The 144,179-nt window shown below is 40.8% G+C and overlaps 1 long non-coding RNA gene and 2 gene segments (V, D, J or C); 1 reads left to right on the top strand and 2 right to left on the bottom strand.

The window, feature by feature from the left end:
- The window catches only part of LOC106825212 (T cell receptor gamma constant 2-like), a 9,361-nt gene extending 6,514 nt beyond the window's left edge, over nucleotides 1-2,847 (bottom strand). The window contains exon 1 of the C gene segment in view: nucleotides 2,387-2,847.
- A 22,185-nt stretch (nucleotides 2,848-25,032) lies between these two features.
- Nucleotides 25,033-28,622, top strand: LOC139044774 (uncharacterized). Its single transcript, XR_011501905.1, has 3 exons — nucleotides 25,033-25,699; nucleotides 25,935-26,039; nucleotides 26,791-28,622. It is a non-coding gene; the product is annotated as an uncharacterized lncRNA (long non-coding RNA).
- Nucleotides 28,623-44,532: 15,910 nt separating this feature from the next.
- On the bottom strand, nucleotides 44,533-141,651 carry LOC106825207 (T cell receptor gamma constant 2-like). The segment is given in 12 exon segments: nucleotides 44,533-45,132; nucleotides 50,637-50,684; nucleotides 50,956-51,003; nucleotides 51,248-51,307; nucleotides 120,063-120,110; nucleotides 120,375-120,434; nucleotides 123,679-123,726; nucleotides 123,991-124,050; nucleotides 125,969-126,016; nucleotides 126,317-126,376; nucleotides 130,203-130,532; nucleotides 141,551-141,651. Coding segments are annotated over 12 exon segments (999 nt in total).
- Between the last annotated feature and the right edge of the window lie 2,528 nt (nucleotides 141,652-144,179).

Below are 144,179 nucleotides of genomic sequence, written 5' to 3'. Positions count from 1 at the left end.
TTGCATGCTGGAGTGTCAGTTGATTATACATTTACTGATAATCTAATGATAGGAATCATAAATATTAAAACTCTTTTCAATTAGATTTCCAATTGACACACAAATGCTTTACTAATATTGTCTTTGTGCCAGCCTGGAGTTGTGTAATTCAATGGGCAATTTCTTTAAAAAAGAAGAATTAAATTTCTTCTTTGAGAAGAAAAGAAAAAAACATTTTGAGAAATGAAAAATTTTGAAATATTGGAATAATTTCCAAAAGGTGACACAGAAAAACGAAGTGAGCAAGTCTTTGAGAAGAATGGTGCTGATAGACTTGTTTGATGCAAGTTTGCCAGGAAGTTTCAAGCTTTAAAAAATGCAGTATCTGCGAAGTGCAGTAAAGCAGAGTGCCACCAAGTGAGATATGCCTGTACTTGTGTATTTGATTTTAGGTCTTATATAGATTTTGGAAATAGGCAGTTGAAATAAATGACAAATAGTTTGTGCATTATAACACTTCTTTTTGTGACCCAGCAGTTGATAGTTGAGTAAGGTCTAAGTTGAATGTGACATGAGAGGTGAGAGAATATGTTTGCAAACTCTAGTTCTGTGATATAGACACAAAACGTGCAGAATTCAAACAGACTGACAGTGCCAGAACATAAAGTGAGGCTCTCTGTCCCAAAATTTCCCCTCAGAAAACAAGGGTCACCATATGTTGCAGTCCGAGTGCTACTTCCCATATAAAAAGATACTCTTCTGATACTCTGCTGTGATTAAAGACTACTACTTGTGCAAGATCTCTACATGAAATGAACTCAATTACTGCTAGTTTTGGAGCTAGCACTGGTGAAAGAAAATGTAAAAACGTACCATGGATTTGGTAAATATTACTTGAGAATAAAGCTCTACAGTTCATGCTTACGTTGCACATTTATAGAATAACAGACTAGATTAAGAAAAGCTTCCCTGACATTTTACATGACTTATATCTGTGTCACCATTATTTAATTTGATTGCTAGAATTTACAACGAATATGCAGTCAGTTGGGAAAAAAGGACTAAAAATTTGGCTTTCATATTGTGAATTCTTTGTTTATAATCACAATGACTATGGAAATCAAATTATATAAATTCTTTCAATGCCTTAGCACCTCTGGAAAATTATTTGACAACTTTCAATTCAGTGGATCTAGTAGGCTAGGAACACGCTTGTGAGATATTCTCCCGCATTAAGGCAGAATTTCATATTTAAGCCTAATGAGGAATGAACAAATTTATTAGGCTGAATTTAGAAAAAACAAAACCATTTTGTGACATTCTTTAATCTGGCTGCCCAGTTAAATGTTGGTGTTAATCATCCTCGCACCAAATGACAAGTTTACCAATTTCTGTTCATCTCACCCCATTGGTTATTTCTAGAATCAAATAAGTAAAATATATAAACTTCATTATGAAATTTTCAACATAGGAATACCAAATGGACTTAACATCTCAGTGCCTTAGGGGTTCACAATTGTTCTAACTAGTTGACTCCTTGTGAATGTCCTCCTCGATAGGTGAGGCAGAGAAGTGTCTCCAAGGACCTGGTTGGAGTTAGAACACTTATCCACTAGACTAGAAACTTTTGGAATATTGGGACTTGTTCTATCTTGATCTTCTTCCCCCACTTATCTCCAGCATCCAACACAGAAATTGTCTTCAATGAACGTTTGCTGACAGAATGAACACGCAAATGAGGATGTAAAACCAGGCAGACTCTTTTAATGGACTTTGGAGCTGAAATGGCTTATTTGGCTTACAAATTCCCTTAAACTGGCCCATCTCTAGGCAACACTACAAAAGTTGTGATAGCATAACTTTGGACTGATCTCAGCCTACCTCTTAGAAGCTAGAATAATAAGAAATGAGACTTATCTATATTCTATGCTCATTTACTTTAAGAATTGATGTTTTTCACTGCTGTTAGAATGAGATGATCAATACTATAGATTTTGCAGGTTATTGTGCGAAAGGGGCACTATGTTTTATCTCAAAATATAGAGAAGAGGTAATTAATAAAAGTATCTCTCACTTAAATGACAATCTAGGAGAAAAGCATCTTGAACCAATAACTTATGGATAACAGACACACACCTCAAAATATCTTAATTTTTAGCTTGAGTTGATCACTTTTTGTCTATGTATTCTAAAAGAAGAATTTCAATCTGCTTACAAGCAGGGACATGAACAAACCGTTTAAAAACAGTTTTGTTTTTGTGTACATGGACCAGTAGCTGCAAACATGCCGTTCATATGCTGAGACCAACTATGTGGCAGTCAGATAAGAGTAATCTTCAATTGCTTTTTCTAAAAAGCATATATCACTTTTTCATTACTAGAGTAAAAATAGATGAAAGTTACTTACCAGATGGAGTTACTATGATCTTAGTTCCTTTTCCAAATTTCTTGATCCAGTTTGATCTATCACACTGGTTAAAGCTTCTACAAAAACTCAGCCTCCTTCTAAGCTTTATGATGTAACTAGCAGGAAAAGACTGTACTGGCAATTTGATCTTCTGGGTTCCTTGGAAGTCCTTGAATATAAGTTTTGTGACATCAGATATTTTGTATGTTGTCCTCAGATAAATTGACCCAAATATCTTTTTTCCTACAAGGCACTAATCATTGAAAAACATTGATGGAAAACAGAAAAAATAAGAGAGGAAGAAGAAGAGATCAGGCCAACTGACCAACTAACTACTTTTATAAATTACTAAGAAAAGCATTCAGAGATTTAAGAATACTTTTTTATTTCCAGGTGTTCAATTGTGTCGAAAGTGCTCAGAGATACATCAAAGGAAAGGCACTTTTGTTCTCACAAACACTAGAGTTGCTTCGTTAGCAATTTGAGAACGTATTTCTGAAAGGAAGAAACTTTTCAGTAACTGAAATGGAAATATGCCAATACATGTACTTGAGAAATGTGAACAAATTTCTACAGTTTAATAAAGCCATGTTTACCATTTGGCAATGTAATTCTTTACCCAGTAATGCCAAAAGAGGAAATAATCTATGTGATGGTGTTACTTTTCATGGTATAAAAGAAGAAATCTGTAGAATTTTATATTCTATGAAATAACAGATTGTTTCAGCTAAAATTTGAAATCACATCATGCATGCTTTGTGATCACAGAATGTGAAACTAGAATTCAATGATAAGAAGAAAGCTGGAAAAGTCACAAATATGCTGCGAAATCACTACTGGATCAATGAAGAATTCCAAGAATAAATAAAAATGCACCTAAATTCAAATGAAAATGAAACACAACAGACCAAAATCTATGGGATACAGAAAAAGTGGTACTAAGAGGAAAGTTAATACAATACAGGTCTACCTCTAAAAACAAGAAAAACCTCAAATAAACACTTTGACATTACACCTAAAGGAACCAGAAAAAGGAGAATAAATGAAGCCCAAAATCAGTAGAAAGAAGGAAATAATAAAAATGAGAGTGGATATAAATGAAATAGAGACTGAAAAGAAAATGGAAAGGATCAGTGAAACTAAGAGCTGACTCTTTGAAAAGATAAACAAAATTGACTAACCTTTAATAGGTTCACTGAGACAAAAAGGGAGAAGGCTCAAATAAATAAAAGCAGAAATGAAAGGGGAGAAAGTGGGACAGATACCACAGGAGTACAAAGGATTATAAGTGCTATGAGAAACTATATGCAAGGAAATTACCCTGAAGAAAGGGATAAATTCCCAATATAATACCACATTACGAAACTGAATCAAAGAGAAATAAAGAATCTGAATAGACCAGTGACTTTCAAGGAGATTTGAACAGCAATCAAAAACCTCCAAAAATATGAAAGTCCAGCATCAGTCAACGTCTCTGCTCAAGCTTACCAAACATTCAAAGAAGATATAATACCTATCCTTCTCAAACTTTTCCAAAAATTTGAAGAGAAGGGATGCTTCCTAATTCATTTTACAAGTTCAACATTACCCTGATACCAAAAACAGATAAGGATGACACAAAAAGAGAAAATTACTGGCCAAAATCGATCATGAACATAGATGCAAAAATTCTCAACAATATATTAGCCGATTGAATACAACAATACTTTGAAAGGTTCATATACCACAATCAAGTGAAATTTCTTCAAGGGGTGCAAGTGGTTCAACATCCACAGTCCAATCAATGTGATACACCACATTAAGTAAATGAAGAGTAAAAATCACATGATCATCTCAATAGTTGCAGAGGAAGCATTTGATAAAATTAAGCACCCACTTATGACAAAAACTCTCAATAAGATGTGTATAGAAGAAAACTACCTCAACATAATAAAGACCTTACAAGATAAAATCATAGATAACATCATAGTCAGTGGTGAAAACATGAAAGATACCCCCAAGAACAAGAACAACATAAGGAGGCCCGCTTTCGCCACTCTTATTTGACATCATGTTGGAAATCCTAGCCAGAGCAATTAGGCAAGAAAAGGAAATTAAAACTATCCAAATTCTAAAGGAAGAAGTAAAACTGTCACCATTTGTCACTATTTTCTATGTAGAAAACCCACAGGAATCTACCAAAAGACTGTTGGAAATTATAAATGAAATTCAAAGTTCTAGGGTACAAAATCAACACATAAAAATCAGTTGTTTCAGGGCCCCCCTGATGACATAGTGCTTAAGTTCTCATGCTGGTTAAGTTCTCGGATTAGTTAAGTTCTCATGGCCTGGGGTGCATGGATTCAGATCCCATGCACAGACCTACACAGTACTCATCAATCCAGGCTCTGGTGGCATGCCACATACAAAATAGAGGAAAATTGGGACAGATTTTAGCCCAGTGACAATCTTCCCCAAGCTAAAAGAGGAAGATTGGCAATATGTGTTAGCTCAGGATCAATCTGCCTTACCAAAAAAATAAACGCATCAATGAGTTGTTTCTATAAACTAAAAACAACGAAGCAGAAAGAGAAATCAAGAATACAATTCTATTTACAATTGCAACAAGAAGAATAAATCACCGAGGAATAAATTTAACCAAGAAGATGAAGCCCTGGACACTGAATATTATAAGACATTGTTGAAAGAAATTGAAGAAGGCACAAAGAAATGCAAAGATATTCTGTGCTCACATGTTGGAAGAATTAACACATTTTAAATGTCCATATTACCTAAAGTATTCTACAGATTCAATGCAACCTCAATTATAATCCCAATGACGTTTTTCATGGAAATAGACCAAAGAATTCTAAAATTTATACAGAACAACAAAAGATGCCAAATAGCCAATGCAGCCCTGAGAAAAAAAACAAAGCTGCAGGTATCACACCTGTGAATTCAAAATATACTACAAAGCTATAGTAATCAAAACAGAATGGTACTGACAGAAGAACAAGCTCACATATCCGTGGAACAGAATTGAGAGTCCAGAAATAAAATCACACATCTATGAACACTAATCTTTGACAAAGGAGCCAAGAACATACAATGGAGAAAGGAAAGTCTCTTCAATAAATGGTGTTGGGAAACTGGACAGCCACATAAAAGGGAATGAAAGTAAGCCATTATCTTACACCATATGCAAAATTTAACTCAAAATGGATTAAAGACTTAAATGTAAGACCTGAAACCATAAAAGTCCTAGAAGAAAGCATAGGTAGTGCACCCTTGACATCAATCTTTTCAGGATCTTTTTGAATACCATGGATCCTCAGGCAAGGGAAACAAAAGAAAAAATAAAGAAATGGGACTACATTGAACTACAAACCTTCTGTACGGGTAAAGAAACCATCATAAAACAAAAGAACACACTCACTGGGAAAGAACTATCTACAAATCATGTATCAGATATGGGGTTAATTTCCAAAATACATGAAGAATTCATACAACTTAATACCAAAAGAATGAACAACTCAATCAAAAATGGGCAGAGGATATGAACAGACATTTTTGCAAAGATGTACAGATGTTCACCAGTCACATGTAAAGGAGTTCAACATCACTAACTACTGGAGAAATGCAAATCAAAACTAGAATGAGATATCATTTCGCACTTGTCAGATTGGCTACTATTAAAAAGACAAGAAATGACAAGTACTGTAGAGGATGTGGAGCAAAGGGAACCCTCATACACTGCTGGAGGGAATACAAACCAAGGCAGCCAGTATAGATACAGGAAGGAGATTTCCCCAAAAACTAAAATTAGAAATATCTTATGACCTATTTATTCCACTCCTGGCTATCTATCCAAAGAACATGGAAACATTAATTTGAAAACATGTATGCACCCCTATGTTAATTTCAGCACTATTCACAATAGTGAAGGTTTAGAAGTAATCCAAGAGTCCATCAGTGGAGGAATGGATAAAAATGATGTAGTACATATAGACAATGGAATAATATTCAGCCAAAATAAAGGCTGAAATCATGCCATTTGTGACAACATGCATAGACATTAAGGGTATTATACAAAGCGAAAAAAGTCAGACAAAGACAAACACTGTGTGATTTCGCTCACATGTGGAAGATAAATGAAGAAACAAACACATTGATAAAAAGAACAGATTGGTGGTTACCAGAGGGGAAGGAGGTCGGGGCAGGGCAAAAGGGTAAAGGGACACATAAATATGGTGACCGACGAAAACTAGACGTTTGGGGCTGAACATGATGCGGTCTATACAAAAGTAGAAATATATTAGGGCTGGCTCCGTGGCCGAGTGGTTAAGTTCGCGCACTCAGCTGCGGCTCAGGTTTCGGATCCTGGGTGCAGACATGGCACCGCTTGTCCGGCCACGTTGAGGCGGCGTCCGACATGCCACAACTAGAAGGACCTGCAACTAAGATATACAACTGTGTACAGGGCAGGGTTTGGGGAGATAAAACAGAAAAAAGAAAAAAGATTGGCAACAGTTGTTAGCCCAGGTGCAAATCTAAAAAGAAAAAAAAGGAGAAATATAAAAGTAGAAATACAACTGAAATTTACACAATATTATAAACCAAGATGACTTCAATGAAATAATAATAACAAAAATAATTAGAAAATAAATCTCAGTAAAAGGTGAAAAAAGAGAGAGAGAGAAGAAGTGAGTATGTGTACCACTATCTGTAATACTTTCTATCTGTAAAATCTAGGGAGAAAGAGGTTTTCAAGCCCAATAAACCACCATGAGCACCCAATCATGAACTTTGTCTCTAACTTGGAAGACAGGATCAGTAACAATCAGGAGAGAAATCAGATTTTGCTTTGTAAAGAAGGCAAAAGTTAGAGAAAATAGGAGAAAACTTGGTCAAGACAAAGCTCATCACAAGACTTTCTAATCGCCAAATTTCACCTGTGCTCAATAACATACAGACATAGTTTTAATATCATGAAACATGAATGATTTTTACAAATACATTTTAAAATTAAATAAAATTCAAGAGTCATAAGTGTTTTCTAACAGACAATTGGAGGACTATGGAAATGTCACAGAAAAAAATATCCAGGATATCAAGGGATGACCACTCCAAAATTGTGCCCTGTCCTCAGAACCCAGTCTTGGGGCTGAATAAAAAGAGACCCCAAGACAAAGCAGTCAACATGGATTGCAGGGGGTCCTGGCAATTGTTTGAATTGAGAGTTTTACAAGATGACTCCTGGGTTACAGGCATCACTTTCCCACAGTACTAGGGTGTGTGGGGAGCTGGGTGATAGATATGTTCCATGAAAATTGTGATCCTGAAGAATTTCTGGGATTCTCATCGACATTCATTAGACACTATAATGTTGCTTCTGTTACTCAGAGTCATTGCATCTCACCCACTTCAGGTCTGAAGGAAAATAAATTGAGCGAAAATCATCAGGATCTTTCAGGCATCCAAGTACACACAATCCCCACCCACTGGGTAATGTGAGCACCACAGTAATAATCAACATATTCATCTCAATTCTACAGACATTACCTGACTCCCCACTATATTTGGTGCTGTACGTTCCAGTAGACATCTTCAGGGTTTCTATGAATCAGCAATTTAAACCACCATTCAGTTGGCAAATGTTCACTTAGACTGGGCTGGTTTCCTCTGGCTGGTTTGCCTTTGGTGGGTGTGGTCAAAATATCCTTGGAGAAGCTACCTCAGCCTCAAGGAGAAGGGCAGGAGGACCAAGTGACTCCAAATATGGACTTGTTTTTCCCCCAGTAGAGGTGGTTTGCTCCAAGTCCAAGGCCACTGTCCTCCCCAATGTGTGTGAGTCAAGAGGACTATAGAACCATGATTGAAAACTTAGAATTAAATTGATTTGGGATGACTACTCCCAGGAGTCACTTCATATCCAGCTAATGTCTCTTTACTAAACTGTAACAGTCAGCCGCACTCTGACAGATGTGGTGCTAAGCCTTTGTATGCAAGGGTGTGTGGTATGTGTGTGTGTGTGTTTCTGTATGTGTATGTATGCTAGTTGTTGCTTTCTTTGTTTTTTATCATCTAACATTACTGAGCTCTCACAGTGTGCCATGCACTGGAACAAACGCTTAGTGTGCATCATCTCAGGAACCCTCATAACAACCCATGAGGTAACTACAGGACCTCTGTTGTACAGGTGACGAGAGGGGCTAGAGAAGCTATTGACCTGACACACAGCTAGTAAGTGTCATAGCCCAGGTCAGACCTGGAGCTCTCTAGACAAGAGGCCTGGGTCCTAACCACTTTGCTTTACCATATGTGTAGCCAGATAACGGCAGTGCAGCAGGAGAAAGGGGCTCTGCAGGAGCAACCTGCAGCCTTGACAGAGCAGATGAGATTTGCAATGTCTGCTGAGCACAGTGCTGGCTCTGAGGAGTCAATCAAACAATTACCGTTAGATGAATGGAATCTTAAGCCAGAAAACGAATGACTTCCCAAACTCCAAACCAAGGTAGACTTTGTTTCAGACTCATTAAGCAGCAGTGTTTATAGCTTCTGTGCTAATTCAAATCCAGGGCGTGCATCTGATGTTATTATTGCAGTCAGCCCTGCTTGTGGTTAGATCATTCTGTGTTTGTTACATTTTAGCCTCTAGGAAAATGATTAGTATTTAATCTAATATTCAGTTTTTTAATCAAAGTAGCAAGGTGGGTCACAAAAAAACGAATGTTATACAAATTGACTAGTACAAAAGAAGTCACAGAAATGATGTGGTGTACATATCTTGGTAGAAAATGAAATAGAGCAAGTGGAGGAGGTTGACTCAGATGAGTAACCTTGGGCGCCACGGGAAAGCCTGTTCTGGGGAGAGTAAATTCCTGAAAAGACCAGGCTGATCATTTGCACCTATTCATGCAAAGCTTCCTCTTTGAGGAGATAAAGAATTCGGCAACTCCAACCACAATCACCCACATGAACGTGTATCTAGAAAACTGCATAAAAACATACAAATGGTCACTGTGCTTTTCCAGTTCATAGTATTGAAGGAAGAACGATGGAACATTTATTGACTGATGTAGCTCTAACATCTGTCACTGTGCACCTCCCAGAAGGCACAGTAGTAGGTGGCCGAGTCTTCTGTCCCTACATTGTGAGTGGTGAGTGTGGACATAGAAGGTTCAGGTATCTCATCTACCTTAAATTTGCCCATCGGAACGCCTGACTCCATCCTGACAGTGTTGTCAGATGAAACGTGCAGCAGGGGTTGCAGGACTTGACCAGGGCTTTCCTGATACCAATATACGGACATCGTAGAAATTGTCACAAGATACCACACATTCCAGGTGGCTGTTTTTGACAGCCTTTTAGTACTGGAAAGTTGAGGTTGCTCTAGACAACCTGCACCATACACACATTAAAAATAAAGGGAGCAGGCAGTAACATGCAAAAACTTAGAAGTTTTTCAAAAATTACAAAATTAGAGAAAATCTGTGAAAGGGAATTGGAAGAAGCAAACAACTTATAGGCTTCAAGGACAGCAAGAGGTAATGCTTGGAAGAGTGACAGCATGTCTGAATGAACTGTGCAACCCCTGCTGAGAAGAGGCTCAGACCACGTAGCTTGGCTGAGTCCACCACGTGAAACCTCCCATTGGGGAGGGTGAACATGGCTCCCCTGCCTCATTGTGAAGGAGCGTCCTCACCACTGTTAGCACATCCGCTCTATGTGAAGACAGTAGAGCAAGCTCCTCCACCTTAGATCAAACCACGTAGAATATATGGCCACCAGAGAACACTGAGAAGACTCATTCATCCAAATAGTATTCATGAAGCTCCCATTATTTGGGAACATTGCACTATGTTCTGTGGGTGTAATAAAGATGCAATGATATGGCACTGAGGTGGGTGCAAGAAGGAGAAAGGGTTCTGTTTTATTAGCACAATGGGGAAGCCGAAATGAAGGAACAACCTGAAAAGCAACCTAAAGTAAGATTCAGCCACCTCTACCCCGACCCCTTCTCCCACATACGGGGGGGTCTTGGCCTCGACCTAGGCCTTCAGGAGAGGGTGGGGGTGCTGGGCTCTTTCACAAGAGGCATGTCTGAATTATAGCTTTCTCACTGCAATAACAGAAGCTTAGGCTGATAGTGAGTTAATATTCTGAGGAAGTCATTTCCTTCAGATCATTTAGACTTTCCTTTCATTAATCATTTTACCGTGCTACTGAATTATACATAAACTTGACTTTTCAATTGAAAAGGTATTTTAAGTCAGCCTAGATCCCAAAGAGCTTTTTTCTTTCCCCCACTTATAGCAGCAGAGGAGTTTCCTGGTGGCGCTGGAAGATTAGTAACACAGATTTCTCCTCTTTTCTTTTCCTTTCCTTTCTATTCTCTTCTTTTTTTTCAAGAATTTGACTGCCGTTGTAAGAATGTGGTGAACGTAGATATAACTTTTTTATGATTCCGCTTTAATACAGAAATCAGAACCATATACTGTCAGCTTCAACCACATTATTTTATAGATAATAGAACAGAGGTCCAGAGCAGCTGGAGATCCGCCCTAATTCCCATAGGGGGTGGCTTTAGGGAGGAAGTGGAAGGCGGAGGGCCCGATGTCTCCCCAGGGCTGACTGCATCACCCTGCATGAGGATTGTCACCTACCACCATGATCTGAGTGGCAGGCCTGCTAATGGACGAGGGTGCCAAGAAGGCGGCAATATTGTCTCGTGTGCATCTAACCGCTGACTCCTCTGCTGCAGAGAGTTTTTACCCTTGAAATTGTTTGCAAAATATTTTGTTTATGCATTCTTCACTCGAGATGGTCAGATTCTTGATCATTAATCTGTAACAGTTAAATAGAAATAAAAGCGACTCATTAATTTGAGCCACAAATTAAATTTTTTTTAGTTGCTGCATTAAACAGAGTAAAAGGAAACAGGTAAAACTCATTTTAGGACTATATTTTAGTCTGAGATATCCAAAATATCATTTCAATGTGCAGTCAATATAAAAGATTATTAATGTTTTCCTTATTTTAACTTGAAAATAAGGTTTGTCCTTTACACATGCAGTCCATCTCAGATTGAACTATTGGTCTGGCTACATTTCAAGTGCTCAAGAGCTGCACGAGGCTAGCGGATACTGGATTTTGCAGCACAGAATCTCCTGAAAATGCTTCAGAAACACTGAACTGGATCATCTGTAAACGTAGTTTAGAAGCACTGTGCTTCTCTACTTTCACCTCAGGACCAACAGGGTATGTCTTGAGCCATCCTAGGCCTCCATCACGGTGACTTTTTATCTACTTTTAGGACCGAATCCCACTGCACATCTGCTGTGAACATAGCCAGTCAGAGGAGTCTCTCAGAATCCTTGCCCTCCACTGGTGGTGGTACGGAGTGGATGTAGCTGACCATGATGTGGGCCATGCATGGCAAGATGGCCAAGCTGAGCCAGGGTGACCATTAACCCCACCCCTGTGGCCGGCTCCTGCACACTGACCAGCACCTGCTAGGGCGACAGCAGTAAAACAGAGGCAGCAAGGGGCTCAGAACCTTCCTGTGCACCTGCACCCAGAAAGGAGGCCAGATTTACTGGGAACAGGAGGGCCCACAGCAGGACAAGAAGCCCAGCATGTCCCTGTGTCCTGCCCTGGTGGGGAGAATAGAAGAGTTACCTTGCGAGAGGATCCATGCCTTGGTGGGTGGTGAAGGCCAGGTTAGGGCCCTGTGGTGCTGCTCCCTGGGGGCACAAGGAGGTGACTGGTGAGAAATGAGGGAGGGAGGGGTCCTAGAGAGAAAAGACAGAATTCTGACCACAAGTTGAAAGGAGGGACGATGAATGATGAGAGTTCTGAGAAGCCTAGAGAATGCTGATGGAGGGGGTTGGACCCATGGCATAGCAGCTAAGTTCTGTGGCTTTACTTTGGTGATCTGAGTTCTAGAGTTCAGATTCTGGGTGGGGACCTACACCACTCATCAGCCATTTTGTGGCAACGACCCACATACAAAACAGAGGAAGACTGGCATGGATGTTAGCTTATTGTTAATCTTCCTCATGGAAAAAAAAAAAACACCCGAGGAAGATTGGCAACAGATGATTGCTCAGGGTGAATCTTCCTCAGGAAAAAAAGGTTGACGGAAAAGTAACAGCAATGCTGGTGTTCTTGGATTGAACATCGACTACGCTATAGCAATGCACTAATTGGTTGGCGTTCATTGTTTTACTAAATCCTGAAAATAGCCCTGTGGGATTAATATTATTAGACTCACTTTAGAAATAAAGAAAGTGGGGCTAGGAAAAAAAGAAAATTAAATCATTTTCACAAAGCTGCACACTGTGAGAGACGACATGACAGGAGTCATATTAAAACAGAGGCTGAGCTGCCATGTCAGAAGAATTGTCTTGCTCATCTTGTTTTCTTTGACTTCTAAACTGGACCAACGCGTGAGCATTCCAAGAAGTCAGTAAAGACAAGAATATCCTGTTTATAAGAGCTGATCAAGTTGGACTTTGCCGATGACCAAATTGCCAACCAATCAGTGAAGTAAAAATCTACCTTTTGCCTGATGACTGAATCTCACACCAATCTATGAAGTACAATCTTAGCCTTGCCTCTTCTCGCACCAATGAACCCTTCTTCAATACGACTTACCTCACCTTCCTCCCTTTTTCCCATAAAAACCCTGAAGTCCTCTCCTGCAAATAGGACACTATTTGGGTTTCTACCTGAAGCTGTACTCCGAATTGCAATTCTTGGATCCCAAATAGATGCTTTGCTCTTAAACTGTTTTCTGTTTTTATAGACTGACAAAATCTTCAGAGAATGAGGTAAGGATATGGAGCCAGGTCTGGCTAGAGACAAATCCCATGCTTCATTTCCCACTTGATACGAATAGAGGAATGAGTGTGCTGCTTGCTTGGGAGGGAGGCACAAGCACAGAACAGTAATCCCTGCCAGAAACCCATGCCCACCATCTGAGCTTCATTAGAACATTTCACACAAGGGCCCATCAGAAGGGGACTTTAAATGCTCTAAAATAACATGATAGCTCTGTAGTCTTGGGAACATTATGTCATCTACTCTTTCTCATCCATAAAAATGGAGAGGGGGTCAGCCTGGAGGCAGAGCTGTGAAGTTCACACACTACTCTTTAGCGGCCCAGGCTCTGCCGGCTTGGATCCTGGGAACCGATCTACACACTGCTTATCAAGCCATGCTGTGGCACGCCTCCCACATATATAGTGGAGGAAGATGGGCACAGATGTTAGCTCAGGGTCAATCTTCCTTGAAAGAAAAAGTGAGAACAAACTGTTTACTGAGGAGCAAACAGAATGATGTGAGCAAAGCATGTTGCCCAGTCCCAGATGCACAGAAATGCCCAGGACACAGTGGGATTATTGCTTCACCTTGAAACTGCCAAGTTGCCATAGACGACATCCGGGGTCCACATAAAGTAGAAATTGTAGGGAATAATTCCAATTTGGACAATCAGAGGTGTGTGCTTAAGCAGAGGAGGAAGCCTAGATTGAATCAGGGGCAAGGAGGTTCCGGGGCAGGACCAGTTCTTCCCATTTCATCACCATATCCTCTAAAATGGTAAGATGGTGTACTGTGAAGGGTCAGAGAGGAATACACGTGAAATGAAGCTTTGAGAAATAGAGGTGGCCTAGACTTTCAAATTTAAGGAAGCTTCCTTTCCAGTTGTACTAATTATACACAGGGCCTCCTTGGTATAGTGATGCTAGTTAGTTGTGCAAATTATTCCCTGACGGCTGAGAGGAGGAAGCAGTTGTAAAGGGGATGTGGCCCAGGGAGGGAAGTTGTGGGTCCTTCAGCACCTAGTACCAGACCCATTGCCTGAGCTCCTCTTCTATAGTAGAAGCTGAAAGTCAGACCTGCTCAGCTGTGACCAAGATTCCAGGCTCAAGTGTCCCCAGATGTAGGCTTTTCAGTTATGCTGAGCTGCTGAGGTCTTGGCCAGATATAAAGAAATAGAATACTCTGTTAAAAGAATATTCAGTGCTATCATTTATTCCTTCTGCCTCAGTCCAGCCCATTTGTGGTAAAATGTTAAACGGAAAAGAAAGTGACAATTGTGGTGACATCTGCATAGCAAAAGGACCAGTAGAAAGATCTCAATATAGATGGTGAGCAATTGGGTGGTGTGAACTGTTTTCTTTCTATTTTTCTGTATTTTCTAGATTTAAAGTAATAAGAAAATATTATCTTGAGGGAGAAAGTCTACAATGATCTAAATGATCTATTTTTTTATGAAAATAAAGTGTATTTCACATTGTCACCTTTGAAAACTATTTTTCTCTAGATTAATATAACTATTTTTTCTAGTTACTGCTCAAATTAAGGACTCCACAACTATTGACAATAACTAGTCATAGATTTTTTTTTTAAAGATTTTATTTTTTCCTTTTTCTCCCCAAAGCCCCCCGGTACACAGTTGTATATTCTTCGTTGTGGGTCCTTCTAGTTGTGGCATGTGGGACGTCGCCTCAGTGTGATTCAATGAGCAGTGTCATGTCCGTGCCCAGGATTCGAACCAATGAAACACTGGGCCGCCTGCAGCAGAGCGCGAGAACTTAACCGCTCGGCCACGGGGCCAGCCCCAACCAGTAATAGATTTTAACAAAGGCTTCCCCCCAACCTGCAGCCAAATACTCGTTTCAGTGTGTCCCGTTACAAAAATAATGCAATATGTTATTGAGTTTGATGACCTTATTCAAGTGAACACAATCAACGGATTGAGGAGCACACTGCCTCACAATGTGACCAACACAAACACAGGTTTGTTTAGCTGCCTCATAAGAGGGGCCTAAAACCTGGATGGCAGGCTTGTGGACAAGGGAAGAAGTTTATTTCAGGTGATGTCAGTTGGGAGATAGGAGTCAGCACTCAGATTCATCTTCTGAAAGACAGGAGGCAAGGGATTGTGACGGTTGTGAGGAACATGACTAAGTGCAGGCAGAAGGGTGGGGAGAAAAGGGATTCTGCAGCTGGGTGTCCTTGGCTGTCTGCTTCCGTGACGGATGGTGCATTCTGGTGCTATGAAGCTGAGGAGTTAGGGTCACAGAAGCTTCCCTTTCTTGACATTCTCTGGACATCAGTTTTCCTACAATAAACTTCAAGGACCCGTAAGTAGCCATGACTTCAGCATGAGGCCACCTGGGCTTTAACACTTTGTAACTTCTCTGTGCCTTAAGCAGGGGGAGGTCAATTTTCTAATCTCAACACCAGTTTCATGCATACGTGAAGCTCAGGGAAACAAAGGTTAAAGAAACTGATGTTTACATGTGAATGTAACTAAAGAAGCAGGGAAAGGGGATGCTTGCTTATGGTTTCAACCCCATACATGCTGGGGTTAATGTAGGGGCACAAATATCAGGGCCAATATCCACAGGCTGTGGAGCTCTCTTCCCAGGGATTGTGGGCAACAGGAGCTCTATGGAGCCTCTGGAAGAGCAATGCAAACACGCAGGATTAGCTAGGAAGTCAGTATTTCCGTATAAGGCCAGCGGGCCAATCAGGAAACAGAGAAAGAGTATATCACTTACAATGATTGGCTGGGGTTGCATATTTGATGTTATTTACAACAGGGAAATCATCACAGATCCTTGGTAGGTGGGGCCTGGCTGGCTGGATAGACTGTGTTTCTGGTCCAGCACAGCATTTACAGGGACAGGAAAGTTATTGAAGTTTCAGTTTCCTGACATGCACCCTGAGCAGGAGCAGCTCCATCTTGGGCTTAGACATTTATATTAATGGGTGACATTTGTTCTCCTTTCCTCTACTTCTCTTTGTGCCCTAGTGTGTCTGTGCTCCTCTCTAAGGGGAACTGAAATGTTCTACTTGTCCAAAAGAGACACACGTTTAAAAAAACAATAGAGGAAATCTCTTGTTCAGGACTAAGTCAAAGAGCAGCCAGGGCTTTCCCTCTCAGCCCTCATGAGGAGCCTGCAGGGTTCTAATGAGGACACCCCTGGTCTCCAGGAAAAGAGGAGTAGGTGTTGCTTGAGGGAGCAGGACTTCCTCTCATCCGGGTCTTCCTGCTGCTGCCAGGGCTGACCCTGCTCTGATGGAGCTGAGCTCAGCCAGCCTGGGAGTAGGGGGTAGGGAGAGCAGATCCAGACTCAGGCAGAGGGGCAAGCAGAGATCTAGGTAATGAATCTTTGACTTTTAATTTAACCTCTGAGACACTGGCATCTGTATCTGATCTGGAACAGTGTTCTTCTGGCCATCACAGAATCTGAGAACTAATCTAATCTGACTTCTTCATTTCAGTCACATGGAATCAATTAGATATACACATGAGGACAATTACTAGTGAAATGGACAAGCCCGGAAAACCAAAAAAGAAGGAAGCCATTGACATATTTTGATGAGAGGACTGTGGATATGATTTTCTTTCGTGTATCTCCAATTTACACCTTTTAACACTGTGTGTTGAGTAAATATTTTTTCTTAAAAATTTCATTTGTCTTGTATTAGAATTAGTAACCCCCTTTTTAAAATGAAGTCATAGGTTGGCTAAGGAAACACAGTAGCTTAGCCACTTAAAGATGATAGGGGAACCCTCTCTACCAGAAGCCTCATTGTTTTTCATTTTTAGAGATGACGAAACAGCTCCCAAAACACAGGTGACTCCTTCCATATTACAAGACCATGAGCAGCTGAGGCAGGATCAGAGCACCTGCTCCCTCCTCTCTAGTGCGCGCACCTTTCATGGAGTGAACCTCTCATTTCAAATTCAACAACTTCATCAAGAGCACCCAGAACATGTCAGTTGCAGGGTTAGACTGATTCACAACAGTAACTCATGTCATGTTTGTAACTAGTGAAGACAATGAAACTCTATGAGGCCACACTAGTTTTCTCAGTCAATAGATGATGAAAATTGGTCTTCTTGGACGTTCCTCACAAAGGACTCCTTTAAAGAGCTGATCAAGCCCAAGATTTGTCAGCTATGGGGGTAATCCTTTTTAAAGAACATGAAAAGACACTATCAAGTTTCATTGACCCAGAAGTAATTCAGAGAATGAAACAAAGTTGTACTATGAAGTGATTGTGGGAACTTGGTTTGAAGATAAAAGAAGACATTGAGTATGATTTGTCTTAGGGATGTGGGGTAAGTCAAGAAATAGGAAAAATTTAGAATAAAATGACACAGGAGCCTGGACACAGCACTCCCCATCACATGGGGAGGGCATCTACTTTCCTGTTGGTGGTGCTGTGGTTTACAAAGTGGGATGCATGACAACACATTGGTATGTGGGAATAAAGTGTTAGAGCTACTATTTTTATTTACTTTTATCACATATTTTTAGATTATGTATTCTGTGTAGGTTTTGTAACATACACATTGGATTTATACCATAGTTAAAGTAACATTAATTTATAAATAAATAAATTTACATATCGAGGGTTTATTCATGCATAAGATAAAGCCAAGAAAACTTTGAAAAAATAATGCAAGACAATTTACTTACCAACAAGCAATAATTGTTATATAGCTATACTAATTAGAATACCGTTTTCCTCACACAGGAACAGACAAAATCAGGATTGGGCCCCAATTGTAAAGGTGAAGTTGTGCATACACAGTGACTCCGCTTCTAGCTGTTCCTTAGAGAAACTGTTACGTGTAAGTGCACACATACAGTGAAAAGAGGAGAGAGAGCAGGAAGGGCTGTGTGAGCCTCTATAAACTTAGTTATCACAGGGGTGGCGATGAAGAACAGTGGGAGTAATGATGGAATGGCAATAATATGCGGGAGAAATTGGATCTCCACACTCAGATTCCTACCTGATCTCAAATTCACAAGAATTCAATTCAAAGCAGATCAAAGAAATGAATGTGAAGAACAAAGCCTTAACACTATCAGAAAAATATAAATGAGAATACTTTTATGCTTCAAGGTAAGGAATAAACTTTTATAAACCTGCAAAATAGTTAAAATATGTGATCCCTGGTACAGTACAGCAAGTTAGAGCTGGTTCATTTCATGAACAATTCTTCTTGCCTGAGGTCACAGAATAGAGAAAGAACTGGAGTTTCCACTTGAGGTTCTGGTGGAATTGTCGTGGAGAAATGTGATGACCTGTTACAGCAGTAGCATCCAAGGTACCATAAGAGAGGAAGGGTTTGTGTGTTGGGAGGGAGCCCATGAGCACCTTTCCAGGATGGATTCTTTCTCATGTGGGGAACCAGTCTATTTCAAAGGAACTATGTCACTCTATCAGTTACTGCTAGGAGACCAGTTCTTAAAAATCAGTTTGAATAAGAATTAGCCGTGGAGGTCATTGAAAACTACACACTTTCAGCCTTCATTCTAAGATTCTGATTTATTGTGTTTGAAGTTACCCAGAACCTGCACTTTTATTCAAACCTCCAACTGCTTCTGATGCAGGCGGTCCATGGACCAAAGTCTGAGAAACACCGTTCTAGGAGCTTAAACTTTAAGCCAGAGTCAAGGGTAACAGATCTGGCAGAAAGTTGGAGAATCCCATACACAAGAGGTCATACACATGTGAATCTGGCATTTCTGTGCGTCAGTATTAGTTTTATTCCTTAAAGCTGGCCCAGTATGGCAACCAGAACCCTTTCCTATAGAAGTTTTCAGTTCAAATATATACTATATAGTGATTTTTCACTGAAAGTGTCCTTTAGTTCTAATTATTGAGAAAAAATAATCTGATAGACTCATTCCAGTTTAGCCTTGGCCGTTTCAATGTTGGGAGAGGGGTGGAAAGGAGCTTTGGCTTTACTTGTCTAGGACAGAGCAGTTATGCCTGAGGCTAAACTTCAAAAGAAGGTCTGAGTAGAACACAATGTTTGGCATCTCTACAACAATCACTTTATTCCTACACTTTCACTGTCTCAACAGTGCCATGGTTGGTTATGGTGAGGGAAATATCAGTGTGTCTAAGAGATAAATCGGATACCAACTTGAGGTCTTCGTGAAATCCAGTTTTCATTCCATCATTTCTCATTCTCCTGAGTAATGCAGGAGCCTCTTTCCCAGCCATTTCTCTTTGTCATGATTGGATAAATGATTCAGTGCCACTAGCCTTCCCATATTGCTTTCCGTATGGTCTCACATTCTCAGCAATAAACTGTGAGCCCTTTAAGAACCATGTGTCCTTCTGGGCTCCGCCTGGGCTGGAGGTCAACTCTCTGGGATTTGTTATGATCCAGGGCTTGGCCAAGCTGGATCTTAACTTATCTCACTCCAAGAACATCAGGCTTAAAGGAACACAGAGAGCTTTCACATGAGCTGCTGGTCCTGGGCATACTGGCTATATCGAAGACGGTCCCTCTTGGCAAACCTTTAGCCTTTGGCCCCTGCCTATTTAGTAACCCCCTTTCTGCCCACAGTAGGGAGTGCACAACTCCCACCAGCCAGCCGCCCTTGATCACTGCCTATGCATAAGTCCCAGTAAACCTATATGTCTCGTATGCCATCTCTGGGTCTTTTCTTCATTCTCTCCACACCCTATCCTGCATTGCTTGCTCAACTGGGTGTGTGGCCAAACACATGGTGAGCCAGCCAGGAGATGGAGGAAATCCCTATAAGTGCTGAATTATACGAGAATAGGAAGAAGAAATCTGCAGAGATAATCCTGGGTTGGCTGGTGTTCTCAACATTTGGGCTGAGTGCTACCATCCTAGACGGATGGGGCCCACCGCATGATTACAAGGATGCCCGCAAATTTCAAAGGGCCTAGGGGAAGTCCTGGGCATGATAGAAGCCCAGGCCATTGCTGCAGCTGTGGGATGGCCCCTCCTCACTGTTAGAGAGCTCACAATGAAGCTGAGATGGAAGCAAAAGTAACAGTAAGGCAGTTGCAGGAGGAAGTGCTCACTCCAGGAGTAGCGCCAGCCAAGTGACCTGGTCAGCACGTCACCACCCGCCCCCTTTGGAAGCCCCTGGAGTGTGCCCAGTTGGCGGGGTGTTGAGGCCAGTTGCCAGGTAATAGAATGGAGCTGCCTAGGCACACTGCCTCCTGTCGTCCTTTGGAGCGCAGATGCCACCCACATGGGGGCAAGAGAAAAGGTCAGGCGGGGGGAGTGAGAGCTACCAGGCCCACAGAATGCCTGCTGCCAGCTCCTCAGCCACACCTGCTCCTGGCCTCGCTCATTGCCTGACCACTCGCCTGTGAGCCCTCTCTCCACACCTGCCTCTAGTGCTTTAAGCAGCTACCAGGTCCAGTAAGCATCATAAGGTGGCTTTTTGCATATCTAGGATACTGGAGTGGAAGGCATTTTGCTGTTAGGGGTGGAGATGAGTTCATTCACTTCTCATCCCAGGCCTCTGGGCTAGGAGGGAGGCCAAAGGACCCTGGCCCACTCCTGCAATGCCGTGTAGGTGGCCCAGATATTGGAGGACCAGAGGCCACATTTGGAAATAACCGTTTTAGCGTTAGCAGATACAGGAGCAGAATGCACTCTGATTCATGGAAATGCATCCCATTTTGAGGGTCCTATTTCTGTCACAGATGGTTATGGTGGGGGCACAGTTAGGGTGAAACCAGTGCTGCTGGTGCTGCAGGTAGGGTGTCTCCTGCCAAAATGGTATATGGTATATCTTGCTCCCATATCTGAGTACATCCTAGGTATGGATACCTTCCCTGGACTGACCCATTAAATTGATGATGCCGTGTTAATCTCTGAGTCTTTTGCAGACCTCCAGGAATCCGCCAGCTCCCTCATCACCCACCTGTGCCAACAAAGATGAGTGGTGAATGACAACAAATTACAAGGACTTGCGTTATCTGTCAAATACTTGGGTGTTGTCTGGTCGGGTAAGACAAAAGTGGTTCCCGCTGCTGTTATAGATAAGATACAGGCTTTCCCTACACCCAACACCCCAAAACAACTACAGGCCATTCTGGGCTTATTAGGTTATTGGCACTATTTCATTCCTCATTTAGCCCAACTGCTCCACCCTCTGTCTATGTTCTGTGAAAGGGTGTCATGGGGGACTGGGGGACCACCGAGCAGGAGGCCTTCACCCAGGATAAAATAGCAGTAAAACAAATTCGGTCTTTGGGTGTCTTGACACAGGGAAAACAGTGAGAATTGGACATTTCCAGTTACCCAGAGAGGTTTGGATGAGATCTCTGGCAGATGCAAAGCAATAAGCAAGTTCCCTTTGGCTTCTGGTCCCAACTGTGGAAAGAGGCCCAAAACTGGTATAGCACCCTGGGACAAGTGTATGCTGCTTACTTGGCCCACCAACAGGTGGAGCCCATAACCCGTTTCCTGCCAGTCACTATCGGTACCCATCTGCCCCTTGCAGTGTGGCTGGGGGACACTTTGCAAAAGCCCCACGTGGGAACAGCCCACAGACATTGGCAAAATGGCAAACATACTTAGAACAATGAGGGACCCTGACTGCACAGGGAAGGGGTCCCACAATAGTCCCTTAAGTACAGAATTGCATGCCATTCTAGGACCAATAACATATACCTCAGAAGAAAGAACAATGTTGGATGATGGACCCATGTCTGAAACCTTGTCAAATGCATGGGAAGAAGGACCAGTTCTGGGAGAGGCCCGGTAGATGCATGGCTCTGCAAGGGGCAATCACATCCCCATCCCCCAGTGGACAGCAATGGCCTTCCAGTCTTTGACCAACAGCATGTGGTTAGATTCTGGCTCTGGGTACAGTAGTCAAAGGGCTGAGTTACAGGGCGCCTAGATGGTGTTGACTCAAAAGCCTGATCTAATACATCTGTGTATGGACAGCTGGGCAGCATATAAAGGGCTCTCCCTGTGGACGGCCCAATGGGCAAAACAAAAGTTGACTATCAATGGTCTCCCATTGTGGAGGGCAGAGGTCTGCGATGGTATCTGGCAGCAGGATCCAGGGAATGACAACCATATACCATGTCTCTACACATCAGGTGACAACGCCACCTGGAAACCAACAAGTCAACAAGTTAGCTAGGATTTTTGTCCTGGAAGAAGTACCAGCCAAGAGAGAGATGAAATTACTACACAAGAAGACTGGACATAAAGGAAAAAGGACCCTATGGGCTATTGCCAAGGCCTGGGGCCTCCCCCTATGCTATGCTGATATTCTACAGGTCTGCCAGCCATGGCCTCCTCTTCCTTGTAGAGACCTGGGGACATTCCCAAGGATGTACGCTAAATCACCAGAGGCAACCAGACCACTCAATCCTGGCAGGTGGACTACATGGGGCCCTTGCCTCTCTCTAATGGATGACAGCATGCCATTATTTGTGTGGAACGTATACAGGACTACTACAAGCATAACCCAGCAAGAAGATCGCACGAAAGACCACCATAAGAGACCTAGAACACCTCTGTGCCACTTATTGTGCCCCTGCAGACATCGACAGTGACCAAGGTACATATTTTACTGGCCACCTGGTACAAACATGGGATGATCAAATCAGCATACATTGACATTTCCACCTGCCATACAACGCCGTAGCCACAGGGCTGGTGGAACAAATGAACAGCTTGCTGAAACAATTAAGGACAGAAGAAAGGACCCTAGCCCACAGGACAAGACGCCTGACAATAGCTGTATGTCAACTAAATGAACATGAAAGACATACCAGGCCCAGTGCATATTAGATGTTGACACAAGGACCTGATAGGATATCTACTGACAAGAGCCCATCGAGAAGAAAAGCTACTACCACAGATAGGCACTCAGAAAAACTTGCTTTTGCCTCTGGCACAAGAACTTCCTACCTGGACTCATGTGGTCACTTGGCCTTGGGACTGGCAGCTAGGGGCCCACTGGTGTGGTCCATTAGCCCCATGGAGGAAAGGCTTATAATAGGATATCATGGTAACACCCTTTAGTTTGGGGAGACTACCCAAATGTCCAAATTCACTAATCCAGGGCCTCCAATTCCCCAAGGCACTTTCATCCTTTTCCTCTGATGTGTTATTATTCCTCCTTTGTCCTATAACACTGCCCCTATGGTGCCACAGCAACTGGACAAACAGTGTGGCATTGATATCCTGGTCTAAAACGACAGGCCAGTATCATACTTAAAGAAGACACTGCAATGGCATGTGTCTTGTTGGAGGGTCAGGACCTTCCTGTTTAAGTTCCCTCTAAACATCGTACTTTTCTTCCTTAGGACAATGTCTGCCAGCCTCTTTGTTGACTGGGCACACACCAGTGCTGGCTTATAAAATTGCTAGTATGTATCATGCTGCCTCTGTCTTCAACCATGCGGTAGCATGGTGGAAAGTGTTCTTTGGCATTCTTGCCTTTTTGTTATTGCTGTTAATTTCTTGCTGTGCTCTGTATTGATGTTGTGGTATATGGTTATAACGTTTCTCTAGGTGCCTGGCCCAAGAGGATCTTCAGAAGAATGGCACAGTAAGATCATGAGGAACACTTGAACACATTGGGGGTGGAATGTAAGGTCTCGTATGCTGAGCAATAAACTGAAAGCCCTTTAAGAGTCATGTGTCCTTCTGGCCCCTACTGGGTGGGACACCAAGGCTCTGGGATTTGTAATGATCCAGGGCCTGGCACACCTGGATCTTAACTTACCTCACTCAAAGAAGACCACATCTTAAAGGAACACAGAGCCCCTCCACGTGACCTGCTCTTCCGGGGAATGCTGCTTGTACCAAGGACAGTCCCACTTGGCAAACATGTAGACTTTGTGCATTGCCTATATAAGCAAACCCCACTCTGCCCCTGGTAGTGGGTATACAACTCTGTCCAGCCAGCCAGCCCTGAACAATCCCTATGTGTAAGTCCCAATAATCGCCCATGTCTCGTATGCTGTCACTGGATCTCTTCTTTAGTCCCTCTGCACTCTATCCCACACTGCTTGCTCAACTGAATGTGTGGCCAGACATTTTCATAAAAGTCTCCCTGAACTAGGTGACATTGTCTGTCCCAGGAAGGAGACTGAATGGACTCCACCAGCTCCTAGGAGAGCAGAAAGAATGTGCTGTCTGCCAGACTGCTTGCCTAAGGCCTGGAGATGGGAGATCCATCTTTAGGAACGTGCTATGGCTCATGGGGGAGCAGGGAGGCCAGTGGGATATAAGGGTGCAGGTTGCGCATTGAGCTCAGGGTCTCTCCTTGTTCAAAGCACAGTGAACTCAGGGCAGGAAGGGAGGCAGGGACTGGTCTATCCTGTGTGTCAAGGTTGCTCTTGGCAACCACAAGCACAATTTTCAGTGCAGGATAGGGGAGGTCTGAATCACTGTGCTTCTCCCAGACAGCACAATAATATACACCAGAATCACTTTCTTCCAAATTTTCAGTTAAAAATTTACAGGTTCTCCCTATTGCTTCATAAGCATGGTATTTCCCTGAACTGATCCCTGAGTCCCACACAGCCTTTGAGCTGGAGAAATCGTAGTAGAGAAGACGTTGTGGGGCCATCCCCTCCTGGTATCGGTACCAGTGGACGTAGTTGTCACTACGTTTAAGAATGTCACAAGTGATTGCAACAGACGACCCAGCTTGCCTGGTGACAGAAATTTGTGTCCCTTCCAAGTTGGAAGATTCCTGAGTGGCTGCAATGAGAACAACAAAAAGTAATGAGGAAGAGCAAATAGGAATTCCTTGCTATGGCCTCCCATTGCCAAAAACCAGAAAATCCCAGGAGCACCCAGGCAACCCACTTACCAGGAGCCAGGAAAGCTAGAAGGAGAGCTAGAGCCCACAGCATGCTTTCCTCCTTGGGCCTTAGAAGGAAAGGGACAGATGACAAGAGGGGCAGGCACCCTCTCTCACTCCAGTCCTGCTCAAAAGACGGGGAGCCCAGGACACAAGGAGGGAGTCAGAGCCGGGCTCTGCACAGCTGTCACAGGCAGCAGTGACTGAGGGGCTCTCCTAGAAGACCACCCAGCTGATGACCCAGAATGGGTGGGGCTGTGGGAGGCCTGGGGAGGAGCCCTGCCTCTCTGCTCTGCACATTTCCTGACAGCCTCCTGGGGCAGGCTGAGAGCAGGCCCTCTGCAGGAGAGGAGGAGCCAGGAGCCCTGAGAGCCCAGAGTAGAGGCAGGGACAGCCTGAGCCGATGGAGGGGGCAGGAGAGCCATGGATACAGCTCCATGCCCCCTGGTGCAAGGAGCATTCCTGAGTTCGGGGACTTCCCTGCAACTCAGGGTTCAGTGTTCACGCTGCTGCCATGGGCTTGTCCTGCGTCGCAGCTTCTGTTTTCTGGCCCTGAACCGCCTTCCATTCACATCTGTCAGTAAACTGTGAGGCACCCACAGCAAAGCTGACAAGCACTGAACCTGCTTTAGTAAAAGAAATAGGGTCAGTTATGTTGGTCTACATTTGACTCTCCTGAAAGGTAAATGGATGTGTGTGTATGTGTGTGTCTGTGTGTGTGTGTATTTCAAGTCAATTTTTAAACAATTTCTGTGCTTCCTCAAGTAAAAAGGCCACTTCACATAAGGTTGCCAGATTGCCGATTTAATAAAAAATAGGTGCAGAGTGCTATCCAATATTTGTGACACACTTGAACTAAAATAGTATTTGTGTTTATCTGCAATTCAGATTTATTTGGGCATCCTGTGTTTTATTAGGCAGTTCTCCCCTCAGGAAGTGTACCCACAACTGCGAGTTACTTGGATTCGTAGACAAGTCTAGTTGATCAAATAAGAATGTGAAATCATGGGAAAACTGAAGTGGTGAGTACACACATTTTCACCCCTCGCTTTTACAAGGTGTTTGGATACAGGTTTACAATATTCATAGCAGAATGTAGGAAAATGCCCCCTCCATCATTGGTTTGGCCTCTCTCTTAGGTGATTCATTTTTTGCTGTCCTAACAGACATCTGGAAAAGGAGGAAGGGAGGGAATTTGAGCTGCTCTTCCTTCTGCCTCAGGGACCACACGTGCAGGGATGTGAGATGTCACAGCAGTATCTCTGCAAGAGAACGTTCCAGGTCATCACACAGGAAACAAGCTCAGTGCCGCGGAGTCCTAGCACAACCCTGCTAGACAGAATCGTGGTTTACAGCTAAGAAAGGAGAAAATGCCATCTCAGTACAGTGGAAAGAAAATTCCTAAAAAAGTAGTAAAAGTACTCCACAGAATGTAGAAAGAGCTATAGAACTACAGTAGTGGAAAGAGGGCACTATGGGGTCTAGGATGTATTCATGAACATAAGGTATCCTGAGAGAGAGAGAGATACAGAGAGAAAGGAAGGAAGGAGAGCAAGAAAAAGAAGAAAAATCTTAAATGGCACCTTCTGGGTATAGTATTGTCAATGGTAATTATAGTATTTTTTATATATACACATATTTTTATAAATTTATGCTGCTACATGAGAAATCAAGATTTCAGTATAGGGGAAAAACGCATATACAAAATTTTAGTAAAAACCTTGTGATCTATAATTTGAATCCATTTTTTTTCTAAAAAATACTTGGTTTTAGCTATCCATTGAAGAAACTAGAAAGGAATAACCATCCAGCACTAATGAGCTCTCCCAGCGTCTGTCATGTGGCATCAAATAACATTTCTCACTGAAAGACTGGGGCTCCGTTGAGAAAAGGCTGAATCCAGGACTGGGAAGGCGATGGACAGGTCAATGACGTCTCGTCTGTCTGAAAAAGCAAGCGAGCTACGAAAAATGATGGAGGTCACACCACAGGACACAGAAGCCAACTCACAGAGTCTCTCACTGACCACAGAGAAGACAATGTGAGCACCAAAAGACCAACATCTATGCAAGCACGTTAAAGACATAATATATAAAACACACAGCCTCACTGATGAAACTCAAAATTAATGTCACCCTTGGAGGTTGCTAAGGCACCATCTCATTGTTCTCAAAAGGGAAATAAAAAAGAACCAAATATTTCCCTTGCCATTTCTGTACAAACTGTACTTCAGGATACCGTAGAACTTGAATGAAAGTTCTTCTCTACGGGAGTATTACAACCAATAAATGCAGGAGAAGTATTAAATTAGGAAATTACCATCATGCACCCTAAGGATGTCCTGGACTAGATGACTACCATCAATGGCTGTACAGCTCTGCCTGTTATCTCAACATCAGTGTCATTTCAAGATTGGCATCTGTTAATGGCTTTTCCATTGTGAGATGTTGAGATTTTCCTGGTTCTCCATGTACTGAGTAATTTTGGATTGTATCCTGCACAATTTGAATGTCATGTCAGGGGAACTAGGCAATGTTTACATACTATGGGGGACACTGAGTGTTTTGTTTGCAGACCATTGACCCAGTTAGGTGTTTCAAGTTCCCACCTGCTTTAGGTGGGCAGTTCCAATTTACAGTGCTACTCAGATCTGTCCTGTGTGAGCACCTCCCAGTGGTCAGTCTAGGATCTGGGCAGTGGTTTACCTCTAGATCAGCTTGCAAAGCCAATGGTAGGCTGTTTAGCATCATATCTATGCCCGTGCAGCTAGGGGTAAACCCGGTTGTTCAATCACTACTGTGTGAGATTTCTTTCTCAAACTCTCTCCTCTCTGCGATCTCTACAACACTTTCCAATTCACAGGGATTCCCCTTCCCATCCTCTGACCCTGTAGATAAGTGAGGTATTAGCATACTTGCTCTGCTGTGCATTTCCTGCAACTGTGTCTGCCATCGGGGTCAAGCAAAGCAAGAGGATAAAGAGAAGACAAAAGACAGCAGGATTCTCTCCTGCTCAGAGTCCTCAGAGCAGGGGTCATAGTTGCATTCAATGAGAGACACAGGGTCAGATATGCTCAGTGTAAATTTTCCAGCCTGGGGCTCACTCCTTGCAATGTGAATTCACAGCTCCTCAATCAAGAGGTGCAGTTTATTTCCAAGGTTTTGCATGTGGAAGGAAGTTGTGGGGTTCCAGGTCTGAGTCTAGGCCTCAAGAGGTTTAATGCACTTCTGCTCGCTCTCTCATACCCTCACTACTGTCATGAGAACAAGCCCAGGCTGGCCTGCTCAAGGGTGAAATACCACCTGGAACAGACCTGATCCCTCCATCCCAGTCCACCTTGACCAGCCAGGCCCCTGCCAACCTGTCAGCTCACCAACATGTAACCAAGCTCAATATAGATCAGCTGAGCTTGGCCCAGAGCAGCAGAACAACCCAGCTGATCAATGGGCTTGTAAGAATTAATAAGTGATTGTTGTTTTAAGCCACTATGTTGTGGCAAGGGTGTTATACAGCATTATTGTGCAATAGGATACAAATAGAAGACAGACGATTAGGTCAATAGATACGTAGCGGTAGAATTATATATAAAGGAAAAAAGAAAGAAATATATACATAACCATATAAATAAATGTGAAACAGTATTAAACATAAAATTTGTAACAATATGTATATAAATACTAATATAATTCTAATTTCCTTCTATCTATATCCACCTCTATTTCTGTATATCTAACTTCCGAGCTATGCCACACTGATGTGCCCATATATATCCTTTATCTTTATAGCTCTATCATTCTCTCTCTCCTTCTATCTCCAATTCATCTTTCCCTATTTCTCTATCTCTTTCTCTGTATGTTTACCTCTCTCTCTATCCCTATCACTATTTTTGTAACAAAATCTCTCTCTACTCTCTGTTTTTTTTCTCTATATGCTCCTTCCCTCCCTTATTGCCTCTCTCTACTTCCGTCTCTCTATCCTTCTGTCTCTCTCATTGTCTTTCTGTCCTTTTTTTTGTCTTTCTGTCTTTTTATTTCTCTGTCTCTCTGCAATTTTTTCTCTCTCCTCATTACAGAGATCTGCCCTTCTCTGTGTGTAGTTGTCTCTCTCACTAACTCTTTTAATCTCTGTGCGCTACTGTCTCGGTCATTCTCTCTTATTCTCTCGCTCCCACTCTACTCTGTATCTCTCTCTCTCTCTCTTTGTATTACTAATTTCTATACTATCACTGTTTATAGCTTCCTCTCCCTCTCTCATATTGATCTCCCTCCTCTTTCTCTCACTTTGTTTCCATCTTTCCCTCTTCTCTGGTCTCCTGGGGGCCTGTGGCATGTAGGCGGTGGGTCTAGTCAGCCCGCTATGATGGGAGATTGAGTTCAAACTCACAAATGTAAATTTACCTCTTCTGCTTCTTCTGATAGTTGTACATGTCACATATCGAGAGATAAAAATTGTTACGGTGGTGATGGAAGAGCTGTCAAAAACATTGCTGCCTCAGGGAGAAGGATATAGCACAGAGCCTGTTGCTTATACTCCTATTGCGGTATTAGGAATATAAGGTGTTACCTGGCAGCAATATGGGAAATAGTCTGTTTATCATGAAATATTAGAATTTCCTATGATGTCATGACCCGAGACTGGGTGTCAGTTCTCTCTGTACTGATTTGTGATTCCAGTGAGGCAAGTCAATAGTGTTTGTAATGAACGTCATGAGGGCACATACCTCTGATGACGAGCATTTGTATAAATCCTGGGTAAATAAAATATATTTATGGGATAAAGTACCATGTTTCTGTTTTGGAAAATTCTTGTAAGAGTGTCACTGAAGCTGAATTATATGGTGTGTGTTCTTTCCATAGAGGATTAAAGGGAACTTTCAGTGAACAGCATCTTCATACAGTCAGTCTGGGCTGGGACGTGCATGGGATAAATCATTCCTCATCACAGGAAAGTAAAATAGGAGTTGACAGTGGAGGAGAGAGGAAGCCACATTAGGTGGACAAAGAGGCCAGTTCCTGTTCCTGGGCCCCGTGCTGCTCTGTGCCGCCCTGCAGCTTCCCAGACAGCAGCAGCACCTCCTGCCAGTGCTGGGGCAGGGCTGGGCAGACACAGTTTCCAGGGAAGCTGAATGTAGCCCAGAAACTTCAACCAAAGCTTCGCATCCTGCCTGCTCTTCCCACAGGCGCTGTGGCTGCCAGGTGCGTGCGGTCATCAGGGAACTGCAGGTTCTGATCCACTCCACGTGGTGCCAGCCTTCCAGAGTTCCTTTCCCTGTGAATGGACCAGTCACGTGGCTCAGCCTGGGATCCCAGCTCCCTGGGCAGCCAATGATATAATCTGATACCGTGAGCTGAGGGGAGATGGTCCTTCTCACGACAAAGCTGCCCAAAAGGACACTTTGGAGAGTTGGATGTGATAGCTTTTCACTCTGTGAGGACGTATTGCTTTGAAAAAGACAGCACGGTACCTTGAGTCCAAGCGTTGCCACTCAGAGGACGTGTCCTGGGAAAGTCTCTGTAAGTGGGAATAATGACGCTTCCTCTGGATTCGTCATCCATGAGGTGCCAGAGATCGTGCCAACTTGTTTCTTTTTAAAACAGATACTAAGTCCGTCTTAAGTACCATGTGATTCTTATAATAATACTTCAAAGTAGTTATAATCCACCACACTTGACAGATGAGACCATCAGAATCTTAAAAAGTTTCACCTGCTCAGTGTCATTTAAAAAGTGGGTCATGGAGACTGGATTCAAACCCAAGTTTAACAATTTCCAAAACCCATGTCTCCATCCCTTCAATATATATACAATTAAGTATATAGATAATTTCTTTTTAAACTATAAAGTGTAAGGAACCATGAAGAATATTTCAGAAAGATTGCAGAAACCCAGGAATAATTCTCCCCTGCCAGTACACAAAAAGCAGAAGATATTCTTCAAAAGCAGTCATTAAAATAACATTGGTGGACCTCAAAAGGTAGTAGGAATTTCTTGTACCACTTTTAAGTTGAATTGATCACTTTTTGTAAAAGTTAATTTTTTGGCATAACAGAAATCATTGATCCATGAAATGATAACAAATATCCTTTGCTGAATGTCAAGCATTGTGCATATTTATTCCTTCCTTGCAAGCGTAAAGTAGGTGTTACTGATCCCCATTTTGCAATGAAACAGAGGCTTACACTAGTTAAGTAACTTAACTTGAGGTTGTCTAGCTACTGGAGAGCACACCAAGAATTTGAATCAAGTCTACCCGTCTCCAGGGTCTGTGCCCGAATGACCTGCTTGACTGTTTGTGATTCAAGGATTAATATCTGTCTTCATTGGGCCATTGCATTTGAATTTAAAATATGATGTCATGTTTCCTATTTGTTTTCAATTCCACGCTTCCTGCTTAAAACGTGGAACGTTTTGTTTACATTTAGTTGCTTACACTACCTTCTAGCACCCCCTCCTGGCTATTTTCAATTAATTTTTGTGCATAGAGGAGGTAAGGAATTAAATTCATTGTTTTCCCCATGGATATCCAGTTGTCACAGCACCATTTGTTGAAAAGGCTATCCTTTCCTGTTGACAACTCCGCTCATTTCTCCAAAAACTGTTGACTGTAAATATAGGGGTTTATGGCTGGACTCCCAGTTCTCTCTATTGACCCCTGTGCTCTCCTTTCCCCTGGACCACACTGGCTTGATGATTGTGATTTTATTTTTGTGTAGCTTTGAAATCATCTTCTGTAGGGCCTTGCTTGAAAAGCCTGCCCTGCTGTCCCCTCAAACCTCAGTTTTGTAAGTAATGAAGCTGCTCAGACCCTCTGGTGTATGTTGCATCATCAGTCTCAACATCCAAATCTCATTTTGGTGTTCCCTCCCCCCACTGCTTTTGCAGGGTGGCCATAACAAGCCTTCAACTTTGTTCTTTGTCAAAATTATTTTGGCTATTCTAGGTCATTTGTGTTTTCTTGTAAGTTTTAGGTTGAGCTTGTTAATTTTTGCCCTCAAAGCCTGCTGCCTTGAATTTAAAAATCAGCTTGGGAACACTTGGCATCATGACAATAATGAATGTTCTAATCCTTGAACAAAGACTCTCTCTCTGTTTATTTAGATGTTTTTTAATTTTTCTCTGGTTTGGTTTATAATTTTCAGCATACAAGTGTTTTTCTTCTTTTGTTCAACTAATTCCTATGTATTTTATTCTTTTTGGCCCTATCGTGAATGTAATTATTCTTTTAATTCCATTTTCAAATTGTTTACTTCTCATATATTGAAAAACAACTAACATTTTGTATCTCGAATATTTTTATCTTATGACTTTGCTAAACTTGTTTATTAGTTCGAGTTTTGGTTTTGTGTGTGTGTGGATTCCATGTAATTTTCTAGATACAGGATCATGCCATCTGTGGATAAGGACTTTTATTTTTTCCTTTTCGATCTGTTGGACATATTTAATTTCGTTTTTTTTTTGTTGCACTGTCTAGAACGTCCAATACAATGTTGAACAGAAGTGGCAAGAGCAGATGTCCTTGTCTTGTTCCTGGTCTTTGGGGAAGAGAATTCAGTCTTTCAGCATGAAGTGCGATTATAGCTGTGGGTTTTCACAGATGCCCTCTATCAGCGTGAGGAAGTTCCATTGTATTCCTAGTCTGCGGAGTTTTTATCATGAATGGGCATTGGGTTTTTCAAATTCTCTGTCTGCACCTACTGGAATGAAAGGATCATGTGGTTTTTATCCTATGTTCCCTTAGTATGGTTAGGACATTAATTGGTTTTTGGACGTGAAATCAGCTGTTTACATTTGGGATAAATCCCACTCTGTCATGTTTATAATCCATTATGTACATTTCTGGGTTCAATTTGCTAATATTTTCTTTAAGGTTTTTCTCCCTATGCTCATGATTTTTGCACCTACCGGTCTGTGAATGTTTTATTATGTCTGATTTGATATCATAATAATGTTGTCCTCATAAATCCAATGAGAATTGTTCCCAACTCCTCTGCTTTTTGAAAGAATACTTTTTGTGAAGGATCAATGCTATTCCTCCTTTAAATGTTTCATATATTTTCCTATGAAACCATCAGGACCAGGAATTTTCTTTGTGGGAAGAGGTTAATTACTGATTCAATACCTCTACTTATTATATATAGGTCTCTTCAGATTTTATGGTTATTTTTTGGCCATTTTGGCAATTTGCGCCTTTCTGGGAATTCATCTATTTTTCTAAGTTATCTAGTTTGTTGACATAAATTATTTATTCTATTTCCTTATAATCGTTTTTAATTTCTGTAAGATTAGTATATTCTTCCAGAATAATGTTCTACCTTTTTTTCTTGATTTTGATAATTGGTGTCTTCTCTCATTCTTCGTGGTGTTTATTGCTTGAGGTTTGTCAAACCTGTTGTATTTACAAAGAAGTGACTGCTGTTTTCACCGTTTCTTCTCTCTGGTTTTCCGTTTTCCATTTCAAGTATTTATATTCCAATTTTTATTATTTCCCTTACTCTGCTTAGGCTGGGCTTAGCTTGTTCTTCTTTTTCATGATTGATTTTAGAACTTTTGTCCTTTTTATACAGATGTTTAAAGCTATGAAATTCCCCCTAGGCATTGCTTAGTGACATCTTATAAATTTTGAAGTACTGTGTTTTCATGAATTCCTTGGTTTTCAGCAGATTATTATTATGTTTGCACATCTGGTCCTCTTTTTATATATCCTAATAAGTTTTTGTCTAGCTTATTAAATATGAAGATTAATATTTCTTATCAAATTTGGGGATTTTTGACCATTATTTCTTCTAATATTTTTTCCTGATTCGTTTTTACCCCTTCTGTTATTCTGGGAGTCTTATTACATGTGTGTTGGTATGTTTGAAGTTCTCTCATAGGTCTCTGAGCTCTGTTAAAGTTTTTCTTCATTCTTTATCTCTCTATTATTCAGATTGGAGAACTTCTGTTCTTCTGTGTTCAAGTTTACAGGCTATGTTTTTTGCCAATTTAAATATTCTCTTAATCCCCTCTAGTGAATAACTCACTTTAGTTATTATAATTTTCTACACATTTAATTTTTTTAATTTTTTCATATTGTAATTTGTCTCCCTCTTGAGAATCTCCATGTGTTGATTTATTGTTGCCATACTTTCCTTTAATTCTTTAAACATGGGTTTCCATTTTTAATTGAACATATTTGTAGTACCTGCTTTGAAGTATTTGCTCGATAAAATGACTGGATACACTCAGAGACGATTTGCATCGTTTTGTAGTTTGTTTTTCGTTTTCACTTTTCTGATTCATTACCTGTCTTTTTATTGAAATTATTTTGTTGAAAATGTATTGTAGCAACTCTAGATTCTGATTTTTCTGCCATAAGGTTGCTGTTATTGCTTTTTCTTTGCCTAGAAAATTACCTGAGCTAAATCTCTGAAATTATGTCCCTTGGGGTGTTTGGCTGCTGATGTCTCTTCTCAGTATTGTTGTTTTCTTTTTAGTTCTCTTATTTTTAAGCCTAAATTCCTAGTGGTCACCCTTGTGTCTACGTAGCTTAGTGATGGCCAGTGATTTGACAGAGATTGTGCTCAAGAACCTTGATTAAGTCTCCCAAGATCTGCCAAGATGATCTGTGAATTAATTGTGTAGTACAGTCAAATTTCAGGCCATTTTTAGTCTTCCCCTACTTGTACTTTTTGCTGAGTCCTTCCACATCTCCTCTGCTTATGCTCACAGCCCCAGAGTTGACCAGGAGTGTTTGGCTAGCTTGGGCTCTTTTGGGTCTCTGCTGAGCATGCACGCAGCTTCAGCCAAGCATATGCTTACTGCAGCCACAACCACAACTTCAAACCAGCAGATTGTGTGGTCCTTCCTGCTTGCACACCACTGAGTTTGTCAGTTCACCATCACATGACCCCACCCCAGATTATATGAGCTCCCTTCAACTGTGTAATTTTTCTCCCAGTCCTTGTGTATTGCCCTAACTCAAAGAACGTTCATGCCAATCAAGCTGGGTGTAGGGAGGTGGGGGATGAATGAAGCAGGTCCAGGCAAGAACGCCACAGTTGTTGCCTGAATTCTGCAGTTTTTCAAGCATAAGCACTTCTCAGACTGTTGTATGCATGGGGCCAACTCCTGAGTGCTGAAATGGTTAGTTTTTCATCTAGTCCAATGTTATAATTGCTTGCCAAAAAAGAGAATTTAGTGGCCTCTTCATTTGACCAGAGCCAGACGGCCCTGCTAACATTTGCTTTCATATTATAAAAAGTATACATATGATTAGGTTTTAATTAAAAATTTGGCTTTATTTAGGACTCACAAATAATTCTAAGACATGTCAGCTCAATGTGACTGCAATGCCATAAGCCTGACAGGTGTAAAGTGAACCCAGAAGCAGGAAGACTTGGTCTGACCGTCTTCCTCAGATTCCTTTCAAACGGAGAAGGTGGTTAAACTACCCCAGTGTTTGTCTGATTTGCTGCAGTTTAATGGCTGGGACGTGAATTCTTCCGACCCCTATGTCTTTCTCTATTCATTTCACCACAAACTAACCGGAACTATATGACATTGATGAGGTTAAGATGTGGGACAGGATCTTCTCTTGGCATTCTCAGCCATTCTTTCTCCTGTAGCAGGTTTGTTCCTGGCTATGGTCTAGGTGACGTTCTTATCAGAAAACACGTACCCCTTAAAATGTGTTATTTGACACGAGGAAAGCCCGGGAGGCAGGCAGCTTCTGAGTGTGGGTAGGTCACTTCCCTGACCTGCTCCCTCAGTCTCCCCCCCCCATCCTTTTTATTTCCCTTCCCTAATTATGAGAGTAATGCAAGCTTTCTATAAATATGTGGAAAAACAAAAATAAAAGATCCCCTGTCTTTCACACGACTCAGCATCAGTGCAACAGTTTAGTTTGTTTCCTTCTAGTTTGTGTTCATTATTAACACAATTGTGGACTTACTGCCCATAATATTTACACCCCATTTTAAAAATTAAAAGGTCATTTTCAGTTTATTGTACAAATATTGGAATCTCAAGAAATGTATGTGAGTCACCTGGTTATTTTCTTATAGTCTAGCTGATTTGCACGTTTAAATTTTACTATTTTTATCAACTATGATTTTGCAGTACATACAGTTTAATTTATTACATATTTGCTTTTAGTTTATAGCACTTGCATTTTCCATGCTGTAATAAAGTGTAAATATGATTTTAAATGGATGTAAGATATTCATGGAATATATAGAATTATGCTTTACATTTTTTTCTACTCTCAGACATTTAGATATTTTCCTAATTTTTAGAGGGACAATCTACATAACAGAAAACATGTATTATTTCCTCAGAGATGTTTCCTAAGGAAATAATTTTAGGGTGAAATTCCTGGGTAAAATATATGAATAATATAAGGCAGTGACCCTCAATGTTTGTAACAGTGGTCGCTGGGAACAGCGCAAAAAAAGTGACCACGTGGCATTGCCCTCAGCATTAAGAAACTCTCATTGATCTCTCACTGGGGTCAGAGATTTTGAAAATATGTAGATTAAATCATTTGTATCAAAGCTCAAAGTTATTTGCGCTTGAAAGACATATGCAATCTTTTTAGCAAAGTTGTAGAGGAGGAATAGCAACTCGGGGTCTACACGATGTTTTTACAAGTACATAAGTTAATCCATTTTGACAGATTAGTGAGAGTGATAGATCCTGATTTAAAAGCTTTCATCCTACAAAAATCAAAGTATAACTTTATGTACTACCCAGGCCTGCCCAGTGTGGATCCAGGGTCCGTGCCAGCCCTGCACTGGTACTACCCAGGCCTGCCCAGTGTGGATCCAGGGTCCGTGCCAGCCCTGCACTGGTACTACCCAGGCCTGCCCAGTGTGGATCCAGGGTCCGTGCCAGCCCTGCACTGGGATGTCTCTCAAGTGCTCTGGAGTCTCAGAGATGAAGGACGTGATCGTCAGAGCAGTAGCTCGTGCTGGGCCTCAAGGTGGGCACGTGGTTGAGTCCCTTCAGGTCATCACAGGAAATAGTTCATGCTCAGAGACACAAGCAAATAAACTGAAGTCAACTGTAGCAGCAGCGACTCTGCCTAATTGTTTAGTCACAGAAGGGAGAGGTCGTGGGTGGACTCGGAGTCATGGAGAAGCAGAGGCAGCCAGAGTCGTGGTGGGTGGAGGCCCTGTGCCCGCAGCAGAAGCACCCGACACACTGCGGCCCCTTCTTTCCACAGCAGTGGTTGGACGTGAAGCAACAATGTGGGCATGTGAATAGCAGATCCTCTTCTAAAATGCCTTAAATAAATTCTTGTGTGGCCACACCCAGGTCCTTCAAGTGTCTGTAACACAGCTCTTCTTCAGGACACAGAGTTTGTCATAAAGACATAAGGCAATGTGGCATTTTGCTGTTACACTACATCTCAAAGTTTTTTTGTGTTGTCTCTTTTCTTGTGTGTAAAACCCTCTTGAAAGTCCCCAGAGGAAAAAATGGACTAGATGGGGTCTCCCTATTGAATGATCAAATGGTGACATCAATGGCTGACCTCACTGAAAGGCTAATAAATACCTCACAGACACTGTACCATTTCCACATACATTTAGTAGCCTGCCTGTGTCTAGTAAGATAATGGAACAATGGGTCTTGTATTTAGTGTTACCAACTCTGATCTGTTAATGACTAGTTGCAAGTAAGTCATGTGCTGTATTCCTAATCAAAAGATTTCTTAATATACTGGAATAACACTGTTTTAGTAAGAAAAGTATCCGGGGTTTTTTTTGAGCAACATTAACCTTGAGCTAACATCAGCTACCAATCCTCCTCTTTTTGCTGAGGAAGACTGGCCCTGAGCTAACATCCATGCTCATCTTCCTCTACTTTATATGCCGGATGCCTCCACAGCATGGCCTGATAAGCAGTGCTAGGTCCACACCCAGGATCCGAACCCGCTAACCCCAGGCTGCTGAAGCAGAAGGTGCCAACTTCACTGCTGCACCACCAAGCTGGCACCACAAAATATCTTTTGATTTAAATGCATGGAATGGAACTTTTTTGTTTCATGATTCAACTCGTATTTCTTTTGTATTTCTTTTTTAACACCCTGCATTCCCCTTGTGCTTTTTAATTCATGCACATGCGTTCTTCATACAGTTTTAAAAAATAATAGAAATATATCAAAATGATTAATTTTTTCCTGTTTTGCATTATGTATTTGACCAAAAGTGTTGGAATTACCAAAGGGGGACAAGGAGGGATTGTGAATACATGTAAAATGCGCCCAGACATTTCGTATTACTTTTATCTTGAATTAGCATCTTTCTCCCAGAAGTATGGTTCTGAAATAGTCTGAGTACTCCTGCTTTCAACCAACACTATCAAATCATTGCCATCATTTTCCCTTTGTGCTTAGTTAATTTGAATTGAAACGAACTGAATTATATGGTGAGCTATTTTTTCAAACTTCAATATTCACCTCATTGCTTCACAGGAAGGCAGCTTGTCTACGAGTTTTCTTTCATCATCCATTGAGTCCTTCAAGAAAAACTCAATTGTGTGCAGTGGGAATGGTGCAGCTTTGGGTGGAAACCAGCCGTCTGTGCAGATCACATCAAGTCCATGTTTGCTTGCTCTAGGAAAGGGCCAAATGACAGAAATGCAATGGCGAGTCTCACTCGGAGGCTGAGTCCTAAAGAAGAGCTCCTTAGGGAGGAGAAAAGGGCGAGGAAGAGCTCCAAGGTGTGCCGTGGGAATGAAACTTCAAGAATTCTATGGTGTTATCACAGTGAGAATGTCCTGTCTCAGGAGTGAAGTCGCATATATACCCAGCCCAGAAATGATGACTAAGCCAGACGTCAGTGTATTAATTTAACTTGAGAAAGAGCTCACCTCCAGACATGATGGGCTTAACCAGCAGATGCAGGCAATCCTCATAGGAAGCTGAGGCTCACTCAGGTGTCAGCTCTCAGAGCACAGACCAAGAAGAATGAAGTGAATGATTTGAATGTGCTGTGAGGTCAGACTGAGAAAATCTAAAGCATCGATCTCCACAATAGAGGTCTACTTCCCTCTGGGATGGACAGATTTAGTCCATGGGCTGGGTACCCATACTCTCCCATGCTTGGGTGGTTGGGGCTGGGGACATTTGCTCTTTATACTCATGTTTCTGAACAGCAGTCTTTTAATTGAGCTCAATCACACCTTTCTCTGATGTTACTGCCCAGTTTTAAGCCTTGCTCAGGTTGACTGACTCATTTTAGAGGGACTTATTTGTTTCAGTATATGTCTTTCAATCACACGGTTGAACTCAGGGCCTCTGCATCTCTGTGTTCTTGTGAGGGGAAAAGGCACATCACTGCAGACCACAACTACAGTCCATCCATGCTACCAGGCTTTGGGCACAGATCTCTGTCATCCTGTCTACACTGAGAAAATGACACCAAACTTGCCAGCCTCAGTAAATCAAACCCCATGGAAGAGCTCAGATACTTGGTGGACCGTTAGGATGATCTTAGCGCTCCAAGGGGGTCTTGTCTGCTCTTTCCTTCAGAACAGGGTCATGAGAGTGGACTGAGATGCAGCATCTGAGCAGTCTTGGGCATAAAATCCCAACTCATGTAGTCCCTACTTGAGTGAACTTTGTATGTAAAAGGCAGGGAACCCCCTACCTGCAGCCTAAGGGTATGTTTGATAGCAGTTGCATGTGGGTGTAGATGGTTATTTTCTTTCGATTGGCATGACATTTTGAAAAGTGAGCGAAGCTGGTTGTGGTTTAACTGTTCTTATTTTGTCTTATGACTCCCAACCCACTGGTCCCACAACCCCAAGCAGTAGGGGTCGGTTTGAGTTTGAGCATTTTCCACAAATCAACCACATTGGACAGAGCAGGTACACAAAAGAAGCCTGCGAAAATAACACACCAGCAGCCACACTAGCCCCCTCTCTCCACCCAGGCTGTCCCCCTCCACCACCTGTGCTCTCCCTCTCTGTGCCACCTCGTTCAGGGCAGCCCAGGCCCAGTGCAGAAGGAAGTTGCTCAGAAGTTGGAAGCCATGGGAGACACTGCCTAGTAGTACCTTTCAGTGAAGTCAGCTGCACAAAGCTCTCAGTGATTTGCAGGTTCCCCCTTTTTGCTTCTACTCTTTCCCAACGTAGATACAGTTCCAGGTCTCTAAGTAGAGGGTCAGGGATTGGGCCTAGAGAATCTGCAAAATTCACCTTTCTTGGATCTGATCGGTCTTATTTTGTTTCCAAATGAGAAACTCTACTTGGTTTCCAAAGGAACATGTTTCACAGAAACTAACTCTGATTGTAAAGAAATAAACAAAAAAAAAAATCCCCACTTTTAAATAAGACATTGTTTACTTTGAATATATAAAGGTTTTTACTTTAAAAGGATTAGTCAGAGAAAATTGAAAAATATGCAATCTCATCATTTTTACACTCTCCTACCATACATTGGACATCATATTTTATGTCTATGCCTGTAGAAATAGAGAGAATCATGTAAATGAGTGTCATATCTGTTGTTTTTACATCTCAAAGTAAAAAATGGTGAAAGATTATGAACAAATATTCCACAGAAAAAGAAATATCGATGTTCACTACATGAAACGATGTTTATCCTCACTCCTGGTAAGAGAAAAGCAAATTACAACTGTGATGAGATAGTATTATTCTCTTGTCAGATTTGCAGACTCCTGAGGCACATTCTTGGTGCTCACCGACACTGTGGTAGAAGTACAAAATGGTGCTCTCTCTATCGAGGGCAAGTTGGCAATACCTTTTAAAATGAACAAAGCATGTGTTCAAAATTTCGGAAAACACTATTATAATTTCAGCACTTTTTGGAAGAGCAAAAGATTGGAAATGAACCAACGGCCTGTCACAGGGAACTGATTTTGTAAAGTGTTGTACATTCATTGGTGAAATATTAGGCAGCCTCTAAGAAACCCTCTAAAAAGAGCTCTAGGAAGTTTAAGGGAAAAGAGAAATACAGAATAACACATATCGTTTACTACCTCCGGGTAAAAAGGGAGCAAATGAGAATATATATACAGGCACACCTATTTATATGTGTACATTCATATTTGCTGAAATAAAAACTGTAAGGAAGCACAAGAAACAAAAGTACGATCTGTAAGAAGTGAGAGAGGTAGAGACAGTGGTTGAAGCAAGATCCCTTACTGCAGTTTTTTAGAGGTTTTGAATTTTCCACCACGTGAAGTTATCCAACAATTTTTGTAGGGTCAGGCTATGTACATTATTTGTTTCACCAATGCTTTCTGATTAATTTTCAGCTTCTTTAAACAATCTACACTTTTGAAGATGCATAGTAGACAATGATGACATCCTTTAGTTTCTTTTTTAGTTTCTTTTTGAGCAGTTGGGTTAACTTGGGGCGGCTATAAACAGTGCTATCGTGATTGAACATCCTTGCATATAAATCTTCGTACATACATTTTGTTTCTTTAGGAAATCGATGGGTGGAATGATAAGAACCGTTTCAGGGATGCAGCACGTTCTCACTTGTGTGATGGGCTCTGTGACGGCTCTTCACTGCGTGTGATCTGGGACAGCAGCGCTGGAGCTCAGGGGTTCTTTCAGTCACTTGCTGGCTTCCACCCTGGTGCACATTAGAATATTGAAGGAGGTTTTTTAAAGATGCCCACTTTGCCTGTAATGAAGGCTGGGCCTCAGGGATTTTTTAAAGGTTCCCAAGAGGAGAGCCACTGGGGTAATGGATACATCAGAAGGTCTTAAGTCAGGCAGACCTGGAGTCATGTCCTGGGGATCTACTCCAGCTTTAATCTCAGGCATATATTTTAGCCTCTTTAGGACCAATTTTCTCATCAGTGTGATGAACATGATACCTGTATGTGGCACATTGAGAACATTAGACATACAGCACGCAAACTGCCTAGCAGAATTCCTGATGCTCACTTAGTGGTAGGTACTTAAACAAAGCAAAAGATAGCAAGCAAACAAAAAGTAGAATAACAAAACAGGTCAGGATATATACATTTACCCAGTAAGATTTCATGGCTAAAGAAGACGTTGAGATTCTAGCCTTTTTGGTGAATTGTATCATGTTGGTACAGTATCTCTGGTTAGCTCTTACTACTCAGATTTTCTAATTAGCAGTTACATGGGACTTTGATTAATGTAGAGGAGAAAATGAAATATTACTAAACTGTGACCTGCTTGATTTACAGAAAGCCTTCAAAAATGATGTATCAGGGGAAAAAAATCTCTGAAGCAGTAGAGAGAATTAATCATGGGGGACTTTTGAGAAATTTGCCTTGAGGTTTCCCTTTGTCATCCTTGAGAATTATATGGAGACTTTAGCTTTCCAAACACTACTAAGATGCATGTTTTTATGTGGAATTGTGTAAATCTTTGCCTAGTTTTTCCATAGCACACATGTGGATGCAACCTGTTGTTTTAGTATCTATTTTACCCACCCAGGTTCCATGGGCCTTAATCACAAAGTCCTATTGGTGGGTGGAGGACAGTGTATAAAAGTCATCCCGGCAGAAAAACTGTGTGGCAGCTTGGCCTAGGACCCTCGAAATGTAGGAAGAGCCTAGGAGCAAGGAGAGGAAGTGTGGACAGCTGAAGAGGCAGTTCCCTCCACCAGCTCTCAGCCCAATAAGGAAGAAAATTTTCCCGTTTTAATTGAAACTAAAAGTAACCTGTTTCTACTCTAGTAGCAGATAATGCAGCGTTTAAGAGCAGAACTCCTGCAGCCAGACTCCTTGGGTTCCAATCCCAGCTCTGTGTCTCGATAGTTATCTTACGAATGGGACATTCTTTATATCTCCTCTCTGTCTCAGTTTCCCCATCTAAAAACAGAGATAATTGTACTTATCTCCTAGGCTGCTTATGAGAGTAAAAATTTAACATGTACTTAGACCAGTACCAGTGAGCACCATATCAACATTTGCTACTAACACTTCATTCAGATGTTAATCATTGAATTTGTAAATTGTACAGTAAACCTGCTATTATTTTATTTGAACACTTTCTTCTAAAGCTGGTTAAATTTAGACAATGCGACATGGTCAAGAACAAAATAACTAGTTAGCAGTAGAACAAGAAGCTGAGGCTCTAACTATGGGATTTGAGGTATAACCGCTGGGCCAGTGTTTCTCCCACCACACTATGTGGCAGTCATGCTGTGAAGGAAAAGTACTGGACTAAAAATGATGTGTAGCCTACTTCCTACCTCAGAAATGCACCTGGACCTACCAGAGACTTCCACAGTTGATTCTGAGGACCCCTGGGCCCATTCTGTCTAGGGGAGCAGCTGAGGTATCAGAATAGTCCGCCCAGAGAGCACCATTAATGGGCCGGCTGAGCCTGAGTCTCTCAGTCCGTTTCATTAGCAACCCACAAACAGCAGTTGCAAATCTAGGACCGACCCTCACAGTATAAAGTAGGATTTCCATACTGTTGATTTCAAAGGGGGCAATTATGGGAATAACGGCGTATATACATGAGGAGAAAAGAGAGATGCACCACAAGCCCTTAACAAAATTCTCACTGACTCCTTGGAGGATGCTCTTGGTAAAGAAGCAATGCAGGTTTGGTTTTGTTTCGTTTTTCCCAGTTGACAGTGTTTTAAGGGAAAGCCACCTGATAGTAGGTTAGAAACTACTGGCTCTGAGTTCAAAGAGACCTGGATTTAAGTGACTATTACTTACAAAATAGTGACCTTGAGCAGAAAAATTAATCTCTCCAATATCTACAGTGTGGACTATAATTGTACCTACCTCTGGGGGCTCCTAGGGGATTAGTAGGGTTGCCTGGTCTATAGCAGAAACTTAAACTCGCTATTCCACCCACAACAAAACTTTCTGAGGGGAAATGAGATTACAGATGACTGTCAGTGTTTCTGTGTTGATCTATGACCTCTACATTAGAACTGCCAACAGTAGATGCTAATGTTACTGGGGACTTGCAAGAACCAGGCATTATTAACTCATCTAATCCACACAACTCCAGGAGACAGGGCACTGTAACTCCATTCTACAGATGAGGAAGTGATGGCACAGAGAGTTCAAATAGCTTCCCTGAGGTCACACAGATGCTAATGCTAAACACAGGATTCAAGCCCAGGTACTCTGGGCTCAGAGTCCAGGGGCTTAACCCCTCTACTGCGATGTCTCTTGATATGAGTGCAGGCCTAAGGTGATTATTGTGGGGAGCAGGAATCACTGTGCTTTTAAACACTGTTGCGGAGCTGAGCACACACAGTGCAAGTCATTCAAGACATTATACTTACACCATTGGAATGTCCCAAACCAAATGAGTGTGAATCTGGTGAACTTTGAAAGAGAAGTAACCTGGGTGCCTTCATGTGACTGTGGCTCCTCTTGGAGCCAGTGCCCCAAAGAAATCGTCATGACCCCTACCTCAGGGAAAGAATTACAACTGTGGTGTTGGCATCATCAAACCCAGCACTGGATGTGATGGCTCAGGTGTCATGCTGCTTCTTATCTTGGACTTTCAGTTAGATTTAATCAAATTAAAGTACACAGAGACAGAGGTAGACTTTTGATTTTTTTTATTGATCCTATTATGAAAAACAAAATATAGAATTTAAGTACCAATGATGTTAGATTAGGATGTGTAAAATGGAAGGCTTCAAGGCGGTTCTGGTTAAAAGGTCCTAAGCGACGTGACTAGAGCTGCATGCTGTCTGTACTCAGAAGGCATGGTTATTCGGGTTGTTGGAGGAGCTGATGGAGATCATGGAGAGAGTGGTGCTAAAGGATTACCGCTTGGCCCTGCCCCTGAGTAGTGGCAGTATTCAGCATAGTTACAGAGTAGGATTTTCTGTTTGTCCAGTGATTTGAAAAACCATTACACAATAATGACATAACAGAAAAGTACGCATGTGAGCTGAAATAACCCAAACCCAGAGAGAAAGTCCGACTAGATCCTCAGCAGAAAGTTTTAGGGAATATAAACAATGGAGGAAAGTTGCTTTCTTGGGTCACCATCTGTTACGAACTCTTTCCATTGCCCCAGACTGCTGTTCTCCTTAACAGACACAAGGCGACGGTGGCAAGGTAGACTGCGCTCATGAGAAGGAACACGAGGTAGGTGTGATAGGCAGAGGTGTTGGTGAGCTGCAGCTGCAGGGGGGCTAAGAGAAGTCGTATGATTAGTTTTGACTGTTCTTTGCAATAATGGACATATAAAGGGAGGGTGGTCACAGTTCTCTATTTCTCACGACAGACATTGCAGTGACATCCCTGCACCACCAAAACAGGAAGGCACACATTTCCTCCCACCACCTCCATGGTAACAACAACACCACTCAGAGTCCAGTTTACAACAGCTGTCAATCAGCAGCCTCTGCTAAATTCACTTAGACCATTACAAAATATGAAAAATAAGGTTTACATTTTAATGCGTGAGTCCAATGGGAAACATTATTTGTGAAAAATAGATTTTAGCATTTCTTCACCCCCGCTATGTCCCTAAGTAATAGCTGATATCTGTTAACCATTAACCAAAGGCCAAACATTTCTTCTGAGAGCTTTGAATGCACAGCTTTAATCTTAGCTAATTTTTACAATAAGCTATGAGCTTTATTGTATAGGATTATTGTTTTTATTTCCATTTTTCAAATATAGTGACAGAATGAAATAATTTGACTGGTGTCATGCATTTAGTACCACAAATCAGATTTCAATCCCAGTACCATGACTTTGAGAACACATTCTGAGCTATTCTGTAATTCTACGTCTAAGTGCAATAAATACCCCAGACATCAAAAGTTTAGAAAGAAATGTAAAGCTGAATTCTATTTAGAAGCATCTGAACCATTGCATGTTGTGCATGCCATGAGATTCCTATCAAGAGTACAGTCCACGGAAATTTTGTGGTGTTCACCGTGGGGTGGGTGGGAGGTTTGAGTAAAGAGGGCATTATAGAAAACAGAAGAGAGTGGTTAATCCAAATTCTCAGAAACTTTAGGAGGTCATGACTCACTCACCTGTTCTTTCTAAATGTGTCTCATTGTGGCTATGATATTAGAGTACAATTGCACTTAATACCCTTTGAAGTTTGGCAAGAAATGTATGATGTCAAGAAATAACTAATGACAATGATGATGAACCTGACTGGCTATTCAATGAACCACATTGCTGAGCCTCTTCCTGTGAAAATTTCCCTTTACGTCTTTTATCATCACGGGTCAGAACTTCCGAATCATTAGCACTTGCTGTGGAAAGGGATCTCAGAGGCAATGTGGTCATAACTCCTTGCCCTTGGCCAGGTTAGGTGTTAGCTGAGGTCCAGAACCCCCTCGATATTGGAAATGGAGGGACGATCAACGGGGCTGGAGCCAATGCTTCTAGTCATTTTCTTTATACATTTGCAGGGAGACAGTACGAGAAGCAGGTACTGGTTCTGTGCCAGCTAAACGAGATATCGTATGCTAGCCATTCCACGCAGGTGACCTTATCTCTTCAATAACTGTAATTATTCCTAGTTGGCAGATGAGGAAAGTCTTGCTCAGAAAATGTAAGTATTTTACCCATATTCACATAACTAAAAAGTGAAAAAACTAGCTTCAAGTCCAGTCTAGGATACTGTGAAGCCCATGGTATTGCCCACCCCTCACCATGAGTCCATCGTGTCTCTGGGCTGTGGTTTTGGGTTTCTTGTGTATAAGTATATTTTAGAGTAAAAAAGAGAAAACTGAGTAAGTGTATGAACGCTTGATTCAGATAGCCGGATTGAAACCTGAGATCTAGCTGTGTCGCATGGTGCAAGGGACTTCATTTTAACTCATTGTCCTCATGAATAAAATGGGTGTAAAATATGATACCACCTCCCAGGACTATTATGAAAATTAAACAAGACAATGCCTGTAAAACCCAGCACAATGCCTTCAGTGTAGGCTGCTCTCAGTACATGTCCGTTCATGTTATTAGCTACCAGCAAGGACCAAAGACTTAAAAAGAAATCTAGGGGCCCACCCAGGGTCAAGTGGTTAAGTGTGTGAGCTCTGCTTCAGTGTCCCGGGGTTTCCCAGGTTAGGATCCCAGGGGCTGACGTGATGCCGCTCATCAGGCCATGCCGAGGCGGTATCCCACGTCACACAGCCAGAGGTACTCACAACTAGAGTAAGCAACTATGTACCAGGGGTCTTTGGGGAGAAGAAGATGGAAAAAAAGAAAAGCCTGGCAACATTTGTTAGCTCAGGTACAAATCTTTAAAAAGAAAAATGAAAGAAAGAAACCTAGAAGCACCTTGATATCATGTATTCCACAGTCATCAGAAAACAAAAGCCGCACAAATGAATGAAGTCCATTATTGAAATAATTCAGAGCCTAACACAGCACTGTCTAATTTATAGTAATGTCATCACGAAATCAGCATGTACTGTGTTAAGATGACTCTAGGAAACAATGGATTGACTTAAATTACCACGCGGCCTATTCTTAAACATTCAGCCATTCTACTTTTTCACCTTAAGTCAGGGACGTTTAAAAGTTAAGATAATCAGGATGAACAAATTAATATAGCATGACATAAAAAGCTCACGTAAGCAACCTCAAACGACACCTAACAGAACTAGAAAAAGAAGAACAAACAAAGCCCAGAGTCAGTAGAAGGAGGGAAATAATAAAAATAAGAGCAGAAATAAACGATATTGAAACAAAAAAGACAATAGAAAGGATCAATGAAACAAAGAGTTGGTTCTTCGAAAGAATTAACAAAATTGACAAACCCCTAGCCAGACTCACCAAGAAAAGAAGAGAGAAAGCGCAAATTAATAAAATCAGGAATGAGAGAGGAGAAATCACAACAGATACCAATGAAATACAAGAGATCATAAGAGAATACTATGAAAAACTATATGCCAACAAATTGAACAACTTGGAAGAAATGGACAAATTCCTAGACTCCTACAATCTCCCCAAACTGAATCAGGAAGAAATGGAGAATCTGAATAGACCAATCACAAGTAAGGAAATAGAAACGGTAATCAAAAACCTCCCCAAAAACAAGAGTCCAGGATCAGACGGCTTCTCTGGAGAATTCTACCAAACATTCAAAGAAGACTTAATACCTATTCTCCTCAAACTGTTCCAGAAAATTGAGAAAGATGGAAAACTCCCTAACACATTCTATGAAGCCAACATCACTCTGATCCCCAAACCTGACAAGGACAACACAAAGAAGGAGAACTGCAGGCCGATATCACTGATGAACATAGATGCAAAAATCCTCAACAAAATTTTGGCAAACCGATTACAGCAATACATCAAAAAGATTATACACCATGATCAAGTGGGATTTATACCAGGGACACAGGGATGGTTCAACACCCGCAAGTCAATCAACGTGATACACTACATCAACAAAATGAAAAACAAAAACCACATGATCATCTCAATAGATGCAGAGAAAGCATTCGACAAGATCCAACACCCATTTATGATAAAAACCCTCAGTAAAATGGGTATAGAAGGAAAGTACCTCAACATAATAAAGGCCATATATGATAGACCCACAGCCAACATCATACTCAATGGACAAAAGCTGAAAGCCATCCCTCTGAGGACAGGAACAAGACAAGGGTGCCCACTTTCACCACTCCTATTCAACATAGTACTGGAGGTGCTGGCCAGAGCAATTCGGCAGGAAAAAAAAATAAAAGGAATCCAAATAGGTAATGAAGAAGTAAAACTCGCGTTGTTTGCAGACGACATGATCTTATACATAGAAAACCCCAAAGAATCCACAGAAAAACTATTAGAAATAATCAACAACTATAGCAAAGTAGCAGGGTATAAAATTAACGTGCATAAATCAGTAGCATTTCTATACACTAACAATAAACTAACAGAAAAAGAACTCAAGAACTCTATCCCATTCACAATCGCAACGAAAAGAATAAAATACCTTGGGATAAACTTAACCAAGGAAGTGAAGGATCTATACAATGAAAACTACAAGACTTTCTTGAAAGAAATTGATGATGACATAAAGAGATGGAAAGACATTCCTTGCACATGGATTGGAAGAATAAACATAGTTAAAATGTCCATACTACCCAAAGCAATATACAGATTCAATGCTATCCCAATCAGAATCCCAAGAACATTCTTCACAGAAATTCAACAAACAATCCTAAAATTCATATGGGGGAACAAAAGACCACGAATTGCTAAAGCAATCTTGAGCAAGAAAAACAAAGCCGGCGGAATCACAATCCCTGATTTCAAAACATACTACAAAGCTACAGTGATCAAAACAGCATGGTACTGGTACAAAAACAGGTGCACAGATCAATGGAACAGAATTGAAAGCCCAGAGATAAAACCACACATCTATGGACAGCTAATCTTCGACAAAGGAGCAGAGGGCCTACAATGGAGAAAAGAAAGTCTCTTCAACAAATGGTGCTGGGAAAACTGGACAGCCACATGCAAAAGATTGAAAATCAACCATTCTTTTTCACCACACACCAAAATAAACTCAAAATGGATCAAAGACCTAAAGATTAGGCCTGAGACAATAAGTCTTTTGGAAGAGAATATAGGCAGTACACTCTTTGACATCAGTTTCAAAAGAATCTTTTCGGACACTGTAACTCCTCAGTTGAGGGAAACAATAGAAAGAATAAACAAATGGGACTTCATCAGACTAAAGAGCTTCTTCAAGGCAAGGGAAAACAGAATTGAAACAAAAAAACAGCTCACTAATTGGGAAAAAATATTTACAAGCCACTTATCCGACAAAGGGTTAATCTCCATAATATACAAAGAACTCACACGGCTTAACAACAAAAAAACAAACAACCCGATCAAAAAATGGGCAGAGGACATGAACAGACATTTCTCAAAAGAAGATATGAATATGGCCAATAGACACATGAAAAGATGTTCATCATCGCTAATCATCAGGGAAATGCAAATCAAAACTACACTAAGATATCACCTTACCCCCGTTAGATTGGCAAAAACATCCAAAACCAAGAACGACAAATGTTGGAGAGGTTGTGGAGAAAGAGGAACGCTCATACACTGTTGGTGGGAATGCAAACTGGTACAGCCACTATGGAAAACAGTATGGAGATTTCTCAAAAAGTTAAAAATAGAAATACCCTATGACCCAGCCATCCCATTACTGGGTATCTATCCTAAGAACCTGATATCAGATATCTCAAGAGTCCGTTGCACCCCTATGTTCATCGCAGCATTATTTACAATAGCCAAGACGTGGAACCAGCCTACATGCCCAGAAACTGATGATTGGATAAAGAAGATGTGGTATATATACACAATGGAATACTACTCAGCCATAAAAAAAGACGAAATTGGCCCATTCACAACAATGTGGATGGACCTCGAGGGCATTATGTTAAGCGAAATAAGTCAGTCAGAGAAAGACGAACTCTATATGACTCCACTCATAGGTGGAAATTAGTATATTGAGAAGGAGATCTGATCGGTGGTTACCAGGGAAAAGGGGGGGTGGGGGGAGGGCACGGAGGGGGAAGTGGTGTACCCACAACATGACTAACAAAAATGTACAACTGAAATTTCACAAGCTTGTAATCCATCATAACATTAATAAAAAAAAAATATATATAGCATGACATAAAGGCAAACATGTACAAGATCTTACCGCTTTCGTCATTCAGACAAGCTTGTGTGTAATTAAGAGCAGCGAGCTCTAGAAGAAATGAGAGCAAGTATTAGTCAACTGTTCATGCCTGTTATTTGACAGTTAATATATATGTTTATATATATACATACACACACACAAATATATAAAATCTGTCAACAGAGACCCAGGAGAGAGACTCATTAAAAATATGAGCTCCACCAATCCAGGAATAAATGATCTTATCTACTACGAACAAGGGAGGTCAAAAGGTATTCTGATCGGAAGGGAAAAAATTGCTATAACGTTAACAGGAAGGCAGGCATATACAAAAACTCACCACTTTCCTCTGTTGGGGAAACTATTGTAGAATCAGGAGTAGTGGCAACTAGAAGAAATGAGACCAAGTTTTAGTCAATTTTCCAGGTGCATTTTTTAACAGTATCTGTACTCATAGAATGTGCTGGCAGCCAAGAGGAACAGTCATTAAAAATATGAAAATTATGAGCCCCACAATTCTAGGAACAATTAGTCTTTTCTGCTTTGAGCCTGAGAAGTACAAAAGTTAAGTTGACCAGAAGGGGGAAAAACCCTATAGAATGACAGAGGGGCAAAAATAGACAACAACTTACTGCTCTCCTCTGTCGGAGAAGCCTTTGTAGGACCAGTAGTAGTGGCCATTGAGGTGACAACTAGAAGAAATGAGACCAAGATTAGTCAATTATTCATGCCCGTTGCTCAGTAGTCTGGTTATGTCTTTATATGAGTAGGTGTGTATACGCACAAACACACAAAATCTGCCGACAGAGAGACTGTCCATAAAAACATGAGCCCTACAATTCCAGGACTAGGTCATCTAATTCTATGTAATCCAGTAGATCTCATTCAGGTATTGTGTTTCTGCACATGAGATGTTGACCTTCACGAAGGATACATTATTTTTCTTCTTTATCTCAACTGGAGGGTGATATCCAAGGCTATCTTATTTTTCATCTGTATTCACAGCTCCTAGCACAGTGACTGCCACAAAGGAGGTGATGTAGAAACACTTGTTGAATGGAAAAATAAACAGAAAATACGGCTACTCTACAGTCTTCAGTACACACCGCTGCCAGGAAGAGTTGCTACAAAAATCAGTTCATCAAATCTTAGTATCCACAACAGAATCTCACCTTTGAAAGAATCTGCTTTAGGCAAATTTCCCATTGAAGGAAAAGAAGCATGCAGATTTTTCCAAAGTATGCATACCCCATATCCCCAACTAATGCACAGGACTTTCTGGAGTTATGTTTCTGGACATGACAGCAATATGAATAAAAACTAGGAGCTATTGAGTGATTACTGCTGTGTAAGGCACTATTCACTATTCTATTTTTTGTTCGATCGCGATTTGGCTCCATTGAATGCACACCATTTGGTCACCTAATAGCATTGGTTTGCGTTATACTCTGAGTATAGCAAAATGAATTTGAAACTGACTTTGTTTCCTGAGTAGAACATTCCTGAAAGATGTATACGTGTTCTTATTTCCTGATGAAGTAAGATCATCAAAAGTGGAATCTCTTTCTGAGCATGTTTTGTGTGCTAAATTGTTAGATGCTTTCATGTGTGTTATCTCATTTAATCCACACAACAACCCTAAAAACATCACTGAGATCTTAATATTTTGGTTGATGAAACTACGAAAGAGAAAAGTGAAGGAAATTTGCTTTTTTATGTTCCAAAGCCTATTCTATTTTTGTTCTCTGGGGATATGAAAGGACATTTCTCCTACCAACAAAGGGAACAATGTTTAAGAAAAGATTTATGTTTCTTTGTGTTTTCATTAACACTTGACAGAAAAGATGGGATGTGTTTTGGCAGGTTTTATTTATATATACGTACCTTTGTTGACTGAAGGAAAAAGAATCTCTTGGTCAACCCCTCCTTTATTGTTCTCATGTTGGACAATGAATTTGTGTTCTTTATCCATTGACTTTCCAGTCACGGTCAGCCAGCTGAGTTTCATGTAAGTGTTATCAGTCTTCATGGTATTTCCCTGCTGGGATTCCAGAATTGTATTGCTGTTCTTTTCTTTCCAAAATACCTTGATAACATCAGGGAAGAATTCCTCAAGAAGACAAAGATATGTCCCAGCCTTCTGGAGCTTTATTTCAGCAATTGATGGAAGAAAGATGGTGGGTTTGGGGGAAATGTCTGCAGGAAGGTGTCTGCCTGTGGGGGAAAGTAGAACAGCAATTAAAAAGAATCACTAGAGAAGCGCAAACATTGTTTGATTTGTAACAACCTAAGGGATAAAAAAAGGAAGAAAATATCCCACTGATTAGTGCTTTCCATGGCCTTTCATCCACTATAGATTACAAGGTACTTATTGGTTTTAGTTTCAATGGGAAAAGAGGTTCTGGAGGTTATGTAACTTGCCCAGAGTCACAGATATTAAGTGGCAGAGCCTGGGTTAAAAAATGGCATTTGTTCTTTCTCCACGTGTTAAGATTGGGTATGACTTGTAACTGTGCCATTTCAAGGCATCTAACACTCATGAACATGTTTATTTTTTTAAATCTCTTTTTTTCTATCATAGTGGAGCATGTGTTAAGGTGAATGGGGAAGTGGCGGCGATGGGGGAGGAGACCAGGTAACTTAGATGATGTCTCCACACATGAGAATGTTTGGTCCTTTCTAAAGTACTTCCCTTTTCCCATCCCATGAGTTTTGTAACCCATGCTATGTATGGCCAAAAAATACATTCTCACATTCTGCAACTCTATGAAACCTCCCTCTTGATTTAACACATTCTGGAAAGCACCATATTTGTCTTATTTGCTGTGTAAATGAGTATCAGAGAAAAGTTTTCATTTTTTTAAAACAATGCACCATCACTTGTTAATGGGTATTCATTTCCACATCTACTTGACAATCAAGTTGACTTGTTAGTTTCAAATCTGGATCTCATGCTCACTTCTGAGGTGATGGACTTCTCCTACGTGATGCCTACTTTTATAAAACATCTCAATTTCACTTTAGAACCATCCAAGATTTTTGAGTAGGGCAGTATTTAAGATGAACCTCCAAATTATTTACAATGCCTTGAATTTAGAAGCAAAAAGCCATGTTTCTAAAACTCCTATTAATAAATTAATTGATTGTTTTCAGAAATGACATTACAGTAATCGTATCAAGTAAAGGCACTCATCAGAATTTTGTTCACTTTAGAATATGCTCATCAAAAGTACATTTTATTTTGGAATTTCTTGTTGTTTAAGCGTGATGAAGAATACACAACATTATGTCTCTCAATGCCTCTTCCAAAACTTGTATCTATCCTATAAGCCTGCTGAACAGTTTTAGAGCTCCAATATTTCCTTTGTTTTGACCTGTTTAATAAAGTATATATATATATATATATACACCATATATATATATATATATATATGTGGTGTAATGTGAAATGTCACAGTTCCAGAGTCTCTTGCGGATATTTGTCAAACTATATCACAAAAAAATCATAGTTTACAAAGACACATCACTTGGACGCTGGAGTGTCAGTTGACTATACATTTACTGATAATCTAATGATGGGGATCATAAATATTAAAACTCTTTTCAGTTTGATTTCCAATTGACACACAAATTCTTTACTAATATGGTCTTTGTGCCAGCTTGGAGTTGTGTAATTCAATGGACAATTTCTTTAAAAAAGAAGAATTAAATTTCTTCTTTGAGAAGAGAAGAAAAAAATTCTTGAGAAATGAAAAATTTTGAAATATTGGAATAATTTCCAAAAGGTGACACAGAAAAATGAAGTGAGCAAAAGCTTTGAGAAGAATGGTGCTGATAGACTTGTTTGACGCAAGTTTGCCAGGAAGTTTCAAGCTTTAAAAAATGCAGTATCTGCGAAGTGCAGTAAAGCAGAGTGCCACAAAGTGAGATATGCCTGTACTTGTGTATTTGATTTTAGGTCTTATATAGATTTTGGAAATAGGCAGTTGAAATAAATGACAAACAGTTTGTGCATTATAGCACTTCTTTTTGTGAACCAGCAGTTGATAGTTGAGGAAGGTCTAAGTTGAATATGACATGAGAGGTGAGGGATATGTTTGCAAACTCTAGTTCTGTGATATAGATACAAAACGTGCAGAATTCAAATAGACTGACAGCACCAGAACATAAAGTGAGGCTCTCTTTCCCAAAATATCCCCTCAGAAAACAGGGGTCACCATATGTTGCAGTCCGAGTGCTACTTCCCATATAAAAAGATATTCTTCTGATACTCTGCTGTGATTAAAAACTACTACTTGTGCAAGATCTCTACATGAAATGAACTCAATTACTGCTAGTTTTGGAGCTAGCACTGGTGAAAGAAAATGTAAAAACGTACCATGGATTTGGTAAATATTACTTGAGAATAAAGCTCTACAGTTCATGCTTACGTTGCACATTTATAGAATAACAGACTAGATTAAGAAATGCTTCCCTGACATTTTACATGACTTATATCTGTGTCACCATTATTTAATTTGATTGCTAGAATTTACAATGAATACGCAGTCAGTTGGGAAAAAAGGACTGAAAATTTGATTTTCAATTTGTGAATTCTTTGTTTATATGATCACAATGACTATGGAAATCAAATTATATAAATTCTTTCAATGCCTTAGCACCTCTGGAAAATTATTTGACAAGTTTCAATTCAGTGGATCTAGTAGGCTAGGAACACGCTTGTGAGATATTCTCCCGCATTAAGGCAGAATTTCATATTTAAGGCTAATGAGGAATGAACAAATTTATTAGGATGAATTTAGAAAAAACAAACCATCTTGTGACATTCTCGAATCTGGCTGCCCAGTTAAATGTTGGTGTTAATCATCCTCGCACCAAATGACAAGTTTATCAATGTGTGTTCATCTTATCCCATTGGTTATTTTTGGAATAAAGTAAGTAAAATATATAAACTTCATGATGAAATTTTGAACATAGGAATGCCAAATGGACTTAACATCTCAACTTCTTAGGGGTTCACAATTGTTCTAACTAGTTGACTCCTTGTGAATGTCCTCCTCGATAGGTGAGGCAGAGAAGTGTCTCCAAGGACCTGGTTGGAGTTAGAACACTTATCCACTAGACCAGAAACTTTTGGAATATTGAGACTTGTTCTATCTTGATCTTCTTCCCCCACTTATCTCCAGCATCCAACACAGAAATTGTCTTCAATGAACGTTTGCTGACAGAATGAACACGCAAATGAGGATGTAAAACCAGGCAGACTCATTTAATGGACTTTGGAGCTGAAATGGCTTATTTGGCTTACAAATTCCCTTAAACTGGCCCATCTCTAGGCAACACTACAAAAGTTGTGATAGCATAACTTTGGACTGATCTCAGCCTACCTCTTAGAAGCTAGAATAATAAGAAATGAGACTTATCTATATTCTATACTCATTTACTTTAAGAACTGATGTTTTTCACTGCTGTCAAGAATGAGATGATCAATACTATAGATTTTGCAGGTTATTGTGAGAAAGGGGCACTACATTTTATCTCAAAATATAGAGAAGAGGTAATTAATAAAAGTATCTCTCACTTAAAAGACAATCTAGGAGAAAAGCATCTTGAACCAATAACTTTTGGTTAACAGACACACTCCTCAAAATATCTTAATTTTTACCTTGAGTTGATCATTTTTTGTCTATGTATTCTAAAAGAAGAATTTCAGTCTGCTTACAAGCAGGGACATGAACAAACTGTTTAAAAACAGTTTTGTTTTTGTGTACATGGACCAGTAGCTGCAAACATGCCGTTTATATGCTGAGACCAACTATGTGGCAGTCAGATAAGAGTAATCTTCAATTGCTTTTTCTAAAAAGCATATATCACTTTTTCATTACTAGAGTAAAAATAGATGAAAGTTACTTACCAGATGGAGTTACTATGATCTTAGTTCCTTTTCCAAATTTCTTGATCCAGTTTGATCTATCACACTGGTTAAAGCTTCTACAAAAACTCAGCCTCCTTCTAAGCTTTATGATGTAACTAGCAGGAAAAGACTGTACTGGCAATTTGATCTTCTGGGTTCCTTGGAAGTCCTTGAATATAAGTTTTGTGACATCAGATATTTTGTATGTTGTCCTCAGATAAATTGACCCAAATATCTTTTTTCCTACAAGGCACTAATCATTGAAAAACATTGATGGAAAGCAGAAAAAATAAGAGAGGAAGAAGAAGAGATCAGGCCCACTGGCCAACTAACTACTTTTATAAATTACTAAGAAAAGCATTCAGAGATTTAAGAATACTTATTTATTTCCAGGTGTTCAATTGTGTTGAAAGTGCTCAGAGATACATCAAAGGAAAGGCACTTTTGTTCTCACAAACACTAGAGTTGCTTCGTTAGCAATTTGAGAACGTATTTCTGAAAGGAAGAAACTTTTCAGTAACTGAAATGGAAATATGCCAATACATGTACTTGAGAAATGTGAACAAATTTCTACAGTTTTAATAAAGTCACATTTACCATTTGGCAACGTAATTCTTTACGTGGTAATGCCAAAAGAGAAAATAATCTATGGGATGGCATTACTTTTTAGGGTATAAAAGAAGAAATCTATAGAATTTTATATTCTATGAAATAACAGATTGTTTCAGCTAAAATTTGAAATCACATCATGCATGCTTTGTGATCACAGAATGTGAAACTAGAATTCAATGATAAGAAGAAAGCTGGAAAAGTCACAAATATGCTATGAAATCACTATTGGATCAATGAACAATTCCAAGAATAAATAAAAATGCACCTAAATTCAAATGAAAATGAAACACAACAGACCAAAATCTATAGGATACAGCAAAAGTGGTACTAAGAGGAAAGTTAGTACAATACAGGTCTACCTCAAAAAGCAAGAAAAATCTCGAATAAACACTTTGACATTACACCTAAAGGAACCAGAAAAAGGAGAATAAATGAAGCCCAAAATCAGTAGAAAGAAGGAAACAATAAAAATCAAAGTGGACATAAATGAAAGAGAGACTGAAAAGAAAATGGAAAGGATTGGTGAAACTAAGAGCTGACTCTTCGAAAAGATAAACAAAATTGACTAACCTTTAATAGGTTCACTGAGACAAAAAGGGAGAAGGCTCAAATAAATAAAAGCAGAAATGAAAGAGGAGAAAGTGGGACAGATACCACAGGAATACAAAGGATTATAAGTGCTATGAGAAACTATATGCAAGGAAATTACCCTGAAGAAAGGGATAAATTCCCAATATAATACAACATTACAAAACTGAATCAAGGAGACATAAAGAATCTGAATAGACCAGTGACTTTCAAGGAGATTTAAACAGCAATCAAAAACCTCCCAAAATAGAAAAGTCCAGCATCAGCCAATGTCTCTGGTAAAGCTTATCAAACATTCAAAGAGGATATAATACCTATCCTTCTCAAACTTTTCCAAAAATTTGAAGAGAAGGGGATGCTTTCTAATTCATTTTACAAGTTCAACATTACCCTGATACCAAAAACAGATAAGGATGACTCAAAAAGAGAAAATTACTGGCCAAAATCGATCATGAACATAGATGCAAAAATTCTGAACAATATATTAGCCGATTGAATACAACAGTACATTGAAAGGATCATATACCACAATCAAGTGAAATTTCTTCAAGGGATGTGAGTGGTTCACCATCCACAGTCCAATCAATGTGATACACCACATTAAGTAAATGAAGAGTAAAAATCACATAATCATCTCCATAGTTGCAGAGGAAGCATTTGATAAGATTAAGCACGCACTTATGCCAAAAACTCTCAATAAGATGTGTATAGAAGAAACTACCTCAACATAATAAAGACCTTACAAGATAAAATCATAGGTAACATCATAGTCAGTGGTGAAAACCTGAAAGTTATCTCCAAGAACAAGAACAACATAAGGAGGCCCGCTTTCACCACTCTTATTTGACATCATATTGGAAATCCTAGCCAGAGCAATTAGGCAGGAAAGGAAATTAAAACTATCCAAATTCTAAAGGAAGAAGTAAAACTGTCACCATTTGTCACTATTTTCTATGTAGAAAACCCACAGGAATCTACCAAAAGACTGTTGGAAATTATAAACGAAATTCAAAGTTCTAGGGTACAAAATCAACATATAAAAATCAGTTGTTTCAGGGCCCCCTGATGACATAGTGCTTAAATTCTCATGCTGGTTAAGTTCTCAGATTAGTTAAGTTCTCATGGCCTGGGGTGCATGGATTCAGATCCCATGCACAGACCTACACAGCACTCATCAATCCAGGCTCTGGTGGCATCCCACATACAAAATAGAGGAAAATTGGGACAGATGTTAGCCCAGTGACAATCTTCCCCAAGCTAAAAGAGGAAGATTGGCAATATTTGTTAGCTCAGCGTCAATCTGCCTTACCAAAAAAATTAACACATCAATGAGTTGTTTCTATAAACTAAAAACAACCAAGAAGAAAGAGAAATCTAGAATACAATTCTATTTACAATTGTAACAAGAAGAATAAATCACCGAGGAATAAATTTAACCAAGGAGATGAAGCCCTGGACACTGAATATTATAAGACATTGTTGAAAGAAATTGAAGAAGGCACAAAGAAATGCAAAGATATTCTGTGCTCACATGTTGGAAGAATTAACACACTTTAAATGCCCATGTTACCTAAACTATTCTACAGATTCAATGCAACCTCAATTAGAATCCCAATGATGTTTTTCATGGAAATAGACCAAAGAATCCTAAAATTTATGTGGAACAACAAAAGACCCCAAATAGCCAATGCAGCCCTGAGAAAAGAAAACAAAGCTGCAGGTATCACACCTGTGAATTCAAAATATACTACAAAGCTATAGTAATCAAAACAGGATGGTACTGGCAGAAAAACAAACTCACATATCTGTGGAACAGAATTGAGAGTCCAGAAATAAAATCACACATCTATGAACACTAATCTTTGACAAAGGAGCCAAGAACATACAATGGAGAAAGGAAAGTCTCTTCAATAAACGGTGTTGGGAAAACTGGACAGCCACATAAAAGGGAATGAAAGTAACCCATTATCTTACACCATATGCAAAATTTAACTCAAAATGGATTAAAGACTTAAATGTAAGACCTGAAACCATAAAAGTCCTAGAAGAAAGCATAGGCAGTGCACCCTTGACATCAATGTTTTCAGGATCTTTTTGAATTCCATGGATCCTCAGGCAGGGGAAACAAAAGAAAAAATAAAGAAATGGGACTACATTGAACTAAAAACCTTCTGTACGGGTAAAGAAACCATCATAAAACAAAAGAATACACCCACTGGGAAAGAAATATCTACAAATCGTATATCAGATATGGGGGTAATTTCCAAAATACATACAGAACTCATACAACTTAATACCAAAAGAATGAACAACTCAATCAAAAATGGGCAGAGGATATGAACAGACATTTTTGCAAAGATGTACAGATGTTCAATAGACACATGAAAAGATGCTCAACATCACTAACTATTGGAGAAATGCAAATCAAAACTAGAAGGAGATATCATTTCACACCTGTCAGACTGGCTACTATTAAAAAGCCAAGAAATGACAAGTACTGTAGAGGATGTGGAGCAAAAGGAACCCTCATACACTGCTGGAGGGAATACACACTGAGGTAGCCAGTATAGATACAGGAAGGAGATTTCCCCAAAAACTAAAATTAGAAATATCTTATGACCTACTTATTCCACTCCTGGCTATCTATCCAAAGAACATGGAAACATTAATTTGAAAACATGTATGCACCCCTATGTTAATTTCAGCACTATTCACAATAGTGAAGGTTTAGAAGCAATCCAAGAGTCCATCAGTGGATGAATGGATAAAAATGATGTAGTACATATAGACAATGGAATAATATTCAGCCAAAATAAAGGCTGAAATCATGCCATTTGTGACAACATGCATAGACATTAAGGGTATTATACAAAGTGAAAAAAGTCAGACAAAGACAAACACTGTGTGATTTCACTCACATGTGGAAGTTAAACGAAGAAACAAACACGTTGATAAAAAGAACAGATTGGTGGTTACCAGAGGGGAAGGAGGTGCGGGCAGGGCAAAAGGGTAAAGGGACACATAAATATGGTGACCGATGAAAGCTAGACGTTTGGGGCTGAACATGATGCTGTCTATACAAAAGTAGAAATATATATTGGGGCTGGCTCCGTGGCCAAGTAGTTAAGTTTGGGCGCTCCGCTGCTGCCGCCCAGGGTTCGGATCCTGGGTGCGGACATGGCACCACTTGTCTGGCCACATTGAGGCGGCGTCCCACATCCCACAACTAGAAGGACCTGCAACTAAGATATACAATTGTGTACAGGGGGAGTTTGGGGAAGATAAAGCAGAAACAAAAGAAAAAAGATTGGCAACAGTGGTTAGCCCAGGTGCCAATCTAAAAAAAAAAAAAAGGAGAAATATAAAAGTAGAAATGCAACTGAAATTTACACAATATTATAAACCAAGGTGACTTCAATGAAATAATAATAACAAAAATAATTAAAAAATAAATCTCAGTAAAAGGTCAAAAAAGAGAGAGAGAGAAGAACTGAGTATTTGTACCACTATCTGTAATACTTTCTATCTGTAAAATGTAGGGAGAAAGAGGTTTTCAAGCCCAATAAACCACCATGAGCACCCAACCATGAACTTTGTCTCTGACTTGGAAGACAGGATCAGTAACAATCAGGAGAGAAATCAGATTTTGCTTTGTAAAGGAGGCAAAAGTTAGAGAAAATAGGAGAAAACTTAGTCAAGACAAACCTCAGCACAAGAATTTCTAATCACCAAATTTCACCTCTGCTCAATTTAAAATCATGAAACATGAATGATTTTTCAAATACATTTTAAAATTAAATAAAATTCAAGAGTCATAAGTGTTTTCTAATAGACAATTGGAGGACTATGGAAATGTCACAGAAAAAAATATCCAGGATATCAAGGGATGACCACTCCAAAATTGAGCCCTGTCCTCAGAACCCAGTCTTGGGGCTGAATAAAAAGAGACCCCAAGACAAAGCAGTCAACATGGATTGCAGGGGGTTCTGGCAATTGTTTGAGTTGAGAGTTTTACAAGATAACTCCTGGGTTACAGGCATCACTTTCCCACTGTGCTAGGGTGTGTGGGGAGCTGGGTGATAGACATGTTCCATGAAAATCGTGATCCTGAAGAATTTCTTGGATTCTCAACGACATTCATTAGACACTATAATGTTGCTTCTATTACTCAGAGTCATTGCATCTCACCCACTTCAGGTCTGAAGGAAAATAAATTGAGCGAAAATCATCAGGATCTTTCAGGCATCCAAGTACACACAATCCCCACCCACTGGGTAATGTGAGCACCACAGTAATAATCAACATATTCATCTCAATTCTACAGACATTACCTGACTCCCCACTATATTTGGTGCTGTACGTTCCAGTAGACATCTTCAGGGTTTCTATGAATCAGCAATTTAAACCACCATTCAGTTGGCAAATGTTCACTTAGACGGGGCTGGTTTCCTCTGGCTGGTTTGCCTTTGGTGGGTGTGGTCAAAATATCCTTGGGGAAGCTACCTCAGCCTCAAGGAGAAGGGCAGGAGGACGAAGTGACTCCAAATATGGACTTGTTTTTCCCCCAGTAGAGGTGGTTTGCTCCAAGTCCAAGGCCACTGTCCTCCCCAATGTGTGTGAGTCAAGAGGACTATAGAACCATGATTGAAAGCTTAGAATTAAATTGATTTGGGATGACTACTCCCAGGAGTCACTTCATATCCAGCTAATGTCTCTTTACTAAACTGTAACAGTCAGCCGCACTCTGACAGATGTGGTGCTAAGCCTTTGTATGCAAGGGTGTGTGGTATGTGTGTGTGTGTGTGTTTCTGTATGTGTATGTATGCTAGTTGTTGCTTTCTTTGTTTTTTATCATCTAACATTACTGAGCTCTCACAGTGTGCATGCACTGGAACAAACGCTTAGTGTGCATCATCTCAGGAACCTTCACAACAACCCATGAGGTAACTACAGGACCTCTGTTTTACAGGTGAGGAGATGGGCTAGAGAAGCTATTGACCTGACATACAGCTGGTCAGTGTCAGAGACCAGGTCAGACCTGTAGCTCTCTATACAAGAGGCCTGGGTCCTAACCACTTTGCTTTACCATATGTGAAGCCAGATAACGGCAGCGCAGCAGGAGAAAGGGGCTCTGCAGGAGCAACCTGCAGCCTTGACAGAGCAGATGAGACTTGCAATGTCTGCTGTGCACAGTGCCCGGCTCAGAGGAGTCAGTCAAACAATTACTGTTAGATGAATGGAATCTTCAGCCAGAAAACGAATGACTTCCCAAACTCCAGCCCAAAGTAGACTTTGTTTCAGACTCATTAAGCAGCAGTGTTTACAGCTTCTGTGCTAATTTAAATCCAGGGCGTGCATCTGATGTTATTATTGCAGTCAGCCCTGCTTGTGGTTGGATCATTCTGTATTTGTTACATTTTAGCCTCTAGGAAAATGAATAGCATTTAATCTAATATTCAGTTTTTTAATCAAAGTAGCAAGGTGGGTCACAAAAAAAACGAATGTTATTCAAATTGATAGTACAAAAGAAGTCACAGAAATGATGTGGTGTACATATCTTGGTAGAAAATGAAATAGAGCAAGTGGAGGAGGTTGACTCAGATGAGTAACCTTGGGTGCAGTGGGAAAGCCTGTTGGGGGGAGAGTAAATTCCTGAAAAGACCAGGCTGATCATTTGCACCTATTCATGCAAAGCTTCCTCTTTGAGGAGATAAAGAATTCGGCAACTCCACACACAGTCACCCACATGAACGTGTATCTAGAAAACTGCATAAAAATATACAAATGGTCACTGTGCTTTTCCAGTTCATAGTATTGAAGGAAGAACCACTGAACATTTATTGACTGATGTGGCTCTAACATCAATGTGCCAATGTGCACCTCCCAGAAGGCACAATAGTAGGTGGCCGAGTCTTCTTTCCCTGCATTGTGAATGGTGTGGGTACACGTAGAAGGTTCAGGTATCTCAACAACAAATTTGCCCGTCGGAATGCCTGACTCCATCCTGACAGTGTTGTCAGATGAAATGTGCAGCAAGGGCTGCAGGGCTTGACCAGGGCTTTCCTGACACCAATATATGGACATCGTAGAAATTGTCACATGAGACACCACACATTCCAGGTGGCTGTTTTTGACAGCCTTTTACCACTGGAAAGTTGTGGTTGCTCTAGGCGACCTGTACCATACACCGGATGAAAAATAAGGGGAAAACTTAGAATTTTTTACAGAATTACAAAATTAGAGAAAACTTGTCAAAGGGAATTGGGGGAAGCAAACAACTTACAGGCTTCAAGGACAGCAAGAGGTAATGCTTGGAAGAATGGTCGCATGTCTGAATGAACTTCCCTCTCCTCCAGGGCAGCCTGCAGCCCCTGCTGAGAAGAGTCTCAGACCATTGTGGCCTGGCTGAGTTCACCAAGTCAAACCTCCCATTGGGGAGGGTGATCGTGGCTCCCCTGCCTCATTGTGAAGGAGCGTCCTCACCACTGTTGGTACGTCCACTCTATGTGAAGACAGGAGTGCAAGGTCCTCCACCTTAGATCAGACCACGTAGAATATATGGCCACCAGAGAACTCTGAGCGGACTCATTTATCCAAACAGTATTCAGGAAGCTCCCATTATGTGGGAACATTGTGCTATGTTCTGTGGGTGTAATAAAGATGCAATGATATGACACTGAGATGGGGGCAAGAAGAAGAAAGGGTTCTGTTTTATTAGCACAACGGGGAAGATGAAATGAAGGAACAACCTGTAAACAGAGTGAAATTAACATCAGCCCCCTCTACCCCGACCCCTTCTCCCACATACTGGGGGGTCTTAGCCTCGACCTAGGCCTTCAGGAGAGGGTGGGGGTGCTGGACTCTTTCAGGAGAGGCATGTCTGAATTATAAATTTCTAATCACAAAAACAGAAGTTTAGGATGATAGACGGTGAGTTAATAATCTAAGGAACTCATTTCCTTCAGATCATTTAGACTTTCCTTTCATTAATCATTTTACCATGCTATTGAATTATACATAAACTTGAATTTTCAATTGAAAAGGTATTTTAACTCAGCTTAGATCCCAAAGAGCTTCTTTTCTTCCCTCACTTATAGCAGCGGAGGAGTTTCCTGGTGGGGCTGGAAGATTAGTAACACAGAGGAGAGGTTACTCTCCTCTTTTCTTTTCCTTTCTTTTGTTTCTTTTGTTGGTTTTTTTTCCCCCAAGAATTTGACTGCCTTTGTAAGAAGGTAGTGAATGTAGTTATCACATTTTTATGATTCTGCTTTAATACAGAAGTCAGAACCATATACTGTCAGCTTCAACCACATCATTTTGCAGATGAGAGAACAGAGGTGCAGACCAGCTGGAGATCCGCCCTAATTCCCATATGGGCTGGTGTTAGGGGGAAGTGGAAGGCGGAGGGCCTGATGTCTCCCCGGGGCTGATTGCATCACCCTGCATGAGGAATGTTATCTATCACCGTGATCTGAGTGGTGGGCCTGCTAATGGACGAGGGGGCTGAGAAAGTGGCAATATTGTCTCCTGTGCCTCTAACTGTTGACTCCTCTGCTGCAAAGTGATTGATGGATGGTGGGGCAACAAGCTAGAGACTGGAGTTGGGAATTGACTTCCAGTCTTAGCTTTAACCATTTTGTGGTAAATCTGCAGTTTTTACCCTTGAAATTGTTTGTGAAATATTTTGTTTATGCCTTCTTCACTCGAGAGAATCTTCACTCAGATTCTTGATTGTTAGTCTGTAACAGTTAAATAGAAATAAAAGTGACTCACTAATTTGAGCCACAAATTAAATTTTTTTAGTTGCTGCATTATAAAGAATAAAAATAAACATTTAAAATCAATTTTAGGACTATATTTTTTTAGTTTGAGATATACAAATATTATTTCAACATGCAGTCACTATAAAACATTACTAATGAGATATATCACTTTTCTTATTTTAAGTTCAAAATACAGTTCATGATTTACACATGCCGTCCATCTCAGCTTGTCCTATTGGTCTGGCACTTTAGTCTCTTCTGTTATCTGCAGTTGACTGGCAAATATGGCATCCAGGTGAGTCTGGGATGCTGAGACATGACGCCAGGGGAACCTAAAGGACCTGGAGGTGGTGGAAGTTGCCAGGCCACGACAGAGTAGGGAGTCTGAGAGCTTTTTGCCTGGGGGGCAGTGAGGCTGGTGGGGCTGTCCTGGTTCCACACAGCGCAGTAGCACATGCCTGCACTGCACTTCTCTACCTTCACCTCAGCACCAACAGGGTATGCCTGGTGCCATTCTCAGCCTCCATCACTGCGACTTTTTATCCGCTTTTGGGATCGAATCCCACTGCGCATCTGCCGTGAACATAGCCAGTCAGAGGAGTCTCTCAGAATCCTTGCCCTCCACTGGTGGTGGTACGGAGTGGATGTAGCTGACCGTGATGTGGGCCATGCCTGGCAAGATGGCCAAGCTGAGCCAGGGTGACCATTCACCCCACCCCTGTGGCTGGCTCCTGCACACTGACCAGCACCTGCTAGGGAGACATCAGTAAAACAGGGGCAGCAAGGGGCTGAGACCCTTCCTGTGCATCCTGCACCCGGAAAGGGGGCCAGATTTACTGGGAGCGGTAGGGCCTGCAGCAGGACATGGAGCCCAGCATGTCCCTGTGTCCTGCCCTGGTGGGGAGAATCGAAGAGTTACCTTGTGAGAGGATCCATGCCTTGGTGTGTGGTGAAGGCCAGTTTAGGGCCCTGTGGTGCTGCTTCCCTGGGGGCACAAGGAGGTGACTGGTGAGAAATGAGGGAGGGAAGGGTCTGAGAGAGAAGAGACAGAATTCTGACCACAAGGTGAAAGGAGGGACGATGAATGATGATAGTTCTGAGAAGCCTAGAGAATGTTGGTGGAGGGGGCTGACCCCATGGCATAGTGGCTAAGTTCTGTGGCTTCACTTTGGTGATCTGAGTTCTAGGGCTCAGATCCTGGGTGGGGACCTACACCACTCATCAGCCATGCTGTGCCAGTGACACACATACAAAACAGGAAGACTGGCGTGGATGTTAGCTCAGGGATAATCTTCCTCAAGGGAAAAAAAAAAAAACAAAGTGGGGAAGATTGACAACAGATATTGGCTCAGGGTTAATCTTCCACAGCAAAAAAAAAAAAAAGGTGGAAAAATAACAGCAATGCTGGCGTTCTTGGATTGAATATTGATTACGCTATAGCTCTGCACTAATTGGTTTGTGTTCATTGTTTAACCAAATCCTGAAAATAGCCCTGTGGGATAAATATTATCAGACTGAGTTTAGAAATAGGGAAAGTGGAGCTAGTAAAAAAAACCCAAAAGTACACTAAATCATTTTCCCAAAGCTGCACACTGTGAAAGACGACATGACAGGAGTCATACTGAAACAGAGGCTGAGCTGCCATGTCAGAGGAATTGTCTTGCTCGTTTTGTTTTCTTTATCTTCTAAACTGGACCAAAGTACCAGCATTCCAGGCAGTCACTAAAGACAAAAATATCCTGTTTACAAGAACAGATGAAGTTGGACTTTGCTGATGACTGAATTGCTAGCCAACCAGGGAAGTAGAAGTCTAGCCTTTTGCCTGATGAATGAATCTCACACCAATCTATGAAGTACAATCCTAGCCTTGCCTCAACTAGCACCAATGAACCCTACTTTCATTCGACTTACCTCTCCTTCCTCCCTTTTTCCTATAAAAACCCTGAAGTCCTCTCCTGCAAATAGGACACTATTTGGGTTTCTACCTGAAGCTGTACTCTGAATTGCAATTCTTGGATCCCAAATAAACACCTTTCTTTTAAACTGTTTTCTGTTTTTATAGGTTGACTATACCTGCAAAGAATGAGATACAAATGTGGAGCCAGGTCTGCCTGGAGACAAAACTCATGCTTCCTTTCCCACTAGATACCAATAGAGCAATGAGTGTACTGCTCACCTCGGAGGGAGGCACAAGCACAGAACAGCAATCCCTGCCAGAAACACATGCCTGCCATCTGAGCTGCACTGGAGCATTTCACCCAGAGGTCCCATTGAAGGAGATTTTTAATGCTCTAAAATAACGTGATAGCTCTGAGTCTTGGGCAAATTATGTCATCTCCTCTTTCTCTTCCATAAAAAGGGAAAGTAGGGGCCAGCCCACAGGCATAGGAGTCAATTTCACACACGCCTCTTCAGCGGCCCGGGGTCTGCGGTTTGGATCCTAGGCATGGACCTACACACCACTTATCAAGCCATGCTGTGGCAGGTGCCCCACATACCAAGTAGAGGAAGATGGGCACAGATGTTAGATCAGAGCCAAGCTTCCTTGAAAAAAAAAGTGAGAGCAAACTGTTTACTGGAAAGTAAACAGGATGATGTGAGCAAAGCCTGTAGCCCTGTCCCAGATGCATAGAAATGCCCAGGACACAGTGGGATTATTGTTTCATCTTGACACTGCCAAGTTGCCATAGGCAATCTCCGGGGTCCACATAAAGTAGAAATTGTACAGAATATTACCATTTTGGGGAATCAGAGGTGTGTGCTTAACCAAAGGAGGAAGCCTAGATTGAATCAGGGGCAAGCAGGTTCTGGGGCAGGACCAGGTCCTCCCATTCCAGCACCATATCCTCTGAAATGGTAAGACAGTATTGTGAAAGATCGGAGAGGAATGCATCTGAAATGAACCTTTGAGAAGTAGAAGTAGCCCTGACTTTTAACTGAAAGGAAGGATTCTTTCCAGTTATACTAACTATACACAGGGCCTCCTTGGTATAGTAATGCTAGTTAGTTATGCTAATTATTCGCTGGTAGCCAAGTGGAGGAAGTAGTTGGAAAGGAGTCTTGGCCTGGGGAGGGAAGTTATGGGTCCTTCAGCACCTAGTACCAGACCCTGTTCCTGAGCTCCTCTTCTTTAGTAAAATCTGAAAGTCAGATCTGCTCAGCTGTAACAAAAATTCCAGGCTCAAGTGTCCCCAGATGTAGGCTTTTCAGTTGTGCTGAGCTGCTGAGTTGCTGTCCAGGTATAAAGCAATAGAAAACTTTGTTAAAAGAATATTCAGGGCTATTACATAATCCTTCTACTGATGTCCACCTCATTTGTGGTAAAATGTTAAGCGGAAAAGAAAATGACAACTGTGGTGACATCTGCATAGCAAAAGGATTGGTGGAAAGATCTCAATATAGTTGGTGAGAAATTGGGTAGGGAAAAGTTGGGTGTACTGTTTTCTTTCTATTTTTCTCTATTTCCTAGGTTTTCACCAATGAGAAAATACTACTTTAAGGGAAAAAATATAGAATGATCTATTTTTTTATGAAAATAAATTTTACTTCACATTGTCATCTTTGAATACTATTTTTCTGTGGATTAATATAACTTTTTTTTCAGTTACTGCTCAAATTAAAGATTCAACAACTATTGACAATAACCAGTCATAGATTTTAATAAAGGCTTCCCTCCAACCTCCAGCCAAATACTCTTTTCAGGGTATTAACATAATGCAATATGTTAATGAGTTTGATGACCTTATTCAAGGGGATACAGTCTATGGACTGGGGAGCACAGTGCCTCACAGTGTTACCAACACAAACACAGATTTGTTTACCTAAGTCATAAGAGGGGCCCAAAAACTTGACGCCAGATTGTGGGGAAGGAAAGAAGTTTATTTTGGGTGATGTCAGTTGGGAGATAGGAGTCAGCACTCAGATCCATCTCTCTGAAAGACAGGAGGCAAGGGGTTGTGAAGGCTGTGAGGAACATGACTAAGTGCAGGGAAATGGGTGGGGAGACAAGGGAGTCTGCAGGAGGGTGTCCTTGGCTGTCTGCTTCCGTGATGGATGGTAGATTCTGGGGTCACGAAGCCGAGGAGTAGGATTCTAGGAAGCTTTCATTTCTTGACATTCTCTGGACATCAATTTTCCTATGATAAACTTCAAGGACCCATAAGTAGCCATGACTTCAGCATGAGGCCACCTGGGTTTTAACAATTTGTAGCTTCTCTGTCTCTTAAGCAGGGGCAGGTCAGTGCTCTAATCTCAACACCAGTTTCATGCATATGTGAAGATCAGGGATACAAATGTTAAAGAAACGGATATTTACATATAAACATAACTAAAGATGCACGGAAAAAGGATGGGTGATTTTGGTTTTAACCCCATATATGCTGGGGTTAATGTAGGGGAACCAATATCAGGGCCTGAAGCAACGAGCAGTGGAGCCCTCTTCCCAGGGATTGTGGGCAAGAGGAGCTCTATGGAGCCTCTGGAAGAGCAATGCAAACACGCAGGATTAGCCAGGAGGTCAGTATTTCCTTAGAAGGCCAGCAGGCCAATCAAGGAACAGAGAAAGAGTATATCACTTACAATGATTGGCTGGGGTTGCGTATGTGACATTATTTACAACAGGGAAATCATCACAGATCCTTGGCAGGTGGGGACTGGCTGGCTGGATAGACTGTGTTTCTGGTCCAGCACAGCATTTACGGGGACAGGAAAGTTATTGAAGTCTCAGTTTCCTGAAGGGCACCCTGAGCACGAGCAACTCCATCTTGGGCTTAGACATTTATTTTAGCCGGTGACATTTGTTCTCCTTTCTTCTACTTCTTTTTGTGCTGTAGTTTGTCTGTGCTCCTCTCTAAGGGGCACCGAAAGGTTATACTCGTCCAAAAGAGACGCGTGTTTAAAAAACAATAGAGGAAAACTCTTGTTCAGGACTCAGTCAAAGAGCAGCCAGGGCTTTCCCTCTCAGCCCTCATGTGGAGTCTGGAGAGTTCTCGTCATGACCCCCCTGGTCTCCAGGAAAAGAGAAGCAGGTGTTGCTTGAGGGAACAGGACTTCCTCTCATCAGGGTCTTCCTGCTGCTGCCAGGACTGACCCCGCTCTGACGGAGCTGAGCTCAGCCAGCCTGGGAGCAGGGGGTGGGGAGAGCAGATCAGACTCAGGCAGAGGGGTGAGCAGAGATCCAGGTGCTGAAGTTTGGACTTTTAATTTAACCTCTGAGACCCTGGCAACTTTGTCTGACCTAGGACAGTGCTCTTCTGGCCATCACAGAATCTGAGAACTCATCTTATCTGACTTCTTCATGTTAGTCATATGGAATCAGATGTACATATGAGGGCAATTACTAGTGAAATGGACAAGCCTGGAAAACAAAAAAGAAGAAAACCATTGACATATTTTGATGAGAGGATTATAGATACAATTTTCTTTTTTTATCTCCAATTTACACTTTTTAACACTGTGTTGAGTAAATATTTTTCTTAAAAATTCATTTATATTTTATCAAAATTAGTAACCCCATTTTTAAAATGAAGTAATAGGTTTGCTAAGGAAACACAGAAGCTTAGACACTTAAATATGATAGGGGAACACTTCCTATCAGAAGCCTTTATGTTTCTCATTTTTAGATATGATGAAACTGCTCCGAAACACAGGTGACTCCTTCAATATTGCAGGACCATGAGCAGCTGAGGCAGGATCAGGACACCCCTCCCTCTTTTCTAGTGTGTGCATCTTTCATGGAGTTATCCTGTCATTTCAAATTCAACAACGTCATCCAGAGCACCCAGGACACGTCAGGCGGGGGCCAGGCCCTTTCACAACATTAACCTCATGTTTACAACCAGTGAAGATAACGAAACTCTATGAGGCCACACTAGTTTTCTCAGTCAACAGATGATAAAAGTTGGTCTTCTCGGACATTGCTCAAGTAGGACTCTTTTAAAGAGCTGACCAAGCCCAAGATTTGTCAGGTTTGGGGGTAGTTCTTTTTAAAGAACATGAAAAGACACAAGTGTCATTGGCCCAGAAGTAATTCAGAGAATGAAACAAAGGTATGGTATAGAGTGATTGTGGGAACTTGGTTTCAAGAAAAAAGAAGACATTGAGTATGATTTGTCTTAGGGATATGTGGTAAGTCAAGAAATAGGAAACGTTTAGAATAAAATGAGACGGCGGCCTGGACATAGCACTCCCCATCACGTGGGGAGGGCATAGGCTTTTGTGTTGGTGGTGCTGTGGTTTACAAAGTGAGATGCACGACAGCACATGGGTATGTGGGAATAAAGTGTTAGAACTAGTATTTGAATTTCTTTTTATCACATATTTTTAAATTGTTTGCTCTTTGTGTTTTGTAATATACACATTGGATTTATACCACAGTTCATCTAACTTATTACTTTATAAGTAAATAAATTTACATATGGAGGTTTTATTCATGCATAAGATAAAGCCAAGAAAACTTTGAAAAACTAATGCAAGACAATTTACTTACCAAAAGGCAATAATTGTTACATAGCTGTACTTGTTAGAATACCGTGTTCCTTGCTCAGGAACAGACAAAAACAGAATTTGGCCCCATTTGTAAAGGTGAAGTTGTATACACAGTGACTCCACCTCTACCTGTTTCCTTAGAGAACCTGTCACATGTAAGTGGACACATACAGTGAAAAGAAGAGAGAGAGCAGGAAAGGCTGTGTGAGCCTCTGGAAACTTAGTTATCACAGGGGTGGCGATGAAAGACAGTGGGAGAAATGATGGATTAGTCAATAATTTGGGGGAGAAATTGGACCTCCACATTAACTTCCTATCTTATCCCCATACACAAAAATTCAATTCAAAACCGATCAAAGAAATAAATGTGCAGAACAAAGCCTTAACACTGTTAGAAAAATATAAATGAGAATATTTTTATGCTTCAAGATAAAGAATGAACTTTTATAAAACTGGAAAATAGTTAAAATATGTGGTCCCTACTACAGTAGAGCAAGTTAGAGCTGGTTCCTTTAGTGAACAATTCTTCTTGCCTGAGGTCACAGACGTGAGAACGAACTGGAGTTTCCACTTGTGGTTCTGGTGGAATTATGGAGAAATGTGATGACCTGTTAGAGCAGCAGCATCCAGGCTAACACATCCAGGCTATGGTAAGAGAGGAGGCGTTTGTGTGTTGGGAGGGAGCCCATGAGCACCTTTCTGGGATGCAGTCTTTGTCAGGGTGGGAACCAGTCTATTTCAAAGGGACTGTGTCACTCTATCTGTTACTGCTAGGACACCAGCTCTTAAAAATCAGTTTGAATAGGGGCTGGCCCTGTGGCCGAGTGGTTAAGTTCACGCGCTCCGCTGCAGGCGGCCCAGTGTTTCGTTAGTTCGAATCCTGGGCGCGGACATGGCACTGCTCATCAGACCACGCTGAGGCAGCGTCCCACATGCCACAACTAGAAGAACCCACAACGAAGAATACACAACTATGTACCAGGGGGCTTTGGGGAGAAAAAGGAAAAAATAAAATCTTTAAAAGAAAATAAAATAAAAAAATAAAAAAAATCAGTTTGAATAATAATTGGTTGTGGAGGTCATTGAAAACTACACATTTTCAGTCTTCATTCTAAGATTCTGACTTATTGTGTTCAATGTTACCCAGAACCTGCACTTTTATTCAAACCTCCCAAGTGCTTATGATGCAGGTGGTCCATGGACCACAGTTTGAGAAACACCGTTCTAGGAGCTTAAACTTTAAGCCAGAGGCAAGGTTAACAGATCTGGCAGAAAGTTGGAGAATCCCATACACAAGAGACCATACACATGTGAATCTGGCATTTCTGTGCGTCAGTATTAGTTTTATGCCTTAAATCTGGCCCAGGATGGCAGCCAGAACCCTTTCCTATACAACTTTTCAGTTCAAATATATACTATTTATTGATTGTTCACTGAAAGTATCCTTTAGTTCTAATTATTGAGAAAAAATAATCTGATAGACTCATTCCAGTTTAGAGTTGGCCATGTCAATGTTGGGAGAGGGGTGGAAAGGAGCTTTGGCTTTACTTGTCTAAGACAGAGCAGTTCTGGCTGAGGCTGAACTTCAAAAGAAGGTGTGAGTAGAACTCAATGGTTGGCATCTCTACAACAATCACTTTATTCCTACACTTTCACTGTCTCAACAGTGCCATGGTTGGTTCCAGTGAGGGAAATATCACTTTGTCCAAGAGATAAATCAGATACCAGCTTGAGGTCTTTGTGAAATCCAAAGTTTTCATTCCATTTTCTCTCATTCTCTTGAGTAATGCAGGAGCCTCTTTCCCAGGCATTTCTCTGTGCCATGATTGGATAAATGATTCAGTGCCTTCTCATATTGCTTTCTGTATGGTCTCACATTCTCAGCAATAAACTGTGAGCCCTTTAAGAACCATGTGTCCTTCTGGGCTCCGCCTGGGCTGGAGGTCAACTCTCTGGGATTTGTCATGATCCAGGGCTTGGCCAATCTGGATCTTAACTTATCTCACTCCAAGAACATCAGGCTTAAAGGAACACAGAGACCTTTCACATGACCTGCTGGTCCTGGGTACACTGGCTATACCAAAGACAGTCCCCCTTGCCAAACCTTTAGCCTTTGGCCCCTGCCTAGCTTAGCAACCCCCTTTCTGCCCACGGTAGGGAGTGCACAACTCCCACCAGCCAGCTGCCCTTGGTCACTCCCTATGCATAAATAAGTCTCAGTAAACCTATATGTCTCGTACGTTATCTCTGGGTCTTTTCTTCATTCTCGCCACACCCTGCCATTCATCCCTTGTTCAACTGGGTGTGTGGCCAGACACATGGTGAGCTAGCCAGGAGATGGAGGAAATTCCCATGAGTGCTGAAATTATAGGGGAATGGGAAGATGAAATCTGCAGGGGAAATCTCGACTTGGCTGGTGTCCTCAACATGAGGGTTGATTGCTGCCATCCGAGATGGATGAGGCCCAACGCATGAGTACAAGGATGCCTGCAAAACGCCAGCGGCCTAGGAGAAGTGCTGGGCATGATAGAAGGCCAGGCCATTGCTGCAGCTGTGGGATGGCCCCTCCTCACTGTTGGAGAGCTCACAATGAAGCTGAGATGGAAAGAAAAGTAACAGTAAGGCAGTTGTAGGAGGAAGTGCTCACTCCAGGAGTAGCACCAGCTGAGTGACCTGCTTAGCACCTGCCAATCGGCCCTCTTTGGAAGCCCCTGAAGCAAGCCCGGTTGGAGGGGCATTGAGGCCAGTTGTCAGGTAATGAAACGAAGCAGCCTAGGCACGCTGCCCTCTGCTCTCCTCTGGAGAACAGCCACCACCCACATGGGGGAAGAAAGAAGGTCAGGTGGAGGGGATTGAGGGCTACTGGGCCCACAGCTAGGTTGCTGCCAGCTCTTGGGCCACTCCTGCTTCCAGCCTCACTCATTCACTGCCTACTCGGCTGACAATCCTCACTCTGCACCCGCCTCTAGAGTTTTAAGCGGCTGCCACGTCCAGTAAGCATCCTGAGGTGGCTTTGCATCTCTGGGATACTGGTGTGGAAGGTATTTTGCTGTTAGGGTTGGAGATGAGCTGTAGTACTTCTCATTCCTAGGAAGATGGCCAAGGGACCCTGACCCACTCCCCCAATGCCTTGTAGGTGGCCCAGATGTTGAGGGGCAGGAGGCCACGTTTGGAAATAATGGTTTTAGTGTTAGCAGATACAGGAGCATAATGCATTCTGATTCATGGAAATGCATCCCATTTTGATGGCCCTATTTCTGTCATAGATGGTTATGGTGGGGGCACAGTTAGGGTGAAACCAGTGCTGCTGGTGCTGCAGGTAGGGTGTCTCCTGCCAAAATGATACATGTTATATATTGCCCCCATACCTGAGTGCATCCTAGGTATGGATGCCTTCGCTGGCCTGACCCATTACATTCATGATGTCATGTTAATCTCTGAGTCTTTTGCAGACCTCCAGGAAGCCTCCAGCTTCCTCGTCAACCACCTATGCCAATGAAGGTGAGTAGCGAATGACAACAAATTACAAGGACCTGGGTGATCTGTCAAATACTTGGGTGTTGTCTGGTCGGGTAAGACAAAAGTGGTTCCTACTGCTGTTATAGATAAGATACAGGCTTTCCCTACACCCAACACCCACAAACAACTACAGACCTTTCTGGGCTTATTAGGTTATTGGCACCATTTCATTCCTCACTTAGCCCAACTGTTCTGCCCTCTTTCTAAGTTGTGTGAAAGAGTGTCATCGGGGACTGGGGGACCACCAACAGGAGGCCTACACCCAAGGTAAAATAGTAATAGAACAAACTAAGTCTTTGGGTGTTTTGACACAGGGACATCCATGAGAATTGGATGTTTCCAGTTACCCACAGGGGTTCGGATGGGGTCTCTGGCAGATGCAACGCAATAAGCAAGTTCCCTTTGGCTTCTAGTCCCAGTTATGGAAAGGGGCCGAAAACTGGTGTAGCACCCCGGAACAATAATTGTGTGTTGCTTACTTGGCCCTCCAGCAGGTGGAACCCATAACCTGTTCCCTGCCAATCGCAGTCGATACCCATCTGCCCATTACGGAGTGGCCGGGGGATGTTTTCCAAAAGCCCCATGTGGGAACAGCCCAAACACAGACACTGAAAAAGTGGCACAAATACTTAGAACAGTGAGGGACCCTGACCACACAGGAGGGGACCCACAATAGTCCCTTAAGTGCAGAACTGCATGCCATTCTAGGACCAGTAACATCTACCACAGAAGAAACAACCCTGTTGGATGAGGTGCCCATGGCTGAAACCCTGTCAAATTCACAGGAAGGAGAAGGACCAATTCCAGAAGAGGCCTGGTATATGCATGGCTCTGCAAGGGACAACTCCCCCCAACCAGTGGATGACAGTGGCCATCCAGCCTTTGACCAACAGCGTGTGGTTGGATTCTGGCTCTGGGTACAGTAGCCAATGGGCTGACTTACATGCCGCCTGGATGGTGTTGACTCAAGAGCCTGATCCAATAGGCTGTGCAGAGACAGCTGGGCCGTCTAAAATGGCTCTCCCTGTGGATGGTCCAATGGGCACAACAAAAGTGGACTTTGAATGGTCTCCAGTTGTGGAGGGCAGAGTTCTGGGATGATGCCTGGCAGTCGATCCAGGGAATGACAATAACCGTGCACCATGTCTCTGCACATCAGGTGACAACATCACCTGGAAACCAACAAGTGAATGAGTTAGCTAGGATTCATCTCCTGGAAGAAGTACCATCCAAGAGAGGGGTGGAGTGACTATACAAGAAGACTGGACATAAAGGAAAAAGGACCCTATGGGCTATTGCCAAGGCCTGGGGCCTCCCCTTTTTCTATGCTGATATAGTACAGTTCTTCCAGGTGTGACCTTCTTATTCCTTGCGGAGAGCCGGGGCCATTGCCCAGGATGTAGGCCAAATCACCAGAGGCAACCAGCCCACTCAATGCTGGCAGGTGGACTACACTGGGCCTTTGCCTCTCTGATTACTGCCAGTATGCCCTTATTTGTGTGGACACATATCCAAGACTGCTGCAAGCATACCCCAGCAAGAAGGTCACACAAAACACTACCATAAGAGACCTACAACACTTCTTTGCCACTTATGGTGTCCCCACAGACATCCACAGTGACCAAGGCACACATCTCAGTGGTCACCAGGTATAGACATGGGCTGATCAAATGAACATACGTTGACATTTCCACCTGCCATACAACCCCACAGCCACTGGGCTGGTGGAACGAACGAACGGCTCACTGAAATAACAATTAAGGACAGAAGACAGGACCCTAGCCCACCGGACAAGACACCTGACAACTGCTGTATGTCAACTAAATGAACGTGAAAGACGTGCCCAGCCCAGTGTGTATCAGATGTCGACACAAGGACCCGATAGGACATCTACAGACAAGAGCCCACTGAGAAGAAAAGCTACAACCACAGATAGGCACTCAGAAAATCTTGATTTTGCCTCTGGTAGAAGAACTCCCTACCTGGACCCCATGCGGTCACTTGGCCCTGGTACTGGCAGATGGGGCCCCCGCTGGTGTGGGCTCTTAGCCCCATGGCGGACAGGATTAGAGTAAGATATCATATTAACACCCTTTATCACAGGGAGACCACACAAAACCTCTGAACTTACTAATCCAGGGCCTCCAATTCCCCAAGGCACTTTCATCCTTTCTCTCTGGTGTGCTATTCTTCCTGCCTTGTCTTATGTCACTGGCCCTACAGTGCCCACACCAACTGGACAAACAGTGTGATATTTTCCATCCTAGTCTAAAACCACAGGCTGGTATTATACTAACACAGGACACTGCAATGGCGTGTCTTTGGACAGTCATGACCTCCCTGTTTTAGTTCCCTTAAAACATCGTACTTTTTTTCCTTAGGACAATGTCTGCCAGCCTCTTTGCTGACTGGGCACAGACCATTGCTGACTTATAGAATTACTGGTATGCATTGAGCTGCTTCTCTCTTCAACCACGGGGTTACCATGGTGGAAAGTGTTCTTTGGCCTTTCTGCTTTTTTGTTATTGCTGTTAATTTCTTGCTGTGCTCTCTATTGATGTTGTGGTATATGGTTATGTTTCTGTAGATGTCTGACCCAAGGGGATCTGCGGAAGAATGTCACAATAAGATCATAAGGGACTCTTGAACATACGGGGGTTGGAGTGTAAGGTCTCATGTACTGAGCAACATCCTGTGAGCCCTTTAAGAGTCATGTGTCCTTCTGGCCACTACTGGGTGGGACACCAAAGCTCTGAGATTTGTAATGATCCAAGGCCTGGCAAACCTGGATCTTAACTTACCTCACTCAAAGATCACCACATCTTAAAGGAACACAGAGCCCTTCCACATGACCTGCTCTTCCTGGGAATGCTGCTTGTACCAAGGACAGTCCCACTTGGCAAACACGTAGACTGTGCACATTGCCTATATAAGCTAATCCCTCTCTGCCCCCGGTAGCGGGTACATAGCTCTGTCCAGTCAACCATCCCTGAACAATCCCTGTGCGTAAGTCCCGATAAAACTACATGTGTTGTATGCTGTCCCTGGGTCTCTTCTTCATTCTCTCCACACCCTATTCCCACACGGCTTGCTCAGTTGGGTGTGTGGGCACACACTTTCATAAATGTCTCCCTGAACACATCAACTCTAGGTGAGCTTGTCTATCCCGGGAAGCAGATTGAGTGGACCCCACAGCTCCTAGGAGAGCTGAAAGAATACGCTGTCTGCCAGACTGCTTCCCTAGGCCTGGGGAGAGGAGCTGGGTCTTTAGGAAAGTGCGACGGCTCATGGGCGAGAGGGGAGGCCAGTGGCATAAAAGACTGGGGATTGAGCACTGAGCTCAGGGTCTCTCTTTGTTCAGAGCACGGTGAAGTCAGGGCAGGAAGGGAGGCAGGGGCTGGTCTACCCTGTGTGTCGACGCTGCTCTTGGCAACCACAAGCAAAATTTTCAGTGTAGGATAGAGGAGATCTGAATCACTGTGCTTCTCCCAGACAGCACAGTAATACACAGCAGAATCACTTTCTTCTAGAATTTTGATTAAGAGTTTACAGGTCTTCCCTGTGCCTTCATAAGCATGGTATTTCCGTGAACTGAACCCTGAGCCCATCACAACCTTTGAGCTGGAGAACTGGTAGTAGAGAAGGTGTTGTGGGGCCATCCCCTCCTGGTATCGGTACCAGTGGACATAGTCGCTGCTTTGTTTAATATCACAAGTGATTGCAACAGACGACCCAGCTTCTCTGGTGACTGAAATCTGTGTCCCTTCCAAGTTGGAAGACACCTGAGTGGCTGCAATGGAAACAACACAAAATAATGAGGAAGAGGTAACAATAATTCCTTACTATGGCCTCCCATTGCCAAAATAAAGAAAAGTCCCAGGATCATCCAGGCAACACACTTACCAGGTGCCAGGAATGCTACAAGGAGGGTGAGAGCCCACAGCATGGCTTCCTCCTCCGGCCTTAGAAGGACAGGGACAGATGACAGGAGGGGCAGACACCCTCTCACACTCCAGTCCTGCTCAAAAGACAGGGAGCCCAGGACACAAGGAGGGAGTCAGAGCCGGGTTCTGCACAGCTGTCACAGGCAGACAGTGACTGAGGGGCTCTCCTAGAAGACCACCCAGCTGATGACCCAGAGTGGGTGGGGCTGGGGGAGGCCTGGGGAGGAGGCCTGGGGAGGATCCCTGCCTCTCTGCTCAGCCCATTTCCTGACAGCCTCCTGGGGCAGGCTGAGAGCAGGCCCTCTGCAGAAGAGGAGAAACCAGGAGCCCTGAGAGCCCAGAGCAGAGGGAGGGACAGCCTGAGGCGATGGAGTGGACAGGAGAGCCATGGATGCAGCTCCATGTCTCCTGGTGCAGGGAGCGGTCCTGAGTCAGGGGACTTCCCTGCAACTCAGGGTTCAGTGTTCACGCTGCTGCCATGGGCTTGTCCTGTGATGCAGCCTCTGTATTCTTGCCCTGAACCGCCTTCTTTTCACAGCTGTCACCAAACTGTGAGGCACCCACAGCAAAGCTGACAAGCACTGAACTTGGTTTTTAATTAAGATCAGTTATGTTGGTCCGCATTTAACTCTCCTCCAAGTTGAATAGATGTGTGTGGGTGTCTGTGTGAGTGTCTGCGTGTGTCTCTGTGTGTGTCTGTATGTGTGTGTGTGTGTGTGTGACAGGACAATTTTTAGACAATTTCTGTTCTTTCTCAAATAGAAAGGCCACCGCAGCTAGGGTTGCCAGATATAGTAAAAAATAAAAAGATACAGCATGCTATGCAATATTTTGGGCACACCTGAACTAAAAATGTATTTATCGTTTCTCTGCAATTCAGGTTTCCTTGGGCATCCTGTGTTTTATTAGGCTGCCCTCCCCTCAGGAAGTGAACCCATATTTGTGATTTACTCAGATTCCTAGATGGGTGGATAGGCAATCAAACAAAAATAGTGAATTCATGGGAGAACTGAAGTGGTGTGTGCACACATTTTCACCCTCGCTTTTATAATGTATTTGGACACATGTTTACAGTAGTCATAGTGGAATGTAGAAAAAGGCCCCCTCGATCATTGTTCTGGCTTCTCTCTCAGGTGATGCATTTTTTCTGCCCATCAGACAGCTGGGAAAGGAGGAAGGGAGGGGACTTGGCTGCTCTTCCTACTGCCTTGGGGACCACACGTGCAGGGACATGAGATGTCACAGCAGCAGCTCTGCAAGAAAATTTTCCAGGTCGCTATGCAGGAAGCAGCTCAGTGTCACGGAGAACCAGCACATCCCTGCTGGACAGAATCGTTGTGTACACTGAAGAAAGGAGAAAATGCTGTCACACTAGAGTGGAAATAAAATTCTTAAAAAAGTAATGAAAGAAAAGTACTCCACCATAATGTAAAAAGAACGATAGAGGTAAAGTAGTGAAAAGAGGGCATATTGGCGCCAGAATATAATCATGGAACATAATGTACCCTGAGAGAGAGAGAGAGAGAGAGGATGGAAAGAAGGAATGAACAAAGGAAGGATTGAAAATAGAGGGAAAGAAAGAGAGAAGAAAAAGGTAAAAAACTCTCAAATGACATCCTCTGGGCATAGTGTGATTATGTTGATTCTGTTAGAAATGAAGATTACAGTATAAGGGAAACACTCATAAAAATTTTTGACATTTTAATTAAAGCCCAACAGACTACAATTTCAAACCATTGTTTCCGAAAAACGCTTATTTTTTAGCTATTCACTGAAAAATGTAGACAGCAGTAACCATCCAGCTGTAACGAGCTCTCCCAGGGTCTGTGCTATGGCATCAAATACCGTCTCTCCCTGAAAGAATAGGGCTCAGTTGAGAAATGGCTGAATCAAGGACTGAGAAGGATATGGACAAGGTCAATGACATTTCATGTCATTCAAAAAGCAAGCAAGCTGTGAGAGACGATGGAGGTCATGTCACAGGACACAGAAGCCAACTCACAGAGTCTCTCACTGGCCACAGAGAGGACAATGTGAGCACCAAAAAAGCAACAGCTATGCAAATATGTTAAAGACATAATATATAAAAACACACAGGCTCACTGATGTAACTCAAAATTAATATGTCACCTGTGGAGGTGGCTAAGGCACCATCTCATTATTCTCAAAAGGGAAATAAAAAAGAATCAAATATTTACCTTGCCTTTTCTGAACAAACTGTATTTCAGGATATCACAGAGCTTATGAATGAACATTCTTCTGGGAGTATTACAACCAGTAAATTCAGGAGAACTATTAAACTTAGGAAATTACCATCCTGCAACCCTAACGATGTCCCGGACTAGACGACCACCATCAATGGCTGTGCAGCTCTGCCTCCTGCACTGGCTCTCTCTCCATCATTAGGTCTCTGTCTCCCCGCTGCTGTCTCCATCACTCTTCATTTCCCTCCATCTCTCCATCTCTATGTCCACACTCTTTCTTTTTCTCTATTTCCTATTGTTCTCCATCCCTCTCTGCTTTTCTATGTCCTTTTCCAGCTGTCTCCTTCTCTTTCTTCCCTTCTCTTCCTCTCTCTTCTTTCTTACCAGCTCTCTCCTTAACTCTCTCTATTTCCCTCCCTCTCAATCTCTCTTTCTACCTATCTCTACTACCTATCTTTCTTTTTCTATTTCTTTCTTTATATCTTTCTTATCTATGTTACAGTCTGTCTCAGTTTCCACTTCTCTTTCCACTTCCTCCCATGGTCATAACACCTACTTCAAATTCTCTGTGATCTCAACATCAGTGACATTTCAGGACTGGCATCTGTTAATGGTTTTCCATCGTGAGATGTTGAGATTTTCCTGATTGTCCGTATACTGAGTAATATTGGATTGAATCCTGCACATTTTGAATGTTACGTTAGGGGCTCTAGGGAGTGTTTGCATACTATGGGGAATGCTGAGTGTTTTGTTTACAGGCAATTGACCCAGTAAGGGGTTGCAAGTTCCCACCTGCTTTTGCGGGGCAGTTCCCATCAGTGCAGCTTTCAAAGCCTTTGCAGGGCTACTCAGATCTGTCCTGCGTGAGCGCCTCCCAGTGGTCAGTCTAGGACCTGGGCCATGGTTTATCCCTAGATCAGTTTGCAAGGCCAGTGGTAGGCTGTTAAGGGTCATATCTATGCCTGTGCAGCTAGGGGGCAAACTCGTTTGTTCAAAAACCATTGTATGAAATTTCTTCCTTAAACTCTCTCATCTCTGCTATCTCTACAACACTTTCCAATTCACAGGGGTCCCTCCTTCCTGTCCTCTGTCCAGATCAGTGGCGCTTTAGCATACTTACTCTGCTGTGCATTTCCTGCAACTGTGTCTGCTTACAGGGCCAAGCAGGGAGAGGATGAAGAGAGGAAAAAAGCCACCACGATTCTCTCCGTGCTCAGAATCAAGCGTCATAGTTGCTTTCAATGAGAGACACAGGGTCAAATCTGCTCACTGCACATTTTCCAGCCTGGAACTCACTCCTTGCAAGGTGAATTCACAGCTCCTCAATCAAGAGGTGCAGTTTATTTCCCCATTTTTGAATATGGGAGGAAGTTACGGGGTTCCAGTTATGAGTCTAGGTCTCAAGTGGCCTCATGCACTTCTGCTAGCTCTCTTGGCCCCCCACCATTGTCATGACACTAAATCCCAGCTCGTCAGCTGGAGGATGAAAGACCACGTGGAACAGAGCTGATTCATTCTAGCATAAACCACCTTGACCAGCCAGCCCCCAGCCAACCCATCAGATGACCTACATGTGACCAAGTCCACATGAGCTGAGCCTGGCCCAGATCAACAGAACAGCCTACCTGATCATGGGACTGTGAGAATTAATAAATTATTATTGTTTCAAGCCTCTATGTTTTGGGGTGTTTCTTATATAGAATTATTGTGCAATAGGATAGAGATGGATAGATGATCGAGACAGAGAAGATACATAAATAGATAGATACACAGATAGATAAGGGTAGAAAAATAATAGATATAAATGAAAAAGAAGTTAGAAATATATGCATATGATTGTAAAGAAATGTGTAACAATATATAAATATCCAATTTGTAACGATACATATATAAATACACATATATGTTTAACTTTCCCTGTCAATATTTGCCTTTGTTTCTGTATGTCAATCTCTATATTCCTAACTCCATCATATTCATTGTGCCACATATATCTTTTATCTCTCTTACTCTGTCTTTCTTTATTTCTCTATCTTTGCCTTTGTATGTCTACCTCTCACTCTCTCACTCTCTATTCACTATGTTTATATCAAAATCTCTCTCTGCTCTCTTGTTTGTTTTCCATATCCATCGTCCCTCCTTCTCTGCCTCTCTCTATTTCCGTCTCTCTATCCCTCTTTCTTTGTCCCTATCCCTCTCAGTCTTCATATTTCTCCATCTTACTTCTCTCTGTATTATTTCTCTCTCCTTCTCAGTACACAGAAAAGTACACTGACATAAGTACAAGTCTCTCTCTTACTAACTCTTTTTATCTCTGTATCCCACTGTCTCAGTCATTCTCTCTTCTTTTCTTACTCCCACTCTGTTCTGTGTGCCTCTTTCTCTAGGTTTTTATTACTAATTTCAATTCTGTCAGTGTCTATAGTTTCCTCCCTCTCTCATATTGATCTCCTTCCTCCTTCTCTCCATTTTATTCTGTCTTTTTCTCTTCTCTGGTCTCCTGGGAGCCTGTGGTATGTAGGCAATGGGTCTGGGCAGCTCACTATGATGGGTCCATAAAGGAGTCACACACAGTTCACACAGAATGAGTCCAAGCTCACAAATGTAAGGTTACTTATTCTTCTTCTCCTGTTAATTGCAGGTGTCACGTGTCAAGAGATCAGAATTTTTATGGTGATGATAGAAGAGCTGTCAAAAAATTACCACCTTAGGGATTAGGGTCTAGCAAACATTATTGCTGATATTTCTATTTCAGTTTGATGTGAGGCGTCTTCTAGCAGAAATATGGGAAATAGTCTATTTGTCATGAATTATTATAGTTTCCTATGATTACCTGACATCTGAACAGGGGTCTCACCTCTTTATATCCTTTGCTGACCCCAGTGAGGCACATCAATACTGTGTCTAATGAGCTTTACAAGGGCACACATCTCTGTATCAAGAGCATTTGGAGCAAAGCCTGTGCATGTAACGTATGATTACGGGATAAATTAGCATTTGTGTTTTTGAAAGATTCTTATAAGAATGTCAGTGAAACTGAATTATATAATGTGTGTTCTTTCCACGGAAGATAAAAAGAAGCTGTCGGTGAACTACATTTTCGTACAGTCAGTCTGGGCTGGGACATGGATAGGAAGCAGTGACTCTAATGTAAATCATTCCTCATCATGAAGGAGTAACAGATGAGTTGACAGTGGAGGAGAGAGGAAGCCACACTAGGTGGACAAAGGGGTCCGCTTCCTGTCCCTGGGCCCCGTGCTGCTCTGTGCCGCCCTGCAGCTTCCCAGACAGCAGCAGCATCTCCTGCCAGTGCTGGGGCAGGGCTGGGCAGGCACAGTTTCCAGGGAAGCTGACTGTAGCCCGGAAACCTCAACCAAAGCTTCACACCCTGCCTGCTCTTCCCACGGGCTCTGTGGCTGTCAGGTGCATGAGGTCTTCAGGGAACTCAAGGCTCTGATCCACTCCAAGCAGTGCCAGCCTTCCGGAGTGCCTCTTCCCGTGAACGGTCCAGTCATGTGGCTCAGCCTGAGAACCAAGCTCCCTGGACAAAGATGATGTAAACCGATACAGTGAGCTCAGGGGAGATGATACTTTTCAGGACAGTGCTGCCAAAATGTTCACTTTGGAGAGTTTGATGTGACAGCTTGTATTCTGTGAGGATATATTTCTTTGAAAAAGAGAGAATGACAGCTGGAGTCCAATCACTGCCACTCAGAGGATATGTCCTGGGAAAGTCTCTGTAAGTGGCGATAATACCGTTTTCTCCGGATTCATCATCCACCACGTGCCAGGGATTGTACCAAGTTGTCTGATTTTAACATGAATGCTATATAAGTCAGTCTTAGGTACAACTTAATTCTTATAATAATACTTCAAAGTAGTTATAATCCACCACATTTGACAGGTGAGACCATCTGAATCTTAAAAGGTTTCACCTGCTCAGGGTCACTTAAAAAGTGGGCCATGACACCTGGATTCAGAGACAATTCTACAAATTTCCAAAACCTATGCCACCATCCATTCAATATATACACAATTAAATACATAGAGCATTTCTTTATAAACTGTGAAGTGTAAGGGACCATGAAGAAAATTTCAGAAAGTTTCCAGAAACTGAAGAATAACTCTCACATGCCTGCAAGCACAGAACAGAAGATATTCTTGAAGAGCAATCATTCTATTAATGGTGGTGTATCTCAAAAGATAGTAGAAAATTCTTCTAGCACTTTTGAGTTAAAAGTGGATCACCTTTTGTAAAAAAATTTAAGTCATAACAGAAGTCATTTATTGGTGAAAGGATAAGGGATGACTTGCATTGAATATTAAACATTGGACATACACACTCCTTCCTTGCAAGTACTAAGTAGATATAACTTATTGCCATTTTGCAGAGGAAAGAGTCTCAGGAAGGTTAAGTAACTTAAATCCTGGTTGCGTAGCTAATAAAGAGCCCAGTAAGACTTTGAACCAACTGCCAGTCTCCAGGGCCTGTGTCCTAAGTAAGCTACTTGGCTGTTTGTGATTCAAGGATTAACCTCTGTCCTCATTGGGACATTGCATTTGAATGTAAAATTTGCATTTGATATTGTTATACTTCCTATTTGTTTTCAATTCCATGCTTCCTTCTTAAAATGTACAGTATTTTGATGGCATTTGGGTACTTGCACTTCTTTCTTTCACCTCTCCTGGGTATTTTCAATTCATCTTCATGTATGGAGGAGATAAGGAACTAACTTCATTCTTTTGAGGCCTCACCATTTGTTGCAAAGATTAAATTTCACTGTTGAATTAAGTCACCAGCTTTTGAAAAATCTGTTAACCATACATATTAGGGTTTATTTCTGGACTCGCAATTCTCTCCATTGACCTGTGTGCTCTCCTTGCCCCAGGATCACACTGGCTTGACTACTGTGATTTTATTTTTAAGTAACTTTGAAATCAGGTACTATAAGACCTTTCTTGAAAGCCTTGCCTTGCTGTCCCTTGAGACTTCAATTTAGTCAGTAATAAACCTTGTCAGACCCTCTGGTGTGTGTGTGGCATCATCAGTCTCAAGTTACAAATCACATTTGGGGGGCTCCATGCCCCAGCTCGTTTTACAGAATCACCATAAGAATCCTCCAACTTTGATCATTGTCAAAATTATTTTGTCTGTTCTAGGACTTTAGTGTTTTCTTGTAGACTTTAGGATGAGCTTGTCAATTTTTGCACCAAAAGTCTGCTGCATTGAATTTATAGACCAGTTTGGAAAGAATAGCCATCATGACAATAATGACTCTTCCAATTCATGAACATGGACTCTCCCTACATTTATTTATTTACATATTCTTTAGTTTTTCTCTGCATTGTTTTATAATTTTCAGCATACAATTGTTGTTCTCCTTTTGCTAAATTAATTGCTAAGTAGTTTATTCTTTTTGGTCCTATTGTGAATGTAATTGTTCTTTTATTTCCATTTTCTAAATAGTCATTGCTCATATATAAACCATTGGTGGAGTGAGGTCAGCCTCATGGCAGAGTGAGCTGTTCTGTTAGTCTCTCCCCCCAAAGCTTACAACCAAATGGACATTCATTAACCAACAGCAGATTCTGTACAAAGTATAACAGGATGTCTGAGAGTTAGATGCTTCCATACATGTGCAGGTGGGGCTACTGGATCACCAGGAAGCTGCAGATGGTGAGGAGTAGATCCCCTGCCCCTCCCCGGCAGTGGCAATCTAAGTCACAGGTTCTCTCACACAGCTGACATGTGACTGTAAGAGGACGCAGGGGAGCAGGCAGGCCTGCATGAATCCTTTCTCTTTTGGAACAGTAACCTGGCCCACAGGAACGCACCCCACTGAATGGCAAAGCTCAGTCATTGTGCAGGTGCCAACACATGGCACAGCAGTCCTGGAAGACTGCCTGTTAGTGCAGACTGGTCTCATGCACTCATGAAAGAAAGCACCCCCCTCCCCCGTGTTGCACACCACCTTGGCCAGTCCCCAGCCAAGGCAGCAGATCTGCACCAGATGATCTGCACATGCATATTTGACCCACGAAGTGGTGGCAGCCACCAGGGCAAACATAGACCATCCCTATTGCAAAAAGTTCCATCCCATGTTGCAGGTTTCAGAAGACACAGCTCCTGTCTTATGCCAGTGGTGGCAGTTGGGATCTGTGACCTGGTACTACCACTATGTGCCAGCAAATGATCACTTCAACAAATACTTGAAGAACTACATTTAAATTCCAGAGAAGGAAAATGATAAGTCTCTGAAATCAATCCTGAAGTAGTAGAAATTTACAATCTAAGTGACAGAATATTCAACACAGTTGTCATAAAGAAACTCAACGAGTTACAGGAAAACACAGAAATACAGTTCAATGAATTCAGGAATAAAATAAATGAGCAGAACAATTTATTCACAAAAGAAATTGAAACTATAAAAAAAAAAACCCCACAAATTCTGGAGATGAAGAACATAATAAGCAAAAAGAAAAAAAAAACTATAAACCTTAAAAATAGAGCTGACTTTATAGAGAATAGAATTAGTAATTTAGAGGAGAGAAATATAGAAATTCTTCAGATGGAGGAGGAGAGAGAACTAAGACTTTAAAAAACTGAAGAAATTCTTCAATAAATTTCCAACTCAATTAGTAAATGCAACATAAAGATTATAGATATTCCAGAGGGAAAAGAGAGGGAGAAAGGAGTAGAGAGCTTGTCCAAAGAAATAATAGCTGAGTACTTCCCAAAACTCGGGAAAGAACTGGACTTACAAGTATATGAAGCCAATGGAACCCCTAATCACATCAATGCAAAAAGACTCTCCAAGGCATATAATGGTAAAACTATCATAAGTAAATGACAAAGAGACAATATTAAGGGCAGCAAGGCAGAAGAGAATAACCCACACAGGAACATCTATCAGACTTTCGGTGAATTTCTCAGCAGAAACCTTGTAGACTAGGAGTAATTGGAATGATATATTCAAAATAATGAAAAACCAAAACTTCCAGCCAAGAACACTCTATCCAGCAAAACTATGCTTCAATACAACAGAGAAATGAAAACTTTCCCAGATAAACAAACACGGAGGGAGTTCATTGCCTCTGGAACCCTACTACCAAAAATGATCAAGGATGCCCTCACACCTGAAACCAAAGGGAAAATATTTACAAAGTCTTGAGTAAGGAGATAAATAGATAGACAAAATCAGAAAATCATAGCTCTCTATCAGAACAGTTTAGAAAACAATTATAACATAAAAAATGAAGAGAAGGAAAGTATCCAAAACAAGTATAAATACTTTATTTTAATCACAAACTCAACACACAAAACAGAATAATTCATGAAAACAATAACTTAGACAGGGTAAGGAATGGAACATGCTTAGGCTAATGGAGATAAGAAGCTATCACAAATGGAGTACTTTATCTATCATATCTTTTATACAAATCTCATGGAACGGAACATTCTCAAAAGTAGACCATATGTTGGGAAACAAGGTAAATCTCAACAAATTTAAGAAGACTGAAATTGTATCAAACATCTTTTCTAAGCACAATGCTATGAAACTAGAAATCAACTTCAAGAAAAAAGCTATTGGCTAGACACACAGCTAGTAAGAGTCAGAGCCCAGGTCAGATCTGGATCTCTCTATTCCAGAGGGCTGGGTCCTAACCACTTTGCTTTACCATATGTGTAGACAGATAACAGCAGCCCATCAGGAGAAAGGGGCTCTGCAGGAGCAACCTGCAGCCTTGACAGAGCAGATGAGATTTGAAATGTCTGCTGTGCACAGTGCCTGGTTCTGAGGAGTCAGTCAAATGCTTACTGTTGGATGAATGGACCCTTAAGCCAGAAAATGAGCTACTCCTCAAACTCCAAGCCAAAGTAGACTTTTATGTGGACTCATGAAGTAGCAGTGTTTAACACTTTTGTGCAAAATGAAATATCACCACTCCGGGGCATGCATCTGATGTATTCTCATTGCAGTTGGCCCTGTTTGTGGTTAGATCATGCTGTGTTTGTAAGATTTTAGTCTCTAGGAGAATGAATGACATTTAATCTAATATCCAGTTTTTAATCAAAGCAGAAAGGTGGATCATAAAAACACTAATGTTATGCAAATTGACTAAGACAAAAGAAGGCACAGAAATGATGTGGTATACATATCTTGGTAGAAAATAAAATAGAGCAAGTCGGGGAGGTTGACCCAGATGAATAAACATGGGTGCCATGGGAAAGCCTGTTGGGGAGAGATTAGATTCTGGAAAAGACCAGGCTGATCATTTGCAATTACTTGTGCAAAGCTTCCTCTTGGAGGAAATAAAGAATTTGGCAACTCCATACACAGTGACCCACAGGAACATTTATCTAGAAAGCTGCATAAAAGCATACAGGTGGTCACTGTGCTTTCCAAAGTCACAACAGTGAATGAAAAAACACTGAACTTTTGCTGACTGACATGGCTCTAACGTCTGCCTCTGTGCAACAACCAGAAGGCACAACAGTAGGTGGCTGAGTCTTCTTTCCCTACACTGTGAATGGTGATGGTAGAAGTTTCAGGTATCTTGTCTACCTCACATTTGCCCCTTGGAATGCCTGACTCCATCCTGACAGTGTTGTCAGATGAAATGTGCAGCAGGGGCAGCAGGGCTTGACCAGGGCTTTCCTGACACCAGGATATGGACATCGTAGAAATTGTTACAGCAGATAACACACATTCCAGGTTGGTTGTTTTTGACAGCTCTTTAGTACTAGAAAGTCTAGGTTGTTCTAGATGACCTGAACCATACACACACTGAAATATAAAGGAAGGAGAAGTGGAATGAGCATAAACTTAGAAATTTTAGAAAATTACCAAATTAGAGAATGTCTGTCTAATGGAATTTGGAGGAAAACAACTTACAAGCTCCAAGGACTGTGAGAGGTAATGCTTGGAAGAGTGGCAGCATGTCTGAATGAACTGCCCTCTCCTCCAGGGCAGCCTGCATGCCCTACTGAGAAGAGTTCGAGACCACTATGGCTTGGCTGAGTCCACCACGTCAAACCTCCCATTGGGGACAGTGAACATGGCTCCCCTGACTCATTGTGAAGGAGCGTCCTCACCACTGTTAGCACCTCCACTCTATGTGAAGACAGCAGAGCAAGGTCCTCCACCTTAGATCAGTCCACATAGTACAGATGGCCACCGTAGAACTCCAAGAGGACTCGTTTATCTAAAAAGTGTTCATGAAGCTCCCATCATGTGAGAAGTTTGTGAGAAGTTCTTTGGGTGTAATAAAGATGCAATGATATGGCGCCAACCGTGAAGAGCTGTCTAATGCAGAGATGGCTATGAAGTAATGTTATGATCTTGGTGCTCTCTCATATCTCCCACTGCCTGTCACAGAATAAATCCTCAGTAACCACAGTGAGTTGTCAGGCCAGAGTTGGTGAGAAGAATGGAGGGTGGTCTGGGCTGCGTTACATATCATTAGGCCCACAGAGAACTTGTGCAACCAGCTGGAGAGTTTGGTTCATCAGTCTGCCTCCATCTGTTCAGATACCCACACCCTACAGCTTAGAGCGGTACTGACACCTTCAGGGACCTGAATTATACATTCTGGTTTGTTTGCTTCTGTTTAAGGTTCAGGTTACAGTCCATCTCTCCTAGGGTGTTTTACAGACTACTTTTTCCCAATCCACCAAAAGTAACTTTTTACAGATTTCTCTTCTTATTTTACCTACTCTCCCTGACTAATCTCTTTCAATTCTTGGCTTTAATTATCTTGAAGAAATGGGAGAATGGATGACAGGAGGAAATTACAGGTCCATCTCCATCCCACACCTCTAGATGTTTCCTTAGAGAAACTGTAACATGTAAGTGGACACATACAGTGAAAAGAAGAGAGAGAGCAGGAAGGGCTGTGTGAGCCTCTGGAAACTTAGTTATCACAGGGATAGCAATGAAGAACAGAGGGGGAAATGATGGATTAGTCAATAATTTGGGGGAGAAATTGGATCTCCACATTCGGATTCCTACCTTACCCCCATACACAAAAATTCAATTCAAACCAGATCAAAGAAATAAATGTGCAGAACAAAGCCTTAACACTATTAGAAAAATATAAATGAGGATCTGTTTATGCTTCAAGATAAGGGGTAAACTTTCATAAAGCTGAAAAATACTTGAAATATTGGTCCCTGATGCAGCAAGCAAGTTACAGCTGGTTCATTGTGCATAGAATTCTTCTTGCCTGGGGTCACAGCAGTGAGAAGGGACTGGAGTTTCCACATGTGGTTCTGGTGGGATTTTCCTGGAGAAATGTTATGACTTGTTAGGGCAGCAGCATCCAGGGTGTGATAAGACAGAGGGGTTTGTGTGTTGGGAGGAAGCCCAGGGGCACCTTTCTAGAATGCATTCTTATATCAGGCTGGGAACCTGCCCATTTGAGAGGGAGACAGGTCACCCTATCTCTTCTGGCTGGGACAGCAGTTCTTACAAATCAATCTGAATAAAAACCAGTGCAGAGGGCATTGAAAACTACACATTTTTAGCCTTCATCCCAAGATTCTGACATATTTTGCTGAATGTTGCCCAGAACCTGCACTTTTGTTCAAACCTCCCAGGTGCTTTTGATGCAGGCGGTCCCTGGACCACAGTTTGAGAAACACTGTTCTAGAAGCTTAAACTCTAAGCTAGTGCCAAGGCTAAGAGTTCTGGCAGAAAGTTGGAGCATCCAATAGACAAGACACCATACATAGGTGAATCTGGCATTTGTGTACTTCAGTATTAACTTTACATCCTTAAACCTGGACCAATATGGTAGCCACAACACTTTCCTATATGACTTTTGAGTTCAAATATGTACCATTCACGTCTGACTCCTTACCACAAATGCCCCTTAAATCTAATTATTTAGGGAAAAAAAACTGATAGACTCATTCCAGTTTAGGACTTGGCCGTGTCAGTGTTGGAAGAGGGGTGAAGGGAATTTTGGCTTCACTTGTTTAGGCCATAACAGTTCTGGCTGTGGCTGAACTTCAAAAGAAGCTGTGAGTAGAACACAATGGTTGGCATCTCTACAATAATCACTTTATTCCTACACTTTCACTGTCTCAAAAGTGCCATGGTTGGTTATGATGAGGGAAATATCAGTTTGTCCAAAAGCTAAATCGGATACCAGCCTGAGGTCTTCATGAAGCACAAAGTCTTCATTCCGTCATTTCTCATTCTCCTGAGTAAGGCGGGAGCGCCTTTTCCAGCCATTTTCTCTGGATAATGATTGGATAAATGATTAGGTACCACTAGCCTTCCCATAATGCTCTCCTAAATGTCTCCCCGAACACATAAACTCTAGGTGAACTTGTCTGTCCCCAGAAGCAGATTGAATGGACTCTACCAGCTACTAGGAGAGCTGAAAGAATGTGCTGTCTGCAGACTGCTTGCCTAAGGCCTGGGGATAGGAGGTGGGTCTTTCAGAATGTGCCATGTCTCATTGAAGTAGGGGGCAGGCCAGTGGGCTATAAGGGTGGGAATTGGCCACTGAGCTCAGGATCTCTTATGATCAGAGCACAGTGAAGTCAAGGCAGGAAGAGATGCGGGGGCTGGTCTATCCTGGGTGTCAAGGCTGCTCTTGGCAGCCACAAGCAAAATTTTCAGTGCAGGATGGGGGAAGTCTGAATCACTGTGCCTCTCCCAGACAGCGCAGTAATACACAGCAGAATCACTTTCATCCAGAAATTTGATTAAAAGTTTATAGGTCCTCCCTGTGTCTTTAGAAGCATGGTATTTCCACGAACTGAATGCTGAGTCCACCACAACCTTTGAGCTAGAGAGCTGGTAGTAGAGAAGGCGTTGTGGGGCCATCCCCTCCTGGTATCGGTACCAGTGGACATAGTCACTGCTTTGTTTAATACCACAAGTGATTACAACAGATGATCCAGGCTGTCTGGTGACTGACATCTGTGTTCCTTCCAAGTTGGAAGATACCTGAGTGGCTGCAATGGGAACAACAAAAAGTAATGAGGAAGAGCTAATAGGAATTCCTCAGTATGGCCTCCCAATACCCCCAAAAAAGAGAAGAATCCTGGGAGCATGGAGGCAGCACACTTACCAGGAGCCAGGAAAGCTAGAAGGACGGTGAGAGCCCACAGCATGCCTTCCTCCTCGGGCCTTAGAAGGAAAGGGACAGACGACAGGAAGGGCAGAGACCCTCTCACACTCCAGTCCGGCTCAAAAGACAGGGAGCCCAGGACACAAGGAGGGAGTCAGAGCCAGCTCTGGACAGCTGTCACAGGCGGGCAGTGACTGAGGGGCTCTCCTAGAAGACCACCCAGCTGATGACCCAGAGTGGGTGGGGCTGGGGGAGGCCTGGGGAGGAGCCCTGCCTCTCTGCTCAGCCAATTTCCTGAGAGCCTCCTGAGGCAGGCTGAGAGCAGGCCCTCTGCAGAAGAGGAGGAGCCAGGAGCCCTGAGAGCCCAGAGCAGAGGGAGGGACAGCCTGAGCCCATGGAGGGGGCAGGAGAGCCATGGATGCAGCTCCGTGCTCCCTGGTGCAGGCAGCGGTCCTGAGTCTGGGGACTTCCCTGCAACTCAGGGTTCAGTGTTCATGCTGTTGCCATGGGCTTGACCTGCAATGCAGCTTCTGTGTGCTCATCCTGAACTGCCTTCCTTTCACATAAGTCAGTAAAATTTGAGGCACCGACAGCATAGCTGAGAGCACTGAACTGACTTTAGTAAAAGAAATTAGGGGAGACAAGCCCAGTGGCGTAGTGGTTAACTTACTGCCTTCTTCTTTGGTGGCCTGAGGTTTGGATCCGGGACACAGACCTCTGCACCACTCCTCATGCCATGCTGTGGAGGAAACTCACATACAAAAAATAGAGGAAGTTTGCCACAGATGTCAGCTCAGGGCCAGTCTTCCTCACCAAAAATATAAGAAAGAAAGAAAGAAAGAAAAAGAAAAGAAAGAAAGAAAACAGAAATTAGCATTGGTCATATTCGTCTACATTTGACTTTCCTGGAAGTCAAACGATATGTATGTGTGTGGGTGTGTGTGTGCGTGCAGTAAATCAGTTTGTTAGAGGATTCTGTTCATCCTCAAGTAATAAATCTGCTCAATATAGGGTTGCCAAATTTAGGGGAAAAAAGTGAAGAGTGCTAGTCAATATTTTGGACACACTTAAACTAAAAAATTATGTGTTTATTTGCAATTCAGATTTCCATGGGCATCCTGTGTTTTATCAGGCAGCCCTCCCCTCAGGAAGGGTACCCATATCTGCAATTTACTTGGATTCACAGATGGGTGGATAAGCAATCAAACAAGAATAGTGAAATCATGGGAGAAGTGAAATGGTACATACAGAGATTTCACCCCCACTTTTAATAATGTGTTTGGACACATGTTTACAGTATTCATAGTAGAATGTAGAAAAATGCCCCTCTCCATCATTGTTCTGGCCTCTCTCTCAGGTGGTTCGTTTCTGCCATCCTAACAGACAGCTGGGAAAGGAGGAGGGGAGGGGACTCGGGCTGCTCTTCCTTCTGCCTCGGGGACCACACATGCAGGGACATGAGGTGTCCCAGCAGCAACTCTGCAAGAGAACATTCCAGGTCACTAAGCAGGAAGCAAGTTCAGTGCCGCAGAGTCCCAGCACATCCCTGCTGGACAGAATCATGGTTTACAGCTAAGAGAGGAGAAAATGCCTTCACACTAGAGTCAATAGAATATTCTTAAAACAGTAATAAAATAAAACTACCCCACCAGAATTTAAAAGGAAATATAGAGCTAAAGTAATGAAAAAAGGGCACTGTTGGCACCAGAATATATTCATAGAACATAATGTATCCTGAGAGAGAGAGAGAGAAAGGGAGGAAGGAAGGATGGAGGGGAGAAAGAAAGAGGAAAAAGAAATCTTAAATTGCATTATCTGTTGTTAGTGGTTGTTATAAGATTTTTATATTTATGTTTTTATAAATTTATGTTGATACCTAACTTGATTCCTAACAGAGTCAAGATTTCAGTATGAAGGAAAATACAAATATAAAATTTTGAAGTTTAGTAAAAACCTTATGATCTATAATTTGAATCTTTTTTTTCCTAAAGTACTTATTTTGGTAGCTATCTACTGAAAAATAGGAAGCAATAACAAACCAGAAGTAATGAGCTCTCTTCCCATCCATAGTGTGGCATCAAATACCACTTCTCACTAAGAGAACAGAAACAAAACAAAACAAAAAAACAGAAATAAAGAAAGAAAAGATATTACCTTTGCATTTCTCTACAAATTGTACTTCAGGATACCACAAGCTTATGAATGAAAGTTCTTCTTTATGGATGCATTACAACCATACATGGAGGAGAAGTATTAAATTAGGAAATTACCATCCTGCAACCCTAACGATGTCTTGGACTAGATGACCACCATCAATGGCTGTGCAGCTCTGCCTCTTGCACTGGCTCTCACTCCACCATTCTATGTCTCTGTCTCCCCCTTGCTGTCTCCATCACTCTTCATGTCCTCACCTCTTTATTTTTTTTAAGGACGATTAGCCCTGAGATAACTACTGCCAATCCTGCTCTTTTTGCTGAGGAAGCCTGGCGCTGAGCTAACATCCGTACCCATCTTCCTCAACTTTATATGTGGGATGCCTACCACAGCATAGCTTGCGAAGCAGTGCCATGTCCGCACCCGGGATCTGAACCAGCGAACCCCGGGCCACTGAGAAGTGGAACATGCAAACTTAACCACTGGGCCACTGGGCCGGTCCCTCCCTCCCTCCATCGCTTGATCTCTAGGTCCACACCCTTTCTTTTTCTGTTTCCTGTTGTTCTCCATCCCTCTCTGCTTTTCTCTCTGTCTCCCTTTCCAGCTCTGTCTCCTTCTCCTTCTCTATTTCTCTTTATCTCTCTTCTTTCTTACTATCTCTCTGCTTATCTCTCTGTATCTCTCCCTCTGTATCTCTCTATCTGCCTATCTCTACTACTCTTCTTTCTCTTTTTCTATCTCTCTTATCTATGTTACATTCTATCTCTATCTCTACCTCTCTTTCCATTTCTTCCCATGGTCAAAACACCTACTTTAAATTCTCCCTTATTCCAACATCTATGACATTTCATGGTTGGCATCTGGTAACTGGGTTTTTCATTTTGAGATAGTGAGGTTTCTCTGGTTCTCCATATATTGAGTAATTTTGGATTGTATCCTGCACATTTTGAATGTTATGTTAGGGGCTCTAGGCAGTGTGTACATTCCCCATAGGGAATGCTGAGTGTTTTGTTTCTCAGATAATTGACCCAGTTAGGGGTTGCAAGTTCCCACCTGCTTTTGGTGGGCAGTTCCCATCAGCACAGCTTTCAAAGCCTTAGCAGCGCTACTCAGATCTGTCCTGTGTGAGCGCCACCCAGTGGCCAGTCTAGGACCCGGGCCATGGTTTACCCCTTGATCAGTTTTCAAAGCCAATGGTAGGCTGTTTAGGGTCATATCTATGCCTGTGCAGCTAGGGGGGAAACCCAGTTGTTCAAACACTATTGTGTGAGATTTCTTTCTTAAAATCTCTCCTCTCTGCAATCTCTACAACACTTTCCAATTCACAGGGGTCCCTCTTCCCATCCTCTTGTCAGATAAGCAGGGCTTTAGCATACTTGCTCTGCTGTGCCTTTCCTGCAACTGTGTCTGCCTTCTGGACCAAGCAAGGAGAGGATAAAGACGCTAGGATTCTCTCCATGCTCAGAGACCTCAGAGTCAGGGGTTATAGTTGCATTCAATGAGAGACGCAGGGCCAAATGTGCTCTGTGCAAATTTTCTAGCCTGGAGCTCACGCCTTGCATTGTGAATTCACTTCTGTTCAATCAAGAGGTGTATTTTATTTCCCCATTTTGGAATAAGAGAAAGGTATTGGGTTCCAGTTCTGAATCTAGACCTCACGAGGCCTAATGCACTTCAGCAAGCTCTCTTGGATCCACACCATTGTTGTGAGAACAAATCCAGGCTGGCCTCCTGGAGGATGAAATAGTACGTGGAACAGAGCTGATTCATTCCACCCAGGCCGCCTCGACCAGCTAACCCATCAGCTGACCAGCATATGACCGAGTCCTACTGAGATCAGCTGGGCCTGACCCAGATCAGCAGAACAGCCTAGCCGATCAATGAGACTGTGAGAATTAATAAGTGATTTTGTTTTAAGCCACTAAGTTTTGGGGCTTTGTGATACAGAATTTTTATGGAATAGGATAGGTTGGTAGGTAGGTAGGTAGATACATAGATATATAGATAGATAGATAGACAGACAGATAGGTAGATAGGTAGACAGAGAGGTAGATACATTTGTTGTTGGTACCTTGGAGCCAACACTAACTCCTAGTGATCCTGTGTACAGCAAAGTAGAAGGCTACCTGGTCTTTTTTGCACCATGCTGAATTATACAATCTGTGTTCTTTCCGTAGATTAACAGCAGCTTTCAGTAAACAACATCTTCATACAGTCAGTCTGGGCTGGGACATGGATGGGAAGCAGTGACTCTAATGCACATCATCCTCATTGCAGGGAACTAAAATAGGAGTTGACAGTGGAGGAGAGAGGAAGCCACACTAGGTGGACAAAGGGGCCCGGTTCGTGTCCCCGGGCCCTGTGCTGCTCTGTGCCGCCCTGCAGCTTCCCAGACAGCAGCAGCATCTCCTGCCAGTGCTGGGGCAGGGCTGGGCAGGCACAGCTTCCAGGGAAGCTGAATGTAGCCCAGAAACCTCAACCAAAGCTTCGCATCCTGCCTGCTCTTCCCACAGGCTCTGTGGCTGCCAGGTGCGTGCGGTCTTCAGGGAACTCCAGGTTCTGATCCGCTCCATGCAGTGCCAGCCTTCCAGAGTTCCTTTCCCTGTGAATGATCCAGTCATGGACTCAGCCTGGGAACCCAGCTCCCTTATCAGCCAATGATGTAATCTGATACCGTGAGCTGAGGGGAGATGGTCCTTCTCAGGATGGAGCTGCCAAAAAGGACACTTTGGAGAGTTTCATGTGAGACCTTGTCACTCTCTGTGAGGATCTATTGTTTTGAAAAAGGATGACAGCTTGAGTCCAAGCACTGCCACCCAGAGGATGTGTCCTGGGAAAGTCTCTGTAAGTGGGAATAATACGGCTTCCTCTGGATTCATCATCCACCACATGCCAGGGATTGTGTCAAGCTGTTTCTTTTTAAAATATATGCTGTCTAAGTCCATCTTAAGTACAATAATTCTTATAACAATTTAATCTTTATAATAATACTTCACAGTAGTTATAACCAACCCCATTTGAAAGATGAGCTCATCGGAATCTTATAAAGTTTCACCTGGTCAGATCACTTAAGAAGTAGGCTATGGAGCCTAGATTCAAACCAACTCTAAGAAATTCCAAAACCTGTGCCACCATCCATTCAATATAAATAGAATTCAGTATATATATACAGAATTTCTTTTTAAACTATAAAGTGTAAGGACCATGAATAAAATGTCAGAAAGTTTGCAGAAACTCAAGAATAACTCTCACCTGCCAGTAAGCAAAGAGCTGAAAATATTCTTGAAGAGCAGTCATTCAATTAATAGTGGCGGACCTCAAAAGGTAGTAGAAGTTTCTTCTAGGATTTTTGAATTGAGTTAATCTTTTTTAAAAGTTAATTTTGTAAGTTGTAACAAATCGTCGATCCATGAAATGATAACAAATACCCTTTAGTGAAGTCAAACATTGTACATAGTCATTCCTTCCATGCAAGCATAAAGTAGGTGTTACTGAGCCCCATTTTGCAGATGCAACAAAGGATTAGGGAGGTTCAGTGACTTAACCCATGGTTATCTAGCTAATAAAGAGCACACCAAGAATTTGAACCAAGTCTGCCAGTCTCCAGGGCCTGTGCCTTAAGTAAACTGGTTGTGATTCAGGGGTTAACTTCTGTCCTCATGGGCCGTTGCCCTTGAATACAAAATGTGATGTAGTTATACTACTCATTACTTTTCAGCTCCCTGCTTCCTGCTTAAAAAGTACAGTATATTTATTGCATTTAATTACTTAGACCACCTGCTAGGACTCCCTCTGAGTTATTTTGGGTGAGTTTTTGTGTATGGAGGAGGTTTAAGGAACTAAATCCACTGTTTTGAGGCAGGGCCATTTGCTGAAAAGACTATCCTTTCCCCCCTTGAATTAATTTAGCACGTTTCTCAAAAATCAATTGACCATAAAACAAGGGTTTATTTCTGGACTCTCAGTTCTCTTTGGTGCCCCTCGTGCTCTCCTTGCCGCAGGACCACACTGGCCTGATGACTGTGATTTTATTTTTGTGTATCTTTGAAATCAGGTTCTGTAAGGCCTTGCTTAAAGGCCTCCCCTGTTGGCCCCTGAGCCCTCAACTCTGTAAGTAATGAATCTTGTCAGACCCTCTGGGGTGTGTGGCATCGTCAGTCTCAACATCCAAGTCTCATTTAGGGGCTCCCTCCCCCCACTGCTTTTGCAGGGTGACCATAATGGTCCTCCAACTTTGTCAGATCATTTTGGCTATTCTAGCTATTTGTGTTTTCATGTAAATTTTAGGAGGAGCTTGATAATTTTTCCCCTAAAATCCTGCTGCATTCAATTTATAGATCAAATTGGGAAGAATTGTTATCATGACAATACTGAAACTTCTAATCCATTTCAGACACTCTCTATGCATTTATTTAGATATTCTTTAATTTTTCTCTGCATTGTTTTGTAGTTGTCAGCATCCAAGATTTGCTCTTCTTTTGTTAAATTAATTCCTGGGTATTTTACTATTTTTGGCCCTATTGTGAATGTAATGGTTTTTTTACCTCCATTTCCAAATTGTTCATTGCTAGTATATAGAAACACACTTGATATTCTGTATATTGTGTATATATATATAGCTTGTGACTTTGCTAAACTTGTTTATTAGTTTTAGTTTTGGTTTTATGTGTGTGGATCCCATGGAATATTCTACATACGAAGTCATAATGAGTGCTTGAACTTTTCCTTTTCAATCTACTGAGTATGTTTAATTTCGTCTTTTTCTTGTTGCACCGCCTAGATCCTCCAATATGCTGTTGAATAGAAGTGGTGAGAGCAGACGTCCTTGTCTTCTTCCTGGTCTTTGGGGAAAAGCATTCAGTCTTTCAACATGAAGTGTGATTATAGCTGTGGGTTTTCACAGATGCCCTTTACCCATTTTATTCCTAGTGTGTGGAGAGTTTTTATCACTAACCGGCATTGAGTTTTTCAAACGATTCGTATGTATCTATTGAGATGATGATGTCATTTTTGTCCTAGATTTAGTTAATATAGTGTATGATATTAATTGATTTTTGGATATTAAATAAACTGTTTACTTCTAGGACAAATCTCACTCGATCATATTTATAATCGATTATGTATGTTTCTAGATTTGATTTTCTAATATTTACTCGAGAATTCTTCTACCTATGCCATGATTTTGTGCCTACTGGTTGGTGAACTTCTTACATCTCTGGCTTTGATATCAGAGTGATACTCGCCTCACGGAACACACTGGGGAGTGTTCCCAACTCCTCTGTTTTCTGAATGAATCCTTTTTGTGAAAGATCAATATTATTCCTTCTTCAAATGTTCAATAGCTTCCCCAATGAAACCATCTGGGCCAGAGATTTTCTTTGTGAGAAGATTTCGAACTACTAATTTACTTATTGTACATAGGTGTATTCAAAGTTGTTTTACTTATTCTTAAATCTGTTTTGGTAATTTGTGTCTTTCTAGGAATTCACCCATTTGTCTAAATTATCTAGTTTGCTGACATAAACTGTTTGTAGTATTCTCTTGAATTTCTGCAGATGTGGTGGTGATGTACTTCCTTTTATACTTGATTTTGGTAATTTGTGTCTCCTCTCATTTCGTCTTGGTGTTGCTCGCTTGAGTGTTGTCAAATTTATTAATGTTTTCAAAGAACTGACTGTTGTTGTCTTCATGGATTTTTCTCTCCTGTTTTTCTGTTTTCCATTTCAATTATTTGCATTCTTATTTTTTTTTATTTCCTTTATTCTGCTTGGGTTGGATTTAGCTTTCTCTTTATTTTCAAGACTCACTTTAGATCTTTCTTCTTTTCTGATATAGGCATTTAAAGCCATAAATTTCTTCCTCAGCATTGCTTGAGCAACATCTTAGAAATTTTGGCGTATTGCGTTTTCATGCATTCCTTGGTTTTCAGCATGTTGCCTATGATGTTTCTACTTGTGAATATCTTTGTATATATCCTAATCAATGTTTAGCTTATTAGATGTGTAGATTAATATTTTTCAACAAATTTGGGGAGTTTTGGCCATTATTTCTTCAAACATGTTTCCTGATTCACTTTTTTTCATTCTTCCACTCTGAGCGTCCCATTACATGAAGGTCGATATGCTTGATGTTATCTCATAGGTCTCTGAGCTTTATTCAATTTTTCATAGGTTTCTGTTATTCAAATTGGATAAGTTATATTACTGTGTTTTCAAATTTACAGATCTTGTCTTCTGATTACTTGAATATTCTCTTAACCCCCTCTAGTGAATATTTTACTTCAGTTATTGTACTTTTGTATTCTAGATTTTATCCTTTTATTTGTTCATTTTGTAATTTCTGCGTCCTTGAGAATCTTTTTGTTGATTTGTTGTTATATTTTCCTGTAATTCTTAAAACATAGTTTTCTATATTTCTTGAACATATTTATAATAACTGCTTTGAAATCTTTGACTGGTAAAAAATAACTGGATACAGTCAGAAAGAGTTTATATTAAGTTGTGAGTTTTGCTTTATTTTTTCTCCTAAGACTAGTCACCCTTTTCTGATTGAATGTCTTCTAACTTTTATCAAGAAATATTTTGCTGAACATAGATCGTAGCAACTCTAGATTCTGATTTTTCCCCCATAAAGTTGCCGTTTTTGCTGTTTGTTCGCTTGGATAATTGTGTGAGCTAAATCTGAAAATTCATGTCCTCTGTGCTGTGTGTCTGCTGGTGTCCTTTCTCAGCTTTTTTCTTTTTTTTAAATTACTAATTCGCTTATTTTTAATCTCAGCTCCCTAGGGTTCCCGCCTGTGTCTGCATACTTACTGGTGGCCAGTGATTGGATGGAGATTGTGCTCAAGCACCTTGATTAAGACTCCCATCCTCTGCCAGATGGATATGTGTATGAATTGCATAGCACATTCAAATTTCAAGCCATTTTGAGTCTTCCTCAGTTTGTACATTTGCTGAGTCCTTTCATGTCTCCTCTGCAAGTGCTCACAGCCTTAGGGTTGACAAGAAGTGTTTGGCTAGCTTGGGCTCTTTTGTGTCTATGCTAAGTATGCACACAGCTTCAAAGCATATACTTGCTGCAGCCATGACCACAACTTCAAACTGGCAGAGCCTCTGGCCCTTCCCGCTTACATACCACTGAGTTTGTCAGTTCACCATTACATCACTCCTCACTCCAAATTAAGTCAGCTCATTTTAACTGAGTAATTTTTCTGCCAGTCTTCATGGCTTGCCCTAAATGGGAAGAAGCTTCATGCCAATCGAACTGGGTGTTGGGAGGTGGGAAAAGAATTAGAGCAGCTCCAGGCAAGAGCACCACTGTTGTTGCTCGAATTCCGCTGTTTTTCAAGCAGAAGCGCTTCTTCTCAGATTGTTGTACGCCTTTGGTCCTTCCCTGAGTGCTGAAATGGTTGGTTTTGATCTTCTTGTCCAGTTTTATAGTTTTATAGTTGCATTTCAAAAAGAGAATTTGCTGACAACAATTCTGAAAATATGTAGATTAAATTATCAATCAAAGTTATTTGCACTGGGGAAACATATGCAAGCTTGTCAGCAAAGAGGTGGAGAAGGAACAGCAGTGGGTGATAATTCTTAGTCTATAGGAATATTTTTAGAAGTACATAAGTGAAACCCATTTCGACAGATTACTGCCAATGATAGATTCTATTCTAAGAGCTTTCCTCCTACAAGAAATAAAGTAAAACTTTATTTTACAGTTAAAATTCTGTTAACCTAAGTCTCTTGAGGATTAAACAAGTGGATCTCTCATTTAAAATGTGGTACATGTATGTCGTAATTTTGAATAAATTGTTTCTCACTTTACTGGAATGCGATGCTTTTTCCCCTTCCCCACTGTGTAAGATCTGAAGAAGCTGATGAAAAGCAGGACAGCAAAAAACTACTTTTAGAACTATGAGTACTACGTTAGTCAAAGTACGTGTATGAAAATAAAACCGTAACAACACCGTAGTTAAACATGGAGCATTTTCTTTGAGTAGATTCCGAGTAAAATTCAAAGAATTTGAGTGTGAGTGAATGGCAAAATTTGTCCTATTTACATGAATTTATCAGTCATGTTTTATTAAGATAACATTTCTTAACATTTTGTGCATAGTATAAATTTGTGAAGTAGAAAAAATACCTCAGAGTCCCAGATTTCTAAAGGAGGAGCCTGAGTTCATTATTGTTGACTTAGTCAGAATGTCTCCGTGTCAGATGTTGTTTATCCACAAACCCTAACTTAGTGAGCTGTGGGGTCGCAGTCCTATGAGATGTGGTCCTGTTATTGTCTCCATTTATACCTGAGGTGAGTGAGACTAGAGTGGGTGAGTAACTTGTCCAAGGTCACACAGTGAGCAAGTGGCAGAGCTGGGACTCAGGCCCACCCAGTGTGGCTCCAGGGTCCGCTCCAGCCCTGCACTGGGATGTCTCTCAAGTGCTCTGGAGCCTCAGAGATGAAGGACATGATTGTCAGAGCAGCAGCTCGTGCTGGGCCTCAAGGTGGGCACGTGGGTGAATCCCTTCAGGTCATCACAGGAAATAGTTCATCCTCAGAGACACAAGCAAATCAACAGAAGTCAACTGTAGCAGCAGTGACTCTGTCTAATTGTTTAGTCACAGAAGGGAGAAGTCGTGGGTGGACTCGGAGTCGTGGAGAAGCAGAGGTGGCCGGAGTCGTGGTGGGTGGAGGCCCTGTGCCCGCAGCAGAAGCACCCGACACGCTATGGCCCCTTCTTTCCACAGCAGTGGTTGGACGTGAAGCAACAGTGTGAGCATGTGAATAGCAGATCCTCTTCTAAAATGCCTTAAATAGATTCTGTGTGGCCACAACCAGGGTCCTTCAAGTGTCTCTAACACAGCTCTTCTTCAGCACATAGAAATTATTATAAAAACATAAAGCAATGTGGCATTTTGCCTTTACACTACATCTCAAATATTTTGTGTTCTGTCTTTTCTAGCGTGAAAAACCCTCATTGAAAGTCACCTGAGGAAAAAAAGGACTGGAGATGGGGTCTCCCTATTGAAGGTTGAAATGGTGACATCCACTGCTGACTTCACTGAAAGGCTAATAAAGCATTTATTTATTGTAATACCTCACAGACACTGCCCCACATCTATATACATTCAGTGGCCTGCCTGTGGCTGGTAAGATAAAGGAATGATGCATCAGCATTCATTGAGACCAAGTCTGATCTATTAGTGAATTGCGGCAAGAAGTGCTTGTACTGTATTCCTAATCAAAAGACTTAACATATTGGAATAACACAGTTACAGTAAGCAAAGTATCTTGTTATTTTGATTCACAGAATGGAATTTTTGATTTGTGACTCAGATTGCTTTTATATGTCTATTTTAATACCCACGTCTGCCTTGTGTTTTCTAACTCATGCATTTGTGCTCTTCATACAATTTTAATAAGTAATAAAATCCAACATATCAAAATGATTCATTTTGTTTTTCTTGTTTCACATTATGTATTTGGCTGTAAAAGTTGGAATTACAAAAGAGGGACAAGGAGAGAAAGTGAATACATATAAAAGGTCACCAGACATTGTATATTACTTTTATCATGAAATAGCGTCTTTCTCCTGGAGGTATGGTTCTGAATTAGTCTGAGTACTCCTATTTTGAGGCTACACTATGAGTTCATTGCCATCATTTTCCCTTTGTGTTTACCTAATTTGAATTAAAATGAACTAAATCATATGGTGAGCTATATTTTCAAACATGATTATACACCTCGATGCTTCACAGGAAGGCAGCTTGTCTATTAGTTTTCTTTCATTATCCACTGAGTCATTCAATAAAAACTCAATTGTGTGTAGTGGGAATGGCTCTGGTTTGGATGGAAACTGGCCATTTGTGCAGATCACATCAACTCCATGTGTGCTTGCTCTAAGAATGGACCAAATGACAGAAATGCAACCTGGAGGCTTACTAGGAAGCTGGGTGCTATTAAAGAAGAGTTGCTAAGGGAGGACAAAGGGATTAGGGACAGCTCCAGTATCTGCCATGGGACTGAACTCAATGGTGTTACCACAGCAAGAATGTCCTGACTCACGAGTGGAGTCGCATATACACCAAGCCTACAGATGATACCTAAGCCAGACATCAGTGTATTAATTTAGCCTGAGAAAGAACTCTCATCCAGACATGCAGGGTTCAACCAGCAGATGAAGCCAATCCTTGTAGGAAGCCCAGGCTCACCCAGAAGTTGCCTCACCAGCACAGATCAAGAAGAATGAAGTGAATGATTTGAATGTGCCATGAGTTCAGACTATGAAAGCCTAAAGTGTTGATCTCAACAATAGAGCTCTACTCCCCCTGGGACTGGACAGATTGAGTCCATGGCCTGGGCACCCACTCTGTACCCTGCGTGGGTTGGTGGGTGGGGGTGGGGACATTTGCTCTTTATGCTCACATTGCTGAACAGCTGCCCTCTACTTGAACCCATTCACACTTTTATCTGATGTTAATGTCCTTTACTGAGCCTTGCTCAGGTTGACTCTGACTCATTTTAGAGGGACTTAGATTATTCAGTAAATGACATTCAATTACACAGTTGGACTCAGGGCCTCTGTGTCTCTGTGTTATTGTGAGGGAAAAAGCACATCACTGTTGCCCACATCTACAGTCCATCCATGCTACCAGGTTCAGGGGCATGGGTCTTCTTTCACTCCGTCTACACTGAGAAAATAATACTAAAAGAGACCAACCTCAGTAAATCAAACAGCATGGAAAAGCTTGGATACTTGGTGGCCTGTTAAGATAATCTTAGTGCTCCAAGGTGTCCTGTCTGCTCTTTCCTTCAAAACAGGGTCACAAGAGCGGACTGAGATGCAGCATCTGAACAGTCCTGGGCATAAGACTGTGGCTAATTGGAGTAAATGCTGTAGATAAAAAGGAGGGCACCCCCTCCCCACAGCCTAAGAGTATATTTGACAGCAATCACATGTGTGTAGATGGATGTTTTCCTCCAATTAGCTGTTGCCTTTTGAAAGTGAGCAAGGTTGGTTGTGGTGTAACTGTCCTTAATTTATCTCATGACACCTTAGCCACTGCTCCCACAACCCCAACCAGTAGGGGTCGGTTTGAGTTTGAGAATTTTCCAAGAATCAGCCACATTTGACAGAGCACGTACACAAAAAAAGCCTGAGAAATAACACACCAGCGGCCACACCAGCCCCTTCCCGCCACCCAGGCTGTGCCCTCCACAACCTGTGCTCTCCCTCTCTGTGCCGCCTCGGTCAGGGCAGCCCAGGCCCAGTGCGGAAGGAAGCTGCTCAGAAGTTGGAAACCACAGAAGACACTGCCTAGCAGTGCCTGGCAGTGAAGTCAGCTGCACAAAGCTCTCAGTGATTTGCAATCTTCCCATCTTTTGTTCTGCTCTTTCCCAACATGAAAATAGTTCCAGCTCTCTAAGTAGGGGGCCAGGGATTGGGCCTAGACAATCTGATCAAATTCACGAGAGTAAAGGAGTAGATCTAATTAAATTTAACCATTCTTGTATCTGGTGGGTCTGTGTTTCCAAATGGGAATCTCTAGTTGATTTCCAAAAGAACATATTTCACAGAAACTGCAGCTGATTGTAAAGAAGTAAACAAAAATGTTTTCCCTATTTTAAATGAGACGTTGTTTATTTTTAATATATAAATGGTTTTTTACCTTAAAGCGATTAGAGAAAATAGAAAATATGCAATCTCTTATTTTTCCCCCTCCTACTATACATTGAACATGTTATTGTATGCCTATGCCTGTAGAAATACAGAGACACATATAAACGAGTGCCATACATGTTGGTATTATTATTCAGTAGAAGAAACGGTCAAAGTACGTGAACAAATGTTTCACAGAAAAAGAAATTTATATTTTCCATATATGAAAAGATGCTTCTCCTCACTCATAGTAAGAGAAAAGCAAATTAAAATGTCGACGAGAGACTATTTTTCAGCTATCAGATTAGAAAGACCTGAGGCACACTCTTGGCATTCACCGACAGTGTGGTAGAAGTACAAAATGGTGCTCTCTATACAGTGGGTGAGCTGGCGATACCTATCAAAATGTTCAATATACACACACTCAAAGTGACAGAAAACACTATTATAATTTCAGCATTTGGAAATGCGCCAACGGTCTATCACAGGGAACTGAGTTCATAAAATATTGTACATTCACCAGCGAAATATCATGCAGCCATGAATTGTCCCTCTACACTGACATGAGAAAAGCTCTAGGATGTTTAAGGAAAAAGCGAAGAGCAGAATAATGTACACCATTCACTATCTCGGTGTAAGAAGGGAGGAAATGAGAATATGTATTGATACATATACATTTATATGCATAGATTCATATTTGCATAAATTAAAACTGGAAGGATGCACAAGAAACAGAAGTAGGACCTTAAGAAGCAGGGAGATAGAGACAGTGTTTGAAACAAGATCACTCAATGCAGTTTTCAGAGTCTTTTGATTTTTGAACCACGTGAAGGCATTATCAACAATTTTATAGGGTTGTGCTATGCATATTACTTGTTAGCAAAACTTTCTGATGAATCTTACATTTCTTTGAACAATCTACACTTTCTGAAGATGTATATTTTACAATCATATGACATCCTTTAGTTTATTTTCTAGTTTCTTATTGGGCATCTGGCTTAATTTGGGGCTGCTATAGGAAGTGCCACATTGAGTGAATATCCTTGCACATAAATCATGTACATACCATTTGTTTCCTTGGGAAATCGATGGATGGAATGGTGAGAACACTTTCTGGGTTGCAACATGATCTTGCTTGTGTGATGGGCTCTGTGACCACTCCTCACCGCGAGCGATCTGGGACAGCAGCACCGGAGCTCAGGAGCTCTTTTAGTCACTTGCTGGCCTCCACTGCTGTGCACATTAGAATTACTGAAGAAGGTTTTTAAAAAAATCTCCTAACCTGTGCTGAAGACTTGGCCTCAGTGGTTTTTAAAGCCTCCCAAGAGGAGAGCTACTGGGATAATGGGTAGAGAGGCAGGTCTTAAGTCAGGCAGACCTGGAGTCATGCGGACTCAGGCACTATTCCATATTTGCTCTGGGACATATCTCTTAGCCTCTCTGGGACCTAGTCTTCTCATCAGAGAGATGAGTGTGATACCCATATGTGGTACAGTGAGAGCATTAGACATAAAGCACGTAAACTGCCTAGCAGAATTCCTGATGCTCACTAAGTGGTACACATTTGCCATTACTCAAACAAAGAAAAGATATCAAACAAGCAAAAAATAGAATAACAGAACATGACAGAGTCCATGCATTTACCCAGATGTGATTTCATGGCTAGGGAAACTTTTGAGTTTTTAGCCTTTTGGGTGAATTGTATCATGTTAGTGCAGTATCTCTGGTTATCTTATTACTCAGATTTTCTAATTGGCAGTTATATGGGACTTAGACTAATATAAAGGGAAAATCAAGTATTATTTTATTGTGACCTGCTTGATTGACAGAAAGCCTTCAAAAACGAAGTCTCTGAGGACAAGAATTCCAAAACAGTGGACAGAGTTCATAAGGGGGAAATTCTGAGAATTGTTGCCTTGAGGTTTCCCTTTGTTAGAGCTGAGAAACGTATGGAGACTAGCTCTATAAAGGTATTGAGACTTGAGTGTTTTTATGTGAAACTGTGTAAATCTTTGCCTGGTTTTTCCATTGCACACTTGTGGATGCAACCTGTTGTTCTGGTATTCATTTTACCCACCCAGGTACCATGGACTTTAATCACAGAAGTCCTATTGGTGGGTGGGAAGTCAGTGTATAAACGTCTTCCCAGCATAAGAATTGTGTGGCAGGTTGGCCTACAACCCTTGAATGTTCGAACATTATATGAGCAAGGTGAGAAAGTCTGGACGGTTCTCTTCACTAGCTCTTAGCCTAATAAGGAAGGAAATTTTCCTGTTTCAGCTGAAACTAAAGTAACCTGTTTCTACTCTAGTAGCAAATAACTGCTAGGTTAAGAGCAGAACTCCTACAGCCAGGCTTCTGGGGTTCAAATCTCACTTCTGTTTCTTATTAGCTGGCTAACTATGGGGACATTCTTTATCTCCTCTCTACTTGCTTCCCAATCTATAAAATAGAGGTAATTGTACAGATATCACAGGTTTTTTGTGAGACTTAAATAAGTTAAAGTGTATTTAGCCCAGTACCAGTAAGCACAATACCAGCATTTGCTGTTATTGCTTTCCTTGGAGGTTAAACATTGGCCTTGTAAATTGCACTAGACACCTCATATTATTTTATTTGATCACATCCTTCTAAAGCTGGATAACTTAGGCAATGTGACACGGTCAAGAACAAATGAAACAGCTAGTTATTGGCAGAGAAAGGAGCTCAGACTCTACCTATGGCATGTGAGATATGACCTCTAGGCTAGTGTTTCACCCACCACACCATGTGGCAGTCATGTTGTGGTGGAAAAGTACTGGAGAAAAAGGGCTGTATAAACAGCCTCATTCCTCAGAATTGCACCTGAACCCATCAGAGATTTCCACAGGTGATTCTGAGGACCTCCAGGCCCATTCACTCTAGAGGATGAGATGGGGTGTCAGAATAGTCCACCCAGAGAACACCAGCAATGGGCCTGCTCTGCCACAGACTCTCAGTCCATTTCATTAGCAGCTCCCAAAAGAGCAGTTACTAATCTAGGACACACACTCACACAATAAAGTAGGATTTCCATAGTGTTGACAACAAAGGAAGTAATTATAAGAACAGAGTATATACACGAGAAGAAAACACAGATGCACTCACAGCTCCTTAAGAAAATTCTCACTGACTCCTTGGAGGATGGCTTTAGTAAATAGGCAGTGTATGTTTTGCTTTGTTTTGTTTTTCCCAGTTGACAGTGCTTGAAGGGAAAGGCACCTGATAGTAGGTAAGAAAATACTGGTTCTGAGTTCAGAGAGACCTGGATTTAAATGAGTATTACTTACAAAGTAGCGACCTTGAGCATAGAACTTAATTTCTCCAATATCTACATTGTGGACCATATTCGCACCTACCTCCGGAGGCTATTAGAGTAATAATGAGGTTCCCACTGCATAGTTGAAATTCAGAGCCCCTATTCTGCCCACAGCAAACTTCTACGAGGGGAAAAATATTACAGATGACTATCAGTATTTTTGTGTATGCACATGGTCTATTATTCAAAAGTAGAACTGCCAACAGTGGACGCTAATGCTGTTGAGGACTTGCAAGTGCGAGGTATTATTAACACATTTAATCCAGGAGACAGGGTGCTGTAACTCCATTCTACAGATAAGGAGGTACAGATGCAGAGAGTCCAAAAGGCTTCCCTGAGGTCACAGATGCTAATGCCAGACACAGGATTCAAACCCAGGCACTCAGGGCTCAGAGTCCAGTGGCTTAATCCCTCCACTGCGATACCTCTTGGTGTGACCGCAGGTCTCATGTGGTTATTGTGAGGAGCAGGAAACACAGTCCTTGGGAAACACTAGTGTAGAGCTGAGCACACACAGTGCAAGTCGTGCTAGACATTATGGTGACCCCATCGGAATGTCCCAAACCAAATGAGTGTGAATCTGGTGATCCTTGAAAGAGAAGAAACCTGGGTGCCTTCATTTGACTGTGGCTCCTCTTGGAGCAAATGCCCCAAAGACAGCACCATGACCACTATCTCAGGGAAAGAATTAGAACTGTAGTATTGACCATCATCACAGCCAACGTTGGACTTGTTTGCTCAGGTGTCATGCTGTTTCTTACCTCGGACTTTCAGTTAGATTTCACCAAATTAAAGGACACATAGACAAAAGTAGACTCTTGATTTCTTTTATTGTGCCTATTATGAAAAACAGTGTACAGACTTTTCAAGAAACAACAATGGTAGCTTAAGGATGTGTAAAATGGAAGGCTTCAAGGAGGTCATCTGGTTTAATGGCCCTAAGGGACATAACTAGAGCTGCATGTTGTCTGTGCTCAGAAAGCATGATTATTCGAGTCCTGGAGGAGCTGATGGAGATGCTGGAGAGTGTGATGCTGAAAGACGACCCTGTGGCCCTGCCCCTGAGAAATGGCAGAACTCGTTGTTACAGAATAAGATTTTCTGGTTGCCCAGTGGTTTAGAAAACTATTTTCTAACGTTGATATAACAGAAAAATACCCCATGAACTGAAATAACCCATACAAAGAGAGAAACCCCAAATAGATCCTTGGCAGACAGTTTTAGGGAAAATAAACAATGGAGGAAAGTTGCCTTCTTTGTGCCACCAGCTGTTACAAACTCTTTCCGTTGCCACAGACTGCTGCTCTCCTCAACAGACAGAAGGCCATGATGGCAGAGTAGACCACGCTCATGATGAGGAGGAGGAGGTAGGCGTAACAGGCCAAAGTGTTGCTGAGCTGCAGCTGCAGGGCGTCTAAGAGAAGTCATATGATTAGATTCACCTGTCCTTTTGAAAGGATGGGACATATGAATTGGAAGGTGGTCACAGTTATTTATTTCTAACGACCTACATTGCCTTGACACGCTGCACTATCAAACCCAAGAGTAAACAGGTACCCTACCCCCACTAACAACAACAGCAACAACAACAACAACAACAAGATGACTCGGAATACAGTTGACAAGTTATGTCGATCAACAACCTCTGCTAAATTCACTTAGAATATTCCATAATAAAAAAGTGAGGTTGCATATTTAATGAATGAATCCAATGGGAGAAAAGTATTTGTGATAAATAGCTTTTAGCATTTCTTCACCCCACCAAGTCTCAAAGCCATAATAATAGCTAATATTCCTTAACTACTAAGCAAGTGCCAAACACTCATTCTGAGAGCTTTGCATGCAAAGCTTTAATCTTATTTAATTTTTATAATAACATATGATACCATTATTTTCATTCCCATTTCACAAACAATCTGATGATGGAGACAGGTAATTTGCCTCATGACATGCATTTAGTAAGTAACAGAAGCCAAAATTTCACCCCGGTTCCGTGACTTTAAAGAACACATTCTTAGCCATTCTGTCATTCTGCATCTCCGAATGCAAGAAATGCCTCAGACATCAAAAGGTTATGCATAAATATAAAGTGAGACTCTGATTTAGACACAACTGAGTCAATACACGTTGTGTATACATTGAGATTCCTATGAAGAATACAATCCATGGAAATTTGGTGGCGTTCACAGTGGGGTGGGCGGGAGGTTTGAGTAAAGAGGGTATTATGTAACATGGAGAAAGCAGTTAATCCAAATTCTCTGAAACTTTAGGAAATCGTGGCCCACTCACCTGTCCTTCCTAAATGCCCCTCATTGTGGCTATGGTGTTACAGGATATTTGCACTTAATACCCTTTGAGGTTTTTCAAGAAATAAGTGAAGTCAAGAAATAACAACAATGATAGTGAACCAGACTGTCTATTCAATGAACCACAAGGCAGAGTCTCTTCCTGTGGAATTCCCCTTTTTCATGTTGTATCTTCGTAGATTCAAAACTCCAGCATCATTAGTACTTCTTGTGGAAAGAGATTTCAGAGGTGATGTGCTCATAACAGCTTGCCCTTGTTTAGGTAAGGTGTTAGCAGAGGGCCAGAGCCCCCTTGATGTGGGAAAGGAGGGAAGATCAGCAGGGCTAGAGCCAATGCTTCTAGTCACTTTCTTTGTACATATGTAGAGAGAAAGGGCCAGAAACTAGCACTGTTTCTGTGCCAGCTAAATGAGATACCCTATGCTGGACATTCCACATAGATGATATTATCTCTTCAATAACTGAGTTAGGTGTAATTATTCCTGGTTAGCCGATGAGAAAAGCGCTGCTCAGAAAATATAAGTAATTTTCCTATATGGATGCAAGTAATCATTAAAAGAACTGGGATCAAGTCCAGTGTGTGATACTGTGAATCCTGTGCACTGAGCCACCCCCCACTATGTGTCCATCCTATCTCAGGTACTTGGCTTTAAGTTTCTTGTTCTAGGACTGTATCTTAGAGGAAGAAGAAAGAACTAAGTGTATGAACTCTGGATTCAGATGGCTGGTGTGAAACTCCTGATCTAGCTGTGTGGCATGGTGCCGGGGACTTATTAATTTTAGCTCATTGCCCTTATCTGTAAAAGGGGAAAACATGTTCTACGACTTCATGAGAGTATTATGAGAATTAAACAAGAAAATGCATGCAAAACCCAGCACTAAGCCTTCTGTATATGAAGCTCTCAGTATCCTTAGTTCCTGTTTTTAGGTGCTGGGAAGGACCAGAGACTTAAAAAAGAAAATTCTAGATGCAGCTTTTATCATGTATCCCTCAGTCATTACAGACGAAAGCCACACAAATGAATGAAGTCCATTGTTGACATAATTCAGAGCCTGTCACTGAACTCTAATTTGCAGTCATCTCATCCCTAAACCAGCATTTACTGTGTTTAGATGACTCCTAGGAAGCGATGCATTGATTTAAAATATCACTCTGTCTGTTCTGCAACATCCAGCCTTTCTTGTTTTTGTACCTTCAAAGTGAAGTTTATCAAGAAGAAAAAAACGCTACAGCAAGACATAAAGACAAACATATACAAAAACTTACTGCTTTCACCATTCCAACAAGCTTTTGTGGAGTTGATAGCAGGGACCTCTAGAAGAAATAAGAACAAGTTGTAGTCAATTCTTCATGCCTATGATTTAACAGTGTGATATATATGTATTTGCATGTGTGTCTGCATACACATATATACACATATACACACATATATGTAAAATCTGCCAACAGACTGGGAATAAATTCATAAAAATATGAGACCCACAATTTCAGGAATAATTGGTCTTCTCAACCAAGTAGAAGAGGAGTTACGAAGATAATTTGATTAGTAGTGAAAAAAATGCTACAGCATGATATGGAGGAAAACAAACAAAAACTTACCACTTTCCTCTTTTGAGAAATCTTTTGCAGAAAAAACAGCAGTGACCTCTAGAAGGAATGAGAGCAAGTATTAGTCAATTGTGCATGCCCATTATCTGACAGTGTGTGTGTATAAATGTATTTATACATATACATATGTGTGTGTATATATATGTATAAAATTTACTGAGACACAGGAGAGAAAGTCGCTAAAAATATGAAATTATGAGCCCCACATTTCTAAGAATAATTTGTCTTTCGTGTTTTAAGCCCGAGAAGTATAAAAGTTAAGTTAATGAGGACAGAAAAAAACCTATAGCATGACAGAGAGGCAAATATAGACATTGGCTTACTGCTTTCCTCTGTCGTGTAAGCCTTTGTGGAACCAATAGTGGTGGCCCTTGAGGTGACAACTAGAAGAAATGAGAGCAAGATTAGTCAATTATCCATTCCCATCGCTCCATAGTGTGTGTATGTGTTTATATGAGTATGTGTGTATGCACACACACACACACACACACACACACACACACATAATCCGCTGAGAGTGAGACTGTCCTTTAAAGTATGAACCCTACAATTCCAGGCATAGGTCATCTGATTCTCTGTAGTTCAGTGGATCTAATTCATGTATTGTGTTTGTGCACAGGAAAATCTTGACCTTTATAAAATATACGTTTTGTTTTCCTTTGTCACAACTGAATGGTTATACTCAAGACTGTCTTGCTTTCCTTCTGTATTCACAGCTCCTGGCACAGCACCTGCCACAAACGAGTGGAGGGGAAAACACTTGTCAAACAGAAAAATAAATGGAAAATGTCTCTACTGTATTCTTCAGCACGTACTGCTGACATGAAGAGTAGCTACCAAAATCAATTCACCAGCTCTCAGAATCCACAACTGTATCTCATGTTTGAAGGAATATAATTTTGGCAAATTTCTCACAAAGCAAAGCAAGCATGCACACGTTTCTAAATTGTGCACATCACTGCATCCCCAACTCATGCACGTGATTTTCTCGAGTAGTGCTGTTTTGGACGTGACACCAATATGAATAAAAGCTAATAGTGATTATTACTGTGCCAGGCACTATGTTAAATGCTCCACATGCGCTGTCTCGTTTGATGCTCCAGTCACACTGAAGTGAGTTGTAGTTTGGAGGAGTCCTTGTTGCAAATGATGAAACAAGGTTGAGAGTATAAGTAACTTGCCAAGAGTCATACCAGTGATGGCAGACCCAGCATTCAAAGGATCCTTGTAGCAGATCAGTGAGATAGATCATGTGGAAAGTACTTTGTAAAAATAACCCATAGAAATAGAAAAATCATTTATAGAGAAACAAAATAATTCCAAATGCGGACAATACAAACATTTTCTTCTCTCCAGATATGTTACATATTCTTAGCAAATGAATTTCTTACTGCAGGAGCTCAGCATTTCAGTGCAATTCTTTCCAAACATAGAAAGACAGGCCAAGTCACATTTATACTTCTCATAATATACACATGAGGTGAGACTTATATACAATGTCAAAAAAAAGAGGGAAGACGTATAAAGGTAATTTTTTTTAAAGACTATTTCATGGATGAAAACTGATTTGAAACCATTGTTTTAGTTAACGCTTTTTCCACAAGATGTGTTCCTGTTCATATGGATGTCATTCTGGTATGAAATTTTATGCACCCAATGAAACCTCTTTCTGATGGCATTAAAACTGGACATGAGATATAAGATTTGGAATAAATTCCAAGAATGAAATGATAGCATAATCATATTTATATACTAAAATGTCTTCAAGAACTGACTTTAACATTTCTTAAGAGTCTCTTTCTTTTCCTTAACAATGACTTACTCATCAAAAGATAAATCAGACTCTCTTATTACCATCCACTGATTGAAGTAAAAACAATAAACACTTTTCATAATAAAATTTGTGTATGCATCCTAAGTGCTCTTCCTCAACCAAGGTTGGTCAAAAACCTGTACCAGACTAGTTTTATCTTCTTCAAAGACACTTCATTGATTTGTCCTTTCAAGCAACATTCTAAGCTTTTATCAAAAACAAAGAAACTTTCAAGAAACAGCTTTATAAATGAACTGTAGAACGACATCAACAGAAATGTGCTTAATAGCTGTCTTGCCCTGAGAAGCCCATGCAGACAGACATTTGTTTCAGAAATTAGGTGCCACATAAAACACATGACCAACTGAACTTCTCTATGATGATCATCACCATGGAACTTACTATACTTATTTTTCCCTGATCACTAAAAAAATCACAACTTAACAGGACACTTCAGCCCAGTGGTTATACTAAATTTGTGCTTTGCATACATCGCTTCCCCTCTACTTCTCAGCTATAGAAATACTAAATTAGGGCTGTTGTTTTAATGTCTCCTTAGAGAGTTTTAGGAAAGGTAATTAAAAATACAATAAATACATAAGTAAATACGTCTATGTAGCATTTTCATAAGCAAGTGTTTTTACTGAAAATATTTCATTTGCTTTTCGTCACAGCCCCAGGAGAAAGCCAAGGCAAGTTTTCCAACCTAATTTCACTGGTGAAACTGAGGATCCGAGAAGATAAAGACTGCCTTCCTAATTCAGACTGGTACGCAGCAAAGGTCTTCACAGAATTTGTTATGTGCTTGCTCCCTACAGCTTCAAAAGGGCTTGTTAACCACAGGGCAATGTATAACTCAATTTCTCCTTGTTTATAGGTGCTCTGTGGCCTTTGGTCTGTTGTGTTCATACTCAGAACTTAAGTCCTGAATCTAGACAGTTACAGAACCAAATGCAGGACCACGGCACATTGAGCCCTCTGCCCACACTGTCTGAATTATACAGAATCTGCAACAAAGGGACTCCTTTGGGACATCATGCCTGAATCACCAGTGACTTTGTGTGATTAGGAAGAGAATCTATTCTCTTAAAACAGATCCTCCATGGCACAGTAATTCATCACAGTGTACTCATCCACACATCCCTCCCAGGCATGACACAGGCCAGTTCTGCAATAAACATTTGTTGTGCTCTATTTACCAAGAAACGCATTCATTATGTAGAATGAAAGTATGTGTGTACATGTTAGCCTCACCCAATCTTTAATTATGACATTTTAGCGTGCGTTGTTAGGTAAAATACAAACCTGGAAAATCTAAGAAGATAAAAAATTTACAGGCATAATTATTTGACTTTTGGTCAAGCTGCCATCTGGCTCCCTCATATGAACATCATTTTGTAACCTAACGGCATTGTTTTTGGGTTATACTTTGTGTATGGCAAGATGAAAGTTAGAGTGACTTTTCTTGCTGATTAGCACATTCCTGGAAGACGTATAATTGTTCTTATTTCCTGATCAACTAAGATCATCCAAAGTGGAATCTCATTCTGAGCATTTCTTGCGTGCCAAGTGCTAGGTGCGGTCGCATATCTTGTTTCATTTAATCCATAAAACCACCCTAAAAAACTCCACTGTGACCTTAATATTTTGCAGGATGAATCTCAGTCTTTGATAGGTTAAGTAAATTTTACTTTTTCTTTTTCTTTGTTATGCTCGAAATCTATACTATTTTAATTGTATGGGGAAATAGAAAGACATTTATGATAACAATAAATGGAGAAACATTTAAGAAAGACTTATATTTGTTTAATTAATGGTAATGATGGTGAGCCAGACTAGTTATTCAGTGAACAAGACTGAGTCTCTTCTGAGGAGAAAATTTCCCTTTTACATGCTTTATCTTCAAACAGTTAGAACTCCAGAATCATTAGCATCTGTTGTGCAAAGGGATCTCAAAGGTGATGTGCTCACAACTCCTTGCCCTTGGTTAGGGAAAGTGTTAGCTGAGGTCAGAGCCCTCCTGATATTGCAAACGGAGGAAAGATCAGCAGGGCTAGAGCCAATGCTTCTAGCCACTTTCTTGGTACAGATATAGGGAGAAAGGGCCATAAGCTAGTGCTGCTTCAGTGCCACCTCAATGAGATAGCCTACGCAAATCAATCCACATAGGTGAACTTATCTCATCAGTAACTGAGTTAGGTGTAATTATCCTGTTTGGTAGGTATGAAAAGTCCTGCTCAGGAAATGTAATTTTCCTATATTGATGCAACAAATCATTAAAAGAACCGGGGTTGAAGTCCAGTCTGTGATACTGTGAAGCCCGTGCAATTACCCATCCCCCTCCTTGAGTCCATCGTGTCTCGGGGCCTTGGGTTTGGGGTTTGCTGCTCTAGGACCATATGGCAGAGGAAGAAGAAAGAACTGAGCAGGTGTATGAAGTCGTGATTCAGATGGCTGGGTTGAATCCCCAGGTCCAGCTGTGTGGTAAGTGGCAGGGAGCATCGTTAATTTTAACTCATTGTGCTCATCCATAAAATGGGGAAAATATATTGCATCACTTCCTAGGGATATTATAAGAATTAGACAAAAAGAATGCTTGCAAGACCCAGCACAACACCTTCTGTATAGGAAGCTCTCAGTACATATCAGTTTGTGTTGTTAGCTACTATCAAAGACCAAAGACAAAAAGATCTGGAAACACCTTGATATCATGTGTTCCTCAGTCGTTAGAAACAAAAGCCACACAAATGCTGGAAGCCCACTGTGGAAATAATTCAGAGCCTATCACGGCACCCTCTAATTTACAGTCGTCTCATCCCAAACCAGCATTGACTGTGTTAAGAAGACTCCAGGAAATGATGGATCGATTTGCAATATCACTTGGTATTCTCTACAAAATCCAGCCATTCTAGTATTTCTATCTTAAGATAGGGAAGTTCAAAACTTAAGTTTCTTAGGATGACACAAATGCTATCTCGTGAAATAATGGCCAACATGCACAAGATTAATGGCTTTCATCTTTTAGGTAAGATTTTGTAGAACAAACAGCAGTCACCTATAGAAGAAATGAGAGATGTATTAGTCTACTGTGCGTAGCTGTAAGTCGAGAGTTGAAATATATGAGTATGTATGTATGCATGTGTGTGTGTTTCTGTTTGTGTGTACCTATATACATTTAGATTTATCTATTTATACATATTTATATGTATAATATAAATATTATATTATCTCTCTCTCTCTCTCTCTCTCTCTCTCTCTCTCTCTATATATATATATATATATATATAAAATCTGCCAACAGAGCCACAGGAGAGATACTCATCAAAAATATGTGCCCTACAATTCCAGGGATAATTAGTGTTGTCTGCTATAAACTAGTGAGGTTCAAAATGTAATTTGATGAAGAGGGAAAAAAATGCCATAGCATGACATGAAGGCAAGCAGAGAAAAAAACTTACCAGTTTGCTCAGTTGGGGAAGCTGTTGTAGGTGCAATAGTAGTGACAGCTGGAAGAAATGAGAGAAAGTGTTAGACGATTGTCCAGGCCCATCATTTGACAGTGTCTGTACGTAAGTACGATTATATGTAGGTATATATAATCTACAGACAGACAGGAGACAGTCACTAAAAACATGAAAGTTATGAGCTCCGCAATTCCAGCAATAATTGGTCTTTTATATCCTAAACCAGAGAAGTACAAAAGTTAAGTTGATTAGGAGGGGAAAAAATCCTACAGTATGACAGAGTGGCAGACATAGACAGTGACTTACTGCTTTGCTCTGTCGTATAAGCCTTTGTAGAACCAACAGTTGTGGCCATTGAGGTGACAACTAGAAGAAATGAGAGCAAGATTAGACAATTGTTCATGCCCATTGCTCGATAGTGTGGGCATGTGTTTATATGTGTGTGTATGCACACACACACACACAAACACACACACACACACACACATAATCCGCTGACAGTGAGACTGTCCTTAAAATGATGAGCCCTACAATTCCAGGACTGGTTCATGTGAATCTATGTAATTCAATAGATCTAATTCATAAGCTGTCTTTCTGCATGTTGACCTTCATGAAGAAAACATTGTTCCATGTTTATCACACCTGGACGTTAATATCCAAGACTATATTGTTGTCCTTCTGTATTCACAGCTACAAGGACAGTGCCTGTCACAAAGGAAGTGATGGGGAAATACTTGCCTAATGGAAAAAGAAACAGAAAATGTGACTACGGTCTTCAGCACACACTCCTGACATGAAGAGTTGCTACCAAAATCAATCAATTAACTCCCAGAATCCACAACAGAATGTCACATTTGAAGGGGTCTGTTTTAGGCACCTTTCCCATGAGAGCAAATGACTCACACACACCTTTCTTTTCAGAGCATACATATCCCAACATCCCCAACTCATGCCCAACATTTTCCGGAGTTCTGGGGTCTGTGGATGCGACAACAGTATGATTCCCTCTTATTTATATGTGCCCGGGGGCTTTGGTCTGTTGTGTTCATACTCAGGACTTTAAGTCCGAAGTCTAGACTGTTAGCAGAAGACTGCCAAGACCAAGAAACGTTCAGTCCTCTGCCCACACTGTCTAAATATGTGCAGCATCTGCATCAAAGGGACTCCTTTGAGACATCATGCCTGAATCACCAGTGACCCTGAGTTATTAAGAGGAGAATCTATTCTCTTACAGTAATGCATCCTCCTTAGGGCGGCAATTCTTCCTAGTGTCCTCATCCACACATCCCTTCCAGGCCTGGCACAGGCCAGTTCTGTAATAATTTGTTGAGCTGCCTTTACCAATGGCAAGAAATAGATTCGTTAAGTAGAACGGAAGTATGCGTGTACACAGTAGTCTTACCCAATCTTTAATTATGAAATTTTACCTTGCGCTGGTAAAAAAAAATACAAACCTGGAACACCTAAGACCATTCTAAAACTGCAGTGGCAAAATTATCTGACTTTCTGTTCAGTTACCATCTGGTTCCCTCCAATGAACACCGTGTGGTCACCTAATAGCATTGTTTGGGGGTTGCACTCTGTGCATAGCAAGATGAAAGGCAGACTGACTCTGCTTGCTGAGAAGAACATTCCTGTAAAATGTATAATTGTTGTTATATCCTGATTAACTAAGATCATCCAAAGTGGAACCTCTTTTTGAGCATTGCGAGTGTGCTAAGTGCTAGGTGCTTTCACGCATCCTGTTTCATTTAATTCATACACCAACCCTAAAAAACACCACTGTGGCCTTAATATGTTGGAAGATTTATCTCTGCTCTGAAAAGTTAAGTAAACTTTAATTTTTCTTTTTCTTTGTTATGTTCAAAGCCTATAATATATTAATTCTATGGGTAAATAGAGCGACATTTATGCTACCAATAAATGGAAAATCTTTTAAGAAAGATTTCTATTTGTTTAATTACTTAACATTCTGATGAGTCAGACTAGTTATTAAGCGAACCACAAGACTGTGTTTCTTCCTTAGAAAATTTCCCTTTTTACGTGCTTTACCTTCAAACAGTCAGAACTCCAGAATCATTAGCATCTGTTGTGCAAAGGGATCTCAAAGGTGATGTGCTCACAACTCCTTGCCCTTGGTTAGGGAAAGTGTTAGCTGAGGTCCAGAGACCTCCTGATATTGCAAACGGAGGAAAGATCAGCAGGGCTAGAGCCAATGCTTCTAGCCACTTTTTGGTACAGATATAGGGAGAAAGGGCCATAAGCTAGTGCTGCTTCAGTGCCACCTCAATGAGATAGCCTACGCAAATCAATCCACATAGGTGAACTTATCTCATCAGTAACTGAGTTAGGTGTAATTATCCTGTTTGGTAGGTATGAAAAGTCCTGCTCAGGAAATGTAATTTTCCTATATTGATGCAACAAATCATTAAAAGAACCGGGGTTGAAGTCCAGTCTGTGATACTGTGAAGCCCGTGCAATTACCCATCCCCCTCCTTGAGTCCATCGTGTCTCGGGGCCTTGGGTTTGGGGTTTGCTGCTCTAGGACCATATGGCAGAGGAAGAAGAAAGAACTGAGCAGGTGTATGAAGTCGTGATTCAGATGGCTGGGTTGAATCCCCAGGTCCAGCTGTGTGGTAAGTGGCAGGGAGCATCGTTAATTTTAACTCATTGTGCTCATCCATAAAATGGGGAAAATATATTGCATCACTTCCTAGGGATATTATAAGAATTAGACAAAAAGAATGCTTGCAAGACCCAGCACAACACCTTCTGTATAGGAAGCTCTCAGTACATATCAGTTTGTGTTGTTAGCTACTATCAAAGACCAAAGACAAAAAGATCTGGAAACACCTTGATATCATGTGTTCCTCAGTCGTTAGAAACAAAAGCCACACAAATGCTGGAAGCCCACTGTGGAAATAATTCAGAGCCTATCACGGCACCCTCTAATTTACAGTCGTCTCATCCCAAACCAGCATTGACTGTGTTAAGAAGACTCCAGGAAATGATGGATCGATTTGCAATATCACTTGGTATTCTCTACAAAATCCAGCCATTCTAGTATTTCTATCTTAAGATAGGGAAGTTCAAAACTTAAGTTTCTTAGGATGACACAAATGCTATCTCGTGAAATAATGGCCAACATGCACAAGATTAATGGCTTTCATCTTTTAGGTAAGATTTTGTAGAACAAACAGCAGTCACCTATAGAAGAAATGAGAGATGTATTAGTCTACTGTGCGTAGCTGTAAGTCGAGAGTTGAAATATATGAGTATGTATGTATGCATGTGTGTGTGTTTCTGTTTGTGTGTACCTATATACATTTAGATTTATCTATTTATACATATTTATATGTATAATATAAATATTATATTATCTCTCTCTCTCTCTCTCTCTCTCTCTCTCTCTCTATATATATATATATATATATATATAAAATCTGCCAACAGAGCCACAGGAGAGATACTCATCAAAAATATGTGCCCTACAATTCCAGGGATAATTAGTGTTGTCTGCTATAAACTAGTGAGGTTCAAAATGTAATTTGATGAAGAGGGAAAAAAATGCCATAGCATGACATGAAGGCAAGCAGAGAAAAAAACTTACCAGTTTGCTCAGTTGGGGAAGCTGTTGTAGGTGCAATAGTAGTGACAGCTGGAAGAAATGAGAGAAAGTGTTAGACGATTGTCCAGGCCCATCATTTGACAGTGTCTGTACGTAAGTACGATTATATGTAGGTATATATAATCTACAGACAGACAGGAGACAGTCACTAAAAACATGAAAGTTATGAGCCCCGCAATTCCAGCAATAATTGGTCTTTTATATCCTAAACCAGAGAAGTACAAAAGTTAAGTTGATTAGGAGGGGAAAAAATCCTACAGTATGACAGAGTGGCAGACATAGACAGTGACTTACTGCTTTGCTCTGTCGTATAAGCCTTTGTAGAACCAACAGTTGTGGCCATTGAGGTGACAACTAGAAGAAATGAGAGCAAGATTAGACAATTGTTCATGCCCATTGCTCGATAGTGTGGGCATGTGTTTATATGTGTGTGTATGCACACACACACACACAAACACACACACACACACACACATAATCCGCTGACAGTGAGACTGTCCTTAAAATGATGAGCCCTACAATTCCAGGACTGGTTCATGTGAATCTATGTAATTCAATAGATCTAATTCATAAGCTGTCTTTCTGCATGTTGACCTTCATGAAGAAAACATTGTTCCATGTTTATCACACCTGGACGTTAATATCCAAGACTATATTGTTGTCCTTCTGTATTCACAGCTACAAGGACAGTGCCTGTCACAAAGGAAGTGATGGGGAAATACTTGCCTAATGGAAAAAGAAACAGAAAATGTGACTACGGTCTTCAGCACACACTCCTGACATGAAGAGTTGCTACCAAAATCAATCAATTAACTCCCAGAATCCACAACAGAATGTCACATTTGAAGGGGTCTGTTTTAGGCACCTTTCCCATGAGAGCAAATGACTCACACACACCTTTCTTTTCAGAGCATACATATCCCAACATCCCCAACTCATGCCCAACATTTTCCGGAGTTCTGGGGTCTGTGGATGCGACAACAGTATGATTCCCTCTTATTTATATGTGCCCGGGGGCTTTGGTCTGTTGTGTTCATACTCAGGACTTTAAGTCCGAAGTCTAGACTGTTAGCAGAAGACTGCCAAGACCAAGAAACGTTCAGTCCTCTGCCCACACTGTCTAAATATGTGCAGCATCTGCATCAAAGGGACTCCTTTGAGACATCATGCCTGAATCACCAGTGACCCTGAGTTATTAAGAGGAGAATCTATTCTCTTACAGTAATGCATCCTCCTTAGGGCGGCAATTCTTCCTAGTGTCCTCATCCACACATCCCTTCCAGGCCTGGCACAGGCCAGTTCTGTAATAATTTGTTGAGCTGCCTTTACCAATGGCAAGAAATAGATTCGTTAAGTAGAACGGAAGTATGCGTGTACACAGTAGTCTTACCCAATCTTTAATTATGAAATTTTACCTTGCGCTGGTAAAAAAAAATACAAACCTGGAACACCTAAGACCATTCTAAAACTGCAGTGGCAAAATTATCTGACTTTCTGTTCAGTTACCATCTGGTTCTCTCCAATGAACACCGTGTGGTCACCTAATAGCATTGTTTGGGGGTTGCACTCTGTGCATAGCAAGATGAAAGGCAGACTGACTCTGCTTGCTGAGAAGAACATTCCTGTAAAATGTATAATTGTTGTTATATCCTGATTAACTAAGATCATCCAAAGTGGAACCTCTTTTTGAGCATTGCGAGTGTGCTAAGTGCTAGGTGCTTTCACGCATCCTGTTTCATTTAATTCATACACCAACCCTAAAAAACACCACTGTGGCCTTAATATGTTGGAAGATTTATCTCTGCTCTGAAAAGTTAAGTAAACTTTAATTTTTCTTTTTCTTTATTATGTTCAAAGCCTATAATATATTAATTCTATGGGTAAATAGAGCGACATTTATGCTACCAATAAATGGAAAATCTTTTAAGAAAGATTTCTATTTGTTTAATTACTTAACATTTTGATGAGTCAGACTAGTTATTAAGTGAACCACAAGACTGTTTCTTCCGGACAAAATTTCCCTTTTACATGTTTTATCATCAAGGGTCAGACCTGCAGAATCCTTAGCACTTGTTGTGGAAAGGGATCGCAGATGTGATGTGCTCCTAACTTCATGCCCTTAGCCAGGTAAGGTGTTAGCTGAAGTCGACAGCATTATTCCAGGAATAACTATCCTTGTCTACTACAACCAGTCAACTTCTGGAGGTGATTTGATCAGCAGGGAAAGAAATATCTTAGCATGTCATGCAGGCAAGCATATACACAAACTTACCTCTTTGCTTTCTTGGGGAAGCTCTTGTAGAACCAACAGCAGTGACCTCTACAAGAAAGGAGAGGAAGGATTTCTCAATTTTCTGTGCCCATTGTTTGAGAATGCCTGTATATCTATCTATCTACACATCTATCTATCTATCTATTTATCTATCTATCTATCTGTATATTTATCTATACTGTTGGCAGACAATAGAAACAGTTACTAAAAATATAAAAGTTATGAGCTCCACAATTCCAAGAATAATAGGTCTTTGTATTTTAAGTCTGAGAAGTACAAAAGTGAAGTTGATCAGGAGGGGGAAAAGCCTATAGCATGAGAGAGAGGCAAAGATACACAATAACTTACTGCTTTTATCTTTCAGATAAGGCTTTGCAGAAGAAATACTAGGGGCCATTGAGGTGATGACTAGAAGAAATGGGAAAAAGTATTAGTAGTTATTCTTGCCCAATGCTCGATAGCGTGGGTATATGTTTATATGAGTATGTGTGTATGCACACACACACACACACATAATCCACTGAAAGAGAGACCGACCTTAGTTTGTGAGCCCAACCATTTCAGGAATAGTTCATCTGATTCTATCTAATTCAGTAGATCTAATTCAGGAATTGTGTTTGTGCACATGAAGATGTTGACTCTCATGAAGACTACACTATTGTCTTCTTTACCACAATGGGATTGTAATATCCCAGACTATCTGGTTTTGCTTCTTGTTCACAGCTCTTAACACAGTGCTTGCCACAAGAGAGATGATTGAGAAACACGTGTCAAATGGACAAAGAAACAGAAAATGTGGCTACTCTACAGTCTTAAGTGGACACTGCTGACATGAAGAGTTGCTACCACGATCAATTCATCAACTCTCAGAATCCACAACAGAATCTCATGTTTGAAGTTATATGGTTAGGCAAATTTCCCATGGAAACAAAGCAGAGCACGTAGGCCTTTTCAAATCGTGCACACTTCTGTATCCCCAACGCACACACCTCATTTTCTGGAGTTGTGGTGTTTGTGGACATGGCAACATCATGAATAAAACTTACAGCAATTGGGAGATTATTACTGTGCCAGGCACTATGTTAAATGTTTCACATACATTATCTCGCTTAATGTTCCAATCACACTGATGTGAGTTGTATTTTGGACTCCTTGGTACACATGAGGAAAAAAGGTCTAGAGATTAAGTAACTTGCTGAGACTCATACCAATGATGACAGAGTGAGCAATCAAAGGATTGTTGTGGAGGATTCAGTGAGGCAGAGCATGTGGAAAGTACTTTGTAAAAATAACCCATAGAGGGGCTGGCCCCGTGGCCAAGTGGTTAAGTTCGCGCGCTCCACTGCAGGCGGCCCAGTGTTTCGTTGGTTCGAATCCTGGGCGCGGACATGGCACTGCTCATCAGACCACGCTGAGGCAGCGTCCCACATGCCACAACTAGAAGAACCCACAACGAAGAATACACAACTACGTACCGGGGGGCTTTGGGGAGAAAAAGGAAAAAATAAAATCTTAAAAAAAAAATAAAATAAAATAAATAACCCATAGAAATAGGAAATATTCTGTAGAAAAACACCATAATTCCATAATTGTGGACACTAAAACATCTTTTCTTCCAGATATGTTAATATTCTTAGCTAATGAAATTTGTATTACAGGACCTCAGCATTTCAGTGCAATTCTTTCCAAAGATAGAAAGATAGGCCAAGTCACACTATAGTACTCTGAATATATGCAATCTGAAGTGAGACTTCTCTACAATGTAAAAAACAAAAGGGAGGCTACAAACATACAGAGATACAAGGTTTGTTTTTTATTTTTTTTAAGGTAATTGATTGATGGATGGAGGGAAAGAGAGTCAAAAGCATTGTTTTGGTTTATCCTTCTTCTACTAGATGTATTCTTGTCCATATGGATATGGTACTGAGATGCAATTTTGTGCACTCAATGAACTCAGTTTTTGATAGGTAAAAAATTCAGTTTGAAGTATAAGATTTGGAATAAATTTCAAGAATAAAAATATTAGCATAATCATGTTTAATGTTAAAATATCTTCAAAACAGACTTTAATGTATCTTAAAATGACCTTTTTTTCTTAACAATGACTTTTCCATTAAAAGATAAATAAAACTCTTTTATTACCATGCATCAATTGATGAAAAAACAATAATGTAACAGTTTTAAAATAAAATCTGTGTACATATGCTAAGTTCTCTCTTTCAATCAAGGTTGGTCGACAGCTTGGACCAGATTAGTCTTATCTTTTCAAAATCACTTCATTGATTTGTGCTTCCATGTTGTATTCTTAGTCTTTATCAAAAACAGAATACGTCCAAGAAACAGCATTAGAAATTCGCTGTAGAATGCCATTAACAGAGCTGTTCTCATTAGCTTTGTTGCCATGAGAGCCCACGGGAGACTTTTCTTTCACCAATTAGGTGCCAAGTGAAACACATTATGAACTGGAACTTCTCTATGACAACCATCACCAGGCAGCTTACTATACTTCTCATGTTTCCCTGATCACTAGCAAAATCACAATCTAACAGAACTCTTCAGCCCAGTGGTTATATTAAACTTGTGCTTTGCATAGATTGCTTCCCCTGTGTTCTTAGCTATAGAAATAGAAAATTATGACTGTTTTTTAAATCTTGCTTGAGTCTATTTTAGGAAAGGATATTAAAAATTACAACCAATACATAAATAAACGCATCCCTGCTGTGTTTTCAAAAGTAAATGTTTTCACTGAGAGTATTGCAATTGCTTTTCATCACAGCCCCAGGAGAAAGCCAAGGCAAGAGTTTGAAGCTAATTTGATCACTGAAGAAACAAAGGAGCAGAGAAGGTAATGATTGACTTCTGAGGCCGGCCCTGTGGCCAAGTACTTAAGTTCACAAGCTCCCTTTGTGTGGCCCAGGGTTTCTCTGGTTCTGATCCTGGGCGTGGGCATGGCATGGCTCATCAGGCCATGCTGAGGAACCGTCCCACATAGCACAACCAGAGGCACTCACAGCTAGAATATACAACTATGAACTGGGGGTGGGGAGGGGCTTTGAGGAGAAGAAGAAGGAAGGGGAAAAAAAAAAAGAAGAAGATTGTCAACAGTTGTTAGCTCCGGTACTAATCTTTAAGAAAACAAAAAGAAAGAAAGACTGACTTCAGAAATTTGCACTGGTATACAGCAAAGATCTTCACAAGTTTTGTTCTCTATTTGTTGACCACTGCTTCTAAAGGATGTATTAACCACAGGGAAAAGTACAAACTGATTTCTTCTTATTTGCCCTTCGGAGACTTTGGTCTGCTGTGCTTATACCCTGGACTTCAAGACTTGAGTCTGTTGAATTACCAGGCCACTGCCAGGACTCCTTAGGGACATCATGCCTCAATCACCAGAGACATTAAGTGATTATAAAAGAATGTCTTCTCTTGTAATAGGACATCCTCCTAGGGACAGTAATTCATCCCAGTGTACTCAACTATACATCCCTTCCAGGCCTAGGACAGGCCAGTACTGCAATAAATGTTTATTGAGCCGCATTGACCGATGGCAAGATATGCATTCATTATGTAGAATGGAAACAAATGTTTACACATTAGCCTCCCCCAATCTCTAATTACAAAATTCTACCTTACAGTGGTATATAAAACGCAAACGCAGAAAATCTAAGGCCATAATAAAATTGCAATGTCAAAATTATTGTATTTTTTGTTGAGCCATGATTGGACTGCATCAAATGAGCACAACTTTGTCACCTAATAGCATTCTTTTGGGTTATACTCTGAATACAGTAAGAAGAAAGTGAGAGTGACTCTGCTTGCTAAGTAGAACATTCCTGAAAGTTGTATAATTGTTCTTATTTTCTGACCAAGTAAGATGATCAAAAGGGGCCTCTCTGTTTGAGCATTTCTTGTGTACTAAATTGTTAGGTCGTTTCAGATATCTTGTTTCATTTAATTAATCCACAACCCTAAAAAGAATCACTGAGAACTTAGTATCGGTTGATGAAACTGAGGCTGAGAAAAGTTAAGTAAAATCTTTCTTTTTCTTTTTTATGTTCCAAGGTCTAACTATCTTAATTCTATGGGGGGGAAAAAAGGACTATTTATTCTGCCAATAAATGGAACAACATTTAAGAAAGATTTATATTTGTTTTTCATTAATACTTTATGGAAAAGGTGGGCTATTCCCTTTGGAGAAAAAGTGTTTTGGAAGGTTATGTTTATTTATACATACCTTTGTTCACTGAAGGAAAAAGAATCTCTTGGTCAATCCCTCTTTGATTATTCTCATGTTGGACAATACATCTGTGTTCTTTATCCATTGACTTTCCAGTCACGGTCAGCCAGCTGAATTTCATGTATGTGTCGTTAGTCTTCACGGTATTTCCCTGCTGGGATTTCAGAATTGTATGCCCATTCTTTTCTTTCCAGTATACCTTGATAACATCAGGGAAGAATTTCTCAAGAAGACACAGATATGTTCCAGCCTTATGGAGGTTGATTTCAGCAATTGAAGGAAGAAAAATGGTGGGCTTGGGGGGAATGGCTGCAGGAAGGCTGCCATCTGTGGGGGGAAATTGGATAGCAATTAAAAACAATCATTAGAGATGCACAAACATTGAGCAGTGTGGAACAACCTAGGACATGGTAAAAGGAAGAAAAGCTTCCACTGAATTAGTGCTCACCATGGTCGAGTACTGATTGGTCATATTTTCAATGGGAAAAGAGGTTCCAGAGGTTATATAACTTGCCCAGAGTCACAGCTGTTAAGTGGCACAGCCAGGACTACAACTTTTCCTTTGTTCCTTCTCCACATGCTAAGATGTGGTATGAATTTTTACTGTATCATTTCAAGACTTCTAACAGTCATGAACACACAAAATTTTTAAAATCTCTTTTGTCCTATAATCATGGAGCGTGTTTTCAAGGTGGGTAGGTAGGTGGTGGAGATAGGGGAGGAGATCAGGTAACTTTGATGATGTCTCTGCACGTGAGAATGTCTGGTCCTTTCTAAAGTACTTCCCTTTTCCCATCCCGTTAATTTTGTAACTTATGCTCTTTTAGCCAAATCACACTTTGTCATGTTCTGTAACTCATTGAAATCTAGATCTTTATTTAACTGTTTCTCAGATGCACCAGATTGGCTTATTTGTCTTATAAATAAATATGAGGAGGAAATTTTTCATTTTTTTAAAAAATGATGCACGGTAACTTGCTAATGGGAATCCACTTTTGCATGTAATCGACAAGCACGTTGACCTTTTAGTTTCAAATGTGGATCCCATGCCCACTTCTGAGGTAATGAGGTTCTTCTACTTGATGTATAGTTTTATATAACATCTCAATTTCACATTTGAGCCACTCCAAATTTTTGGGTAGTGCAGTATTAGAGCTGCACCTCCAAATTGTTTATATATCTTTGAATTTAGAGGCAAATGAGCAGTATTTTACAAACTCTTATTAAAAATTTTATTGACTATTTTCAGAAACGCTATCATATTAATCTTATAAAGTACTGCACTTATCAGAATTTTGCTTCACTTTACACTATGTTCACCAAAAGCACATTTTATTTTGGAATTTCATTTGCAAGTCAAGCTTGAGGAAGAATACACCATATTTTGACTCTCAGTGTCTCCTCCAAAATTTGTATCTATCCCAGAATGCTGCTGAACTGTTTTAGAGCTCCACTGTTTTCTTTCCTGAATAAAGTATATATATAATTTGTGTAACGTTAAATGTCACAGTTCCAGAATCTCTTGCAGACATAATGTCGAAACAAGTAACACAATATCATAGTTTATAAAGCCATGTCACTTGGATGCTGGAATGTTAGTTGATTACATATTACTGTGAATCTAGTGATTGGAATTATAAATATTAAAACTCTTTCCAATTTGATTTCTAATTGACACACAAATGCTTTCCTCGTACTCTCATTGGGTTAGTTGGAGTTATATGATTCAATGGGCAATTTCTTGAGTAAAGAAGAATTAGATTTCTTAATTGAGAAGAAAAGAAAAAGAAATTCTTGAGAAGTGCTACCTAAATAGCAAAGTTCCTGATTTTTATAGTAAATTAGTAAGCAAGCAATGTTGATGGTTTTTTCCATGTTGTAAATACAATTAGGTCATAATGTGCTTATTTTAATTTTATATATATCCTGCTTTTAGAGTAAATGGTATTTTGCTTATCATGATAGTAAGACACTATATTTCTCCAACCTTATACTTTGTTTTCAATTTAAAAAGCATGTTATAGGGTCTGGCTCGCTCTGCTTCAGTGGCCTTGGGTTCACCAGTTCCTATCCTGGGCACGAACCTACACACTGCTCAAGAAGCCATGCTGTGGCAGCATCCCACATAGAAGAAATAGAAGGACTTACAACTAGGATGTACAACTATGTACTGAGGTTTTAGAGAAAAAAAAAAGTGAGGAATATTGGCAACAGATGTTAGCTCACGGCCAATCTTCTTCACCAAAAACAGCCTACGTTAAAAAAAAAATCATTAAAAAAACCCAGCAAATTTGCCTATCTCAAAAAAAAGCATATTATATAAAATGACTAATTTTTCAATCATCCATTATATTTACATAATTGTAGCTTTTAGTCAATATATTAAAGAATGTAATTTTCATCTTAGAAAGTTTTCTTCTTTATAAGAATACTTCTGATCATTGTATTAAAGAAATTGAAAATAAAATGATGATTTGAAAAATTTCTGCATGTTAAAATGCTATACTTAGCTGCTGTCCCTTTTCCTTAGCTAGATCCTTTCAGTTTCATTTTTTTCAGGAGAAAATAAATCTCACATTTGCATAACTTTCTCAATGTAGCAGTTAGCTGACCATTAAATAGTGTACTTATGTATACAGGGTTAGTGCCTATGTTTTAAATAATTGCATTGCAGGCTTTTGCTTTAAACATTCCTTTTAATACTTATTAACAGCGTGTTTTATGGTAAAAGTCATTTTCATGCGGCGTAGAATAGAAACCAGGTAAAAAAATAAGCAAACACATCTAATCCATTTATATACCTCATCTGCATGACCAAGTAATACATTTGAGGGAAATTGCCTCACTTGCTTATATTTTATTAATATGCAACAGTATGAATTCTAAAAAAATTTACAAAATGTCAACTACATTTTTAATTGAAAGCATGATATTTCAACCCCACATGTTGGTATTGATTTAAGTGTTCTTTAGTTTCTTCTTGTAATTTTTTTATCAAATAAATAATTATAGCTATTTGATATTTAAATATGTATTTCAAATTTATGACAGATTACTACTATAATTGACTTTACGTCTTGACAATTTTCTGTAGGAATTTAAACTTTTTTTCTGATAAACATGAGCATGAAGCTTAAACTAAGTGGCTACAAATTTTTGAGCCAATACATGTTAGTGTTAGAGATAATATTAACTAAAATAAAGGATTGCGATTTTATAAAACATAGGCCAGCATAAAAAACACATTTTAATCTCATTTTTCTTGCCAAGTGATGGAAAACCTTGCTAAAGATAAACAAATAACTCCAAATTCGTACTCTGAGTGTGAGTGGACAGTGAGATGAGTTTCCATTGGAGCAGTTGGAAGTACAGCTAATCCTCTGGACAGTTGCTGCTCTGTCAGTGTCATTGGCTTCAAACAACTCTCCACACTGGGTACAGTTCTCCCTTCACAGTGGAATTGGAGGAAAATTTATCCAGCACCTGTTAGGTGTTGGACAATGTGCCAAGCATTTACTCACATGATTTCATTCAATTCTCATACAAGGCCTGCTGGATACACACTGTCATCCCATTTTATGGATTGGGAAACTGAGGCTAGAGAATAATCGCCAAGTTCACATAAGCAGGACGTAAGTGGTACTGCCAGGTCAGCCTGACTCCAAAGCCCAGGCTCTTTGACAACACCCTCTCGCAGTTAGAAAGGAAATGTGTCAACTCACAAAGCTTACCTGTGATAATAAACTTTGTCCGTGGGCCAAATGCATTCATGATAATTACATACGTTCTACTTGAGTCCTTTATGAAAATCCACATGTACACAAAACCAAATCCCATTGTAATATTTGCACAATGTTGTCTATGCTGGTTTTTGCCATAGGGATCTGTTTTAAAAGCTCTCCTAAGATTTCTAAGTCCAATTCCCATCATATTACTGTTTTTATTAAACTTTCTTAACTATTATTCCAATTGAAGTGCTTCTTTCCTTCCCTCTATTACATTGAAAAATTCCATTCTTCTGATCCCTACCTATGACGACATTTTGTTGCATCACCAACGAGTTTTGTACAAGAATTCCACAGTGACTGAGCCGTATTAAAAACTTTAGACTAAAGTGGCATCTCTGAGTTCTTAAAATTCTAGGGATCTATCATGGCCTGTGATTCAAAAGACCAGCCTTCTGCTCCTGGTGCATTTTGCACAGAACAATTCTGTGGCTGAGAAGTAAAGTGAATGAAAGGCTTTGGGATTTCATTTGTTTGAAAACTGTAGAATTTAGTATAAGTCAACCGAACATCCCTACAAAAGCTGAAGTGAGACCAAAATGAAACAAGATCTGAAAAGTGATTTGAGTAAAAATGCTATTGAAGTAGAGATTGTAATTATTATTATGGCATTATGAACATTATCTTTATCACTAAAAATTTGTTTGTGATGATTGTGGGCTCCCGTATGATATTTTAATCTCGTGGCACCAAACCTTGCCCTTAATAATAGGGATTCAGTATCTGGAGTTGCAGTTACGTCTGTGGTAACTAAGCATGAAGACTTGTCCCTTCGTTTGCATTCCACTTTGCTCTAATAAGCCTGGATTTCTCAAAGCCATAAACCGAGTAAACGTGACTTTCACACACTCAAATTAATAGGCAATCACTGTTTTGTCTTCTCCACTGCATTCCCAGTGTTAAGAAAATCAAAGGGAGCATTGGCTAAAGCTTAATAATATACAGTCAGTGTATGAAAATGCTTCACTTGTGTTGTCCAACCAAATGGCTTTTTTCCCTAATCAACAGCACAATGTATTTGCATTCCAAGTTTTCACCAAAAATTTCAGCCTCAAACTGACATCTTTCCAGCCCATGTGGGAGGTCCAGCTTGAAACTCCTGGCAGTGGGCTTTCAAGGCAGAATGACTAGAGAGATGACAAGATGCTTGTCCTCAAATCCTCCTATCGCCACATTAGATCACTAAGCATCACCTGCCTGACAATATCTGCTGAGGGTCGCTGTCTGTGGACGACAATGTTGTGATGCCCATAGCATTGATGCAGTGGTGGTGTAATATGGGTTTGCTGAAAGACCATTTCTTCCATCTTATCAAATGGATGTTAAAGGAAATGTCCACTCTATTACTTCAATTTCCTCCAAAGGAATCACGCCTGAAGTCCTTTTCTAAGTTTATCACAGGAAAAACTTGTCCTATTTGAAATTTTATTCAGCTTCATTTCATCAGTTAATGAAAACTATGAATTCCACTTCATTTCTCCTGTTACCTCTGAGCATAAAACTTGACCCTGTGCTTTTTGCTAGATAATCACAGATCTTTTTTCTTCTGCTTTCCTTGGTGGTTTTTTTGTTTTGGTTTTTTGGTTGGCGTTGTTTTTTCTGAGGAGTATTAGCCCTGAGCTAACATCTGTTGTTAATCCTCCTCTTTTTTGCTTCAAGAAGATTAGCCCTGAGCTAATATCTGTGCTAATTTTCCTCCACTTCAGACAGCTGGTTGCTGTCACAACATGGTTGACGAATGGTATAGGTCCCTGCTTAGGATCAGAACCCACGAACCCAGGACCCCAAGCAGAGCACGCTGAACTTAGTCGCTATGCCATGGGAGTGGCCCCCCTCCTTAAGGATTTGGATCTTCTATTTTTATCTCATGCTCTGACTGGACAGGCATACTTTGAAGATATGGCACATTCAGCTCCACATCACCTCAATAAAGCAAATCACACAATTATTTTGGTTTCCCGGTGCACATGTAATTTGTCTACACTATTCTGTAGTTTATTAAGTGTGTGATAGCATTATGTCTACAGAAGTAATGTACATGCCTTAATTAAAAAATACTGTATTGTACTACTCAGGCATAAAAAAGGACAAAGTCGTCCCATTCACAACAACATGGATAGACCTTGAGGGTATTATGTTGAGTGAAATAAGCCAGACAGAGAAAGATGAACTCTGTATGATTCCACTCATAGATGGTAGTTAACATATAGACAAAGAGAACTGATCGGTGGTTCCCAGGGGAAAGGGGGGTGGGGGGAGGGCAGTGGGGGTGAAGTGGTGTACCTACAACATGACTAATAATGATGTACAACTGTAATTTCACAAGGTTGTTAACTATCATAATCTTAATTTAAAAATTACTGTATTGCTTAAGAATGCTAATGATCTGAGCCTTCAGAGAGTTGAAATCTTTTTGCTTGTGGAGGGTCTTGCCTCAATGTTGGCTGCTGAATGATCGGGGTAGTGTTTGCTAAAGGTTGTGGTGGCTGTGGCAATTTCTTAAAAGAAAACAGCAGTGAAATTTGCTACATCAACTGACTCTTCCTTTTACTATCAGTTTTTCGGTAGAATGTGATGCTATTTGAAATCCTGTGTTGTCATTTCAACCATATTCACAGCATCTTCATCAGGAAGAGATTCCATTCCAAAAACCCAGTTTCTGTGCTCATCCATAAGAAGTAACCACTTGTTGATTACAGTTTTGGCATGAGATTGCAGCAATTCACTCAGATCTTCAGGATTCACTTTTAATTCTAGTTCTCTTTCTATTTCCACCACTTCTGCAGGACTTCGTCCACTGAAGTCTTGAATCCCTCAAAGTCATCCATGAGAGTGGGAATCAACCTTTTCCAAACTACTGTCAATTCTAATATTTTGACCACTTTCAATGAATCATGAATGTTCTTAATGGCATCTAGAATGGTGAATCCTTTTTAGAAGGTTTTCAACTTACTTTGCCCAGATATATCAGAGAAATCACTATCTATGGCAGCTATAGCCTTATGAAATGTATTTCTAAATAATAAGAGTGGAACGTCAAAATTACTCCTTGATCCATGGGCTGCAGAATGGATGTTGTGTTAGGAGGCATGAAAACAACATGAATTTCATGGTACATCTCCATCAGAGCTCTTGGGTGACCAAGTGCATTATCAATGAGCAGTAATACTTTGAAAGAAATCTTCTATTCTAACAGTTGTTTTCAACAGTGGGCTTAAAATAGTCAGTAAACCGTATTGTAAATAGATGTAATGTCACCCATCTTTTGATATCTCATTTATAGAGAACAGGCAGAGTAGGTTTAGCATAATTCTTAAGGGCCCTAAGATTTTCAGAGTGGTAAGTGAACATTGGCTTCAACGTAAAGTCATCAGCTGCTTTAGCTGCTAACACAAGACTCAGGCTGTCCTTTGAAGCTTTGAAGCCAGACACTGACTTCTCCTCTCTAGCTATGAAAGTCCTAGACGGGACCTTCTTCCAAAAAAAAGCTGTCTCATCTACATTAAAATATGTTATTTAACATAGCTACCTTCATGAATTATCTTAGCTGGATCTTCTCCATAACTTGCTGCAGGTTCTCCATCAGCACTTGCTGCTCCACCTTGCAATTTTATATTATGGAGATGGCTTCTTTCCTTAAACCTCAGAAATCAACCTCTGTTAGCTTCAATCTTTTCCTCTGTAGCTTCCTCATTTCTCTCATCTTTCATAGAAGTGAAGAGAGTTAGTGGCTTGATCTACATTAGACTTTGGCTTAAGGGAACCTTATGCCTGGTTTGATCTTGTATTCAGACCACTAAAGCTTTCTCCATATCAGCAACAAGGTTGTTTTTCTTTCTTATCATGTCTATGTTCACTGGAGTAGCACTTTTAATTTCCTTCAAGAACCTTTCCTTTGCAGTCACAAACTGGCATAAGACTTGGCTAACTGGCACAAGAGCCCTAGCTTTTGGCTTATCTTGGCTTTTGCTATGCCTTCCTCACTAAGCTTACTCATTCCCAGCCTTTAATTTAAAATGAGAGACATGCAGCTCTTCCTTTCACTTGAACACTTAGAGGCCATTGTAGGGTCATTAACTGCCTTGATTTCAATATTGTTGTGTCTCAGGGAATAAGAAAGCCCAAGGAGAGGGAGATGGGGAAACAGTCAGTGGAGCAGTCAGAACACACACAACATTCATCAATTCACTTTGCTGACATATATAGGCCCACTTCACGGTGCCTCTCAAAACAATTACAATAGTAACATTGTAGATCACTGATCACAGATCACCATAACAATAATAATAATAATGAAAAATTTTGAAGTATAGCAACAATTTCCATAATGTGACTCAGAGAAATGAATTAAGCATATGCTTTGGCAAAAATGGTGCTGGCAGAGTTGCCTAATACAGTGTTGCCAGAAACGTTCAACTTTTACAAAATGAGGAATGCCTCTGTTTGTGTATTTGATTTCAGGTCTTCTCACATAGATTTCGGAAATAGGCAGTTTAAATAAATGACAATTAATTTGTGCATTATGGCTTGTTTCTTTTTCAGCCCCAGATGTTGATAGATTAGTAAGGTCTGACTTAATATGACATGAGAGGTAGGAGAATATGTTAGCAAATCTCAGCTCTGTGATATAGACACAAAATATGCAGAATTCAAACAGACTGAAAGTGCCAGAACATAAAGGGAGGTTTTCTTTCCCAAAACTATCCCACAGAAAACAGGGGTCGCCTTATGTTTCAGCCCTTGTACAACATTTCATATTAAAAGATGCTCTTCTAATACTCTGCTCTCATCAAAAACTACTACTTGGACAAGATCTCCACCTTTAATTGAGCTCAATTAAAGCTAGTTTTAGAGCAAGCACTGGTGAAAGAAAATAAAGAAATTTAACATGGATTTGGTAAATATTATTTGGGAATAAAGCTTGTACAGTTTATGCTTATGTTGCATATTTATAAAATAGAATAAATTAAAGAGCTGTTTTCCTTTTATTTACAAATGGATAATTTTCTCTTTAGATAAAATATCTGGTGACATCATCCCACAGGGATCACAAAACTGACACTCAGCCCCTGAGATGACCTAGAAAGTCACTCTAAGGTGGGTGTTGCAGGTGTATGTGAAGAGTCTGAACAAAATATTTACTGAAATATGAGGGCAAAAAGAGCAGTGATTATTGGGGCTGGCCCCGTGGCCGAGTGGTTAAGTTCGCGCGCTCCGCTGCAGGTGGCCCAGTGTTTCGTCGGTTCGAATCCTGGGCGCGGACATGGCACTGCTCATCAAACCACGCTGAGGCAGCGTCCCACATGCCACAACTAGAAGGACCCACAACGAAGAATATACAACTATGTACTGGGGGGCTTTGGGGAGGAAAAAGGAAAAAAATAAAATGGTTAAAAAAAAAAAAAAGAGCAGTGATTATCAACTGATACTTGTGTTGATATAATTTTTAACTCTGTAGCTATAATCTAATTAAAAATCAAATATTATACGTGGATATTTGACTTTTATTTATTTGACTATAAATTAATATATTCAATATGCAAAAGCCTCTCCTTCTTTTTCTTGCAGATGCTTCTACTGGAAAATGAGAGATCACCTTATATTCAGGCTAATAAATTTGAGATAATACTTATTATATTCTAATAATTTTTAGAGACTTTTAATAGTTAGTCTTAGAAATTGAAAGGTTTTTCCAAATACAGACCATTCCTTCCTATGTGAACTGTAGACTAGATGGTAATTAATGCATTTATATGCACTCCTGATTTCATAAAGACCTCCAATGGTGGTAATTTGAATCCTGGAGAACTGACGTTTTTATCACTGACCATGTTGGTAATTTCCATATTTAATTCCATTTAATATTCGAAACATCCACTTGAGATGGTTGTTTCATGGATAGAATGAATGGACGGAAACATATCAAAATGTTAACAGATTCCTATTGATATATACATTTAATATTTTGTTTATTTTTCTGTGTTTCCCAATTTTTTTCATAATGGGCAAGTATTATTTTAATAATTTAGTAGAGTTATAACAAGTGAATCAAAATTTATTTACTGAAGGATGACTGGTCAAAAAATGATAAATCCTGAATCAGTGTCCATATTTTCCCTGTCCCACTCTTCTAAAAACATTTGAACATATACTCACTTGGAAAATAAAGGACTAGAAAGTTGGTTTTTAATCTATGAGTTCTCTGTTTATATGATCACAACCACTAAAGAAAACAAAATTCTTACTTGCTTTCATTTTTTCAATCTTTTAACAACTTTGTGAAAATTCTTTGAAAACTTTCTCTTCAGTGGATCTAGTGATTAAGAATATCCTTGTGAGATATTCTTCCTCATTCAGGCAAAATTTCATCTTTAAGGCTAATGAAGACTGATTAAATTTACTGGACTGAACTTAGAAGAAACAAACCCATCTTGTGACATTCTTGAATATGGTTGCCCAGTTCAATGTTTTAATACTTGATGTTAATCACGCTCTGACCAAATAATAAGTTTAGCATTGTTTTTTCAATTTTTCCCATTGGTTATTTTGGAATCAAATACATAAAATACCTAAATTTCATTAAAAATCTTTCAATACAGAAATCGCAAATGGACCTAACATCTCCACCCTTAGGGACTCATAATTCATCTAACTAGGTAAATTTTTGTTAATAGCCTCCTAGCTATGGCTAGGAAGCCTCCTATGTTGGGCAGAGAACAGCCTCCAAGGACATGGTTGGGGTTAGAACGCTTATCTACTAGGTTAGAAGCTTTTGGAATATTGAGACTTGTTCTATCTTTATCTTCTTCCATCACTCATCTCCAGAGTCCAGATCAGAAACTGTCTTCAATGATTGTTTGCTGACAGAATCAATAAGCAAATGAGGATGTAAAACCATGCAGACTCTTTTCATGGACTTTGGAGCTGAAATGGCTTATTGAGCTTACAAATTCCAGTAAACTGGCCCATCTCTAGGAAATTCATCAATTGTTGCAATGGCATAAATTTTGACTGATTTTAGCCTACCTCTAAGAAGCTAGAGTAATAAGTGAGATTTATTGATCTTATATAGTCAGTTACTTTAAGAATCAATGTTTGGCACTGCTGTTAGGGATGAGATGATAACCAATAAGATAGGTTTTGCAGGTTATTGGGAGAAAAGAACACTATGTAGGATCTCAATATATAGAGAAGAGGTATTTAATAAAAGTGCCTCTCAGCTAAAGTATTGTTAACAAGAAAAGTATCATGAACCAGTAACATAAACAATAGTTTACAGACATAGTCCAAAAAATATCTTAATTTCTAGCCTGAGTCAATAATTTTTTAAGTGTGTATTTTAAAAGTGGAATTTCAATCTGCTTACAATCAGGGATATGAACAAACCATTTATGAAGTAGTTTTGTTTTCATGTATAACAGCTAGTAGTTGCAAACTTGCTATTCATATGCTAAGGTCAAGTATGTGGCAGTCAGATAAGAGTCATCCTAAACTGTTTTTTCTAAAACGCATCTACCAGTTTTTCATTACCAGAGTAAGAAACAGAAAAAGGTTACTTACCAGAGGGAGTTACTATGAGCTTAGTCCCTTTTCCAAATATCTTCATCCAGTTTGATGTGTCACACTGGTTACAGCTTCTACAAAAACTCAGCCTCCTCCTAAACCTGATGATGTACCTATGGTTAAAAAACTGTGTACTGGTAAATTGATCGTCTGGGTTCCTTTGGGAGTCCTTGAGTATAAGTTTTGTGACATCAGATATTATATAAGTTGTCCTCAGATAAATTGACCCAAGCGTCTGTTTTCCAACAAGTCTGTAATCATTGAAAAGCACTGGTGGAAATGGAAAGAATAAGAGCAGACTAAGAAGAGATCAGGCCCAACTGGTCAACCAATTACTTTCCTAAATTACTAGGAAAAGCATTCAGAGAAATAGGATATATATATATTTTTTATTTCCAGGTGTTCAATTGTGTTGAAACTGCTCAGAGATCACATCAAAGGGAAGGCCCTTTTGTTCTCACAAATACCAGGGCTGCTTCGTTAGCAATTTGGGAATGTATTTCTGAAAGGAAGAAACTCTTCAGTAACTGAAATGGAATGATGCCAATAAAAATAGACTTCAGAAATGTGAACAAATTTCTTCCTTTTGTATAAAGCCACTTTTACCATTTGGCAATAGGATTGTTTACCCAGCAATGCCAAATAGAAAATAATAACTGTGATGACATTATTTTTCATGGTATAAAAGAAGAAATTTATGGAAGTCTATCTTGCATGAAATAATAGATTCTTTATTTCAACTAAATTTCAAATCACATTAAGTATTCTTTTGTGATTACAGAATGTGGAACTAGAAATCAACTGTAAGAATAAAGCTTGGAAAGTTACAAATATACTGCTGAATAACTATTGAATCAATGATGAAATCAAAGGAGAAATAAAAAAAATACCTAAACTGAGGGGCCAGCCCCGTGGCCAAGTGGTTAAGTTCATGTGCTCTGCCTTGACGTCCCAGGGTTTCACGGGTTCAGGTCCCATGCATGAATCTAGCACCACTCATCAAGCCATGCTGAGAGCGCATCCCACATAGCAGAACTAGAAGGACTTACAACTAGAAAACACAACTATGTGCAGGGGCACTTTGGGGAGAAGAAGAAGAAAAAAAATAAGATTGGTAACAGATATTAGCTCAGGGCCAATGTTTAAAAAAAATAACCACTAAATTCAAATGAAAATGAAACACAACATACCAAAAGGTATGGGATGCAACAAAAAGTGGTAGTGAGGAAACTTTATAGCAATATTGGTCTACCTCCAAAACAAGAAAAAGCTCAAATAAACACTTTAACATTACACCTACAAGAAGTAGATGAGGAAGAACGAATGAAGCCCAATTTCAGTAGAAGGAAAGAAATAATAGAAATGAGTGTGGAAATAAATGAAATAGAGATTGAAAAGATAATGGAAACGATCAATGAAACTAAGAGTTGGTTCATTGAAAAGGTATACATATTTGACAAACCTTTAGTAGGCTCATTAAGACAAGAAGGTAGAGAGGCCGGCCTGGTGATATAGTGTTTAAGTTCCCGCACTATGCTTCAGTGGCCTAAGGTTGGTGGGTTCAGATACCGGAAAGAGATCTATACACTGCTTATCAAGGCATGCTGTGGCAGATGTCCCATGTATAAAATAGAGGAAGACGGGCACAGATGTTAGCTTAGGGACAATCTTCCTCAACACACAAAAAAGGAAAAAAGAATAAAGGGAGAAAGCTCAAATAAACAAAATCAAAAATGAAAGAGGAGAAATTAAAACAGATAACACAGAAATACAACCGATTATAAGAGAATACTATGAAAAGCTATATGCAAATTGGATAACCTAGAAGAAATGGATAAATTCCCAGGATCATACAACCTTCCAAAACTAAATCAAGAACAAATTGAGAATCTAAATAAAACAATCACTTGAAAGGAGATGGAGGGGCCAGTCCGGTGGCACAGCAGTTAAGTGTGCACGTTCCGCTTCTCGGCAGCCCAGGGTTTGCCGGTTTGGATCCCAGGTGCAGACATGGCACCACTTGGCAAAGCATGCTGCGGTAAGCATCCCACACATAAAGTAAAGGAAGATGGGCATGGATGTTAGCTCAGAGCCAGTCTGCCTCAGCAAAAAGAGGGGGATTGGCAGCAGTTAGCTCAGGGCTAATCTTCCTCAAAAAAAAAAAAGGAGATTGAAAGTGAAATAAACCCCACCCCCACAAAAAAAGTCCAGGAGCAGGCAACTTCTCTGGTAAACAATACCAAACATGTAAAGAATATTCAATACTTCAATATCTATCCTTCTCAAACTTTTCCAAAAAGTTGAAGAGGAGAACCTTCTTAACTTATGTTACAATCTCAGCATTACCCTGATTCCAAAAACAGACAAGGATGACACAAAAAAAGAAAATTACATGGCAATATTGCTGAGCAACATAGATGCAAAATTCTCAACAATATATTGATGGATTGGATACAACAATACATTAAGAGATCATGTACCACTATCCAGCGGGATTTCTTCCAGGGAGGCAAGGGTGGTTCAACACCCACAAATCAATTAACATGATACACCATATTAACTAAATGAAGAATTAAAATTATAGGATTATTTCAATAGATGCAGTGAAAGCATTTCACAAGATTTG

Source organism: Equus asinus, chromosome 1 (assembly GCF_041296235.1).
Source record: "Equus asinus isolate D_3611 breed Donkey chromosome 1, EquAss-T2T_v2, whole genome shotgun sequence".
NCBI classification, from domain to species: Eukaryota; Metazoa; Chordata; class Mammalia; order Perissodactyla; family Equidae; genus Equus; species Equus asinus.
The sequence above is the reverse complement of the archived record's forward strand: the minus strand, read 5'-3'. Positions and strand labels throughout refer to the sequence as shown.